The sequence below is a fragment of the Chrysemys picta genome, chromosome 1 (genome assembly GCF_011386835.1).
Source record: "Chrysemys picta bellii isolate R12L10 chromosome 1, ASM1138683v2, whole genome shotgun sequence".
Classification (NCBI taxonomy): domain Eukaryota; kingdom Metazoa; phylum Chordata; order Testudines; family Emydidae; genus Chrysemys; species Chrysemys picta.
This window is the reverse complement of record NC_088791.1, coordinates 343,290,881-343,403,603: the sequence shown is the minus strand read 5'-3', so window position 1 is coordinate 343,403,603 and position 112,723 is coordinate 343,290,881. Positions and strand designations below refer to the sequence as shown.

Here is a 112,723-nt window from a genome sequence, read left to right as displayed (position 1 = left end):
ATCTTTGTCTTTCTCTAATGGATGAACCATGTAAGAGGTTGTAGCTGACTGGAGCACAGGCCAAAATATTCAAGAGTGGCCATTCATTGCTGAGGTCTCACTTTTTGAATGCCCAGCTTGAAACGCTCCAGGCCTGATTTTCAGCACCTCTGAAAAAATCAACTCCAAGTCGTCTCATGTCAGGCACCCCATACAGTGGCCCCTTTTGAAATCAGTGGCCTGAATAAACAACATTGCTGATAATCCATAGGAAAAACTAGAGTCCAGCTCCCTTTCTCTTAGCGTTGGTCTTGCCACCAGGGCCGCCCAGAGCGGGGGGCAAGTGGGGCAATTTGCCCCAGGCCACACAGGGGCCCCCACGAGAATATAGTATTCTATGGTATTGCAACTTTTTGTTATTGAAGGGGCCCCCAAAATTGCTTTGCCCCAGGCCCCTTGAATCCTCTGGGCGGCCCTGCTTGCCACATTGACCTGAGGGGGAAGCTATAACAGAGAGCAGCTCTGGGCTGCTCTACTTTCCACCAAAGGCCCATTGGCTCCCATAGCAACCCCTAAGAGGAAGGATGCAAAAAATAGCTTTAAGCCACCTTTATCCGCCCCTCCTCCTGGCCTGCATTTTCTGGAGCACAGAACCACAGCCCTACACTTATGCTTCATTTATTTTGTTCCTCCTGACTAACAGGGACTGCTACTGATTCTAATTTGACATTGCACTGTACTTTGATCTAGCTACATTGTCCCCAAGCAGGACCCCTAAGACAAACGACAGCTTGTTGGAGACCTCTAAAACAGTTCAAGCAATGAATGTTCTTCGTTCCAGGCATGTCTGAGCCACCACTAACATTCCCAGACAGGAGGGCTTAAAAACTTTGAAGCACGGAAATAAAAGTCATGCTTGAGAACAGATTGCTGTAGTTAAGAACATAAGAACAGCCTTACTGGGTCAGACCAAAGGTCCATCTAGCCCAGTATCCTGTCTTCCGAGAGTGGTCAATGCCAGGTGCTTCAGAGGGAATGAATAGAACAGGTAATCATCAAGTGATCCATACCCTGTTGCCCATTTTCAGCTTCTGGCAAAACTGAGGCTAGGATCACCATCCCGGCCCATCCTGGCTAATAGCCATTGATGGACCTATCCTCCATTAATTAATCTAGTTCTTTTTTGAACTCTGTTATAGTCTTGGCCTTCACAACATCCTCTGGCAAGGAGTTCCACAGGTTGACTGTGCGTTGTGTGAAAAAAATACTTCTTTTTGTTTGTTTTAAACCTGCTGCCTATTAATCTCGTTTGGTGACCCCCTATTTCTTCTGTTATGAGAAGGAGTAAATAACACTTCCTTATTTACTTTCTCCACACCAGTCATGGTTTTATAGTCCTATATCATATCCCCCCCTTAGTCGTCTCTTTTCCAAGCTGAAACGACCCAGTCTTTTTAATTTCTTCTCATATGGAAGCTGTTCTATACCCCTAATCATTTTTGTTGCCCTTTTCTGAACCTTTTCCAATTCCCATGTGTCTTTTTTGAGATGGGGCGACCATATCTGCGTGCAATGTTCAAGATGTGTGAGTACCATGGATTTATTTAGAGGCAATATGATATTTTCTGTCTTATCTATCCCTTTCCGAATGATTCCCAACATTCTGTTCGCTTTTTTGACTGCCGCTGCACATTGGATGTTTTCAGAGAATTATCCACAATGACTCCAAGATCTCTTTGTTGATGGGAATTTATATATCATGCCATTGTCAGATAAGGCATTACCTGGCATTCTGGCTGATTCCAACACCCAGAATGTAGGAAGTAGAAATGAGGCATTAAAATCAATCCAGATTTGGGCAGTACTAGTGCAATCATTGTCAAGTGTAGTAGAATGATTCTTTACCCCCACTCTCTAAATGATGTTGTGACGGGTTGGATCACAGAAACCCCCTTGGGAGCTGCCACCCGATGTGCAAAGACTACCCCTGCTTCTGTTTTCCCTGCCAGCTCAGGACTCCAGCACCCTGTCTTGCTGAGCCAGACACTCCCGTCTGGCTCCAGACACAGACCCAGGGTCTGAATCACTTGTCCCAAAGCTGCAAGTTTACCCGAAAACAGCTCACAGTAGTGCGCTTGTCTTTAGCACTCAGATGCCCAACTCCCAATGGGGTCTAAACCCAGATAAATCCGTTTTACCCTGCATAAAGTTTATGCAGGGCAAACTCATAAATTGTTCGCCCTCTATAACACTGATAGAGAGATATGCACAGTTGTTTGCTCCCCCAGGTATTAATACATACTCTGAGTGAATTACTAAATAGAAAGTGATTTTATTAAATACAGACAGTAGGATTTAAGTGGTTCAAAGTAGTAACAGACAGAACAAAGTAAGTCACCAAGCAAAATAAAATAAAATGCGCAAATCTATGCCTAATCAAACTAAATACAGATAATCTCACCCTCAGAGATGTTTCAGTAAGTTTTTCTCAGACTGGACACCTTCCAGGCCTGGGCACAATTCTTTCCCCTGGTACAGCTCTTGTTGCAGCTCAGGTGATAGCTAGGGGATTCTTCATGATGGCTCCTCTCCCTCTTCTCTGTTCTCTTCCCCCCCTTTATATATCTTTTGCATAAGGCGGGAACTCTTTGTCTCTCTGGGTTTCCACCCCCCCTCACTGGAAAAGCACCAGGTTAAAGATGGATTCCAGTTCAGGTGACATGATCACATGTCACTGCAAGACTTCATTACTCACTTGCCAGCACACACATATACAGGAAGACTCACAGGTAAATACAGCCATCTGCAGACAATGGGAGTCATCAAGATTCCAAACCATCATTAATGGTCCACACTTTACACAATTACAATAGGCCCTCAGAGTTACATTTTATATTTCTAGTTTTAGATACAAGAGTGGTACATTTATACAAATCAGATGATCACACTCAGTAGATTATAAGCTTTGTAATGATACCTTACAAGAGACCTTTTGCATGAGGCATATCCCAGTTACTTACATTCACTTATTACCGTATTTTCTCTAAAACTATCTCAGTTACATTATATTGACTTATTATCAAGTTTTTATAAAACCATATAGACTGCACAACGTCACAGATGTTCAGTCTCATAATGTCTCTGTTAAAGTATGTTCCATCTACAGATCTTAGTTTTTTCTGTGGCACATATTGTACATATTAAGGCTAAAAGGGGCCATGAGATCGTCCAGTCTGACATTCTATGGCCTGTGATACAGAGGAAGCCAGACAGTTACTCTTGTACTGAGACCAATAACTTGCAGCTAAAGCGTATCTTCCAGAAAGGCATTCAGTCTTGATTTGGGACTTCAAGAGATGGAGAATCTACCACTTCCCTTGACATTTTTTTTCCAGCAGTTAATCATCTGCACTGTAACTAAATTGTGCCTTGTTTCTCAGTTGAATTTGTCTGGCTTCAGTTTCTAGTCATGGGTTTTTGTTATTCCTTCCGCCACTGGATTAAAGAGTCCCAGGGCTGGTCTACACTGGGGAGTGGGGGTTCGATGTAAGATATGCAACTTCAGCTATGGGAATAGCGTAGCTGAAGTCAGCGTATCTTATTTCGACTTACCTCGGGTCCTCACGGCGCAGGATCAACGGCTGCGACTCCCCCGTCGACTCCGCTACCACTGCTCGCCCTGGTGGCGTTCCGGAGTCGACGGGAGCGCGTTCAGGGATCAATATATTGTGTCTAGATGAGACGCAATATGTCGATCCCTGATAGATCGATTATTACTCGCTGATTCGGTGGGTAGTCTGGACGTACCCCCAGTTAGTGGCCAGATCACCATAGTATCTTCTCAAGTTGTAAGTCTTTTGGTTGTATGTGTACAAGCAGTGCCTAGCCCAGTAGAGTTCTGGCCTGTGATTGGCAATACAAATAATAAGAATATGCACAGAAAAGCAGCAAAGTTCCTGTATAGCCATCTTCCTTCTCAGTTACAACCCCCCTCCCATGCACTCAAAAACAGAATAGTTTCCTGCCTTTCCCAGACTCCCTGTTGCACAGCTATGGAGACAGCCCCTGGCTATGCCATGCAGAAGTTGTTACTTGCCACAAAAAGTCATATTGCTCCACCACAACGCCAGCTTCAGCCACTTACTTGTCTGCTCTTTACACAAATGTCATTGCACTTATTCTGTGCCATCCCTCACCTTCCCTGAACTCAGGGCCGGCCTTAGGGAAAGTGGCACCCTGGGTGAACTTGTATTTTGGTGCCTTGCTGCCTCCCTGGACTTCCCGCCCACCCCATCCCATTGCCCCTGGATATCACTGCCTCTCACAACCCCTCCTCATCTCCCCACGCCCCTGCCAGCCCCCCTCTGGTCCCTGCTGCCTCCCCATCACCCCTGAGCCCTGCTGCCTTCCACGCCATTGCCCCAAGCTCCGTTCCATGGCCTTGCACTCCAGGCTTGCCCTGCTCCTTGCCCCTTGATCACATCGTCCCCATGAGCACACCGTCCTGGGCAGTCACCCACTTTGCCCACCCATAAGGCCGGCCCTGCCTGAACTGATCCATAAGGCTGCTACCCTGCCAGTTCTTTTGAGAGCCACCTCTACCAGGATGCCATAAAAAACCAGCCGTCATATGATGGTTGGGCTGAGATGCAGTTGGGGAAAGTCTATAACGGGGGTCGGCAACCTTTCAGAAGTGGTGTGCCGAATCTTCATTTATTCACTCTAATTTAAGGTTTTGAGTGCTAGTAATACATTTTAACATTTTTAGAAGGTCTCTTTCTATAAGTCTATAATATATAACTAAACTACACCTCTACCCTGATACAACGCTGTCCTCGGGAGCCAAAAAATCTTACTGCGTTATAGGTGAAACTGTGTTATATCAAACTTGCTTTGATCCGCCGGAGTGCGCAGCCGCCCCCCCCCCCCCCCGCGTTATATCCGAATTAGTGTTATATCGGGTCGCGCTATATCGGGGTAGAGATGTATTTTTGTATTTAAAGTAAATAAGGTTTTTTAAATGTTTAAGAAGCTTCATTTAAAATTAAATTAAAATGCCGAGCCCTCCGGACCAGTGGCCAGGACCCGGGCAGTGTGAGTGCCACTGAAAATCAGCTCGCGTGCCACCTTCGGCACATATGCCATAGGTTGCCTACCCCTGGTCTATAATTTCCTTATTGATTCGTCTCATTACAAACCAGAATAAAAGCCAGTGAACACACAAATGTATGTGTATAAAACAGTAAACCTTTGCCGGCATTGTTCTCTCCCACCCTTTGAATGTCATTGGATTAGGTGCTAAGGGACAAAAAAGTCTATTGAAGTCAATGGAAAGACTCCCATTGACTTCAAAGGGGTTTGGATCAGGCCCATATACCCTCTACCCCGATAGAACGCTGTCCTTGGGAGCCAAAAAACCTTACCGCGTTATAGGTGAAACCGCGTTATATTGAACTTGCTTTGATCCGCCGGAGTGCACAGCCCCGCCCCCCCGGAGCGCTGCTTTACCGCGCTATATCCAAATTCGTGTTATATCGGGTTGCGTTATATCAGCGTAGAGGTGTACGTTGAAAGCTCTTTGGGGCAGGCAATAGATCTTCCTATTTATTTGTACAGCAGCCAGCACAATGGGATGCTGATCCTCATCAGGATCCTTGGACACAACAATCGATCAATGGTTATTAATAATAAAAACCCGCTGGCCCCAGTTCTCCCAATACAAGCCACAAAACTCGCTCTGAAGTCCATGGGATCCAATGAGTGAAGAATCAGGGTCAATATCGGCAAATAAGCAAATTAAAAATAAAGAAAATCTGTTCACTTAAAATGACGTTAAATCCATTGAAAACAGACTTTTAGCTGCCCGGATTCCCCAGCCCCCATCAGAGGAATAAAGTACACAAGACAAATGGCATTATGATACTGCACAAGCAGGGAGAGATGGAGGCACTCCACCAGTGCCAAGTACAAAGGAAAATGAGAACGCTGGCTCCTGTCCTATTAAAACTTATCTAAGATTAATCACTTTAATAAAGTTCCATTTCCCCCTCAGTTCACTAACAGCTTAAGGCCTGAAAGAGCCCCTCAGAGAGGTAGTTAGTCATGTCAGAGGCATACGATTCCAATAATCAAAAATAGGATCTACAGTCTTCAGAACACCTTCTAATACTGCTCCTAAATGATGGGCTTTGGTAGTGGTGAGATCTGACTGAGAAAATGCTCAGAGCGGAAAGGTTCATTGTACCTTTCTCGCTTATCAAGCATGTGACAGGAAAGAGAGGAAACGGAATCATGAAGCTCAAAGGAAATTCACAATTGGTGCTGACCCACTTGAAGGGGGGAAAAACGTGTCTACCCACGAGTCAGACACCTGACCACACAGACAACCTGTGTGATTTACGAACTCAGTGGGTCTAGTCATGGGCACAGGAAGAGAGAGGGTTTTTCTCTATGTTGCTAGTCAAAGAGCAAGTGAAGTGTTTTTGGATGATGTCCCTTTAACAGGAGAAAGGATGGGATGCTGGGCTCATATGGTTCTGGGGCAGCTGAGAGCAGCGGCAGTGAGCAGGCAGCTGAAGAGGAGATGACCTTTGGGGGTGGGTAGTTGAGAAGCGGCCAGTGGATAAGAGAATTGGGACGGGGTGGCTGGGAGTGTGAGTTGGCCCCTGGATTGGGAGTGGTGGCTCAGAATGACAGTTGGGAATCATGGTGGCATCTGGGAGTTAGGAATGCCAGTCTGTTTGGTGTATTTATTGTTTAAGTGCTCCCATCAAACAGTCTTCTCTGGGGGCATGAACAGAGTTCTTTAAAAATAATACTAAAAAAAAAAAAGACACTCCACACACTGATTGCAATATTTGTTGAGTCATGTCAACTAGATTAAGGCCAGGTCTACACTACAAAGGTACATCAGTAGAGTTACGTCTCGCAGGGGCGTGAGCAACATAGTTATACTGACCTACCCCTGGTGTAGATGTAACCCACTCACCTCCTGGGTGTGGTGTTCTGTCCCCTCTAGTGGCACCGAGACCACTTAGAGATTAATGAGGCTGCTACAGCCTTAGCTAAGAGCCACGTGGCTTTTAGCTCATGCATTTAGCTCCAGAAATCCCAGGTTCGATTCTGCTTGCCAATGACTGTGGTCTGTCGGTGTTACATAGACAACGCTACGGCAACAGGAGAGTCTCTCCCATTGACATCTCCCATTGGCGTAGTAGCGTCTTCACTATAATGCTGCAGCTGCACAGGTATAACTACGCGGCACTGTCGGTGTGGACAAGCCCTTAGATAGATTTGCTCAAAAATAAATGTACAAAAATGGGTACACCTCCGACATAAAAGCTGTAGTGCCTAAAAGTGCTCTCAGATTTTGGGTGCCACGAGTTCCCGATGGCCAGCTCAAAACTCCTGATTAGCGGAGATGCTGAGGGCTCACTTCTCTAGCTGACGCCAGTAGGAGGTACAGTTGCTTGGCACCCTTGAAAAATCAAGCTCAAGCTGTCTCAGATTGGGCCTCCAAAACTGGAGGTACCTTAAACAGTGTTGGCTTCAGAGGACACAGTTAGAGGGCCCTCCATTGAAAATGTCCTTCCAGGAGCCCGTAGAGATTTCAAATCTAGATAATGTTAACAAGAACATATCAGCTAATTTGAATGTACACAAGGGTGCAGGGCATAGGATGGAAGCAAGGGCTGGAATGGGGCTGACTGGGATAACACCTGAGAGCAAGGAGTTGGAATTAGGCCGCTGGTGACTGGGAATGATAGCAGTCAGGCAGAAGGGAGTGAGCAAAAGGAAGACAGAAGACGGTGTAGTGAGAGCAACAAGTCCCCCAGGAAGAGCAGAGAAATGGCCTAATCAGGGAAGAAAGGTTGAGCTGGGAAATAAAGGAGATAAAAGTGACCCAAAGAAAGCTTCTGATGCCAATTTAAGGCTTGGTCCTAATTTCTAAAGGAGTTTATGGATCAAGTCCCAGCTGCATTTCTATCTATGAATCACTGTGCCAGCTGTGCTTCTTTGGGACAACACAGATAGCAAAGCCTAGGACGAAGCACGTGAGAGCCGGAGACAAAGCATTCTGGGTCTAGGGGATCCAGCTATGGAACAAACTTCCAGAGACAGCCAGGAAAATCTAGAGTCTGTCAGTCTTCAGGAAATGCTGAAAAATCTTCCTCTTTGAAAAAGCCTTTCCACCATCAGAATTACAGAACACTGATCACTGCCACCCCCCAACCAACCAAAACAGGAAATTCATAACATCTAAAAAAATTAACCGATCACCCCACCCCAAGCAGAGTTTTGGCCCCCACAAGGGAGAAGTGCCAGCGATTCCATGAAGTCTACCAGGGACTCTGCTATTACTATTGATTTTCCAGGGGTGGGGTTAAGATATGATGCTGATCGGCAGAAGTACAAGAACAAACGAACTCTGCTCAGAAAGGTGAATGATGTCCTGGGCCCATCTCACTGCACTGAGAGGCGTGAAGCGCTGGAACAGCTTATTTGGTCTTTGTTTCTATGGTAAAAGAGTTTCTTTCCACTGCTGTTGAATAGCATTGTATTTTGTAAATGGCAATTCAGGTAAATAGGTTCAGGGGAAGCGCTGAGCCATTGCAGCCAGACGCTGTGGGCCTCCATAGAGAAGCAGGGGTTCGGCATCATCCATCTTTAGTGACACTGAGATCAGGCCTCCTGTGAGCTCTCCAGGAAGTGTTGTGCCATCCCCACCGCTGCAGGAATGTTCAAAGGTGCCAGAGTCACTCCGCTGGCATGGCCCTTCATCGCGGTTGGAGGCTGCAGTGGTGCAGAGAGGCTCTAGCCTCTCCTCCACTGGGAGGCCTGCAGCTGGCTAGCTGCACCCAAAAGGCAGGTGACGTTGGCTTGCAAGGAGGCATGACCAAACAGAGGCAGGGGACGTGCTGATTCAGGGCAGTTCCACAGCAGCTTCTGCTAGCGAGAATCCTATGGAGCCCCCGGTGGAACTTAAAGCTGCCCCCACAGTTGTGGTGAAAAGCTACCTTTTGGCACAATCTGTATCCTCCAGCACTAGGAAAAGCAAATCCAGCCCTCAGGTTCTAATACCGCCATTATATAAACAGGCATGTCAATTGGTCAGGAAATGTGAGTTCAAAGTCACGTAACTTGTGCCGTAGTGGGGCCATCTGCCTCCTGAGCGCCCCCATGTGGCAGAAGTCACATCAATCTGTGGTGCCCTGCTATCAATGTCCCCCCCCATCAAGGCCCCTTAATAACTCACAGTCCACAGGTCATTACAACATTCCTCGGTGCTATTTAATGAGTCCTTACACACTGGCCCTCCAAACCCCGGTTCGGTCACTCTCTCCCCTTCTTCCCAGAGCTAGGTCCCCATTCAATGTCTCGCCAGCTTTACCTGGGTCAAGCTCAGCCATCTGGTTCCAGCTGCCAGGCCCAAACCCTTTTCTCAATCAATCTCAAACTATACATATAAAATGATGGGGTCTAAATTAGCTGTTACCGCAAAAGAAAGAGATCTTAGAGTCATTGTGGAGAGTTCTCTGAAAACATCCACTCAATGTGCAGCGGCAGTCAAAAAAGCGAACAGAATGTTGGGCATCATTAAGAAAGGGATAGATAATAAGACAGAAAATATCATATTGCCTCTATATAAATCCATGGTACGCCCACATCTTGAATACTGCCTGCAGATGTGGTCGCCCCATCTCAAAAAAGATACATGGGAATTGGAAAAGGTTCAGAAAAGGGCAACAAAAATGATCAGGGGCATGGAACCGCTTCTGTATGAGGAGGATTAATAAAATTGGGACTTTTGGGCTTGGAAAAGAGACGACTAAGGGGAGATATCATGACTGGTGTGGAGAAAGTAAATAAGGAAGTGTTATTTACTCCTACTCATTACACACGAACTAGTGGTCACCAAATGAAATTAATAGGCAGCAGCTTTAAAACAAACAAAAGGAAGTATTTCTTCACACAATGCAGAGTCAACCTGTGGAACTCCTTGCCAGAGGATGTTGTGAAGGCCAAGACTATAACGGAGTTCAAAAAAGAACTAGATAAATTCATGGAGGATAGATCCATCAATGGCTATTAGCCAGGATGGGCAGGGATGATATCCCTAGGCTCTGTTTGCCAGAAGCTGGGAATGGGTGACAGGGGGTGGATCACTCGATGATTACCATTCTGTTCGTTCCCTCTGGGGCACCTGGCATTGGCCACTGTCGGAAGACAGGATGCTGGGCTAGATGGACCTTTGGTCTGACCCAGTATGGTCATTTTTATATTCTAATCAGAGCTGGCTAGCCCTGGCCCTTAAGGGGCAAGCCACCCCTTACGTGCGCCAGTCTGGCATTTACTTGGTGTGCAATACAAGCATAAATTATACCCCTTTATTGGCATTCTGTGAAAATACAGCCCTAACATAAGGGAATGCAGCTCCCACTGAAGTTAATGGAAATTGCGTCTGCTTCTGCCAGGCCTCTGTTTGCTACCTGGGGATTTGCAGGAGGTGCAGAAGTAAGTTAAAATAGGGGGACTGCTTTATATTACACCTTCCTGCCAGTTATTTTCTGCCAACATCCCATTTTCCTCCCTCTCAGCATGTAAATCACACTCATTTTGCACACTCCCTGAATTCCGGAAGTCACACCCTGTAGCCACTTACGCCCACCTACACCTGTTGGCAATTTACGCCTGATGTGTAACTTACATCAAGTTATGTTACTGCTCAATTTCTGTAGGAGATTTGGGGGATTGGCACTTACTGACTACAGGCTGAGTGTGACTGAATTTGCTCTTGTATCTAATCTAGATGGCAAGGACCCAATTCTGCCCAAAGATGTGTGGATATAATAATAATAATTAATAAGCAATAGCAATAATCCCTAGCTTTTATTGAGTGCTTTTCATTAGTAGTGCTCATTTTCCCATTTTACAGATGGGGAAACTGAGGCACAGAGAGGAGCAGTGGTTTGCCCAAGGTCACCCAGCTGGCCAGTGACAGAGCCAAGAATAGAACAAAGGTATTTTGAGTCCCCATCCAGTGCTCTATCCACTAGGCCATACTGTGAATGCCATTGATTTTGCTGGGACTTTTGCCTGTGTTTCTGAGGGCAGGTTTGTTATTTCCAGCCTCCGTTGATCATTTTCTGCCACGTTTGTGCACTGCTGGTGCTCAGCAAATAAGGGATAGTAATGAAAGTGGTACATTTTCTCAGGCTAAATAAAACCACCATGGTAGATCACCGCTTCAAAGAAAGCCACTTGTTTGACAGACTCTGGCTGACCAAGGGTTGCAAGCATTAATGAATAAGGAAGATATAAACCTTTGCAAAGGGGGCAAAAAATGGATCCTGATTTTTGGCCCTGCTTTGCATCACCCACCTGCACGAAACAGCCATAGAGCTGTTTTTCATGCCCCCTGGAGAATTCCCCATGCATGGGGACATCCTTGTATGGCTTGGTGACCTTTTCAGCATCTAGCATAGGGATGTGGCCAGGGAAAAGAGAACATGGCCCAGTGGTCTCTATTCTCTGGCTGCTGGAATGGCCCCTTGCTCTAATTTAGGCAGGGACCAACTCTGTGGCTGGATTTCCCTCTGGCTCAAGGGAACACAAAGGTCGCTGAAAGCCACAATTGTGCATACCCTTGCTGATCTGTACCAATAGGGTTACCATATTTTGTGCCTCCAAATGGAGGACACTCCACGGGGCCCCGGCCCCGCCCCCAGCCCCGCCCATGCCCCCCGCCCCAACTCCGCCCCCTCCCCAAAGTCTCCGCCCCCTCCCCTGCTTCCCGCAAACATTTAATTCGCGGGAAGCCTGAAGCAGGTAAGGGGGGGTGTGGGGGGAGGAGGTGCGGCCCAGGCTGGCCCCCCGGCGGCTCCAGCCTGGGTCGGCTCGGGCCCTGGGGTGCCGGCCCCGGCCCACCACCCCCGGCCCGCCCAGCACTGCCGGCCCCCGGCGGCCTGGCGCCCCCCCCCGGTGGCCCGGCCCCGCGACCCCGGTCCCCCGACCGGCTCCCGGCCTGGCCCCCCGGCTCCCGGCCCCGCGGCCCAGCGCACCCCCCGGCCCCGCGGCCCAGTGCACCCCCCGTCCCCGCGCACCCCCTGGCTCCCGGCCCCGCGGCCCAGCGCACCCCCTGGCCCCACGCACCCCCCGGCCCCGCGGCCCAGCGCGCCCCGCGGCCCAGCGCACCCCCCGGACCAGCTCCCGGCCCCGCGATCCCGGACCGGCTCCCGGCCCGGCACTGCGCCCCTGGACCCCGGCCCGGCACCGCGCGCCCGGCCCGGCTCCCGGCCCCGCGACCCCAGCCCGGCCCCGCACCGGCCCCGCCAAAGAGGCCCCGGCCGAGCCCTCCCTCCCGATTTTCCCGGACATGCCCGGCTTTTGGGGATTTCCCCCCAGACGGGGGTTTGAGCCCCCAAAAGCCGGACATGTCCGGGAAAATCCGGACGTATGGTAACCCTATGTACCAAGTACAGCTTGTCCTCTGGACTATACGCCGGGCATCCTCCAAAGGATCGGTTTGGCTGGCAGTCTGGAAAATTCTAATTCCCTCCAGGGTTCAAAGAAAGACGGGGAAGGACAAGATTTTAAATGTCTTGTTAAAACAGATTGCACTGAAGCCAAAATGGGTGAGATTTTGCAGGTCTGGAGCTGGAGCCTTGGGGAGGGGAGGATGGCAGAGGAAAAAGCTGTATGAGAAGAGAGCGCTGCAAATGCCTTATCTTTACCGGGAGCAGCAGCAGCTGTCTAAAAGCCTGTAGAAGCCAAAGCAGCAGTGACAGATTGTTTTATAAGAATCTGGAGCTAGTCCAAAGTAATTATAGTTCCAAAGTCCAGATCCACCTTGATGGCTATTTCTGAGAGTACAATACAAATGAACACCTTTCAGGAGAAAAAAAATATACCCGCTGCTCAGTTTAGATGCCATGGGGAATTTTTTTTTAATAGCAGGAGTTTTGATAGGCTGTACCTTTTCCTTTAGGTTTCCCGTGCGGGGGGTGTGGGGGGCTGCCAAGCTGTGACAATGTGAGAGATTTAAATCATTCATGACTCAGTTTTTTAAATGGCTCATTGGGACACGGTGCCAGTGCTTTCATCATCAGTGGGATGAGAGACAACGAGGAGGCAGGTAGGAGTGCGAAATTGCTGCTGCAGCTTTTTGGGTGCAAGAGGAAGAGGAAACTTGAAGGGCTGGGGTTCCCTTTTAGCATAAAGGAGGAGGGGGATCATTTGACACAGTCATTGTCAGAGAAAAAAAGTGTGTTTGAAGCCCAGGAGCAGGTGCCAGGAACTCCTGGCTCCTAATCCACCAGGCTCTCACACTGACTCACTGAGGCCATGACTGCACTACAAACTTTGGTTGATGCAAATTACATTGCCGTACAGCTGCCAAAGTTTGTGTATTGACCAGGCACACGCAGACTTGACTGCTTGCATTGGTGTTGCACGTAGTCACCAGGAGTGCTTGTGCTGATGCAAATTGCGGTGTGCCATGGGTAGGTATCCCAGTGTGCCATATGCTACCATCTGGTGCCAGGCCTTTTGGGAAATTTTTGCAATGTGTTGTGGGATAGAAATGGCTCTCCCAGGAATCTAAGGGTCAAGTTCCCAGCATGCACCTTTCTCCATCCCATAATGCCATCCGTATCCTATAATTTGCACACCTCTTTTTAAAAATCCCACAAACCTGTGTGGCACTTTTCGGTATCCGCCATCCTTGACAGAAGCACGGAGCCTGCAGAGCTCTGTGCTATTGTGATGAATGTTGCAAATCCAGGATGCATAATTCTCCTGTATTTGCAGATCCACAGCAAGTTTTGCAGTAATGGGGGGTCATGATGATTTCTCGGAGGACAGTTTGCTGAGGGACACAACAAAAAACAATTCCAGGTTGTTCATGACATTCCTCGAGCAGCTGCAGATGGTGGAGGAGTGTCACATCTGGGCCTGAGAAACAAACACTGACAGGTGGGATCGCATCGTAATGCAGGTGTGGGACAACAAGCAGTGGCTACAGAACTTTCGGATGTGAAAAGCCACATTCCTGGATCTGTGTGCCACGCTTGCTCACCCCAACACTTCATGACAGGGACACCAGAATGAGAGCTGCATTGACAGAAGCAAATGACACTCGCACTCTGGAACTTTGCAACCCCAGATTGCTACTGGTTAGTGAGAAATCATTTTGGAGTTGGAAAGCTAGCAGCCCCCTTTGCTGAGGTGCTCCTAGGAACAAGGGGACATCAGATTTCATGGAGAAGGGCTTATTTCACGGTCCATGGCGCGTTTTTCACGGCCATGAAATTGGTAGGGCCCTAGTCATCAGGGCCGAATCTATGTTTTTTGCTGCCCCAAGCAAAAAATTTTTTGGCTGCCCCCCACCCCAGCCCTGGGCTCTCCCCCTCTCAACTGCACCCTCCTGCTGCCCCAGCCCTGGGTCACTGGTAACTCACTCCCAGGGCGGGTCATTCAGCAGGAATTTTGGAGATGCACAGAACACAAACAGGATTGGTTCCCATATGGTTACAGAACTGCGGTAAAGTGGAACAATTTTCAGCTTGTGTGATTGGAGGATATCTGGATGCACATTTAGGGTTACCATACGTCCGATTTTTCCCGGACATGTCCGGCTTTTCGGCAATCAAACCCCCGTCCGGGGGGAATTGCCAAAAAGCCGAACATGTCCGGGAAAATGCCGGCCAGGCACTTCCCCTCCCGCGGCGGCTCTGCTCCTTCCCTGACTCTTTGGCTCTGTTTAAGAGCCGAGCTGCCCGAGCGCTATGGGCTTCAGGCAGCCCCCTTGCCTCCGGACCCCAGCCGCTGGCCGGGCACTTCCCCTCCCGGGCTCCGGCGGCGCAGGGTCCAGAGGCATGGGGGCTGCCCAAAGCCGGTAGCGCTTGGGCAGCTCAGCTCTTAAACAGAGCCGAAGAGTCAGGGGAGGAGCAGAGCCTCCGGCCACGGCGGCTCTGCTCCTCCCCTGACTCTTCGTATGCAAATCTGGAAGGCAAGTGCTGGATTCCCTTTCTGAATATTAGCTATATCTGGAAAGGAAAAGTCAATTTCTGCTTCCTGGCTCAGAAGTGGAAATCCTCCTAAGTGCCTGGTACGGTATCTAAAGCTGCCCAGGTCCAGAGCCTCCCCACCTTACTTTTCATTTTAAATTCTAGTGGGATCCACTTACCTCCCTTGGTAGGCTTCAGATAGAGAGGTGCACCGTCCATTTAGTCCCCCCAATTCCTTCTTTGGGGGAGAGCCCAGGGCTGGGGCGGCAGGAGGTGCGGGGGGTGGGGGAGGGAAGAGCCCAGGGCTGGGGTGGCAGGAGGGTGCAGGTGGGGGCCAGAGCTGGGGCAACAGGGGGTGTGGGTGGGGGAGAGCCCAGGGCTGGGGCGGCAGGAGGTGCGGGGGGGGGCCAGAGCTGGGGTGGCAGGGGGTGTGGGGCGGGGGAAGAGCCCAGGGCTGGGGTGGCAGGAGGGTGCAGGTGGGGGCCAGAGCTGGGGCAACAGGGGGTGTGGGCGGGGGAGAGCCCAGGGCTGGGGCAGCAGGAGGGTGCAGGTGGGGGCCAGAGCTGGGGTGGCAGGGGGTGTGGGGCGGGGGAAGAGCCCAGGGCTGGGGCGGCAGGAGTTGCTGGTGGGGGGAGAGCTGCTTTCTTCTTCAGCAGCAATTCGGCGGCAGGTCCTTCCCTCCGAGAGAGACAGGGACCCAGCGCTGAATTGCCGCTGAAGAGCCCAACATGCCCCCCCTTCCCTTTGGCCGCCCCAAGCACCTGCTTGCTCAGCTGGTGCCTGGAGTCGGCCCTGGGGATAGCGATGTCTCTCAGGGGTGTGAAAAATCCACATTCCTGAGAGATGCTGACGTAACCCCTGGTGTAGACAGCACTAGGTTGACAGAAGAATTTTTCCATTGACCTAGCTACTGAGGTGGATTAATACGGCCATGGGAGAACCCCTCCTGTGGCTGTAGGGAGTGTTTATGTTGACATGGTCCAGCACGGCAACATTTTCAGTGTACACATACCCTAAGGAAAACCCACCCCAGAATATTCCATAGCCCAGGGCCTAGGACACTTTCCTGCAATATGAGAGACCCAAATTAAAATCTCTTCTTCATATCAGGCTGTGAGGGGAATTAAACTTGTGTTTCCCATGCCCCATGGGCTAAAAGTTACAAGGTTGGTAACAGCTGAACGTCTTTGTCTGGCTGTGTTGTAAACGGTGTTTAAAAATTACAAGTTGATATGATCTGGCAAATTCATGTCAAATTTACTGTGGGAGCTTCAGGCTCAGGTGCAGCTCCATCTTTCCTAGTCTCTCCCTGTAACACATGACAATCTAGTCTCCTGTGGGCTGTAATACTTCGGTCTCATTTCGGTTGATAGGTTTAGTGTGCAGGTGCTGGCTGCTGGCCTGTGATATGTAGGAGGTCAGACTAGATGATCTGCTGGGCCTTTCTGGCCTTAAACTCTATGGCTCTAAATTCACTATTAACAAACAACCTATTTGTCCGAAAAATGTGCCTCCCTCTACTGCTGAGGGACTCTTCTTATTAGCGATGGGGCGGATACAGCTCTTCCTTCTCAAGGGCATAGCACCAGATGACTCAAAAGATTTTCGGTGGCAGAGCTTCCCAACCCAGGAAACCTTGACAGCAGCCAGCTGCTTAGCTCCCACATCCCCACCCAGGAACCACCACTGCACCTGGCAGCAGCAGCTGAGTTGGTCAGCAGTGAATTAGTTAACAGCCTTGATTGGGGTCTGCCCTCGTTAGGTTTCAGGGTTAACGCCTGGTCGAAGGGCGGGAGGGAGCTCGCCACCCCCAGATCCTACAGCGCTCCACCCGGCCTGCGGCGGCGCCAGGCCTCTCCGCCCCGCCCCTCTTCCCTCCGGCCCCGCCCTCTGCTCGCGCTGCCACACTCCGCATGGCCCCCGACGCGCGCCGCGCCCTGCCCCCTGATTGGGCGGTGCGGGCGTGCGGGCGCGCGCCCGTGTGTGGGCGGGGCGGGCGCGGCGCGCGCCGAGTCCCGGCTCGAGAGCAGCAGGCTCGGTTGCGCTGTGCGTTGCGAGCGGTTGCGCCGCGCTCTCCCCCTTGGTAACCGGAGTGCGGGCGGAGGGGCGGCGGGGACTGTCCGCCGCTGCCAGCAGCCCCGGGGCCCCTGCCTGGCTCCAGCCTCCCGGCCGCCGAGCGCGCGATCGCGGGTCCCGCCGCGGGGAGCGGAGCGGAGCGAGCGCGGGGCGGCGGCGGCGGCTCCATCATGTCGACGGGCGGCGACTTCGGCAACCCGCTGCGGAAATTCAAGCTGGTTTTCCTGGGCGAGCAGAGCGGTGAGTGACCCGGCCCCGCCCGGCGGCTCCGGCCGGAGCAGAGACCCCCGTGACCCCCCCCCCCCGCCACTCCCCGGCTCGGCAGCGGGGCCCCGCTGAGCCTCCCACGGGCCCCGGCCTCTCCCTCGGCGGCGGGGCGGCCGCCCCCCAGGGTCCCCCGTCCATCGGGCTCTGTCCTCGCCCCCGGGGAGCTGAGCCCCCTGCCCTGGGGCCGTGGCGGGGGAGCAGCCCCTCGCCCCCCGGCTAATGGAGCCCGCCCGGCGATCCCCCTGTGGGGCTGGGCTCGCTCTGCCCGGTGGGGCCCAGAGCCGGGCCCAGCCCAGCCCGGTGGGGGAGGGTCCCTCCTCCTGGGGCGATTGTCATCGTGTTCGGAGAACGACGGGTTGGGAAACTGCTGCGGGAAGCCGCCCTCTGTCCCCACCTCTCTGTGCATTGATTCATTTCCCCCGGTTGAAATGGGGTTGCTTTCTCAGGATGCAGCTGAATGATGCTTGACTGTGATCTCTACCTTTAATGTTTTAAATTCAGCCTCTCTCTTCTCCCCCCCCCCCCCACTCCTCCAAAAAAAAAATCAACTGGTGTTTGCTCCAGTGGGGTCAAGAGGGGGAAATGAGAATGGCCAGTACTCCTCTGAATGTATTTTAATTACTATCTATTTGGTAATGGGCGGAAGAGCGATCAAATAGTGCAGTTGTGATAGAAGCAGCTGTTGATTTCATATGACCTGGGTTTGGTTGGTTTCCTGGGGAGGGTGGAAACAGAGACTGGTAATTCTGTTAAATAGTGGATTTTTTTAGGAAACTGTGAATTACATTCCAGCAAAGCGTTTCTAACACCTTAAATATTTAATCTAGCAAATGAGAATTCCCTCCCCCTCTTTGATGGAAGAAATCTGAATGCCTGCTTCCTTCTCAGCAAAAGGCCCTCGCTATCTCACCAGTGCAGAGCAAAAACCTGATTTCACTTCCTTGGGAGTGGATTGCTTTATTGAAATATATTGTGTGCATTTGTAAGATGTACTATAATGAGACACTTTGATTAACGGGGAGCAAAAACATTTAGTCTCTTCTGTCCCTGGGTGGGGTGGAGTTTGTATCTGCTGCCACAGCCAGCACTAATGCGGTTTGACATCTGCCTGGAAAGGGATGCTAATCCTTTTACCTTCTCTGAAATGACTTACATTTTGGTGTCGCTTCAGTCTACTTTAAACTGTCTTGGTGGTGGTGGGGGACTGCTGTTAAAGCAAATCAAGTCAGATACACGGGCAGTTCTCTGCTTCTTTCCTTTGTTGGGAGAGAGCTCCTTTCCATATTATGCTCATGGGGTGAACATATGCCCAACTTGTATATCTTTTTGGGTAGGTAGCCTAATACATAGGGTGACCACATGTCCCTATAAAATTGGGACAGTCCTGATTTTTGGGTCTTTTTCTTATATAGGCTCCTATTACCCCCCCACCCCGTCCCGCTTTTTCACATTTGCTATTTGGTCACCCTACTAATACAGAAAGTGAGGTGCTGTCTGGACAGCCATTTTATGAGAATTTCAGGAGAGGGTTGTGTGTAAAGACACTGTTCATACCAAGTAAGTATTGATAAAAATGGGTTAAAAGTGCTTGCTGCACACCCCTGGGATGCTGCTGCTGCCTGTTTTATGGTGTTGCTGATATTTAGTTTGGGAGAAGCCTTTTAGTGTGGGTCTCAAAGGAAGATTTTTAGCTTCTAGTACTGCTTATTACATCTTGGTAGGTATCTTTCTTAGTTGACAAATGAATTTCTCACATATTTCAGTTCTATTCAACATACTGCAGACCGCCTAGTGTCTAAATCTTCCAATCCTGTTCATTTTTGTGCTTGAGCTAATCATATTTGTATCAGAAAGGTTTACATGATTCCCATTGATAATACCACATGCATATTTTGGGGGTAGGGGGGAAAGGAGATGATCATGAGTACAGTGTAGCAGAATGCTACCAACTAACGTACACTTCTGACGTACATGATTAAATGAGGTCCTCATGTACAGTGGAAAAATCACTACTTTTTCCATGCTGTCAAAGTGAGGTTTAGACAGCTCCACGCCATCTTGAGGTAATTGTGTATGAATTATTTTTTTAGTAGCCTATGTTTGACTCTTCAAGCACTCTATGTAATGGTAAGTAGATAAATGTGCCCATAGTGATGTTCTTCTGTGCAATGAAGATAATGCACATGCATCTTTCATTATGCAGTGGCTCAGTGCTGTGAATTTTAATACTGGATTTTGCCACCATTTAGCTCATTCTCCTTGTCCTTTCGGGGTTGGTGAGCGAAGGTGCAGAGAAATGTAGGAACAAATGGACCCTTGTAGAATAACAGTATTTACAAATCAAGCATCTGTTTAAAAATACTGCAACTGGAATATCTTTTTCACTTCCTGTTTAGCTAAATCATTGTCTGCCTTGTTGGAAGGCCATAATTAAAGGTATCCTACTGCTGCTCAGAGGAGAACAGAATGCTGCTTTTGCATTGTTTTCTTTCAGTCACTTCAGAATGGCAAATGAAATGTTATAGTGGGCTCTGCTGATGATTAGCTGGAGATGCATGCCAGAACTAAGATCAGGCCTTTTGTGTTGCTTGCAGTCAGTCTTTTCAATAAATGTATGTGCTACTGTCTTAATTGGAGTTTGTTAAAGGTTTTAATAGCTTGCACAGGCGATGGAGTAATGTGATCAAGGATAATAATTTGCCCTGTGAAACTGGATATGTTTGTGGAGATTTCCGTTTTAAATAAGACACAGAAAACAAAGTTAACAGTAAAAGAGGCAAATCACGTCTATCGTATTAAGCCATATTACAGCAGCCTTCTCCCTAGGCATGTTTGCTTGGACTGCGGAGATTCTTCCTGATTATGCTATTCCTTGTTATCTGCTGCAGGTTCTCCTGCTGCACTAAGATGCTAGTGCTTCTGATTGTTTCTTTTTATTTAAGATTATAAACCTCCACCGTCTCCCCATTTCCGGTGTCTCCTCAGTTACTTATATTGCCTGCCATTCATGCTTAGTTGAATCAATACCTTAAGAGCTCTCCATGCTGGAGAAGGAAAGCTGAGACACTGCTGCAGTCTTCTGCCAGTGCCGATCAGTCCGTGGTGGTGTGTTGGCTGGATGACATAAAATCACTTGCAGCTTCTTTCAGGGTTTACTGCAAGTTGCTGGTTCTCAGCTGAAGTACATTTTTATTTCCAAACTAGATTAGCAATACTGGCTGCAAATGCTGTGGATTCCTCACCAGCCTGCAATTTATTCCTTGTCTGGCTAAAAAGAGCTCTGTTTGAACCTTGTCTTTTTTGTCTGTGGTATAAAGACACTTATTAGGCTAGCAATGAGTAAAATTTAACTGGTGCTAGCCTTGATTGAATTACTATTTCCATGATTGCAGATTACATAGAGTTTAGTAGTGTTAAATATGTTAATCTTCCCGGAAAAGACGGAGCTTTGTGCTGAGGATTTAGATGCAGCTAGAGTATAATATATAAAAATCAGTCTCCTTAGTACCTTCTGATCTTGTTTTCTTTCAGGTGATTTCTGGCAGCCTAAATGTCTCAAATTAATATTTAATTGCTATTTCTGAGTCAGATTATCAGCTAGTGTGGCACAAACCACCCTTATTAAAGTAGTTTTCAAATAAAATTGCTGTGTGCTTGAAAACTCTAGAAAATGTTCAGCAGTCTTGTCTTCATTTTTTGTCTTGCATGCATGCTCCTCCTTTCATTCTTGTTATACGTCACCAGTTTCCTATCTGAGCAGGCAGGAAGAATTGTATGCCAGTGGCAGGTAATAGAAGTATTACTCTTGCTGATTTCATTGCATGTGTTTATACTGTGAGTTTTATTAGAAAGGAAACCTGGAGGGCATCTATTCAGGGACATCAAACGCGAAGCAAGAAATCACTTGCGTTGGTATGTCAGGTAGGGGTGGGGAGAGAATGTCTGCCTTTTCCCCAGGCTGTGGATGCTGCCTGCAATGGATTACCAGAAAAATCAACTCTGTCAATCTGTATCTATCTTGTAAAGCACTTTGTCACCATGGTATCGAAGTGTTGTGCAACAGCTGGGGATATATTTGTGTTTTGAAATGACTTAACAATTGGGTTAGTTGACACAACGCTGGCCAGTATAGAGCAGGCCGAGTCATGGTTTCCATGTCCGCTAGCCATGGGACCAGAGGCTTGCGTGTGACTACCTGACACAATGGTGATCTCAGCTTGGCCACCAGCAGCTGAGGACAGCATCACCATGTAACTTGATTCTTTAAGTATGATTAAACTTCCAGTGAAGACAAGCCTGAAGAAGCATTGAGCTTGCCTGCCAAAGATTAAAATCTTGTATCCTTCTCTCTTTCTCATGTTTACCCTGTGTTGTTATTGAGGAAGGGTTGTCCAATGGTTAGGGCTGCAGCCTGGGATTCAGGAGATCTGGGTTTAATTCCTTGTTCTTCCACTGACTTCCCGTGTGTCTTTAGGCAAGTCACTTAAACCTCGACTGAGTTCTCCATCTGTCAAATGGGATAATAGTATTTCCCTACCCTACAGATGTGTGGTGACAATAATACATCAAGGCCTAGTCTACACTTAACACTTAGGTCAACCTAGCTACATCACTCAAGAGAGTGCAAAAGATGTAGTTAAGCTGCCCTAAACCCTAGTGTAGACACAGGCTGAAGGAAGAATTCTTCCATCGACCTATCTACCGCCTCTCGAGGGGATGGATTAACTATACAGGGAAAACTTTTCTGTAGCAAGTATCTACACTACGGTAGTGTAGCTGCAGCTGAGCCACTGTAGCGCTTGTAGTGTAGACATATCGTAAGGGTTGTGAGGCAATCTGATACTACAGTAAGGGGGGCCAGATACGTGTTGACTATATATCATCTGTTGGAGGATGGCTTCATTAGAGAGAGAGAGAGATCTTGTGTTTGGATCCAAAGACAGTTGCGGTTCTGTCTGCATTTATGCAAATGCTGTCTACAAAATGGATAGAGATTAAATGATCTTCTGTGCCCCTAAAGGTGAACTGAGTTCTAAAAAATACAATTGTTTAGGGGCTTGTCTACACTACTCAGCGATCACTCCAGCGGGGGTCGATAAATTGACTGCTGAGCGCTCTCCCGTCGACTCGGTACCCCACCAGAACGAGGAGCACAAGCGGAGTCGATAGGAGAGCATCAGCTGTCGACTTACCGCAGTGAAGACACTGCGTTAAGTAGATCTAAGTACGTCGACTTCAGCTATGCTATTCACGTAGCTGAAGTTGCGTATCTTAGATCGACCCTGCGCGGTAGTGTAGACAAGCCCGAGTCCACCAGTTAGCCTTTGGATGTAGATATTAAGTAGCTAATCTTTGCCTCACTGTTGTGAGGCAGTGGGTAGATGTTATCCCCATTTTACCGTTAGAGAAGCTAAAACAAAGGTGAAGTACCTTATCTGAGCCTACTTGGCCAATGGCAGAGCCAGGATTAGAATTTAGGGCCCCTGGGCTACTAATTCCATGCTCTTTCTTCCAGACCACAGTGACTTGTTAAACTCCTTAAAGAAGACAGGTAAGATTACATCTGAAAACAAGAAGAAACAATTAGTTCCCTTCTCACTTGCCTGCTAAGACCAGGGTTTGTTAATTCTAAAAAATTGAATTTACAGACACTTCATTTGGCATAAGGAGTTTTATCCCCATATGTGGTGCAGGTGCTGTGATGTATGCTACTGCAGGAAAGAGCTGTGTCTTGAGGACCTGAAATACGGCCCAAATGGGGTAAATGGCTTTTCTGCTCACCTTCTACATGTGACAGTGTCCTTCTATAATCCTGTAATGTCTGAAATTCTCTTGTGCTCTCTGGATCCCTAACTTTCAGGAGAAGTTAGCTAGTGACAGCTGCTTCTGTGCTGGGAATAGTCTCTCCCAAAGGGAAGATTAAAGTCCCTGAAAACATCTTTCCTAGTATGAATGAGCCTAGTGAAATTCCGAGTAAATACCTGCACTCATTTTATTATTTGAGCCCCCTGCAGACCTGTTTATGTGCACAAGCAGACTTGGAGCTCACGCTTCCTAAGTAACTCTTGCTGGCTCAGTGAAATGCTTCTAAACTATATGAGGAAAAACTGTTTTGACTGCAGCTCTAATCCAGCTCTTCACCGTGGTAGTGACCCATGTTTAATTTACGTGAACAAGTGGTGAATTCTTAGAATACTCTGTCTCGACTGGCTCCTTGAGGGGAGCATGATCTGTTTTGTTCTGCATACCATTCTGAATTCTGCTTCACTGCTGGCCCACTCGGAACCCTGACCAAATCACTGCTGTAGCCAGAAGTCCAGCCTGGGCTGCAGTGAGCCGCTAAACAGTTACATCTTTTCAAAGCTTATTTCTTAGCCCTCTCGAATGCCTGGTCTTAGATTACACTCATATACATTGGTCTTGGGAAAGTCGTGTGGGCCCTCCCCCCCCAGTAGTTGCACAAAGGAGGTGGAAGATCAAACTGTTGTTCAACGCTTGTTTTGGAATTTTCTTTTCTTTCTAGAATTCTCACAAAGACAGAGATACAATCCTTAACATACCAACTGCCAGTAGATGCCAGCCCCAACTAAAACCAATACTTGCCCCAAAGTCCTTCCATTTCCCCCATACCTGACCATTCTACTGCCATGGCAACAAATTACAACTTAACACCCCCAAGTTACATATGCAGCCTTCCCCAAATCATGTCACTAAACTGTTGTTGCCAGAACTGCAGCTAACTCCCCATCCTACTTGAATAGGTCAGATTTTAAAAATAGTCAACAAAACATAGTCGGTACCAATCCAAACTTCCCAAATTCAGAGTCTGTTGTACCACGAAGGGGAGGGAATCCCAAAGGTGGGGATTCTGCTTCTGCTCCAGGGAGTTAACCCAACAACCCACACAGCAAGAGCATCTCAGTCAGTCTCTACCGCCATATGTGGCATAGGCTGAGGTGTATCTTCCTGACCGTTGAGGACCACAGAGATGAGCAGTAACTTGAAATGCACCTGTAACTGACTAGGAAGGAATTGCAAAGCTCTGAGCACTGATGTTCCATGCTCATGGCAGTCACTTGTTACTGCACAAAGTCTCAGGATAGCCCTCAAGAAATATCTCTTAGTAGAGTGCGTGACAGCCTCTCCTGGAAGTGTCAGAAATGGATGCCTATTACAAGTTTCGCACCAGAGAGGAGCAGCTGGAGCTGCCTGGCCTGGTCTGAGTCAAAGGGCACTAAGGGCCACTGTGAAAGCCAAATATTTAGGAACTTTGATAGCTCTAATAAGCTATTCCCAAGGCTAAAACATAACATGGGGATTGCCATGCTGTAGGCCTTGCATAAACAATGCAAAAAGAAGTAAGGAAACCGAGGTTAACAATGGACAAAGCAGAAACTCGCAAGTGGCCTTGTACATTACATATATAGTTAGATTTAAAAAAAAAGTGAGGAGTTGTTGATAAAGTTGCAGCTTTGCTCACTAGCACACTTTGTAGCTCTTGGACAGTTCATGATCTGTACAGGGATTGGTTACAAAAATTAGATTAATCATAAATTAGATCAGTCATAAAGTGCACGATACACTTAATACTATTGATTCATGATTATGTACATTGGATGTGTGGTATGCCCCCAACTCGAGTGCAGTTTGATTGTATGCCAGTAAAGAAACCGCAGTGATGAGTCTGGGGTTGAACTGATTTGTTGGATTCCCAAGAACTGGATGAAGTGTTTCCCCAGAACTGGCCAAGGTGTTCTGGATAAAGTGAGTGGAAAAGAGCTCTGAGAGAATCCCAACACATGCCAGATTAGCCGAACAGTCCGATATCTTGTCTTCATCCATGGGCAGAATCAGCTGCTTCAGAGGCATGTGCAAGAAACTCTGCAGTTGGAAGTGATGGAATAACCCACCCCACAAAGAGAGCTTCTTCTAACCTCCCTTCATTTAGAGGTTGGCTTATACTCTGAAACATGTGGGTTCAGATCCTTTCCAGCCCTTTAAAGTCTTGCTGTTTTAACTTCAGATGTTACTGTTCTTCTTTAGCAATGTATTTTGTGGGAATGAATTCCACAGTTAACTGACTGAACCATTGTATCAAAAGATAGGGCAACTTACTCAGTAGTTAGCATAGAGGCCACCTAGGCCTCTAAATGTTTCCCCTTGTCAGCAAGCACAATTTGCATCCGATTAGGTTTGAGTTGCAGCCAATTTACTTGCTTACAGTTCTTGATCTCTCAAATGCTAGAAAAGTAGTGGAAACTTTATGGTCTGCGTTAGATGAAAAGGAGATGAGGTCTCCTAAGGGAAGAGCCCCATTGGCAAAGCTGTGAGCACAGGGAAAGCAGTCAGTAACAGAATAAAATTGATGTGATCCTTATCAGTTTCACTGCTGCCCACAAGGTTCTGGATAGCTGCTGTGGAAACTGACAACTCTGGTCAGTTTTCATATCTGTAAGTTGGGAAAGCTCTGAGCCAGGGAGGCAGTGGAGCAGTTTGCAGTCATGGGAAGACCGTGCTGCCTCAGTCGGCTCTTGGAAAACTTTCTTTGCGGAAGTACTTAACTTCTTTTAACGAAGGTGTTAAATTCTGGAAAAGTTGGAGGAATTGGTTCCTTACCCGCTCCCTCTGCCCCTGCCAAAAAAAAACGGGGGAGGGAGGGGGGGCTGGGAGAAAATGCAGTGCATGTCTGGGTTAGAGGGGGAATGAGAGAATATCATTTATTGTAAATACGAAGAGCAAAAGCGCACCGTGCACAAGGATGTGAGAGCAGCCGGAGCTTCGAATTCGGTAGAGGGCATTAGAAACGCAGGTAACTGGAGAACACTTTCTATTACAGAGGCAACTGAATCGCCCAGGAACTTAGTCCCTGGTGCACAGTCAGTTCTGAAGAAATGAACGGGGTTGTTCAATTGTTTGGTTTTTAGCTGCCTGATTTGGCTGTGTCTAGCACCTGGTCCACAGCAGATTTTAATTCCTCCTTGTTGTAATAGACATCAGCAGACAAATCCCAATGCTGGAGGCTTGGTACCTTCTTTTGGTCCCTCCCGAGAGCTGCTGTGACCGGCTTGTTCTTCTGGCTTCACGTTAGTGAGTTTGCAGCAGCAGCAGCTTTTAAAAATGAAATGTGTCCACAGCTCACTCAAAATGGCTGAAACTCCAACTAAAGAAAATGCTTCATCCTGCAGAACTACTCTGGAGACTTCTGGGATAGCTTTACCTAAGCAGTGCCTGCTGCTACAGCAGACCATCCCTCCGCATCTGTGGCCACCTCAGGCAGGCTGTGCAGCAAAGAGAGGCTCCAATTAAAAAGGCTGAACAGACTGATAGCCCCAAGGGAGTTTGGCACAGAGCCTCACGCAGACCCAGAGCTTTCATCTCTGACCTCTTGAATGCCTTGCAAAGCGCTTTCTCGAGAGCAGCTGGAAGGAGCCTGCCCTGTTTCCGGACCAACCCGTCAACTCGTGCTCCCACAGCCTCTACATCCAACAGCCTCAACCTTCAGAGCCGGCTTCTGCAATCAGTACTTCATGTGCATGCCTTAACTGTCTACTCCTCCAGCTCCCTCCGTTTCCATTACTCTGAAAACTACCTCAGCTTCCTTTAATCCAAATTTTGCCTCTTCTGCCACCTCTAGTGCCTTTCACTTCAGATCATAAGTCTTCCCTGGCAATTATGGCTCCATCCTGGCTTCTCCTTATTTTAGTTGTTACATAAATCCCACACGCTCTAGAGGAGGATGGGCTTTTTTTTTTAAGCGCCCCAAGTGAAACACAAGGCTTGTTTCCTACCAGTTTCTGCCTCCTTTCTCTATTGGTGGATGATCTAATCTGTCTCTAAAGGGCTCTGTCTCTGTCTAATCTGTCTCTGAGAGAGGGCTTCTGAGCCTATAAGAGTACTCAGAAAAATGTACAGTAGCAGACCAGTCCACTCCACTAAATGAAATGTCCCAAGACCTTTCCCTCTTTTTATCCAGAGAAGACTTCATCCAATTAAGATTGTTGTAGGGAAGTGATACAATATTTGTGTTGTGGTTGTCTAGATGCCCCAGTCATGGACTGCGACCCTGTTGGACTAGTCACAGCACAAACTTATAATGAAAAGACAACCGCTGCCCCAGGAATTTGCAATTTAAATAAAAATCCAGAGAGAGGTGTTCCTGGTCTACTTCGCTGTGAGTTTCCTAATTTAATCCCTTTGGGAGAACCTTGAGCTCTGAAAAGGAATTATTTGGGGATCCTCTCCTGTGGTACTTGGTCAAAGTTAGTCCTTCACCCGAGTTCCTGAATGACTGTGTGGATAAATTGGGTGTGGTAACTTTAAACAAACCAAAAAACCTAACCTTTGACATGAGTCTGACGAAGTGGGTATTCACCCACAAAAGCTTATGCTCCAATACATCTGTTAGTCTTAAAGGTGCCACAGGACTCTGTTGCTTTTTACAGATCCAGACTAACACTGCTACCTCTCTGATACTTAGCCTTTGACTGTAAGTATCATAATTGAACGAGGAGTGCTTGTGACACCTTAGAGACGAACACATTTATTTAAAAATAATAAATTTGTTAGTCTCTAAGGTGCCACAAGTAAGTACTCCTTGTTGTTTTTGCTGATATGGACTAACACGGCTACCACTCTGAAACGTATCATAATTGAGTCTTTCTGCACACAACTTGGCCATGTGAGAACGGGTCAGACATTCCAGATCAGCTACTAGCCCTGTCTATCTGATTCCTGGTTTCAGTGTTAGGCTCTGTCTTGTCTTTCCAGCTTCTTTCATGAGACAGCACAACAGCCCTTGAGGGCATTGACTGACTCCCCTTTGCCTTACATTTCAGGTGTCTGATCTTTCAGCAAAATGTAAGCTGCTTGCATTACCTTTCCAGAGGAAGGGAGGGGGAGGAGAGGAAAGAATTAGTTGAGTGCCTACCTGAGACGTGCAGGGAGTGTCAGAATTGCTTTCTTTGGTATGTGTCAAATATTTCAGAGATTTAGCTAAGATTCCTTAGCTCTTGTCCCCTAACGCCCCTACTCTACTTGCGCTACATTGATGACATCTTCATCATCTGGACCCATGGAAAAGAAGCCCTCGATGAATTCCACCATGATTTCAATAATTTCCATCCCACCATCAACCTCAGGCTAGACCAATCCACACAAGCGGTCCATTTCCTAGACACTACTGTGCTAATAAACGATGGTCACATAAACACCACCCTATACCGGAAACCCACTGACCGCTGTACTTACCTACATGCCTCCAGCTTCCGTCCAGGACACACCACATGATCCATTGTCTACAGCCAAGCTCTAAGATACAACCGCATTTGCTCCAATCCCTCGGACAGAGACTAACACCTACAAGATCTCTATCAAGCATTCTTAAAACTACAATACCCACCTGCTGAAGTGAAAAAACAGATTGACAGAGCCAGAAGAGTACCCAGAAGCCACCTACTACAGGACAGGCCCAATAAAGAAAATAACAGAACGGCACTAGCCATCACCGTCAGCCCCCAACTGAAACCTCTCCAGCGCATCATCAAAGATCTACAACCTATCCTGAAAGATGATCCCTCACTCTCACAGATCTTGGGAGACAGACCAGTCCTCGCTTACAGACAGCCTCCCAACCTTAAGCAAATATTCACCAGCAACCGCACACCATACAACAAAAACGCTAACCCAGGAACCTATCCTTGCAACAAAGCCTGATGCCAGCTCTGTCCACATATCTATTCAAGTGACACCATCATAGGACCTAACCACATCAGCCACACCATCAGGGGCTCATTCATCTGCACATCTACCAACGTGATATATGCCATCATGTGCCAGCAATGCCCCTCTGCCATGTACATTGGCCAAACTGGACAGTCTCTACGCAAAAGAATAAATGGACACAAATCTGACATCAGGAATCATAACATTCAAAAACCAGTGGGAGAACACTTCAACCTCTCTAATCACTCAGTGACAGACTTGAAGGTGTCAGTTTTGCAACAAAAAAAAACTTCAAAAAGAGTCTCCAAAGAGAGACTGCTGAATTCGAATTAATATGCAAATTAGACACAATTAACTTGGGTCTAAACAGAGACTGGGAATGGTTGGGTCATTACACTAATTGAATTTTTTCTCCTCACCTTTTTATGGGTCATGTCGATTATCACTTCAAAGTTTTTTCTTCTGCTGCTACTGATCGCTCATCTCAATTGATTGGCCTCTTACAATTGGTATCCACCTTTCCATGTTCTCTGTATGTATAAATATCTTCTGTCTGTGTGTTTCACTCTATGCATCTGAAGAAGTGAGCTGTAGCCCACGAAAGCTTATGCTGAAATAAATTTTAGTCTCTGAAAAGGTGCCACAAATACTCCTGTTCTTTTTGCGGATACAGACTAACACGGCTGCTACTTTGTAACATTTCAGAGATTAACGCTTGGCAAGTGCTTGTCTGAAATGCCTGATTCAGATAGGCTAGACTGCTTGTGGTTGGTCTCTTCAGGCACTTTGCTTTCAAGGAAGAATTATTTTTTCAATTGAGAACCGAGAGAGCAAGAAGACATGGCTCTGGAGGGTATGTCAACACTGCGCAAAATATATACACACACACACACAGCTTGGGTTAACTAACCCGGGTTGCTGTCTTTGGTTAAAATATCAGTGAAGACATGGCACCTCATGTTAACTGCTCAAGTTAAATCCTGTAAAGGAGCCTGGGGTTGAACTCAAGCACCTAACCTGAGTGAAAAGCCAAGTTGCTGTTTCTTCACTGCTTTTTAATTCAGGTTAGCTAATGTGGCTTAAGAACACACTTTTTTTGCAATGGTAACATACCTCCAGCCATCTGCTAAACTGACCACTAATTCCTCATCCATCTGAATGGAAGTGGGAGGGGAGCTCCTGTTTCATGCCCAACACTTGTAAAGGGGAACATGTTTCACAACTGGCAGAGGACTGAGGCTCCGCAGCTGTGACTCACGCAGCATTGTGCAGTGAATTGGCAGCTGCTGAGCTGGAATAGAATTTGTGTCTCGACTCCCAGTGTAGTGTCCAATGCACAGGACCACAGTGCCACTTAAAAGCAGTTCCTCCTGCCACATGGAATGAATGCTCTTAATTGTCTGTGTTTTGGAGGGTTTTAGAAAGAAGTGAAGAATGGTTCTAATTAATTGCAAGAACCAACAAATGTATGTCCCTCCAGTGCTAGATCAGAAAGGGAGGGGTTTAGCATTATTCCTCCTCGGAAGTGTATTGCTTAAGGGGAAGCACATTTGCTCCAAGGTATGCACATGCGTGGTGCCTCATCTAAGCTCGGACAGAGAGTTGTCCTTCTTTAAACAACCTGCTGATCCAGAAGAACTGCAGAATGATCCAGTGGACTGGGAGTCAAGAGATTTGTTTCATTCCCAGCCCTGGCACTTACCTGCTGAGTGATTTTTGGGTCAGTTACTTAATCTCTCTGTGCCTCTGATTCCTCTCCCGGCATTTGACTCTTTAGAATGCAAGCTCTTCAGGACAGGGACTGTCTCTTGCTGTGCATATTGGTCCCCAATTTTAGGATGTCTATCTTATCAATGAGATTCCATCTCGAGATGGTCACTATTACCATGAGTATCCATTGAGCCTGATACCTTCCAGCCCTTAGGAATATGAGAGCCTCATGGAATCCTGCAGACCTTGCTTATACCAAGAGTCTCTAGATCGTTTGTAGGACCCACTGGTGAGAAATTGACAGAGGTACCTGCTGTGTAAACTGGGACAGTCTTTCCTAGCTTCACGGTTATGAAGTCAGTCTAATACTCTGAGGGTAGCAACATCTGGGCACAATGACATTGGATTTATAGGGAGAAACTTTGTGGCAGCCATTAAATAGACTAATGTATATGTAATGGCTTTATGTCTTTAATGGCGTAATGTCTGTGGAATGTGGGTAATTGGGTTTTTCTTTAAAACAAAACAAAAAAACCCATAATTAAGCTTTACTTTTCCTGAGCTTCTCTTTCTAAAAAGGCTGCATTTTGGGGGAATTTAACAAGTGTTTTGGTCCGTGCTTACTTACGTTGGTGTATCATTAACTGGTCTAATTGATTTTCCTGTGTTGCTGTGGAATTGCATCATCTAGGTTAAACGTCTCTGTGTGGCATGTAACCCAGACAGGATTGTGTGCAGCTGTGGTTATCTCAGAGCAGTCCCAGGGTGCTCTTCTCAGGTATCTGTTGCCAGTTTGGCTCAGCAAATGCTGCCCAAGTTCTTGCGGCGTTGTATGGTAAAGTGCCCTGAATTTAAGTGAGCACTGAATGTTCATTCTGCACAATCTCTTCTTGCCTGTCTGTCACCTTCTGAAACCTCAGTCTAAGTATATGTCTTAAAACTGAGCTAATGTGAAGATTATTCTGAATACTTCTCATGTCCTTCCCTCCCATCCCCCCGCCCATATCTCAATTGTCTGTGATTGCGGCAAGGGTTGGAGAGAGAAGAGCCACTAAGGTGGCTGAATTGGGAAGTTCTGTCCCTTCTGCAGAGGAAGGGTTAAGACCAAATGCTAGTCTTTCCACAATTGGCTAGCGGGTGCCATTCATAGCATCTGTCTCCTTCATAGACAGTGGGAGCTGCAGCTTGTCTGAGCCCCATCTTTCAAGCAGGAGGAAAACTGCTGCTGGGCAAGAGGAAAGCTGTTGGCTGCTGGTGGGCATGGTTGGCAATGACCGGGCATGGGGGGAGTGAATTTTACTTGCTGGAGACAGGAAAACATTAGGAGGAATTTAACTTGTGCAGGGAATGGAAAGAAAAAATTGCACACGGATTATAGAGCAAGTATGAGCCCTGATGCCAGGTGAATAGTCTACAACACCACCTTCCGGAATACCTTGTAGCACCTTTCTGCGGTACAGGATCCTGATATTTCCACAATTTTCATATGGGGTGGAAGATATTTAGAGAGGTCAAGTGACTTGCACAATGTTGCCCAAGAAGTCAATGGCAAAGCCAGGTCCCCGGATTCTCCTCTTGGCTGCAAGGCCACAGAACATGCTTTCAAGGTTTGTACAGCAATAGGCTGAACAGATAGACAGCGGCGACTTACAGATTCCACGTGGAAACTGGCAGGGTGGTGATAAAGGGGAATAACCACCAGATCCCCTGTTTGCATTAAGGTGGAATGGCAAAGCCATAGGTAGGGTTGCCTCAGAGAATAATGTTAACAAGGTAAAAGAATGGAAATAGCTGCTAAATGTTTTGCTTCAGAAATATACCAGTGCCACCCACTCTTACATCTGCAAGCGCATCCTGATGGTTCTCTGCCTCTGGACATTCCCTCGTCTAACATCGCTTTCAGGGCCTGTGAAAAGTCCTTGTGTGTCAAATACTATGATGCTATGAGGGAGGAATTTCTCCCAGGAGACGGATTTAATTGGCTGTATATAAACTGTTGCCATTGGACAAATGCTTGATCATGACCAGCCTTGAGGAGCAAGGGGTTCTGCCAAGCTATTTTTCTTTTATAACTTCTGGGGTGCAATTGTGGATATTCTTTTATGAGGTCTTATTGCTGCTCCGTCGATCAGATAAAACAAGCTCTAGCTCATTAAATTATGTAAATGAAGTCATTGTCTTCCGTCCCCATTCAAAAAGAGAAAATGGAACACAAAGAAGGGTTTGGATACTTGTACCAGCCCATCCACTTGGGGGTGGGAAGGAAGGTGAAAGGGCAGCAAATACAAGACTTCCAAATTGTTCTTTTCATAATCAACTCATTTACAATCCACACGCTTCACCATGGTGACAATGATCTCTGCCTTGAGACTGGTGTTTGCAAAACTACCTTTTGGGGTGAAATCTCTCTTCAGACATGATTAGCCCGGCTTTTACGATTCTCCTGAAGCAGTTGCAGGTTGGGGGGAGGGATAGCTTAGTAGTTTGAGCATTGGCCTGCTAAACCCAGAATTGTGAGTTCAATCCTTGAGGGGGCCACTTAGGGATCTGGGGCAAAAATCAGTATTTGGTCCTGCTAGTGAATGCAGGGGGCTGGACTCAATGACCTTTCAGGGTCCCTTCCAGTTCTAGGAGATAGGTATATCTCCATATATTAAGTGGAGGGAAAGTCTTAACATCCTGCTAATCTCAGTAGTGCCTGAGGACCAACCAAGAATGGGCCCCATTGGACTAGGTGCTATACAAACACATAGTAGCAGACAGTCCCTGCCCCCAAAGAGCTTACAGTCGAAATAGACAAGACATGCTGTTTGGAGGAAGGGATATCACGCAAGCAGAGTAAGCAGTGTGATGGCAGCGAATGTCATGTTAGTTCTGTGACTCTTGGAGGGCAGGGGGGATAAATTGTTAGGCAAAAGTCAACATAGTTTCTGTAAAGGGAAATCATGTCTTACTAATCTATTAGAGTTCTTTGAAGGAGTCAACAAACATGTGGACAGGAGGGATCCAGTGGACATAGTGTACTTCGATTTCCAGAAAGCCTTTGACAAGGTCCCTCACCAAAGGCTCTTACGTAAATTAAGTTGTCATTGGATAAGAGGGAAGAGCCTTTCATGGATTGAGAACTGGTTAAAAGACAGGGAACAAAGGGTAGGAATAAATGGCAAATTTTCAGAATGGAGAGAGGTAACTCGTGGTGTGCCCCAAAGGTCAGTCCTAGGACCAATCATATTCAACTTATTCATAAATGATCTGGAGAAAGGGGTAAACAGTGAGGTGGCAAAGTTTGCAGATGATGCTAAACTGGTCAAGATAGTTAAGACCAAAGCAGACTGTGAAGAACTTCAAAAAGATCTCACAAAACTAAGTGATTGGGCAATAAAATGGCAAATGAAATTTAATGTGGATAAATGTAAAGTAATGCACATTGGAAAAAAATACCCCAATGGTACATACAATATGATGGGGGCTAATTTAGCTACAACTAATCAGGAAAGAGATCTTGGAGTCATCGTGGATAGTTCTCTGAAGACGTCCAGACGTCCGTAGTGTGCAGTGGCAGTCAAAAAAGCAAACGGGATGTTAGAGATCATCATTAAAAAAGGGATAGTCTCCGTCTTATTCTCTATCTTATTGCCCTTATATAAATCCATGGTACGCCCACATCTTGAATACTGTGTACAGATGTGGTCTTATCTCAAAAAAGATATACTGGCATTAGAAAAGGTTCAGAGAAGGGCAACTAAAAAGATTAGGGGTTTGGAACAGATCCCATACGAGGAGAGATTAAAGAGGCTAGGACTCTTCATCTTGGAAAAGAGGAGACTAGGGGGAATATGATAGAGGTATATAAAATCATGAGTGGTGTGGAGAAAGTGAATAGGAAAAAATTATTTACTTGTTCCCATAATCTAAGAACTAGGGGCCACCAAATGAAATTAATAGGTAGCAGGTTTAAAACAAATAAAAGGAAGTTCTTCACACAGTGCACAGTCAGCCTGTGGAACTCCTTGGCTGAGGAGTTTGTGAAGGCTAGGTCTGTAACAGGGTTTAAAAGAGAACTAGATAAATTCATGGAGGTTAAGTCCATTAATGGCTATTAGCCAGGAGGGGTAAGGAATGGTGTCCCTAGCCTCTGTTGTCAGAGGGTAGAGATGGATGGCAGGAGAGAGATCACTTGATCATTACCTGTTAGGTTCACTCCCTCTGGGGCACCTGGCATTGGCTACTGTTGGTAGACAGGATACTGGACTGGATGGACCTTTGGTTTGACCCAGTATGGCCATTCTTATGTTCTTATGGGGTGAGGTTTAGTTAGGAGGGATAAGCTGAAGGGGAGAAGGAGAATGAGGGGGTGGGGCAGGACATGGGAGGAGTGAAGCTGAAGTGAGGAGACTGAAGAGACAGGGAGAAGGTTGAAACAAACACCCAATTAGCACAGGGCAGAGGTAGTTCAGTCAGAACTGTAGAAAGTTATCTTGTCCCTGTCCAAAGGTCCCTGTTTTGGCTGCCTCTGCAGCTGCTCTGACCAGCTGGAGTCTCTGGCTGGTTCCTCTCTGCAGGTTTTTCACCAAGGCTATCTGGCCGGAGGAAGGGGAGACACCCCTGGATCTCAGTCCCTCATGGAGTGGGTGGGAGGGAGTCTTAAATACAAGCAACCTCAATTGCAGTGGATGTTCCTTCTGCTATTTTAGAGATGCAGACAAGGGAGAAAAGACTTCCACCTGAGATTTAAAATGAGCCTTTTCCAGTTGGCAATATCATAGAAATTTCTGTCCGTTCTAGCTGAGGAATAAGGAGAGACGGACACCGCTAACCAAGCAAGGAGCCCCGGGAGGGGCGATCCGTTTATTTCAATTGCCATTGGGTTCGAGCTCATAAGTCAGCAAGAACAAAGAAAACACTTACACCAAAGCATTATATGCAGTTGCTTATGATAATTTATCGCTCTATGATTGGCCAAAATTTGCCATCATTACCATACATAATTAGCAAGCTACATGTATCTGCCCCTTATTGTCCATCTACTTGCTCCCTTCTCCTTGCTTATTTTGCAAACTAAGTGGTTAGCTATCTACAGGATGCAGGCACAGAAAGGTCCATTCTCTCCAGGTTTGGAGTTTGGCTACATTTCCTCTTGAAGGAACTTCCTGACTACCTATAGCTGACCCTGCATTTTGTCCTTCTTCTTTCTCCCATGTGTACGTGACAAATTTGCCCCCTGGCAGTTAAGTAGAATAATTTTATATCAGCAGGAAGGAGAGAGAAGACCTTGATGCCAACAGTGGCCAGATGTTGAGGAATGGAGAGGAAAGTGCTAAATGAGCAGGAAAGGCAAAGTCCATGAGTGAAGCTGGAGTGAATCCATGAAAGGCTTGAAAAACCAAAGGCCGCCCCTGGATCCTGGCACAGATTAGTGAGCCAGTGGGATTGGGAATGGGGTGCTGTGGCCATGCTGTGTTCTGTACGTGAACAGCATTCGGCATGTGCTAGAGTCTGCTTTCCTCACCAGAAGCCTTGCCTTTAAAGGTGAACTACAAGGCTAAAAATGAACCAGAGATGTGCTGACCTTTTCATCTAACCAGGAAGAAATAAATGTTAGTGTTGCCCCGCCTCAGTGAAATCTTTGGGAAAATAAGACTAGATGTAGCATCAGTAATTTAGAGCATGGCTCATAAAGATGGCCATTTGCAGCCCTAAGTGTCATTTTTTTGACCCTCTGTGTGCTCCTTAGTCACCCAGCCAAATGTACTGATTTGTATTTCAGTAGTCCCTTGAGGCTTGCAGTCAGGCTCAGGGACCCATTGTGCTGTAGAAACAAAGCATGACAGTCCCTGCCTTGGAGATCTCAGAGCCTAGTTTTGTACCAAGATTTCTGTGCTTCAGACTGTTCCCAGAGTGTTCTGCTTCAGCTGGTCACAAGGTTAAATGATGAACATTAATCCATATTTGCAGTTTTGTAATAACTTCATTTTTATTTATGTAGGTAGTGAAAACTATTAGAGACCCCAAGGGACCAAGCTGTGACTACAGACTTCTTATTACAGATGCCGAGTCATAGAAATTGGACATAGGGAGGTTTGGCAGAGGAAAAGACCTAAAGGGACGACATGATCTTGCACTCACGCTGGTCATTAGAAATGACCAGTGTCAGAGGAACAATATTCCAATAGCTTGTGTGCTAGCTTGGGACTTGGGAGGCCAAGGTTCAGTTCCTTGATCTGCCCCAGATTTTTGTGACCTTGAGTAAGTCATTTTAGTCTCTCTGTAGAGTGGGGATAATAGCACTTCCAACCCTCCCAGGGAGAGTGTTGTAAGGATAAATACACTAAAGATTACAACATGATCAGGTGCTATGGTAACGGAGATCATATAGGTACCTTACATCCTTCGTGCCGGGAAGCCCTAAATGGCTTTGTTGCTTTTGTTCTGTACTGTACATCCTCAAAGCTAGTGATCATGATCACATGGCACTTTTAAAAATGTCTGGTCGGATTAAACTGATCCACAGAACAAATGTAAGCTAAACTCCTTTTATTGGTAGCCGCCATTTATTTCCTTTGGCCCAAGCTGTTGGAAGATGCATCCCAACAATTCCGGTCAGTCATGCACTTTCTCAGGCTGCTGCTAATCCTGCTTTCCTGCCTTTGCTCCAAACATGCCCCTTCCTTTCTTTAAAGGTACAGTGCTGTGTATGATCACTGACAAGTTGTTCTTGAGAGAACTTGTATCAAATATTGGAGGCATCGCAGTCCATTCTTTCAGAGGCTTAAAGGTGAGAACTTCCAAGAGGTGGAAGGAAACTTTAACGTAAGCAAATCTGTGGGTGCACTGTGAAGGGAGGTCATTATTTTAGGATTTCTGCAGTATTTGTTGTTTTTAATTGTGCAAAATCCAGCCTCTCATTTATTCTTCAGCACTTGTTGCACAGCCTCCCCTGAGTCCAATACCAGAGTAATGGGCACATTAGATATACGTTCATTCAATGTTGTGTCTACCTTGTTAACCTAGACGTTCAGGAAAGTACTGTGGCTGTTTCTGGTGACAAAACGAGGTATGTTTACTCATTCGCCACTCACCTTTTATGTTGCTGTCAAAGGTGAACTGGGACCGCTTAAATTAGATTAAAAATCTGAACCAAACACTCTGAGCTTTAGGGAAGCTCCAATTTGGACATCCTCTCTAAGTGAAATGCAGTCATAAGGCGTAACAATCTAAGTAAGGCCTTATCCCAACTGGGAGCAGAACTATGCTGGCTCCTGCATAGACTAAACACTCATTTTTGCAACTTCACCCCCACATTTATTCCCCACTTACCCGTGGGGGTGTCTCCTTTTAGCCACTCATTCTCCAGAACTAGGTTTTCCTGTCTTGCTAACTGAGGGAGATTGGAATTGTCCCTGTCTCACCACCTTTGGAATTTTTTCTACTTAATATTCCAAATAAAAGGTGTTGCCTTAAGGGTGTGATGTGCAATTGTCTTTTTTTAAAAAAAAAAAACCAAAACTTTGGGCTTGTGCCTTTTCTGAGGTGCCCTGTGTACAAAGAAGATCTGAACATTTTTCCAGAAACAAACTTCTAAGAGTGGCTTTTTTTTTTTTAACATTAGAAGAGTTAGGTTTTATCTAGCTTTGAAAGGGTCTATGAATAAGTGAGATGAGATCGGGGGGGGGGGGGGAATCAAGTGACTAAAAATAAGCGATGGAGAGGATGGGATTTTTTTAGTCACTTTTCAAAACAAGACAAAAAAAATCTTTCTTTGTTTATACTTCTCTTCAGTGACTGACAAAGATGTCTTCTCTCCAAAACATTAGTCACTGGAGCAAAATAAGCAGAAACAAAGTTTTTGAAGAGTCAGTCTAAAATTCCCCCCCCTCTGTTTTTCATTTTTGCTCATTTGGCTTTTGCAAGATCCTCATCATTTCACTTGTTCTCCAGTCATCATAGCCTAGCCTTCTAGGCTAAATAGGCTAGTGGGATGCTAATTGTCCCATACAAATGTACACAAGTGAACTTAGATCTCTTTCAAGTCTTGAGGGTGGAAGCCAAATGCAATTCAGCGTGGGTGGCTTGTATAATGTGCACTTGATCATCTGTATGCACCATAATTAACCAACAGAAACTGGTTGTTTGCCCACTTCTTATCAACAGTTTACTGGAGGAGGAAGGATGGGCAGTGGTTAAGTCTCTAGCCCGGACTGGGGAGACCTGGCTTCAAGTCCCAGTTCCACCAGGCTAGCTATGTGGACCTTGGGCAAGTCACTTGACCTCTGTGCCTCAGGTCCCATCTGTAAAATGGGGATACTAGCGCCATCCTTTCACTAAAGTGTAGTGAGGATAAATACGTTAAAGATTGTGAGATGCTCAGATACTATGATAATGAGGGCAATATAAGTACTTTAGGTAGACCCAACCTTAAACCTAGCTGCAAAAGTGACCTTTGAAATGTCAAATTCTAAGATGAAAAATAGAATGTCAACTGAGCTTGCTAAAAAATATTCCAGGCTTCAGTTGGCTTTTTCCATTGTAAGCATGTTGGAAGCAAAAATGTACATAGTGGGCTAACGAATTATTAGTTTGCGAGATCTACAGTGTCTAACTGGAAGATTGCTTGCAAGGCCCTGCACAAAAAAGGGGCATAGCTCCAAAATTGTCTTCCTCTTCCACTCCCACAGCTTCCTCTGCTGCCTAGAAGCCCCTGCCCCATTCTCCCTGTCACTCACTCCCATGTCCCTTTTTCCTCTCCATAACCCTCCCCTCCCAGTAAGCATTTGCTTGTGTAGTTTTTCTTTTCAGAAAGTAGTTTCAATGCCTTCAGAATAGTGTGCTGTACTCAGATTGTTTTCCCAAAATAAAAATCTCACTTCAATAGACGCAGATTGGAACAATATGCCTGTTGGTTTTACTTCAGATTTCTGCCCTAGGTTAGATATGAGCTCAGTGTCTGGGACAGTGCTTAGGTTAATGAGTGTACCATACCAGCAGAGCCACCAGGTCCTGTGATAGTGCATTTTCCAGATAGTTAGCATCTCTCTGTACCTGCTCAGTGTTATCCATTAGATGCGTGAGCCTTAGCATGCCTAATTGGAGAAACAAACTCTTTTTCAAATAATATTTTAATTTGATTTTCCACAAAGGGCTGGTGGGTGCTGTGTACTCTGCTGGGAGAACCATCGAGCATTTGAGACACTGGTTCAGTGATGGGAGTCCTGGTTTGCTCATTATCTGTGAGCAAAAAACTTGCCAGAATGTGTCAACTTTAAGAAAAGCTGTTTTTTCTGGGAGCTGTCACTTGGGAACGCCTTGGTCTAATGTCCCCAAATTTAGATCACCGACCATAGCCTGTGCCCCCATGAGGTGCACTAAATGTCAGGGCAATCTGGTTGACTCGATATATTTTTAGAGCAGTTGGAACAGTCAAGCTTTAGACAGAAAGCTGGTCTGAACGGTAAATTTGAGTGTTTGTAGAAAGGTAACTAAAAAGCAGGGATAGCACTGTTTCTTTGCATTTTTTTGTTGCTTAATGATGTGAACAACCAGAACACTGATTCTAATTTTCATCTTTGTCTGAAAGGCATAACATGGCTACCAGGGATGCAGAAGTAGAATATTTTGTTCCCCCAATGTGGGAATCTAGGAAATTAACATTGAATCAAGCTGTTGGGGGCTGGTGGTTGTTTTTGACATTGTACAGCATTGAGGAAGCAACCGGCCTTTATAAAAATTGTCAACTGATCCTACATTCATGGACTGATGAGAGAAAAAAACAGGAGTGTTTTTTTTACTGTCATATCTTAAATGACTTAGCATTCTTTTGGGAGGGGTGGGGTGTGCACACATGTAGGTTGGTAATATGTAATTACCAGTACAGTATCCACCTAACTTGGCCATGCCTGTTTCCTTCCCACCCAAGATCCTGTCCTGATTAAGAGAAGTTGCCATTTTACATTGGCAAGTCTGGAAGGCTGGAGAGTACATTATACTAAGTAATGATCCTGCATTGCATCTGGATTTCTTTCATTTTTGGCTTATTTATAAAGTGCTTGAAGAACTTCATGTGAAAAGCATGATAGAAGCTCAGAGTATTGACTTTGTTGACAGATTAGCTTAAAACTTCACCCCAGGTTAAGCAACACAATTACTTGGTACCAGCTGAGTGCATCCTCATTAGCACAGTATTTGCAGAAATTCTACTTAATTAATCATTGACCATGACTGTCATTTAATAAATGTAGATTAAAGCAGTTCCTTTGAAGACAACCTGATAGAGCCTTCATGATTAGAATACTCAAAATCACTAACTTAAATTTGATGTTCTTACTCCTTTCTACAAGATCAACAGTATGGCCTGGTCTACACTGGGGTCGGGCGGGGGTGGGGGAATCGATCTAAGATATGCAACTTCAGCTACAAGAATAGCATAGCTGAAGTCGACGTATCTTAGATCGACTTACCTCCCATCCTCATGTCGCGGGATTGACGGACACGGCTTCCCCGTCGACTCCGCTTCCGCCTCTCGCCCTGGTGGAGTTCCGGAGTCGACGGGGAGCGCGTTCGGGGATCTGTTTATTGCGTCTAGATGAGACATGATAAATCGATCCCCGATAATCGATCGCTACCCGCCGATCTGACGGTAGTGTGGACGTACCTTATGTCACATGTGGTTTAGTTCTTTGTGTATCCTTTGGCTCGCTCTATAGGCCTGCACTGCATATTTGTCTGCTTCTTGCACCTCTCTGCATTTTCTTCCATTCTTTCTTTGGACATGGAATACCCTCCTTGAGCAAGTCCCTGTCCTCCCACTTGTCAAGAACCATTTTTTGTAATGCCTACAAGAAATTGAACTGGGTCTCAAGCACCTGTGCGATAGGCTCTATTTTTGTATAAAAATATCCAACTGTTTAAGCACTCTGAACCTTCATATGTTCTTAAGTTGTGTGCTCTCTGGAGCAGAGCACGATAGTGGGTCACAGAATGATATTGTAGCATAAAATTAGATACTAGTCCTATAACCTCTAGAAAACATTTACTCTGAATATTAGTGCTTGCAGAATACTGGATTGACTACCCTTAGCCACAGAATAGGCATCGACAGAGGGAAACTTCCTTACACAACCCATCAGTGCACTTCAATTTTGAAGTGTCTTCTGGGAATTCACTCCTTTGCTAGTCTGTGAGGCTGACAATTAGGAAGGTAATTTTAGGACCCCAGTCAGTTAGGAGCTGGACTGACCCCACCTAATGTATTTCACTGGAACAGAAGAACCATTCATTGGTAAATATTTTAGTAGCTGTTTGGTTCAGACTCAAACCAGGTACAATGATCTTGAGGTGAAAATTTCCAATATCCCATTGACAGTCCTGGGAGCCATACAGTCCCCTCCCTATTCCTATTCTGATGTAAGTTTTTGCAGTGAGAGTATTGCTCCTCATTGCTGGTACATTGGAAGATACATTTGTAGTGTACGTGCCAAAATTGATCCCACTATTTAGAAATCTTCACTAATTGTAAACTGACATCTCTCATCACATGATGGCATCCTCTTGTCTGACACTTAGTAATTGTCCTTGATTTTTCTGTTGTGCTGCAGTATTTTAACTAGGACAGGAGGAAAAAGTATTACCATGATACCTTTTCAGTTTAGGGAGCAGTAACTCTCGGACCACATGTTATGGTATATTGAGTATTATGTTTCAAAGGGATCAGTTACACTGTAAGCCTCTTGATTTACTGTTTTATTAAACTTCAGTGACAATTGCACCTACCTTGGTATAGAGAATACAGGACACATGGAGCTCAAAAGCTCTTACATGTTACAGGAAAACCTCATCACATTCCTGTAACCCTCTAACAAAAGAGAAAGGGACGATAATCTGAGATAATCCAGAAAGGATCCCAGTTAGAAGTCAGATTTGGTGACAGCAGGTGATGAATCAACAGGCAGTAGCACTAAGCATGTCACTAGTGCTGTCCCATCTAGTGTGCATGTGTTCAGATTGCCTTTGTTCGTGCCTATAATCCCAGGGGGAGCTAAACTATGCAAAGGAGAAATGTTTAAGGTTTTTGAAAACATTTTAAGCATTTCTGCCCTGGAATAGAATGAATTTTCCCTGTTATCCTATGCCATGTCTCGGGTGTAGAATTTAGAATGGAAGGGGGCAATGAACGTCTGTATTTTAAAGCACCAAGGAAAGAAGAGGAATTTTCCCAGGGGGTGTCACTGTGACTGACTCATCCTGCTCATTTAGCCTTTTCTGTGTGTTGTTTTTATAAGCCCAAAATAAACAAAAGATCAAACTGAAAGCTTGTACTTTGCTCCCTCACTTTGGAATCCATGATTGTCCGTTTAGTAAGTGTTTGGAACGTGAACTTCAATTTGCTGATACTGGGGTACAACTCCTGTAACAACTATGCCATGTGATGGTTTGGGGATCACCCAAACCAGTAAGGGGTTCGGTCACCGCCCACCCTATAACTTTGGGAAGCCTTTGTGCTGTGCTGCTATGGTTCAGATTCCTGACCCCAGTAGCCAGCCCACAAACATAAGGTCTCACCAGCCCAGTTACTCTTCGCAGGGTGAATCCAACAACCCTTCCAGTTCTGAGTCTTCCCAAATACACCTTCCCTGAGTTCTTAACTACCAGACACTAGGACTGTTCACCCCGGTTTGTCATCCCCACACCAGCTCATTGGTACATGCTCTCCACACAGTTTACATCCAGAGACCTGCTTGGGATAAAAATAAACATAATTTATTTAATAGGAAAAACTTTTGAGTTAAAGATGATCTAGTAAGGGAACACGAATGTTTACAAGTTACACAGAAAATAAACGAAGCCAGAACCTAAGGCTTTACACTTTGATATGACAGTAGCACCTCAGAGTTCTGAACACCTCAGGAATGGACGTGGTTCGTAACCCTGAAATGTTCAGCCATAACGTTTTGTTCAGAGTTACATTTTCAAAAGTATACAACTGAACATTGACTTAATACAGCTTTGAAACTTTACTAAGCAGAAGAAAAATGCTGCTTTTAACCATTTTAATTTAAGTGAAACAAGCACAGAAAGTTTCTTTTCCTTGTCAAATCTTTTTTTAAACTTTCCCTTTATTTTTTAGTAGTTTACGTTTTACACGGTACTGTACTGTATTTGCTTTTTTTTTTTGTCTCTGCTGCTGCCTGATGGAGTACTTCCATTTCCAAATGAGGTGTGTGGTTGACTGGTCAGTTCATAACTCTGGTGTTCGAAACTGAGGTTCTACTTTAGATAAATTCTCTTTTCTAATGGTAGTTATCTATTGCCTTATAAACAGTTTCCCACCATACCCCCTAGCTATAGGAGAGATCCAGCATTCCTGGACAGCCTCCTACCTCGAGACTGTCTCCCAAGTTCTGGATAAAAAAACCTCCGTTCCATTCCTGCTTTCAAAAGGCTTTTTCCTCTTCTCCCTCCCCCCCCAGTCTACAGAGACTCATGGTTAATTAGAGTGGGGAAACTTTCTCCTGACTTGATGTTAGATTTCAGTTTATCTCCTCCATTTCTCTTCATAAACTCTAATGGTCTACCATTTTATTTTCCTGGGCTGGACACTGGATAGTCACAAGAAGCTGGTTTCATGTAAATAACTAGTTTGGGAGGCGTCTTTCCCAGCTTGACTGCTCACTGTTCTGTTACGAGGTGGAGCTGAAGTTGCACCACAGATTGAGCATAGATTTCTGTAGTCACAAATACATACATTCATAACCACAGACTGCAGACGTACCTCATAGCGATCGTCAAGTTCAGAACATTACAAGCTTTCATAAAAGACCTTACTCGATATATTTTTATAGCAGTATGCAATCAGTTGGATTAACTTCTTATTTTGGCAGTTTAACCCTTCTTTTCTTCCCTTGGGGTGTCTGGACCATGACTGTCGTAGTCACCAGAGCACATTACAACTCTGGATCTGGAAGAAGGCTCTTGCTTTATGAATTAGATGTTACTGTCCTGAACCCTTAACCTTGAGGCAAATGCAGACAGGTTCAAAAGAATCACACTTTTTAGTGCATCCCAGTTTAACACAGCTTTCCATCTGGCACTGGAGTGAAACAGCTTAATATGGGAGCTTTGGCTAAAAAGATCACGAGCAAGCACTATTGTTGACCTCGTTACAGATTGTCCAAATGAGTAGCTAGCCATGGGGTCACCAGGCAGTGCTACACAGTACTGTGCAAGATTGCAGATTCATGTACATGCACAGCTGTGTGAAACTGATCATGATCAGCTAGAAAACAAATAATGTGAGGGTAGCTAGAGGAAACTAGAAAGTCATACTATCAATAGAAATGACATGTCTTATGTTAATATTTTGGCATGCTTGATATCCCAATGAGTATCCTAAAACTGTTGGATCTCTTTGTGACATTAGGCAGTGAGCATTTAAAGGAATGATTCATGCAGCCCCACTGAAGATCACCATAAAATTTGTGGTTTTGCAGGACAAGCAGAGTCTAACTTTGTTCACATTCTATTGAAGTTAATTCATTTTAGGCATGGGATTCAAGACCTGAATTCTCGCTCTCCACTTTCTCACACCTAGTCAGCTTTTTGTCCTCACGAGGAAGAAAAGCATTTGGTGTTGGGTGATTCCACAATGAGAAGGCATATTTTCATAGGTATTCATGACTTGGAAATTCAGCATGCACTGTAACTCTGCACAAATCTTCTGGGCTGGATGTTAAGTTTTATGTAGTAGGAGCTCTTCGTTCATTCCTCTTCTGGAAGTGGCATTCGCTGCACAGAGGAGAATATAGCAGTTGTGCTCGAGCCACTTCCATAGAAAGCAGATCGGCATTTTCAATAGATCTTCTATCTATCGTACGGTTTAATTACTTTTGATCTGTTTATGTATTTAATATACTTATGTACTGCTTTACAACTTCAAAGTACTCTTCAAACAACCAATTAGCTGTTCAAAAATAATACAAGACATTGAGATGTAAAAATTGGATGCTACGAATGATAAACTGCTTTTCAAGGACTCCTTGTGGATTTTTGCTCTGTGTAGCACATGTTCTAAATTCAATATCTGACCAATGTAACCCCTATGTAATGTGCACTTAAAAAAAAAAAAATCTGATTCACCTCCCTCGATTTTTAACTGCCATCTCTCATATAAAGGTCCTAACTTAAAGTTCTTACAAAATTGTCATTTGAAGGTAAATATCAGTCATATCTTTTGACTTCAGTTGGGCTCTAGGTAATGGTCTTCCTTTCCACTACCAATACTTGTTTTAGCATTTTATTAGGAAGCTGTCTTGGGAAACTGATTTGATTAGAGGAGAACTAGAGTCGAGTAACACGAACTCATTCAGTTTTTCAGCGATGTAGCAGTCATTTCAGTGAATTTGCTTAGTAATCTTAACTTTATGAGAACGCTATCAGAATAGACTTGACCCCAAAATAAAGGTTTTTGTGACCTCTTTTACAACAGCTAAAGTCAGCAAATACTTCCATTTATTTTTTCAATTTTAATTTTGAGAGCTTTCAAGCAAACCGTTCCCTATAGTGTTTCCAATTGAAATGTTATAACAAATGCATGAAAACAGAATTGAAATAAACTAGGAACTGTAATCCAAAATAAAAATAAGAGCTGGTTCTATTTTTGTTTGTATAGTACCAAGCACATTGGGACTTCTGAGTGCTAATGCAATAAGTATAAATAACTTGTCTTCAGTGTCTCGGTAAAAATGCAAAGTGTAAAGGGTGGGATCATTCAAAAAATGTGCTCACTGTTTGGCCAAATTCTGCTCTCATCGAAGTTATTGGCAGTTGTACTACTGACTGAAATAGGAGCAGAGCTAGGCCAATGCTGCATGCGTTGGACAATCCTATCCAAACAGCATAAACTGTCAAAATTGCATTATTTGAAGTCTTAACATAGCTAAGGAAACTTTAAAAAAGACTTTGGTAAAACATTCTAAACAAATGGAGACAGTTTCTGATTAGGAGCACAAAATAAATACTAAACATAATCTGTTTCGACCCTTTGGTTTCCTAGTTGCTACCTAGTTGCGCAATTTAAATATAGTCCTACTTGACATCCCTTAGGACGCTTGAATGACAATCCAAAGGTGATGGGTTTGCAGTTTCACCAGTCTTAGGAACTTTGGCCAAATATGTAATATCTACACAGAACTTGAATTAGCTCTCGTTCACAGTTCAATTGGGAATTTGAAATCCACTTTTAAACTTCCCCTAACAGAATTGCTTAGAAGCCTCTTGCATCTTTCAGTGCCAAGGTATCTGTAGTAATGGAATTAAATATAGGATTTATTCAGTAAGGGAAGACTTGCATTTTAAGTTGTCACTTAAACCAACATATGCTGCTGTTCAGGGAAGGGCAGATTTTCTTCATCAGCACTTTTTTCAGAGCACCTGACTGAGGCAGAGAGAAATATTTCTAAGCAAGATTTCATATCCTTTTCCCCCCAGAAAAGTTCCAGTGACAATCTCTGGCTTGTTGTCTAGTATGAATTCTATTTGCCATATAAATTAGGAATTTAATATTCTAAGTTATAAAAACCAATCTGGAAATGAGACTTTGCTATGCATAGTGTTTTAAATAAAAAAACAACAACCCTTCCTCTGAAAAGCAGGGTGAAGGCTGTCAGCAAAGTTAATAAGACTTCATGCGAACTGGTTTCTGTATCCTATTACCATGGTATGGGTATCTAGATATTCCTGTCTGACATGGACCCTGATCATAGAATCAGTTTGCTGTCTCCAGGATCAGTTACTGCAATATGCTGTACCTGGGGTTAACTGAACGCAGTGAAGAACCTCCAGATGGTATAACATACAACTGCCAATCTTCTTACTTGCGTAGAATGGGATACTTGATCCTCTAATGCAGAACACACCATGCCAGCTCTTGATGGAATACTGAATCCATTTTAACATCCTGTTGATCTTAAAGATCTTTAGTGGGCAGGGCCCTGAATATTTTACACATCCTCTTTCCATGGCCTTGACCAATTATGGCAACTGCACTTCTCAGGTACTTTGGCCTACAGCTTTGAAACTCTCTTCTATGAATGACTAGACTACAGATCCTTTCACCTTCCCAACAAAAAACACCTATCTCTTTAAATTAGCTTTCACACAAGAATCTTCATGAAAATACCATGCACACATCATTGAAATATTTGAGACAAGGGTAGGATAGTGAATCTTTCATAGTTTGCTCTCTATTGTTTTGCTTATGCTTGCATACCATTGTGGTAGGTACGTTACAAATATTTAGAACTTATCAACAGACTCTCTGCATTTTAAATGCCTGTATACTTTCTCCACACTGTCAGAGATTAACTGTACTCCAACAGATTTTTGAAGTGGCCAGAGGTAATGAGGAAACAATGAGTATAATGTTTCTTGCCTTATTAAAGAATGCTCTTCCTGCAGCTTGGAACCCATTATGACTGAAACCATGTGTTTATAAAGGACATGAAATGTCTAAAAAATGAATGAGATTCTGAGAAAGAAACGAGATAAAATTACACCACCAGAAGATGTTGCTTTGTTACATATTTTCATACGGCAGTGCTTTGACTCTGATCCTCTTAACCAGCAACATGTGGCAGATTTTCAACCTCCTCTTTTCCACTACTGGAAAAATACAATGGAGAAGTGACTCCATTGTGTTGGGATTTGGAAATGCACAGCTGATTTTTGTGGTTACGCTTCTCAACTTGACTGACTGATGAATGGCAGTCTAATCTACAACCTGGACAATGGAACAATGCCATTGGCCCATGTAGGTTCTTTTTCTTGTCTAGACACGACTATTTACATCAATCTGGTGGCGGTTTTTTGGTTTAATCCAAAATATTTAAAGATGGGAATTTTTGTTCAGATTCCACTCTGAACCGTATGTTTAAAAGAACCCCAAAAGAAGTTGAATTACCCTTTTTGTGTGTAACTGATTACTTAGCACAATACTAACTAACCTCTTAAACACTCTTTCAAATGTTCCTTATTTTGAATAAAAATGCAGCTCATTACTGATGGCTTAATCAAATCTTGTTTTCTATTTATCACAATATATTTTTATTGAGAGCCACAAGGACTGTGTTGTATCCCAAGGGAGACTTAGCCATGCATTAGTAATTAGAGCCTCAGTGTTTTGTTTGCATTAACTGTGGCAGCATTTGTTGTGATTTAAATAATGGTGAAGAATGGTGAATCTTGAGCAGGCTACCTTAATTCATGAGACTTTAAAGCATTTGCATTTGGGCAGAAAGAGTGTGCCTAGATGCTGAAATGACAAATAAAAAAAATTCATGTCCAGCTTTACGTGTGGCTTGTCAGTGGCTTTTAACTTGGGCTGTGCTAAGCCACTAATAATATCCAGCCTCAGTGTGTAGCACAGGGGTAGGCAACCTATGGCACGCGTGCCGAAGGCAGCACGCGAGCTGATTTTCAGTGGCACTCTCCTGGCTACCCGGTCCAGGGGGCTCTGCATTTTAATTTAATTTTAAATGAAGCTTCTTAAACGTTTTAATAACCTTATTTACTTGACATACAACAATAGTTTAGTTACATATTATAGACTTATAGAAAGAGACCTTCTAAAAATGTTAAAATGTGTTACTGGCACGGGAAACCTTAAATTAGAGTGAATAAATGAAGACTCGGCACACCACTTCTGAAAAGTTGCCAATCCCTGGTGTAGCATTTGATTTTTATATCCCACATGAATTTTTCAGCATGGATATCGGTAACTTTCATTTACACTAGTTTTTTTTTTACACCCGTTATACGTGAGTTGCAAGTTTTTGAAACTATCTTGTGTGTTAGTGAAATAATAGAGCTGGTGATTGCTCTGCTAATACCTAAAGGATGAGATACAAGTGGCTGAAGTCCAGGTACTGCGGGTGAAAAAGGAGTAATAGTTACAAAACTTCTAACCATCTGTCTTTTCCTCTGTTTTTCTAGTGATTGGTGTTGTCATAATCACGCTTCCCAACATTGTCAATCACTAAATAGTCAGTGAGCGAATCTCTGAGTTGGACAGAATTGAATTTTCAGTTGTGAAAACCTTTGAGGTTCAAGAATATTTCCTTCTGAGGGAGGTGGGCTGAAACCCAGGGCAAAATCCAGCAGCCAAAAGGATAGACTTCTTGTAGCTCTTCTCTTGTGCCTTGACTTGACTGTTCTGCTGCCCACGAGGTGTTCTGATCAGTCTGGCACTGCCCATTGCATTCTTCTGAATACTTGAAGCTTTGTTTTGAATTCAGCACCAGTACCCCAGGGAGTCCCCCAGACAAGACCAAATGTTACTGGATTGAGTGGGGGAGGGATGGAATGTCTAGTCTGCCTGTGATGGATGAGTTAATCTGTTGCTGTCAAGGCTGGTTCCTAGAGTGCAAGCATGCTTCTGTGTGCATGGTCTCCTTTTCAATAGTAGCACTTACAGTAGCATGTGCAAGGCCTTGAGAAATGCTAATATTTAAACTTCCTATTCATTTCCCTTTTAACTTCTTTGAAATCGTCATTTCAGCCCCCTTACATACCTGATGAAAAACAGAAGACTTCTGAAAAATATTCTGATTTTATATTAGTATATACTCTGGTTTCTCTTCAGATCGTATAAATCTTTTGCCCTTTACTAAAGATTTCTGGTCCCCCCCCCTTGTTTGAAGGGCAACTTGGTCAAACTTATTTTTGGACGTCCCGTCTGCTCCTGCTGTTCACCATCTGATATAGTCCGGTCTAGCCCATGCTCAAGTGTGCACTACAGCAGTGTCACGGCTGTGGTACCCAAGCTCACCAGGCTTAAGCTAGAGTAGGTATGTCTATTTCAGCTGCAATCATATTCTTCGATTGCAATGTAGACCGCTGCATAGGGATGATAGTGCGTCAGTTACGCTATATTCTGCTTTGGAAAGATCTCTTCACAGCTCCAAAAAAGAACAGGAGGACTTGTGGCACCTTAGAGACTAACAAATTTATTAGAGCATAAGCTTTCGTGGACTACAGCCCACTTCTTCGGATGCATAAGTGGGCTGTAGTCCACGAAAGCTTATGCTCTAATAAATTTGTTAGTCTCTAAGGTGCCACAAGTCCTCCTGTTCTTCTTTTTGCGGATACAGACTAACACGGCTGCTACTCTGAAACCTTTCACAGCTCCAGTACTTCTGCTGTTTGAAGCTTGGCTAACTACAATAGAATGGACTATTGCTCTTTTAAAATGTTCAGCTGTTGATATCCATCAAAATTGAGCTCCACACCTCTCCAGTTCAGTGTCTTTGCTGCTAGGGAACTCCTTGAAATCCTGCAGTAGAAAAAAATTGCAGCTGATCAAGGAGGGCTCTCCGGTACAACCACAATAGCTAGCATAGAACTATTCCCAGTGTGGACCTAGAATATTGAACTGGCATTGTCTCCAGAGAAACGACCATCCTAGTGATCATGGAATAACTTCTGTGCTGTAGCCTAGCATTTCAGAAAGGATGTGCTTTCATTGTGAATCTCTGCCCCCAGCTTGGATTTTTGGCTGCTTGCATTATCAGAGCTGTGGCCTTCTGTATTAAACATGTAGTATGAACTGATCAGTGCTTTTGCTGACTTCAAGCATTGTACAATGTGCAAAATAAACTCACTTTGAATATCTCTGTATAAAATGTGCAGTTTACTGAATCAAATACGAAACAAAGCCAAGGTCTTAAAAGCGGTGCAAGTTAAACGGTCTTGTGTCTGGAAGAGATCCTAATAAAAAATACCTTTTCCCACCTTTTGGTTATTGATAACTTTTAAGTACAAGCGCCAGTTTTTCCCCTCTCCCTGCCAGTCCTGACGTGCCTAGATACAGTATTAAAAATGTACTTAAACGGCCCTGAGCTCTTAGATCTGTGGTGTAGTAGACCTTTATCCAGTCATCCTTCAATATGTAGCTGTCAGCTATAGAAATCAATTTTCTTTATATTGTGGCATTTGAATCTTAGTGGATTGATCAGATAAAGGGAGATCCTTGAGAGGAATTAAATTACTGTGCTTGGTAAGGCAGTTTCATGTCCATTTGGTGCCATTTAAAAGATTGTGTTTGGAGTTTAACGCTTCGGGTCACTGAGCTTTCCTAAACGCCATGTGAGCGAGTAACTATAAAGTGGTCTTGCAGCTGCAGTGTTTTGAAAGCTTGCTGTTGCGAAACTCCTCATTGTGCTCTTGTTCAAAGTTATTAGTGAAGTGCATATTGAGGATGCTCTAGCAGGTGTTGCACAGAGGTGCACTGGTGCCGGTAAGTCTGGCGCTTGCTGTTTGGAAGAGCTGATCAGGTTCTCCTTTGAGCTCTAGGGAAAACTTTGTTTTTTAGTTTTCATACGCTAAATAAATCACATTCTGAACTTCCCCATGACATCAGACCTGTTCTGTCTCTGGTGTCCTGGGTTTTCTGAGATAGTTTTGTCAGCTCTTCCTGTTAGTTTCTGATGTATGTTCCTGTGAATGAGTGTTTCTGGGTTCCACATGCCACCAGTGTGGACTGAAGCTGAATCCCTCTTCTAACAGCCAATAAAAGAGCAGCATTTTCATAGCGATAGCCATCTTCTGGGCTGTCTCTCCCGATGCACTTCCTATCTCAGATGGAGTGGCCATGTTCATAAGCAGCTCTTTACAGACAAGCGTCAGCCTTTGTTCCTTCCACTAGGTGCACAATATGCAAGTCTTGCCTTCTAACATCCTTACCTGGAGCTTCCAGTAGTGTTGTGCAGAAATGGAGTTCTGTGTAAAGTCTGGTGTCTCTGCTGTGCTGGTCCTCCCAAGCAGGGAAGTGACAGACCTCTCCTCTTCCCCTCCACCCATCCAGGCAAAAGGCTTTGTTGTCATTAAGGTGGTCTCTTCAATAGAATATTTTGAAGATCAGCAGAAGCTTGTTCAGGTCACTAAGCAGGCTGTGAAAATTAAATAAATTGCTCCTTCCTTCCAAGGATGGTATGGAAAACAAGTGGAGAGGCTTCCCTTTCCTTGTCATGTACCAAAATAAGCAGCTACCAAAGGCAATTCATTAGACGGACTAGGGCAAGGACTCCTTACTGAAGGAACCTTTTCTGAAACATTACCCCAGACTAGCTGGGAGTTCTTCCCATGTTTTTGTTGTAGATCAGCCTAGATCTTGCCAGGGCATGACAAAACCCCCATACAAATAGTTGGTTCTCTTCTCAACTTCCTTGCTGTCCCAGTTGTGAGCAGGATTGCTTCTTTTTGGGAAACCTGGGTTCAAATTACCATTCTAGAATTGAGAACCGTGTCCTGAGGGTCAGTACCATCTTCAAATATCTGTAAATACAGTGATGGACCTTTAAATTGGCATGATAAAAGTATACCAAACAGTAGGTAGAGAAGGTAGATTGAGGACTTCTGTTCACTTTATTTCATAATCCAAGAACATGGGGATATTCAACAAAAATTGGTAGGTGGGAAATTCAAAACAGGGTTGTTTTTTGTCACACATTGCATGATTAGTCTGGGGAACATGTCTGAGGCCAAGAGCTTAATGTGATTCAGATAGGATTAAACATTTAAATGCACATGCAGAATATCCAGATTTATTATGGTAATACCCTGTATTGAAATAACTAGACATATAAGCCCTAAAGTTTTGGGACATAAGCCCCCCCCCCCACCCCGGAACATTGGGTGTTAAGAGGAAACTTTCTCCCCTGGGGCAGCTTATCCTGTTGCTGCCTGGTTTCTTGCATCTTCCTCTGCATCAGCTTGTATGGCCACTATCGGAGATGCGATGTTGGGCTAGATGGACCATGTGGGTCTGATCAGTATGACAACTCGTATGTTTCTAATACAGCAGTGTTGGAGCTTATAAATGAAAGGATGCAAGAAGCAAAATGCTTCAGGAATGAACTCTTCTATCAACATGGACGAAGAAGCTATCAAATGATCCCCGCATATTCTTGGTCATCTCACAGCAGACTGAACTTGAAGCAAAAATATTCCTATAGGTGACACTTTTTTCTCTTACTCCTGCACTCCTACCCTCTTGTTCCAAAATCTCCCAAATTTATTCCGAAAGAAACATATACTTCAATAACCAGGGCATCTTTCCCACCCTGCATGTCCCTCGACCACCCACACACGTCTCTCCAGTTCCCCAACTCAGAGCCCTGTAGGTCAGAACACTTGACATGGACTTTCTCAGGTGGCCATGCTCAGAAAATAGGACTCCCTTATTCCTCCTTTTCAAAGGGTAAACTACACAGGGCTTGTCTAGGCTTACTGTGCTGCAGCACTTAATGAAGACACTGTCTATGCCAATGGGAGAGCTGCTACCATTGGCTTAGGCCATGTTTGTACTACAAAATTAAGTCAACCTAATTTACGTTGGCATATAGCCCCCGCAGTAATTACATTGCTTGTGTGTGTCTACACTTTGCTCCTTGTGTTGGCGGTGCGCATCCTCACCAGTAGCACTTGTATCAATTGAACTGGCACTGTGGGGGCATTGTGGGATGTCTTCTGAAAGCTAGTAACGGTCGACATAAGCAACGCAGTGTCTATAGTGACACTGTGTCAACCTAACTACATCAACCTTGACTCTGCGCCGCTCATGGAGGTGAAGTTATTAAGTCGGTGTAGCAGGGCAGTTATGTCGTGGGAGTGAAATTTAAGGTGTAGATACTTCCATAGTTAGGTCAACATAAGCTGCCTTGCATTGACCAAACTCTCTAATGTAGACCCAACCTTAGGTACTCCACCTCCCAGAGAGGCGGTAGCTATGTTAACAGGAGAAGCCCTCCCATCGACGTAGCTCTGTCTACACTGAGGGTTAGTGTGTATAAGTGTGTCACTGAGGGGTGTGGAAAATCCAGCCGCAGGCCTGGTCTACACTATAGAGTTAGTTGATGCAAGGCAGCTTATGTCGATCTAACTCTGTAATCATCTGCACTAAAATGTAGCTCCCACCAATGTAACCCACCTACTACACACTGATTTAATAACTCCACCTCTGCGAGAGGTGAAGCACTCAAGTCGACGTAGTGTCAGCGTAGAAACTACATTGCTTACATTGACTGTTGCTGCCTTTCAGAAACTATCCCACAATGCCCCACGCTGGCAGTTCAATTGATGCAAGCGCAACTGGTAAGGATGCGCACCTCCGACATAACTGAGGTAGACTTAATTTTGTAGTGTAGGCTTGCGCATAGATTCATGACTCTCTTCAAGCTTAATTCAGCTGGGGCAATGGCATTCTTTTAGACTGACAGGCAAGAAGCATATGTGGCAGAACTGGGAGCTCACTTCATGTTCACACTTTCACAAAACACCACTTGACTTGACTCAGACGAATCAGATGTGGCCTTCAGCCAGACCTTGGAGACTTAAACTTCCTTAGTCAGCAAATCTTCTTAAACCTCCATTCTTCCTTGTCTTGACTCATGATTCTGGGCCCAACCAGGATCTGATCCTTCCCAGCCAGAAAACTGCAATGCAAATGTTCATTTTCTGTGGTCTGGCTCTGCTAGTGCAGGCACTCACTTGGAAACAAGATTTAAAAATTTTATTAAGATGTTTTAAAAAAAAGTGAACAGAGTTTGAGCATAGAAGTTTCTGGTTATCAGGGAATAACATACAGATTATCGAGGGTGCAAAGTTTGGTTTAAGATCAGGTGGCATGAGGAATACATAATCTGCAATATCCCCGATTGGGGGTAAAAGGTTGATGGGTCAAAGTACAGGCATTGAGATATGAGGGTATGAAGTTCATAGAGTGGCTATGTTCGGGTGTGGAGTATGAGTGGATATGATGAGGAGGATGGATTGACCCTCATTTGGTGAGATTTAATGTTCAGGGCGTTTATGGTTCCAGTTCATATGATCCAACGGAGAAGGTCACTTGGTTCCTGTCTCGTAGTGGGAGAACGATGTCACTCTGGCTCACGCCTCCTGCTACTGTCGGTGGCTGGTGATGTGCTTGATGTAGATGGCCCTGGATCATCGGATGGTGTCTGAGACCATGAGGTGCCGCATGAGCCGTGGGTAGCGTTGACCGATCCCGCAGGTCTGCAGCATACGCTCGTTGCAGGGGTCCCAGGCGCCCAGGGCTCCGACAGTCAGGGCGTCCATCTTCACCTCGTAGCCCTTCGCTCTCAGGATGTCAGCCAGGGGACGTACTTTTCCAGCTTACGAGCCCGGGCTTCGCGAAATGTGGGGTCCTGTTTTCAAAGGAGACCGTGACGTCAACGAGGATGAACTTTTTCTGGGCCTTGTTGGTGATGACCATGTCAGGTCGTAGCTGGCTGTCGGTACCAGGGATGGTGCGGTTCACGGAGATCTCCCCCAGGCGTGGTGATGTCTTTCATCAGGCGGTTCTTGATGGCGTTGTGGTGCAGCTGCCAGGCTCTGGAGTGGGGTTTGCAGCTGCACAGGATGTGGGGTAGGGTCTCGTTGGAGTAGCCGCACTTCCTGCAACGCTTGTCTCGGTTCCCGTGGCGGACAGCTCCATTGAGCGGGACGTAGTTGAGCCGGGCACGGTGGATGAACCGCCAGTTGGCGAAAGGGGTGAAGCCGCCCCCAGCAAGGAATACTACACACCAATGCATCCTAATACACTAGGCTCCTCAAATGAGCTCATTTTCCCCCCTTCTCAGTTGTCTGTTTCCTAAAGGAGCTACTGGAATGTTAATCATTTGATTACCAGTTACTGGAGATAGGGGAGTAACTGGTCCCTTTCTGTAAATTATGGACGTGCTTAACGGAAAAGCAGTCAGCCAACAAGTAGGCATGAAAATACTTGTTTACATTGGTTATTGCCAGATTGACTGGAACTGAATCCTTCAGTCTGCACAGGTGACAGGAGAACGAAGTGTTTATTTCCTGCTGGCTTATCCATATAGCATTTTTGGTAGCTAGCTCTAAAATGCTTGTTATTTCTTGCATATCTATATCAATTTACAGTACAAATGATTAAAAATCAGCCTTTGTGAGAGCAGTTAGATACTTTTTCAGTTTGGGAGGAAAACTCTGGTAATCTCAATGTGGCGATTGACAAATGGCTTTGAAATGGTGCCCACCTTCCTTTCTTTTTTTAACGCCGTTTACCTGCTTGCAATAGTCCTAAGTTTCACTAACTTCTTGAGGCAGCAATAGAAATGTATGTCATACATTTTTCCAGGGTACCAATTGTGTAACTGATTAAGGTCCTTCGGGGAGAATTGTGATTCTCATGTGCATCTGTATCTCCTGAAGAGAGAGACACTAAACTTGTCAGGAATGTAAATGTTAAACACAGGACCTTAATTTCTCTAGTTTATACAGTTTACGTCTTCACACACAAAATGGAGCCTGTCACCGGGCCAGTGCTCTGGAATTGCTCCGAAGGAAGCCAGTCAGGACTCTGGTGTAGCATGCCTCCCGAGCAATGAGTGTGTCGGAGGCCAGGCAGTGGGGTCCAGCTCAGTCTGCTGCTGCTCCTTCTCCTGGTCTTTGTCGTGCTTCCTGGGCAAAATGTCACCTGGTCACATCCCCTCTTGATTCTCAGGTTAGGATAGCTACAGCTGGGCAGCCTCACCTGCCCAGAGGGCCTCAGAAAAAGTCTCACACCTAATTCCCACCACCTAGGCATTGGTGCTGTACGCAGGGAAGCTGCAGTACACACAGTATTAATACAGGACCGTAAGGTTCACATGCAACAGAACAAGGGGGAAAACCTCACTTTGTCACATCGCCATTACTTACATTCTTGGGCTTCCTTTCTGTACTGTCCCTGTTAGCGTAGCACTTCGGGATAAGCTGCAGTTGATCATAAAGTAAATAGCCTTTTTTTTTTTTTTTTTTTTTGAGTGCGTTCATCTGCTAGGTAGATGTCATCCCTCATTATTTCATGCCATTTCACTCCACTCTGTTACTTCCCTTCCTGCTTGTTCTGCACCAGACAGTCATAAATATTCATGCAGACTTCCTGCCATCCATTTAGTCTTGTATACTTAGCTGATAGTCTGCTTAAAAAAAAAACACTCAGGCTTTGTCTTAGCATATGAGAGCTGAAGGCTGCCTAGTGCTAGTGAGCTAATAGGTTAATGCTTAAACCTCTGGTTTTGTGGAGTTGCTGGGAAACATGAAGGTCTCTTGCGGTCTAGGATATTGCTCAGTTCTGCCTTATTTGGGGCCCTTGATTTTTCCCTGTTAAAATCCAAGTTGATTAATTCAGAGAATTTCAAACATTCTAGCTTCTTTTTACTGCTTTTATTTCTAACCAGATGCAATAACGAATATCTAGTCTCCTGTTATTTTTTTAAATAAATTGATTGCATCAGATGCTTGCTCATTTTTCTCACCTTAATGTAGCTGTTCTGACTTGCCAAGTATAGTCCATTTTGGATTAATCTTCTTTAAGGGCCGAGAGGCAACTAATTACAGTATCAAGAGAATAACGGTTAAGATTAGAAGGAAAATGGCTACTAGGTGCCATCAGTCAAGACTGTGTGATAAATTCTCCAACTGTGGGATGGAGAGTGCCAGTGATGGGGAGAAAGGCGCACATACTCTCGAAGTAGCTCACAGCACTGGCTGTTCCATTCATTCTTCTGTCAGGTGGTGCACTTTGACTGAATTCACTGTCATCTTGTAGAACTCCCAGTTCTTGTGATGCTGGAAGAAGCAGTTCTGTTATCATGTTCTTTCCCCAGGTGAGAAATTTTAATGGGCACAAAAGGTAACCAGCTGTGAGTGTTGAAAGATAATGGCAGGGATAGTAACCCCGGAGACTGGAAATGTCTGAGGTGAGCAATACTTATCCTTCCAGTAGACATGTGCTTGAGGTTGGGGTGCCAGTACAGCTTCACATGATGGATTCAGAGAGATTTGGGTTTCTACAAGGTTACATTTTGTAGCTGCAAATAGCTCTTGTTGTCACTAGCTTCTGTAGAGCTTCTCCTCGTGGCCACTGGTAAGTAATGAAAATTCAAGCACAAAACACTTAAATGCATCTTGCCTGTAGATCATTAGTCTGGCTCAGGGGGGGCTACCAAGCGGATTGAATTCCAGTGATGAGAGTTCTCAGCTGAGGAATCCTTGGCACTAGATAGTGTTAAGACTTTACTTCCGCAAGCAAGTGCTGCCCAGCCAATCTCCGCTGCCACAATGACGTGTTAGGTGAAAGGTCTCTCATGTAGCTGGGCACCTGGCCATTTATGGGTTTGAAGATAATTGCCAGCGCTTTGAATCGTACCCAGTTATTGGGTTCATTCTGGCCCACTCCACGTGGGGGCAGCTGTCCTATGCTACTTGGGATTGCCATGTGGATTTTGTGGGTTGCCCCTAGGAGTCAGCCTTGACCGCAACAGACACACAAATGACTGAGGTCTGCATAACAAAGCACTTCAGACATCCAGAGTTAAACGGAATTTTTCAGATGCTTGGAGCTGTGGACAGTTACCAAATGAGGGCAGGGAACAGAGCGTATGAATTGAATGGGAAGGAACAGAACACGCAGGAAGGGCACAGCTCTGGCCTGTGAAAGGAGAAAGCGTGTTTGGAAGAAACAAAGGCGAGGGAAGAGAATCTACAGGGAAACAGGCAAAAATGGTAAAAGGAGAAAAATATGACACTGATTTTAGGCTGGTGAATTTTAATAGATCTATTACCTAGACTGTTCTGTCAACTGTTTTTAACTTCAGGGGATGAGAAGGTGGGGAGAAAGCAGGTGGTGTAGCAGTCTGCTGCTGTGAATGACTTGAGCCAGCCTACTTCTTTGCATGCATAATTGTAAGAAGCGATTCAGCTGGAGCAGGTATCTTCCTTTTGAACTGACACTCCAAAGGGACAATTATTCCTCCATTCTCCCACTCCCCCGAATTTGAATTCATGTGGACCCATTACTGTATCCTTGCTAATTTGTAGAATTTATGATGGCATTTTTCTGCCTTCCTGCTGTGCCACCAACTGATTGTGTCTGAAATAGCTGCTGAGTCTGGTGAGATGTGCAATGGATTTAAGGTCCCTGAAATACTGTCACCATACAACACCGATTTCACTGTGTGCACGCACACATTGCACCAGTATGTGAATTAGTAGGACTGTGCCACTAATGTTTACAGGATATAAAATTCAAACTATAGGGCAGGCAGATAAACTTCAGATTTATCCTCTGGTTCTTTCCTCGTAGCCTTAATTCATCTTGGATACTACAGTGATTGAGTGCTCTAGAAATACCTGGGCACTGGTTTGTCTAATTCCAAGGGCTTGTCTACAAAGAGAAGTATCCTGGAATAGCTACTTGGCATTAGCTTAAGCTAAAACGCACAGAGGCACTCCTAGTGTAGAATGAGTGCTCACCACAGGAGCTAGTTGTGGTATAGCTGTGGCACTTTAAATTCACGCCCTAACTTATTTTGTAATAGTTTTCCTGGTGTAGCTTTCAGAATCTAGGCCATTATCTCATGTTTGGGCTACAGAGATTTCTCCCCAGCCTGAAGGCAGGTTAACACTCCAGTAGCAAAGTCCATTCAAAATACTGCAGTCAACATCTATCTTCCTAGTTGTTGTTGTTTTTTTGTGTGTCTCGTCTCCCCCACCCCCACCCCCTTCGGTCCCTCTTGAGGCTTCCCTTTTTCCTCTGCGTTACAGGCAAACTTCTAGCTTTTACTTTTCAAGACTTTCCCCAATGTAGCACCTTGTCCTTACCTATTCTCTTATCACACCAGATTGTGATTCTTCCCCTTTGCTCTGCTAACAATGCTAGTCTCATCTACTCCCATAAGCATCTCCGTGATTTCTTCCCCACTGCCTCTTATCCATGCAATGCTCTCCCCAAATTGGTTCACACATATCCTTCATACCCCTTACGGACCACTTGTTAAGCACGAGGACTTGCAGATATCTTAGAGAAAGGTAATGGTGTTTTTAGTAGTATTGGTAGTTTGGTTGGTGAAATGCCAACAAACCTCAGATAAGATGAAAACTGTATTGTATTGGCAAGCTTCAGCTCCGCAAATTCTCATTGGCCCACAGTTCCTGTCAAGTACAGGAATGTACCTGTTAATTACATCTGTCAGAGAGCGCATCACAGCATCAGCAGCACCAGAAAATGGCGATATTGTCCTTTTGACAGCATTAAATTGATGTATGCCCAGCGCAAGGGCTTATCTTCACTAGACTTTTTTTCTTTTCTTTTTTTACCTTGAGATAGTTGATTTCCAGTTAACATTAACATGCCCGTAAAGGCTGGTGGGGACATTCCCCAAATGTTTGATGCAGACTATAAAATTGTTCTTCAGCCTAGGTCAGTGGTTCTCAAACTTTTTTTTTCATGGACCGCTTGCAAATTGCTGAGGGTCTCGGCGGACCACTTAATGATCTTTCCAAATGTTGTCTGTACCGTTAGCTAACTATTACAAAGTGCTTTGGATAAAAGCGCTATGTAAAAAAACCGTAATAGTTAACGTTTTTTGTGTTACAAATAAAAGCGCACAACTCATATATTTTAATATCAGTAGTTTTACCTTACTAATGCAATGGATGTGACCTCTCTCTCCCCTGCCGTGGCAGCCCGCAAGCTGGGGCTCAGAAGGAGTGGGGTCTCCCCGCCGTAGCAGTCCCTGAGCTGAGGCTGGGAAGGGAGGGGCTCTCTCCCCAGCAGCCGCAGCCTTGGAGCTGGGGAATGTCGCCTCTTTCTCTGGCCGCCGCAGCCCTGCACATCCGAAATTTCCCCCACCCCTTCTTCTCACCCCACTGCCCCCTCCCATCTGCCCCCTATTCCCCCCAAGGCCACCACCTCACCTTACATGTGCATCTTCTCCAGGGTCCCAGCACCTAATTAGTGGAGCCATGCCTGCGCAACTCCACTAATTAGGTGGGTGGCCCTTCATTCTCTCGTGTGCGGCTGCCCAGGCATGCACCTTAGAGGGAACTATTCACGGACCACCTGAATGGAGCTCACAGACCACTGTTTGAGAACCTCTGGCCTAGGTTGATCCTGCTTCATCTGGGTACCAGAAAGTGAAACTGACTAAATGATGAAATTGACTAGTCTAGTCTGTTTTTCATTGTCTGGGATGAATGAAATACAAAATCTGCAAAATGATCTTTATAATTCTTCTAGTTTTAATAATCATATATTGAGTAATACAAGAAAATGCAAGTATCTGATTTTTCTTAAATATGGATTTTAACTCCAAATCCATTTAACTTCTTGTATATTTGAAACTTATAGACTGACTTACTGAAAAGGATCTTAAATAACTTCTGAAAAAGGCAAATCTGTTTTTTACAGGAACGGGATATAAATTTACAACCCAGATTTTTAACTTGGCTGGGGGATGAATTCTCTGGAAAAGAAACCCCATTTACTTTGTGTTTACATATACAAAGAAACCCCCTGCTTATTCAGTATGATGCAAGAACAAATATTATTGTGACCTTATACAGTTCTCTCCAGTGGTAACAGTCCATAATGTTCCCAGATCCCGGAATCAATGGGAGACCCAGTTCAATTCTAGAAACTAGTCTGGAAGGCATTCATACAGTTGGTTACACACTGGGTGGCCAAAATATACTGTTATTACCTGATACTTAGACATTCAGTATTGCTCTTTCCTGTCCAAGGAAATAAGCACTAACGTGAGTTTGGCCAAAGATTTGTTACAGGTAACAATCTTGAAAATTAAAGATCACTTTTATGTTAGACACAAGACTCATTCTTTAGGGTGTGAAAACCACAAATTGACAGGGGTTAGGAATAAACGTCTATGGGCAGATTTATTACATCATTCTCCACTGCAGGGCTTTTCCTTTCTCTGCATCTTTTGCTACTGGCCACTGTTGGAGACAAGATACTGGATTAGATGGTCCACTGGTTTGATCTGGTATTGTAGTCCATTTACACAAGGAGAGCAGCTTCCGAACAGTGAGAGCAATTTGACAATGGAACAGCTATTGAGTTCCATCAATGAAAAATATTTAAGGGTGAAAACTTCTGTAGGCAATGCCTGTAGTAAGAAGAAAGGGCTGGACTGCGTGAGCTGAAAGGTCCTTTTCACCCCTACCGTCTGATAGACTTGTGCTATCCTCTTCATTCCTGACAAAATACAACTTTCATCTTAAGTAAACTTAGAAGCAATAATAAATTTCCTGTAATTAAGTAAATAAATGAAGATTGGTTGCTGCTGGCTCTGTCAGCATCCACAAGAGAATCAGCAAGTTCTGCTTCATTCCCCAAAGCAGTAAGCAGAATTTCCACTGCATGATAGTGGAGATTATAGAGGAGGTTTTTTTAAAATAAGCTGCTTTAATCACTCTCATATTCCCGTTCTGCAGTGGGAGAGTGGGCTGACAAATCTAAAAATAAACTTCCTTGATGGCTGGCTCACATGGATCGTTTAAGTCAAGTATGAACATGCCCACCTTTGGGGTTTCTTTTTAAATGAGTCTAAAAAAGGCTTTCATGCATCATTCTCCAGTGTGCTGTGTCTTTCCGCTCAGCTACACTTCTTCCCTTTCTGTGGCTTTTATTTCTAGCTCTGCCATAGCTTCTCTCTCGTGTTTCCAGGCTCTCATCTTTCTGATCTTTGAGATCCCATGAATGTCCTGTATACTGAGGATTCAAGATTAGTTTGAGACCAAAAATGAGAGAACTTCTAGGACTTGTAATTCACCGTACTGCAGCTTTGTCAGTGTTGGCTACAGTGCAGTGTCAGGTCATCTGATCCTGTCACAAGTTGAGTTAGACACAGAATAGGGTTAAATGACAATAAAGATGCCTGAGCCTTGCACTACAGCTGTCATTAGTGAAGTGTACTATGGTGAATTATTAGTCCTAGTATAGACAAAAGCCAGTAGGAAGAGCTTTAGAAATCCACACTGCAGATTCACACTGAACTATCTTAGGTAGGATGGGCAAAGTGTAGCTTCCTAAGAATCCACACCCTCAATTATCTCCCCTTAAAGGAGACCAGTGAAGTGTGGTGACAGGGACTTACGTTTCTGCCCTTTTTTGCTTCCTTACAAAGCACACCTGAAAGGCTTTTAAAGTTTCCCTCTGCTTAATTTTTACCTTTAGAAATAACAAGAATGTCAAGCCTTAGTTTTTCTAGAGGAATTCTTGGAGGACCCAGAGAAATGGATTGGAAGTTTTCCCATCTTTTTACCAGAGAAGGCAGGGGCTATTGAGTCTTTCAACATATCCTCTTTTTGTCTCCCAGTTTTTCTCCAGGGTATGTGTCGGTGTGTGTGTGGGGGGGGGGGGGGAGGAAAAAAATAGGGGTTATCAATATTTTGAGTGCTGAATAAAAACCTCTTCCACTCTGAATCAGGTTTCACTGCTCTGTCTCTGAGATCTTAACGTTTGCCATCCCTGTTTTTCCTGGAAGACTTTGTCTAGGAAGCTTGAATTTCTAATTTAAAACAAGCAAACCCCTAAAAAAGGGACAGGAAGGATTGTCTGTCTTCATACATCATAAAGAAGCAAAGTGGCACAATCCCAATTTCTTTTTCCTTTGTGGGTCACTTTTAATTACTTTGCCCGAACTCCTTACCAAACTCCTGCCTGGCAACAAATGACCTTCTAATCCTGCCTTGGCAGGAAAATGATTTTGCATGATCTAATGGGTCTTTTCCATCTCTAATTTCTGTGAGTCTCCCTAGTGACTCATTATAGCATGAAACAAAGAGCACTTTTTGTTGCACTGCCAGTAGTGGCCAATAGCATATACTGTTAATGTGGGCAAAAAGGCATAGTAGAGACCTATTATTAATCAGTTTTATTAGTGGATGGTTCTTGTGGGGTGTCTACATCTCTAATACGCAGTGCAACGGAAGCAGAGTAACATAACATCTTTCAGGAAGCAGATAAACTTTAAATGTGCATGGTAATTTGTCTGATCAAAACTGTTAGAACCAGAAGCTTATCACCTTGACTTCATTTGTATCTGAATACTCCAGGGAATGCACGTGTCACTTGGTTCTAGTCTTCCTAACACAGGGCGTTCGTCAAATGGACTTGATCAGCTTTTATGTGCTTTGATTTCCGAACACTGATTTTTTTGGTAAGGAAGTGATCCATAGAAGAGGGCCAGTTTACAAAGTACTGTGTAGAGCAATTTGTTTCTTTTTAAACTTCGAAAAAAGCTTGATATTTAAAAAAGCAATATAACACATAGGGGCTGGATAGCCTAAGGGCAGGTCTTCACTACGGGGGGGGGGGTCGATTTAAGATACGCAAATTCACGCGTAGCTGAATTCGACGTATCGGAGCCGACTTATCCTGCTGTGAGGACAGCGGCAAAATCGACCTCCGCAGCTCCCTGTCGACGGCGCTTACTTCCACCTCTAAGAGTGTCGATTCGGGGATCGATTGTCGCGTCCCGACGAGACGCAATAATTCGATCCCCGAGAGATGGATTTCTACCCGCCGATTCAGGCGGGTAGTGTAGACCTAGCCTAAGTTAATGGAATGGGAGTAATAGAGCCTGGCTCAGCTCTAGCCTGGGTTAGTAATGACCCCAGGCCTGATTTACAAAGTTATTTATGAGTCTGTAAGTGCAGGTAGGCACCCAGGGGGGCTTATAAAAGCACCAAACTCCCTTTGAAGTCTCTGTGAGTTAGGCCCTCTCTAACATGCCACAAGGTACCTGTATACATCTTTAGATACCTTAATACCATTGTAAACCTGGTCCCAAGTTACTCCCACCTTAGCCTGTGTGAAATGAATTGGCAGTCTCACTCAACAAAGCATTCATGCCACAAACTGCTGCTCCTTCTGGTACCCTTGTGGTCAGACTTAGCAGAGCTCACAGGCTGAGTGGGACATGGAGACTTCTGTCCTACACATCTGGTCTCTGGGACATACTGGAGGTGCAATGAGAAGGGAGCCTGCATTACTGCTGTCCTTGGGGCTTTCATAAATACACTGTCTCCAGCACCTTTTATTAGCCGTGCTGCCTTAATCCCTTCCTGTAAACAACAAAGCATGCTTCCCACCTTTATATATTGTAACATGCTATTTTCTGGTTGCCCAGAGCCCTGCAAGATTGGGGCACTGAACGCTCACTGTAATGGAGTTGAGGCCATCCGGCCGCTCAAGTGATCCTGCCCTTTGATAGTTATGATGTGCAGAATGGTCACACCCTAGCACTATGCTTTTTAAGGAGACATGTACACCAGTTCCCCCATGCAAGGAGCCTAATTTAATGTGTTGAGGAGAGCTGAGTAGTATGAGTAAGGAGGAGGACTCGTCCAAGTCCTGCCTGCTTGAGAGGGGGAGATATGACAGCACTTTAGGAGGCAGAGAAGAGTAGATCTGCCTTAGGGTGATCAGCATCTGCTTTTAAAAGCCCTTTGGGAGATGCATTCTTCTCACTGGCAAAGGCTGTATGATCCTGCTTCTCTTTCCCACCAGTGAGTTGCTGCTAATGGAATTGGCTCCTGGAGCTGGGAAAACATCATCCTATCTCGTTTAAATAACTACTGGGGGGAGCAGGAGGGAATGTCTGTATCTTTCCAGTTCTGGCTTCTGCCTTCAATGCATTTGGCTTAGGTAAATTTTTTTGTGATGGTTTAAAAAGATGCATATTTAATGCTCTTCAGAGGTGCCAGACTGAATATGAAGTCTTCTAGCCCCATGACATAAGAACATACAAATGGCCATACTGGGTCAGACCAAAGGTCCATCTAGCCCAGTATCCTGTCTTGCGACAGTGGCCAATGCCAGCTGCCCCAGAGGGAATGAACAGAACAGGTAATTATCAAGTGATCCCTGTTGCCCATTTTTGGCTTATGGCAAACAGAGGCTAGGGACACCATCCCTGCCCATCCTGGCTAATAGGCCTTGATTTATCCATGAATTTATCTAGTTCTTTTTTGAACCCTGTAATAGTCTTGGCTTTCACAACATCCTCTGGCAAGGAGTTCCACAGGTTGACTGTGCGTTATGTGAAAAAATACTTCCTTTTATTTGTTTTAAACCTGACAATTCTAGCATGACCGATGGTTCTGAAAGCTGCCCATCATCCCTCAGTCTTGACCTTTTTCTAGTCTCCCTGCCCATGTGATCCTTGGCTTCTGCAGAAACTGTCTGCAGATTTTCAAAGTGGTGGTGTCTGACACAGACAACTCCACTACTACTTCTTAGCGTAAGTGCACCATGTTTCAGGCGGCACATGACCAGGATTCATCACCGAATTGGGTCTGCTGGTTGGATCAACTAGTTTCCCCAGCTCGGGCTGGGTACTGATGGGGAGTGCAATGTGGATGCTGATCCAGGCCTCCCAACATCATCACTAGCAACGGAACTCAGGCCATCAGCTCATCTCGTACCACCAGACTGGCATCAGTATCTCCTACCCCTGTGGTTTGGACATCCTTTAGGGGAGGATCTATAAATGGAGTTTCTCTATGTCCTAATAAAGAGGAGAGGATGGAAGATGATAAAATACAGGTAAGATCTGATGAGAAACAGTCAAAAGAAAAAAGAATCCCATTCAATTACATCTTATAATGGAAGACAGTTAAAAAGTGACAAGTTTTTAAAGTGCTTATATACAATGCTAGAAGTCTAATTAATAAGATGGGCGAACTAGAGTGCTTCTCATTAAATGAGGATATTGATAATAATAGGCATCACGGAAACTTGGTGGAATGAAGATAGTCAATGGGACACAGTAATACCAGGGTATAAAATATATCTGAAGGACAGAACAGGTCATGCTGGTGGGGGAGTGGCACTATATTTGAAAGAAAGCATAGAATCAAATGAAGCAGTCCGGTATTGTAGCATTTATTTCACAAAGGGGAACTACACAAAAATGAGGTTAGTTAAACAGAAATTAAAAGGCACAGCACCAAAAGAAAATGCCTGCAAGCTGCATGGAAACTTTTTTAAGACACCATAATAGAGGCTCCACTTAAATGTATGCCCCAAATTAAAAAACATAGTAAGAGAACCAAAAAAGAGCCACCGTGGCTAAACAACAAAGTAAAAGAAGCAGTGAGAGGCAAAAAGACACCTTTTTAAAAGTGGAAGTTAAATCCTAATGAAGAAAATAGAAAGGAGCCTAAAATCTGGCAAATGAAGTGTAAAAATATAATTAGGAAGGCCAAAAAAGAATTTGAAGACCAGCTAGCCAAAGACTCAAAAAGTAATAGGAATATTTTTTTTTAAGTCCATCAGAAGCAGGAAGCCTGATAAACAACCAAGTGGGGCCACTGGATAATCGAGATGCTAAAGGAGCACTCAAGGACTATAAGGCCATTGAGGAGAAACTTAAATGAATTCTTTGCATCAATCTTCACTGTTGAGGATGTGAGGGAGATTCCCAAACCTGAGCCATGTAGGTGACAAATCTGAGGAACTGTCCCAGGTTCAGGTGTCATTAGAGGAGGTTTTGGAACAAATTGATAAACTAAACCGTAATAAGTCACCAGGACCAGATGGTATTCACCCAAAAATTCTGAAGGAACTCAGATGTGAAATTGCAGGACTACTAACTGTTATCTGTAATCTATCATTTAAATCCGCTTTTGTACCAGACGACTGGAGGATAGGTAATGTGTTGCCAATTTTTAAAAAGAGCTCCAGAGATGATCCTGACAATTACAGGCCGGTAAGCCTGACTTCAGTAATGGGCAAACTGTTTGAAACTATAGTGAAGCTTCAGACACATAGATGAACATAATTTGTTGGGGAAGAGTCAACATGGTTTTTGTAAAGGGAAATCATGCCTCACCAATCTACTAGAATTCTTTGAGGGGGGTCAACAAGCATGTGGACAAGGGGGATCCAGTGGATATAGTGTATTTAGATTTTCAGAAAGCCTTTGATAAGGTCCCTCACCAAAAGCTCTTAAGCAAAGTAAGTAGTTACGGGATAAGAGGGAAGGTTCTCTCATGGATTGGTAACTAGTTAAAAGATCGGAAACAAAGGGTAGGCATAAATGGTCAATTTTCAGAATGGAGAGAGGTAAATAGTAGTGTCCCTCAGGGGTCTGTATTGAGCCCAGTCCTAGTCAACATATTCATAAATGATGTGGAAAAAGGGGTAAACAGTGAGGTGGCAAAATTTGCAGATGATACAAAGCTATTCAAGATAGTCAAGTCCCAGACAGCCTGCGAAGTGCTACAAAAGGATCTCTCAAAACTGGGTGACTGGGCAAGAAAATGGCAGATGAAATTAGATATTGGTAAATGCAAAGTAATGCACATTGGAAAACATAATTCCAACGATACATATAAAATGATGGGGTCTAAATTAGCTGTTACCACTCAAGAAAGAGATCTTGGAGTCATTGTGGATAGTTCTCTGAAAACATCCACTCAATGTGCAGCTGCAGTCAAAAAAGCGAACAGAATGTTGGGCACCATTAAGAAAGGGATAGATAATAAGACAGAAAATGTCATATTGCCTCTATATAAATCCATGGTACATCCACATCTTGAATACTGCATCCAGATGTGGTTCCCTCATCTTAAAAAAAATAAAAATAAAAAAAAAAATAAAAAAAAATTGGAATTTGGAGAAGGTTCAGAAAGGGGCGACAAAAATGATTAGGGGTATGGAACAGGTGCCGTATGAGGAGAGATTAATAAGACTGGGACTTTTCAGCTTGGAAAAGAGACGACTAAGGGGGGATATGGTAGAGGTCTATAAAATCATGACTGGTGTGGAGAAATTAAATAAGGAAGTGTTGTTTACTCCTTCTCATAACACACGAACTAGGAGCCACCAAATGAAATTAATATGCAGCAGGTTTAAAGCAAACAAAAGGAAGTATTTTTTCACACAACGCAAAGTGGGAACTCCTTCCCACAGGATGTTGTGAAGGCCAAGAGGGTTCAAAAAATAACTAGATAAATTCCTGGAGGATAGGTACAGCAATGCCTATTAGCCAGGATGGGCAGGGTGTTATCCCTAGCTTCTTTGCCAGAAGCAGGGAATGGGTGATGGGATGGATCACTTGATGATTACCTGTTCTGTTCATTCCCTCTGGGGTACCTGGCATTGGCCACTGTCAAAAGACAGGATACTGGGCTAGGTGGACCTTTGGTCTGATCCAGTGTGGCCGTTCTTATGTTCACATGGAGTTCCTCACAGTTGGGAAAAGTCACCTGAGCAAGTCTGAAAAGGGGAAGACCCTTAAAATCCCCAGTTGGAGACAATTGACTTTTAGCCCTGAAGTGAACATAATTGATTATCACATTGTATACTCCTTCAGGCAGAGGAGTTTGAGCTACAGCATGTGGTTAGCATTTACCTTTTGTTGAATTCTTCAGATCAGGGCTAACCTTATGACTAATATGCAGAGGCAGAAAAAACTCCTGACACTGATTTTTAGCCTCCTTAATATTTTTCTGTCTTGTGCAGGTCAAACAAGTTCCCCAGAATCTGGGTCTGGTGCTTTGTATGAGAACAAATCTTGATTTTCTTTTCCTTTTATCTGTTTTTATTTGCTAGCCTTTCATCATTTCCAACAGCTCCCTGCTGTGACGTCCCTTACCTCATTATACAGTTCACCATGTGATTGCTGAATCTCACCTTTGATTTTCCTTATTTTGGAGAGTCACTAGAAAGTAAATCTAAAGCAGCTATTTTGGCTTTCAAATATGCTGTTGATAACTAAAGATTTTTTCCCCCTAACTGCCAGCTCACCGTACCATGTGTAGGCATTGCAGTGTTGGCAGGGGTAAAAAAGTAGCAAAATAGCAGCTGATTGGACTCTGAATACATGCAGTGAATATGTTAACAAGGTGCCATTTTATGTAGTCACTCTTCTGGTCAGCCCCTCTCTCTGTATAATTGGATATTTGTTTTATGGGTATGTTTTGACGAGCAAAAAAGGTGTGTTAGCTCTCCAGTTCATAGAATTTAAGGCCAAAAAGAACCAATGTCTCATGTAGTCTGACAGGCCATAGAACATTATCCATTAACCCCTGTATTGAGCCTAATAACTTAGGACTAAAGCAGATCTTCCAAAAAGGCATCCAGTCTTGAGCTGAAGACAGCAAGAGATAGATTCTCTATCACTTCCCGTGCTGGTTTGTTCCAGTGGTTAACTACCCGCACTGTTAAAAATGTGGGCCTTATTTCTAATTGGAATTTGTCTGACTTCAACTTCCAGCCATTGGTTCTTGTTCTGCCTTTCTCTGCTGGATTAAAGAGCCCTTTAGTACCTGCTACTTTCTCCCCATGAAGGTACTTCTACACCAGGGGTGGCCAAACCGCAGCTCACAAGCTCTGTGCGGCTCTTTTACAGTTAAAGTGCGGCTTGCGGAGGCCCCGCTGCTCCATTCTCCATCTACTAGATGGAGGGGTGGTGGTGGTCGGGGCTTCTGCCCTGCAGTTGGGAGGGGCGGGGGGGGGAGAAGGGCTTCTGCTCAGCGGGGAGGGGGTGGTTCTCGATGCTTTAGACCCGAGGGGTATGCCCAAACCCCAGCATGCGCCTCCCGTGGGGCAGGAGCCCTGGCAGGCCCACCCGGCTCTCGAACTTCTGAAGATTATTGTATGCGACTCAAGAAGGTCAGTAAGTTTGGCCGCTCCTGTTGTAGACTGTAATCAAGTCACAGCTCACTCCTTTTGACAAGCTTAACCGATGTGAGCTCTTTAAGTCTCTCGGTATAAGGCATTTTTTCCAGCCCATAATCGCTTTTGTGGCTCTTTCCTGCATTCTCTCCAATTTTTCAATATCCCTTTTAAAAAGCGGACACCAGAACTGAGTGTTCTGTTGTGTTTGTGTGTAACTATATGTAGTTGTTCCACGATGTGGCTCACTGGTGCCATATACCTCCCTTCTCTTACCTGCTGCTCCCCTGTTTATATACATCTAAGGATGACATTAGACTTTTTTGCCACAGCATTGCACTGGAAGCTTGTGTTGTCCCCTAAATCCTTTTTTATCTTAATGTGAATGCAGTGCCTTGTTAAGAGGCAGGCTAAGATGTCTGAAAACTCATTGGTTGGCTGTGTTGTAGCCTAGAGGAGAACATGGGCTATAATAGAGCCGGCCAACGCTGCTTTAAATGTGTGAACTTGCCTCTTAATGAAGCTTTTGAATCTGACTGAACTAAACATGATAGGGTATTTTTCCTCCATTTTGCTGATTGAGACATTGCCAAAGGCTCACACCTGTCTCCTTTTCTGCTTTCCTCTGGATGCTTTCCTCACTGGTTTCCTTCATATTTCCAATTAAATTTCTGTATGTTGACCTTGTGTGTTGATCTCTAGGCAGCGAGCCTCCCAGCCCAGATCACCAGACTCAGGCTAGTGGAACTCATGATAACATTCTAACCCGAGCTGTGTGGACAGCTCTTTGAAGTTGTGGGATGCGCTGGAGCTCAGGGGCTAAAGTCTGGGGGCAGCGGGGGGAGGGAGCTTTTGAGCCTGAGATGCAACTTCAAAGCACCATCTACACAGCTATTTTTAAAGTGCCAGCACAAGCCCGGCAAACCTGAGGCCTTGTCTACACTACCGAGTTTTGTCGACAAAAGTTATGCCGAAGATCAAAAAGCGCTATAATTACATCACTAGTGCATGTTCACACTACGCTCCCTCTGTTGGAGGAGCACATCCACACTTGGTGCTTTATCATGGATAGTGAGAGCAGTGCACTATGGGTAGCTATCCCACTGCTACTCGCCACCTTCTGCAGCTAGGCGTTGTGGGAAGGTGGAGTGGATTGCAGCGCATCATGGGTGTGGACTCAACATCCCATGATGCAGTTTTTTTCTGTCTCAGCATTCCATGGACTTCCAACTCGTTTCACATCATTTTTCAACAGCCCCTGTTTACTGTGCGCCCACCATCTCTTTCTGAAAGGATGGATCCCGCACTGTAATGAACACCTCATGACTCGTCATGCAGTATATCATGAGCTCCCAGTCTGAACCGGAATCAGAGTTGCTTGTCCTATTGTATGCCATGGAAAGAAACAACACCAGATTACTTCTTTGCATTCACAGAGCAGCTGCGCACAGTGTACCGTCGCTTTTGGGCTCAGGAAACAAGTACTCAGTGGTGTGGGATGGCATAGTTATGCAGGTCTGGGATGATGAGCAGTGGCTGCAGAACTTTCGGATGCAGAAAGCCTCCTTTCTGCAATTGTTTGGGGAACTCACCCCAGCACAGTGGCACAAGGACACCAAAATGAGACTGCCCTCTCGGTAGAGAAGCGCATGGCAATCGCTGTGTGGAAGCTGACCAATCCAGACTGCTCCCAGTTGGTTCCAAATCAGTTTGGAGTCAGAAAGTCAACCGTTGGGGCTTCGTAAATGCAAGTGTGCAGGGCCATTAATCGCATCCTGCTATGAAGGACTTTGACTCTTTGACATGTTCATGAAATAGTGGATGGCTTTGCGGCAATGAGATTCCCTAACTGTGGAGGGGCAATAGATGGAACACATATTCCAATTTTGTCCCCGGACCATCTTGTAATGGAGTACATCAGTAGAAAGGGGTTCTTCTCTACGGCATTGCAGGCACTTGTGGATCGTCGCAGGCGTTTCACTGACAGCGCAGGGTGGTCTGAGAAAGGTGCATGACGCACACATCTTCAGGAACACTGGCTTGTACAGAAAGCTGCAAGCAGGGATTTTCTTTCCAGACTAGAAGATTCCAATGGGGGCTGTTGAAATGCTCGTCGTGATCCTGGGAGACCCGAGCAGGATAAACTGAAAAAAGATCACTTACCAGGGTTCTCCTCTTCTGCGTCATGCACACCAGAGACGAACTGCTGGGCCTGGCTAGACTTCTCTGGAGTGGAAAAGAGGTCCTGACTCACTGCACCAATGACTACCCTGCCCTGGTCTCTACATCGTCCTCCAATTCAACGTCCTTATCCACGACTTCGCCCTTGGAGTTAAGTTCACGGTTGGCCGCCTCCAGTCCCACCAAAGTATCCACAGGGCTCTTGGTGGTGGAGGTGGCGTCATTGCCTACAATAGCATCCAGCTCCTTATAGAAGCAGCAGGTCTTCAGCACAGCACCAGAGCGATGGTTTGCCTCCCTTGCCTTCTGGTATGTCTGCTTCAATTCCTTAATTTTCGCTTGGCACGGCATGGTGTCCCGTTCATAGGTATTGAAATTCTTGCAGCTAGAGCGCAGCTGGGACTGGATAGCCTACTCTCCCCCATATACTCAGCAGATCCCACAACTCAGCTGTGGCCCAAATGGGAGAGCGTTTGCTGTTTCGAACCACCATGGTCACCTGGGAAAATGCAATATGAGTTCTCCATGCCAAGTAAAATAGGAAGTGGAATTTCAAAAATTCCCAGGCCTTTAAAGTGCGAGACACGGATGCCTGTGTACTTGGGTGCAGGACAGTGGAGTTCAAACTGCTGACTAGAGTGGTCAGGATGGGCATTATGGGACACCTCCTGGAGGCTATTTACAGTGACAAAACCAAGCGTGGTGTCTACACCAACGCTTTGTCGACCTAACTGCCACAAAAGGCTCTGCGCCTCTTGTCAAGATGGTTTTATTTTGTCGACACAACTCAGCAGAAGCCCGCCGCCATAGGCAGTTTAGACTTGTATCCGGAGTCTCTCTGGCACAGCTATTACACTGCTCCATCTAGTGGGGCAAGGATTTTTATTGCCCCCTCTCCCCCTCCCCACCATATTTTGACAGAGATGATCATTTTAGAAGCCATTACCTTTCATTGATGGCTTTGCTGTCTGCATTCAGCTTTGATTCTCCTCCCCCAAAAACATATGGTCACGAAACAGAACTTTGTTTAAAACCAGTCCTCTGTCTTCAGGTGCTGTATGTCAAGTGTATGTTCAGTGGAGACTGACAGTTCTGTTCCTGAACTGTAAACTGAGATTGATGTGAAAACAGAACTTGAATTGCTGTGACTTAAGGGCAAAAGCAAACTGAACTCTGGCTCCATGGCCCTCCCTCTGTGTAAGGTGAATGAACAATAATCAGCTTGCTAAAAAGGCCATATCTACACTACAGACGCTTCAGCTGCATAGTTACGGTGCCATGGCTATGCCGCTGTTACCCTATAGTGTAGATGTGGACTACAGCAACGGAAGAGGTTTCCTGTGCTGTAGGAACTCCACCTTCCTGAACGACAGGAGCTAGGTCAGTGGAAGCATTCTTCATTGACCTTGCTGTGTCTGCACCCGGGGTTACGTTGGCACAGCTATGGTGCTCAGGAGTGTGGAGATAATGCAGCTCTCCCTTTTTCTCTGTTCTGCACCTCCTGGAAATCACTGCACTGGTGCTTGTGGAAGTACAACAGAGAAGCACAGTGCATAGCAGTTGCTTAGCACTAGAAGTACAGTGCAAGGATTTTAAAATGCCAGACTCATGAGGCACAAGAAGGGATTTGGTTTCACCAACCTAACACTCCTCCACCTCTATTTTCTTACTGACTCCTTTAGTCTAAACTGGCACAGAAATAAGAGCAAGTGGTGGACTAGGTTGAAAAGGAGTTTGAGAGTCAGGTCACTTGTGTCCTCATCCCAGCTTAGCCACTGACATGTGTCACTCAGAGGCTTCGTGTTCCTGCCTGATTTACAATGGGTATGTTACTGCTTACCTGCCTCTCAGGGAGACATGAGCGTTTGACAGAGTGCTTTGAAATCTCTGGTAAATGCTATTGAAACACCCAGTACTAATAAACATAGTGGTGGAGAGCCATTAACAATGGCATGATACAGGATCCAAGATACAGTAACTCCTCACTTAACGTTGTAGTTTTGTTCATGAAAAATGCGACTTTAAGCGAAACGGTGTTAAGCAAATCCAATTTCCCCATAAGAATTAATGTAAATGAGGGGTTAGGTTCCAGGGAAATTTTTTTCACCAGACAAGACTAGCTGCAACGGGCTGCAAGCAGTAGACAAAGCAGGCGGCTGCCAAACGACGTTAGAAGGGAGCATTGCGCAACTTTAAACGAGCATGTTTCCTAATTGATCAACGTAACAACAAAACAGCGTTAACCGGGACGACTGTAAGTGAGGCGTTACTGTATGCTGCAAGGGGTAATACACGTGTTGTCCACAAGGGTGGACCGAAGCTAATGTGGTGGTGAGGAGTATAAACTAGATCCTGTCCAGGCGTTTTGTGAGCAGGGGGCCTGCCAACTTCACCAGTGCATGTCCATCCTGTCTTGTGGTACCAACTACACTAGTGTCTTTCTCCTGCACAGTGACTGCTAGTTACGTCATGTGCATGTGCAGTGTGAATTAATGGAGATCAGAGGTAAAATTTTCAAAAGTGAGTAGGGCCAAGATGAACAAAGATGTTTAGGCTCATAACTCCCATTGAAATCTAGCTAGGAACCTAAATACCTTTGTGGATCTGGGTCTAAGTCACTTTTGAGAATGGGCACAGTTGGCTAAATTTTAAAATCAAACAATAATTTGAAGTTAATGTAGTTGGACTTATTATATTTGCTTGCTTTTTTTTGTGGGCATTTAACTTAATTTCTTAAATATCTGAATGGCTTTCAGAAAAATGGTAGTGATTATTGCAACAATTACATCAACTGAGTTCCCTTTTGCCCTTGGCCAGTTTAATTGCATAGTATTGATGGAATACCAGTTAAAACTGGAATGCCGTGTTGGATCACTTGTTCTAATTTCACACTAAAAACTGTTCCTTGAACCTGTTTTTCTCTTTTCTAGTGGGGAAGACCTCCTTGATCACCAGGTTCATGTATGACAGCTTTGACAACACCTATCAGGTAATGCAATCAATCTCAGCATTTTATGGGCCCAATCTTGTCAAACCGTTATTCACATGAGGACTCTACTTGACTCCAGTGAGTGAGGGTTTGCTGATCAACCAGTATCCTAAAGACTGGGAAGAAGCTGTTTGGGACTCGAGGGTCTGTGGAGCATAGAGGGGAGAAACGAGAAGCTCGTTGTTTAAAAAATGTGTGTCTAGCTCCTGCTCTGTGTAGCTCAAAAGCTTGTTTCTCTCTCTCTCCAGCAGAAGTTTTATTACCGCCCCCACCTTGTGTGTCCAATATTCTGGGACCAACACGGCTACTGCACCACTGTATAAAACTATTAAGGACAGGTCCAGGCATAGTTCTCTCATATCCCACCTCGGGTTTGAACTGGCAGCATGGTTTCTGACTGCTGGCAACAGAAGGCTGAAATAGTGGTTGCTGCTACTTACTCTGGTCAACTCTGTAGAGCCAACACAGCTGTGTGTTAGCTGGATTCTGTTCTGACTGTACATGAGCAAACCATGTTCCGGTTGACTCATGAGCCAGGAAGAACCCAGCTCTCACATTCTAGGTTGATCTTGCAAGGCAGCTATGAAAACCATTGTTTTTGTTCATAAGTGGAGCACGTTTGCTCTGGCAGCTATCCACCATGAAACCAAATGCCACTGTTACAGAGCCCCGTCTCGAAATAAATCCACGTTACGTTACTTACTTACAGTCCCATCTCACCCATCACCTGCTAAGCACTTTCCAAACAGTCCCTGTCCTGAAAACCAGTCGTCCATCCATCCATTTAAAAAAAAAAAACCCCACTACTGTAGTTGTTCTCCACTTAAACTTGTAAATGCATTTTTGGGAGATTCTGTCAATAGCCTCCCCTGCCGCCCCCCCCCCCCCGCCCCCCAGCCTCTTATTAATGGTTTCTTCCCCGTCTCTCCATAGCTCTCCATCACTGCTGTTAGGCAAGTCAGACAGAACTAAATGCAAGTTCCCATTAAAGCAGCAGTGTTAGCAAAGCTTCCATGGTGTAGGATGACTCCAGTACACATTAGCCTCTCCTGGGAGCAAACATCCTTACCGATTCTGCCCACAGTAATTACATGGACATGTTAAAGCAGTTCTTTTATTTAATCATCTCTCTTTCCCACAGTACTTTTTTCTTTCAGCTCTATTCTTTTCTCTGTGGAGCCTGTGTCCTAGTTTTACTTGGAGAGCTTTGACCCTCAAACTTTATGTTAATGCAGCTGTTTCCATGGGGAGCGGTCTGATGTAATAAACTAAGTGATTGCAAAATGAATGAGTGAGACTTAGTTAGAGAAATCTTGGGGGCTTATCAAATCAGTTTCAATTTACCTGCCATTGATGTGTGCCTGGCTTTGTACTTTGTACTTGTATGGCACCATTCACCTGAGGATGTTTAGTTTTACAAACATGATCATGACTCAGAGGCAGGGAAACATTATTCCAGATTTTACATAACAAGAGGTGGGGGGGGGGGATAAAGTTCCAGCAGGTTAAGTGACTTGCCCAGGATCGCACAGCAAGTCAATGGCAGAGCCAGAACCCAGATTCCCTGCAGCCCAGTATCAAGTTATGAATAGTGGAGCCCAGTCAAACGTTCAGTACTGTATCTTGAACTGTGTTTGGCTAATTCTAGCTATAGGTGGGTTGACAGATGAGCTTATCTTATGGACCCTTCTGACAAATTTGGGTGCACTCTTTAGTTCTGAAAGCTTCCACAACCAATCACTGGAGCCATATTTGTCAGGTTCAGTTATAAATAGGAAGCTTGTGTTTGATAGAATATTTTTTGCTTTGTGAGTTTTTTATTCCCGAGTCGCGAAGTGAGAGGCGTGCTGCTGTTGCCCATCAGTTATTAATAAGTTGGTTTCAGGAAAGCAGCAGTTGTGCAGACTCACAAATCAGCAAAGGGTTCCCTGCTGTGTGTTTGGGGAGGAGGGGACACATGAGAAATAAAATGTCACGGTTGGCGAAGTATGTTCATAACCGGGATGGAACCCTTGGCCTGCAGGTGAGGTTGGGAGAGGCTGCATTGTAGATATTATGCAGTGCTGGAGAGCAAGGAAAGGCCAGCCAAGGACAGAGGCCCCAAATTCCTGACCCCATTTTTAAACAGCTAAGTAGCAACTTACTGAGCTCTTCTGTTTTCATGCTCTTTCTGTATATGGCCTTTCTAAAAAACATGCGGTAGCTCAACCACAAGATATGGGCTTGATGCAACAATTACTGAGTGAAAGTTCTATGACTATTATGCACAAGCTCATACAGAAAAATAAGGCAAACCTGCCATACCCCAGGGATCTCCAAACTCAAATGACCACAAGGCCCACATGAGGACTAGTACATTGGCCCGAGGGCGGCATCACTGACAACCCCCGGCCCTGCCCCCACTCCACCCCTTCCATGAGCCCCGCCCCTGCCCCGCCTCTTCCAACCCCTTCCCCAAAGTCCCCATCCCAGTTCCGCCCCCTCCCTGCCCCTATTCCAACCCCTTCCCCAAATCCCTGCCCCTGCCCCGCCTCTTCTCTGCCTCCTCCCCCCTCCCTCCTGGAAAGCACTAAGCGCTGCCAAACAGCTGTTTGGCGGCAGGAAGCGCCTGGAGGTAGGTAGAGGAGGGGGGACGTGGCGTGCTGAAGGGGGGGCGGCAGGTGAGGGGAGCTTGGTGGCTGCAGGAAATAACTCCACGGGCCGCGTATTTGAGACCCCTGCCATACCCCCATGGGCAAACACTTGTCATAAAATGATCACTCTATAACTGACCTCTCAGTCCTCATCCTCAAAGGAAACCTGCACAACACCTCCAAAAGACAAGCTGGGAGCTTAAATTCATAACTTTACTAGTCACTAAAAATGAGGGTCTCAATAAAGACACTGGATTTATGGCTGATTACAACAATCTGTAACCCACTAACCCTCCTTTTTTATCTTATGACTGCAGAGGTGTTAATGGGCTACTGTACCTTGAATGGTCTCTTAAAATGTGTTAACTACTTCGCTAAATAATCTGTTCCACCTTGTATTTAGCTGTGACACTCATTTCCCAAATATGAAGTCCTCTGTATAGCTTGAAAGCTTGCCTCTCTCGCACCCAGAAGTTGGTCCAATAAAAGACATTAGCTCACCTCCTTGTTTCTGTTATGCAAGAGAACAGACTAGAGGATTGTAATGGCCCCTTCTGGCTTTAAAATCTATGATTCTGTAAGCATGTAGAAATGGAGGGAGGATGGTCTTGTGGTAAAGGTACCTGCCTTGGACTCAGGAGATCCAGGCTCAATTCCTACTCTGCCACAAACTCCCTCTCTTACTTTGGGCAAGTCACTTGTATTCTGTCCATTCCCAATCTATAAAATGGGGATAATAACATTGCTCTACCTCACAGGAGTGTTTAGAAAAATACTTGGATACTGTGGTGAGTGGGCCATATAAAATCTAGACAGATACTTACAGTGGATGGGACCCTTTGTTCCATTTAGGTCCACCTGCCTCCTTTAATTTTGCAGTTCTGCCTCACAACGTATCTCTTACCTACAGAACCTGTAACTACTTGCTTCTGTTGGTTCCAAACAATAACACCTCTGTGTGTGAAGAAATGGTACCCAAACTTCCCTTATTCTTGCTCTACCTTAGCTTAATTTCATGCCCACTTATTCTTGTATCTGACAGTAAACTCTAATAGGCTTATAGCATCCTTCTTACTTCAAGTCTGCTAATCCGCGCTACAGGTTTTCCCATCTCTGTGCAGCTGGGGACAGAACCGGAGCTGGCTTGCAATTCCTGTATTCCTCCCGTCAGGAACTTGAACAGATGCCCGGCTTCTGTGTCCTTTCTTTGATTTATGTTTTATTGTATTTAAAAGTTTAGACTCCTAGGCCTTGTTTGCACTTGCGGCAGAGGGTAGGGTACGCGTAACTACATGCTGCGGAGAAAGGCAGATGGCATCCAGACTCACTGCGGGATGTAGCTACCCATGGCAATGAAAAGCTGTGTCAAGGGGAGGCAGCTGCCCCTGCCAGACCCTTTCCCTGCTGCCAGAATCTTTCACTGCGATGGGGAAACGCTCTGGCAAAGAGGAGGCAGCGAAATTCTACATAGCAGTGTCGACATGGGCGGCACTGTTTGGCATATAGGGTACATACCCACAGGGTTCAGGCATGTCTTTACTCACCTAAGCGGTGCCTCACCATCTACCCTGCTGTTTATACCAGTGCTAGCTGGGCGTTGGTACGCTACACGCTGCCACAAGTGTAGACCTATCCCTAGACTGCCTGTCTTCTTGCCCTTGCCCTCTATTCTCACTTCACACATTATTATTACATGGCTAGAACTGTGCAGCTGGCTAAATTTAGCTCCTCTGACTCTACTCAGTGTGTCAATATCAAATCTTCATGCTTTTGAAGATCTACACAGCATAATGTTATTTCCTATTCTTTGAGTAGGAGATACTGCAGATGCAATGCCACGTTAATGGGAGACCACTCAATCTGGGATGCAGAGATATTTGTGTTGCGTTTGTATTTGACTTCCTTTAATGAAGATGGAAACTTTCATGCATAAAGGACATTTCACTTAAAAATCCTACAAGATGTATACCCAGCCCTCAACCTGGCATTAGGGCACGAAGGAGTCTCCATACTTAATACCTTATGGGGAAATATGTTGCTTTAGGCACACTGGCATTCCTACCAGGGTTACAACTTAAGGTCTTATACATACCTACTTTTTGGTGTAGGAAAGGCTAGTAAAGACTTCATACCACACAACCACTGTTCCATCCTCTTCCCTAGAAGAATCAAAGTGGCGAAAGGAGTGGAGAACGTTCTGGGTAATCAAGTCCATCCCTCAGCCAGGACCGCTGATCTGCTGTCTTTGTTCAGTGTGAAGTGCCCCTAATGATGATCCCCTCATGTCTTTGAGCTAATCCAAGGAATTACTTTTATTAAGATGCCTGTTGGAGGTGGATTAGTGGCATATGAATCTTGCTGGTATATGACAGCTGGGTCCAGATGTTGAGGGACCTTTCCAAATTAAATGCTCTTAAGGTCTCCACAGCATCAGACATTGTTACATCAAGACTTGTTTCGACTGGGGAAATTTCCCAAAAATTGCAAATCAGACTCATTTCAGCTGCTGTTGTACTTGAAGCTCTGGCACAAAGCAGCTGAGACAGTCTTCTCTTGGAGCTCAACCTCCTTTTCACTAAACCTGTTGTAAAAATTATGTTGGTCACCAGGATGTTGTCTTTACTGTGGCTCCAGCTGGATCAATTTGAATTTTTGGTGTGACGCTGGGTTGTGTGTGGTGCAAGATCTTATGGCTTTTCTCTATTAAATATTGTTTAATTGAACAAGGAAATTTGTAAAATGTCAGGGAGAATGGAAACTTTCTTGAGGCAAACTTTAATGTAGCTTTTCTGTTTATCAAAACTTGGTAGCTTGCTTAGCACTGGAAGGGAAATGTTTTAATGTACCAGTCTACTGGGTCCCCCAATTTGTATATTTCAGGGGTTCTCAAACTTCATTACACTGCGACCCTCTTCTGACAACAAAAATAACACATGGCCCAGCAGAGGGAAACTGAGTTGGATCATGCAGTGTTAGTTTCCTTTTGCAACTGGCTGGTTGCATGAAAACCACCCATTAGATTGTCCCCCAACCTATTGGGAAGTGTGGCAAGCAGATGGTAGAATGCCTACAATAAAAAGGGATCTTGTGGTGCATTTTTGGAATAGGGGTTCCTCTGATTTTTTAGGATGAAACCTTCTTACCATAACTTGAGGAAGACTAGACCCTTAATGGTTTTGTTTCAGTTGATACCAGGTTGCAGGGACTCAGCTTGTCTTCTGGGCTTCATTGATATCGTTTAATGGTATGCCGCATCAAGGGTCACTCTGTTAAAGCCATGGTAGTGTTAGTAGCCCCAGTCCCAGGTCAGTCACACACCTGCAATACACAAAGCTGCAGCGCTGTTTCCCAATCCTGCACTAAATATTAAACGCAGCATCACCAAGGGAATGAAGACTTGGGATCAGTGCTACCAGAGCTGTTTTTAACACGGTTCCTTCCTTTCCCCCCATTTTGGTTAAGCTGACGTCAGGATTTCTGTTGCTATGCTCCAGTAATGTCTAAAGGCACAAAGAAAACCCTGCTGCCGTATGCGTGTCTGTGGAATAAATGACCAAAGTTGTGTTCAAACTGTGGTTAACTTAATTAAAAATGTGTCCTTTTTATGCTGTAATCTTATGCTACTAATAGGCACTAATTTTGCCAAAATCTTTCACCTTATTTAGGGATGTACTTAAAAGTCTTGAGGCTTAAAGTGGGAAAAGCCTAACCTGTATCTTACTTACAAATCCCACTGAAGGAAAGCGCTATCCCACAAGTATGGCCCTCAGATCAGCTTGTGCCAGATCTAGTCTGGCATGACAATTATTGAATACCCTCGAGAGAAACAGATTACACCCATTTCGTTTTTTATTGAAATCTGACACAATTTTTTTACAGGCAACAATTGGCATTGACTTTTTATCGAAAACCATGTACCTGGAGGATCGAACAGTGAGTAAGATTTTTGCATAATTTTTCTCTAGTCACTTTGAAAGAATCTGCTATTCTTGGTACGTTTTGTAATCTGTCACAACGTGAGCATCCTTCAGAGTTCTGAAGGGCCTGGAGGTCTGGAAGTAACCCATCCTGCTACCAAGGAGAAGATCAGTGTCCGACTCGGGCGTGGTCCCCTGCTTCTAGCCTGTGCTGTGGAGGCAACCTGGGAATGTAGGGAAATGAGTGTTTGCCACATGAGATTTTTCACAAGTTTTGAAATAAGCCATATTCAGTCATTCTTGATTTGAATAGTCAATATGTTACAGAATTTGGGGAGTAAAGGAGGAAAAAGTGCATGGCTGGGAGAAGGTTTTAAAGAGTCTGCTGTTAGATGGGGTTTTGAAAAGGAGCACCCCCAAAAGTTCCTAATATGTGGCTTTGGGCTGAATATAAATTGGATCATGACTAGAACTGTCAGTGTGTTCCCCAACTCAGCAGGGTTTAACATGTCATTTTAAACAGAATATGTATAACTCATAAATATATGCATGTTTACTCTGTTTAGCACAGTACTGTCTCTGAAATTAAACCAGTGTTCCACAGAAATTAACGCCAGGGTCCAAAATTAGCTCACATCCTTAATTAAGAAATACAGCAGTGGGGTATATATTTGTAGAACACCAATTGTACAACTCTGCACAAGCTGATGATGTTGCGTAAACTCACAATAAATATGATTGCATTTTAAGTGATCTGACAAATTAGCATGCTTTTCCTAAAGCAGTTCAATCCCTTAGATGTGTTTCTATATATGTATGTATGCTGGTTTATAGAGCATCTTGTATTTTCTTTCAGAATCTAAGTGGTAAGAGAATTTCATCCTTGTCATCTGTGTTTATCTCTGTTACTTTGCATTATGGCTAAGCCTTACGTGCAGCTGAATGACTAGCATTCGTCCTCCTTGAAAAAGCATGTTAGTAGCCGCTCCAGTGGCTTGGCAGCAGCTGAAGACTTGCATTTAGAAGTGGTCTTGAATGCGATTCTTCCAACCCCCTGGTTGTACAGGCCTCTCTGGTAGTGATGCACTTGGGCCCCAGGAAAAATGGCAGCAGAGCATGAATGCCTTCTATGGGCAGATGTGCAGATTGGCACTTGCCTCAGGTTTCCTGCCCGTCCTATCTGGTTGGAAAACGCAGCCCTCTAGAAGTGGGAAGGGGCTTTTGAAATACTTCCCACCTCTTTGTGAGTGTGAAATATAGATTCCTCTGGACTCCTTTCTAGACCAGTTTAGGCAAAGAATACACTAGCTTAGGCTATGGCTACAGTACCGCTTATGTCTGCAACATTTATGTTGCTCGGGGTGTGAATATTCCACCCCCGAGCAACGTAAATTACACCGACATAAGCACTAGTGTGCACAGCGCTGTCTCAGCGGAAGAGCTTTTCCCGCCGGTATAGCTTATGCCGCTCATGGGGGGGGTGTTTTTCTGCTGATGGGAGAGTTCTCTCCCGTTGGCATAGAGCGTCTTCACCACAGGCATTGCAAAGGCGCAGCTGTGCCATAAGTGTAGAGATGGCCTTAGATACCACTGTGGATGGGGGGCGTTGCCACAAGGAGAGGCAGTTTGCTACTGCTCCCAGTCCCAAACAATCCCCTGCATGAGTTATATTTTTATTTAGCTTTTAAAAAACCAATCAAATAAAATGATTTACTCTTTATTTTTAGTGGCAGTTTGGCTTTTTTTTTTTTTTTTTTTTTTTAATTTTCTCCCATCCCACAGATCAGGTTGCAGCTGTGGGATACTGCGGGTCAGGAACGTTTCCGTAGCCTCATTCCCAGTTACATCCGTGACTCTGCTGCTGCTGTAGTAGTTTACGATATCACAAGTAGGTATATTGCACTGGGTTTGACCTTTTTCTTATTTTTCTTGCTTGTTTGACTGATTTCGTTAGGTACGGTTGCAATTATGGGACACAGCAGGTCAAGAGCGGTTCAGGAGCTTGATTCCTAGCTACATTCGTGACTCCACTGTTGCAGTTGTTGTTTATGATATCACAAGTGAGTGGGGGGAATTCTGCATTTCTGATACTCTGCTCTGTCATTCTCTAGCCTAGCTCTGCATGTCCTATCACAATCATGTGGTTGTTCTTCATACTGGCATGAACAGGGTTTCCTTTTACTGTAGTCAAGTTTTTAAACCAGGCACTTCTGATCACAGCTGTTTGTAGTGATGTATAAATGGACTTATAAATCTCCCTTGCTGAAATAATACATTTATGACCCTTTCCTATCACATGGTTTGTCCCAAAGCCCTGAGCACTGGCTGGTCTAGTCTCATCTGCTCTTCTTTTGGGTACCATCTCCATCTTTGACTCGGTCTCAAACACCTGAATCACTTGCTTGCATATCTCTGAATTTCTAAATGAGAGCTTTCCCATTGAGACCATTTGAGGACTGCAGCTTGCTTCACTCCATTGTCCTCAAAATCTGGGTGTGGGCTGGGAACGGACATGCCACGTTTTTATCTTAATCGGTCCCTTCCATTTTCTGGTATTTAAAGCTCAATGACTAGGGATTTAGCCTTTTAATAATATACTCTTTCATGTCGTACGAAGGTATGTACACTTTTGAGGACTAAAATGTTAGTGCTTTCTCACCTCCACCCTGAAGACTGGTTTAAAAGGCCAGAATAACCCTCATTTATTGGCTTTTAATTTTTAAAGAGCAATAATTTTGTTAAAGGAGAAATAAACCTTCAGAGGTTTTTTCCATTTTAAATCAATAGTGACTGGATGAAATAGTCCGATTCTACCCAAATCCAAAAAGGGCTTACCCTTTTATTCATAAATACTCTAGAAGATTATAGCAAGAATAAGGGCTTCCCTTGTAAATTTATTTTAATTGTTATAAATAAACATTTTAAATTGAGCTAAAATTGCATGATGGCTGTGAATTTTGGACTTCTCTACTGACCTCATGATTATTGCTAAGTACTAAAGCAAAGCTTTATGCCATTAAGCTGTTGGCAAGTGATCAAGTCTTAACCATCTAAGACTTACAGTATTTCACTGTACCATTACAAAGCCACCAGTTACCACAGAGATCTCCCTATTTAAGTGTAGGCAAATACTTTGGCATCTCAGATACAATAGCTACGATCACTGAGGTGTATGTTAACTGTTAAATTGAATGGTACAGCAGTTGATATTATTGTTAAGAACACAGCTTTGCAGACAAGGTTATTGTATATTCATTAATTAATGCCTATTTCTAGAATCTTGTTTTGCAGCGTAGATGTTCATTACCTGTTCTACTAAAGCTGCTGGAATCTGGAAGGGGCTTTTAGTTAGAAAAGTGCCAAAGGATCCTTTTATGTTTGTTCTTATGTAAACAATTCTGAAATTCTTTTGAGGTCAGTGATCAACCCAACAAGAGTGGCTAGTAATTACATAAGCTAAATATTCCTAGGAGAACAAGCCTAAAACTAGTGATCACAAAGTGTATAAATGCTGTTAAATGCTTTTTAAAATCCTTGAAACCGTAGGGCCCTTTGACCAATGCATGTATTCAGTGTTTTTTCAAGTCGTGAGTAGTACAGATTAAATAGCAAAGTTATTAGGCCCCCTTTCTGTATATAAAATACGTTAAACTGCAACCTGATGTAAGTGTCTACGCTACAGTGGAGCCCCCGCCGATGTAAATTGCCAACTAAATCCACTTACTAACTCCACCTCGGCGAGAGGCATAGCGCTTACATTGATGTAGTAGAGTGACGCAGTGTCCATGTAGACACTGCATTACTTACGTCACCTGTGCAGGGCTGACAGCCAGAGCCCTCCCCGCTCCAGCACTGACAGCCTGAGGTGTCAGCACCAGGGCTGCGGGGCTCCAGCTGTCAGTGCCCCACAATGCCCTACTTCAGTTGGTGGAAACTCCTAGTGAGGGATGAGCACCGCTGAGAGAAGGAGCATGGTATGAATGTGAACCTTCACTTTAATTACGGCAGTGGCAGTACGTCGACTCAACTTTATAGTGTAGACAAGCCCTTCGTTCAATCAATTGAAATAACAGTTCTTTAAAACTAGTGATAAAAAACTCTTCATAATTTGCACTCCTGATATTAAAAGTCCATTTATAATTGGATAGATTAAGTTCAATTGCAGGTGCATTTAAAGCCAAAGGGTAAAAACCAAGACCCACTGAAATAAATAACAAAACTCCCATTGACTTCCATGGGGTCAGGATTGCATCCATTGATTCTACATAACCCTAATGCACAAATTACCAGAGAATGTGAGGCTTTTATTCAAGATTTATGGCTGTATTGGCAGTGATCTGGGAAGAACATTTTACAGTGACACTCATCTTTGTCCACTCTTCCTTACTAGATGTAAACTCATTCCAGCAAACCACAAAATGGATTGATGATGTCAGAACGGAAAGGGGCAGTGATGTCATCATTATGCTAGTGGGAAATAAAACAGATCTAGCAGATAAGAGGTACGGAGAAATAATTCTTCTTTGTACATTTTTCTTAATCATATTGCCAATCTGCTGTTGATTTCGCTGAGAAAGCTCTGTTTAAAGTGATTCTATTATTTTTGGCCCAAAATCTAGTTTGTTTAAATTATGCTGAAGCCAGATGTGAATAGAAATTTCTTGATTAAAAAAAAAAAAAATCAGTTGAAACTTTATTTAAACATTTCCTGGCTTGATTGTGAGCCTACAGGACAGGTAGGGTGTGTGTGTGTGTGTGTGTGTGTGTGTACAAACCAGAGCCAGCGATATCCACAAGAACCAGGAAGTGAAATTAACCAGTCTAGCTTCAGTGTCCAAGCTGAGTGAAATGTAAAAAGTCAGTAGCATCAGTGAAAGAGTAAACTCTATTTAAAACGTTTGTTTAATAATCTAGGTTTAGTGCAGGTGACTAATTTAAATGATTATCTTGAATATTCCTTTAAACATTAGTTTGTTTTTAATGTAGTTAAAATTAAAATCTAAAGCATGTTTAGAATTTTGTTTAAAAGAGAAGCTTCTGTTGAACTGAGTGATTTTCCTCTCCCCTTCTCCTCCCCCCCCCCCCTTGTCGTACCTACTGTAATTTTTTAGGGGGGGAATTTTTCAGACACACTAATGCAAAATTGCACTGGCATTTGGACATTCTGCTGCCTTGCTACAGTGGATTTATGCTAATCTCTCAATACACAGTGGTACAAAACAGTGTCTTTTTAAAACATAAACACCCAATGGCAGCATGTCCTTCTGAACATGACAATATTATAGCATCAGACTTGGTTAAAGTGTAAATTTCATGACATTAGCTTCCTATATGTCATAATGGTGTATCACAGGGGTAGGCAACCTATGGCACGCGTGCCAAAGGCAGCACGCAGGCTGATTTTCAGTGGCACTCACATTCCCCGGGTCCTGGCCACCGGTCCGGGGGGCTCTGCATTTTAATTTAATTTTAAATAAAGCTTCTTAAACATTTTAAAAACCTTATTTACTTTACATACAACAATAGTTTAGTTATATTATAGACGTATAGAAAGAGACCTTCTAAAAACGTTAACATGTATTACTGGCACGCGAAACCTTCAATTAGAGTGAATAAATGAAGACTCGGCACACCACTTCTGAAAGGTTGCCGACCCCTGGTGTATCATAAACTTGAGTTCAGGGAGAAGCTGGGTATATGTTGAGGACTTTAGGATATTTGTTTGGAAGATCGTTAGCTCCTTTAAACAAAATAAACTTAAATACTTTAACTTAAATACCTTAAGCAGTTTTTTCATACTTTCAGGTTACATACAGTTATTTTGAAAGATGTTAAATAACCATGTTAAGATTTAGCTAAACAGGTCAATAATTGCTAGTTAGCACAGCCTGAAAACACTTAATTCTTATCAAGCCATACAAGTGTAGTTTCCTGGCAAGAAATTTAGAAAATGGCTAGTGGCCACCTTGGCTTTATTACTGAAAAGCTTAAAGTATTGTTCCATAGAAATGTAGGGATGGAAGGGATTTTGAGAGGTCATCTCGTCCAACCCCACACGCTGAGGCAGGATTGAGTATATGTAGACCATTCCTGGTAGGTGCACTGTAGAAGACCAGCTTGTATTCTGAAATGTTGTGCCCTTCCTATGGTGGGTGTCTGGAGACAGTACCTAGCAGGTATAACTACATGTGTGTTGGGACTGTGGAGACATCTCTTGGGCTGGGGGCAAAACCCTAATTGTCAGGATGTTCATATCATTTGCTCTAATGTTCTTCTCTTCCCCAGGCAAGTGTCCATTGAGGAGGGAGAGAGGAAAGCCAAAGAGCTGAATGTAATGTTCATTGAAACTAGTGCAAAAGCAGGCTACAATGTAAAACAGGTAAGTGACGGGGGGCAGTGTGTGCTGTGCACTCAGTCTGCTGGAATATTCTTACATCCTGTGATGAACCAGGGTACAGCATGCTCCATGGCGGTGGAGATAAGGAAACTGGCTAAGGACCCTAGAGGAACATCTACTCCACAGTCCACAGACAGCACCTCCGCAGGGTTTTTAGCTGTCATTTGAAAGACCCACCTGCAGTAAATTGCTTGGAACCCCATTTATCCACTTGGAAAGGATGGATGATTTGTCTGGGATTGGAACCATAGGACTCTGGGTATTCAAAAGCTGATTGGACTAGTTAGCATGGCTGAAAGTGTGGGAAGTCTGGGGTCTCGGACCTCTGGCACTGATTTTGCTATGGGACTGTGAACAAATCAGTCTGACTACATTTCACCTGGGGTAAAATAGGAAGAATAATTAAGCTTCACCAGGATGATAGTTATTTGGAAGGCACTATAAGTGTGAATGATCTCTGACCTCCTGCCCATCCCCTCCAACTACAGACTGATAGACTTTAAAGTTGGGAAGGGTAATCTAAGAGCTTTCTGCAGGGCTGCAGCATTCAGATGAGTAGCTGCCTTTTAAATGCTGAACTGCCAAATGAAGTTCTTTCTGCCTGTTTAATTGAAGATAAATTTTCCATTTGGCAAATAGCTAATCAGCCTAAGCAGTAAAAGCTACAGCACTAACCTTGTGTGTTTACGTGCAATAAAATCCCTTTTGTTTTTTTCTTGCCCATGTAGCAAATATCTGTAATTGCAGAATGTGAACAAAGGGTTAGAGCCATTCATGTTCACTCAGAGGCCAGAGCAAAGATGGGGTATGGCGACACAATTGCTTTACTGACTTGGCATTTCTCATACATTGCCTCTAAGATACTTGACAAGCAGCCCTATGGTGAAGGGTGGTGAGGTGTTAAAAGATGTAGAACTCTCCTGTTGAGATATCTAGGAATGAAACTGCAAAGCATCTAATGTATGAAGCACAGAACAATCAATGTACATTAATAACTGTATAACCCTATTGTATCAACTTACTGCACAATTATATACCCTAGTCTTGTATACACGGTGTATCCAAATTAATGTGTCAAACACTAAATGCCCCCTGCACACCAAACGGTAACTTATTACATAATCTTTTACCAGTAGTTAGCTTGCTACATGATTTCAGTGTTAAAAACATGGGAAGAAATCAAGCTGTTTTGCTGTATTTCAAATCTGTGATTTTTACGTGGTCTTGCCAAGCACAAAATACTTAAGTAAAATAGAATATAAGTGACCATCCAGGGGGCGAACAAACCTCATTCTGCAAACAGAGTTTGGCTTCCAATCAAAAGCGATTGTATGGGAAGCCTTGAATATTCTGAAGTGGTTATTTAGGAAGGGGCTGCCTTTTGGAGGATGCAGGTTTCACTCCTAATGAGAAATGATGGTGACCACTCACTTTTTGGGGGGTGGGGGGAGAAATCCTCTGGACTTACCCAATTTATATTCTCCTCAAGGTTGCTGTGACTCCCTGTCCAGGCTAGGAGGACAACATAGGTCTCCAAGAGCTAGCTAGCTGTGTTGGACAGGGACATCTGGGTCCTCCGTGCAGTTATGATAACCCAGAGAAGCCATTGGATAAACAAGCCTTTTACAGCATGTGTCTGGGCTTTATCTGGGCATAGATCTCGCATGAGCAAATGACACAAGGTGCAACTAAAATAAGCACTTAATGAGGTGACCACAGGGTATGTCATTAAGGTGGTGGCGGTAGATCCATTTAATGCATTATGTGAGGGCAAGCGTTAGCTTCTTCTACTGTTCAGGAACTTTACTGATCGGATTGTCAGCACAAAGAAGCTATTTCTGTAGTTGTAGCCACAGTTGCCAACTTTCACGTGGTAAATAAGCATCCGACTTTCACAATAAGCCAAAAATCAAGCTAATCCTATTTCAAAACAAGCCAATCGCTAAGAACCCTAACACTCTGTGAATAGATCCCCCCCCGGCGTACAGTCTGGACTGTGGTGGGCCCACTGTGCACCCCTGACTCTCTCCCCCTGCTTGCCCCTAGCCCGTGCTTCCCCCCGGCCCTGCTTGCCAGGAGCCAATCAGAAAAAAAGAAGCAATAAGCTACAAGCCAAAAACTAGCCAACGAGCAATTCACAAGCCAATTAAGCCAAAAACAAGCTCAATTTCTGTTTTTTGTTTCTTTCCGTGGGTTTGACAGGTCTGGTTGTAGCCCCTTTCCTGAAAACGAATTTTAAGAAACATATCAAAGGTTCTGTGCAATCAAATGCCTTTAATTTCTTAGTTTTACAAATTGTCTTGCAATTAACTTTAACTAAACCTGGACACAATTTTTGTTCTGTTTTCTGAAAAAGAAGATTCAAAGGATCATCAATAGGATGGTTTTTTAAACTATTGAATAAACTACAGATTTTTGGATGCAGCAGTGTTTTTGTTTAGTATTGTATTCAGCAAATCACAACAGATGATTTTAAATCACCGGAGGCTATTACATGGCATTGGGTGCCATCGTAATACAGATGATTAATAATTCATACACCTGTCAAATCTTCATGTGGAAATGGACAGAGGAAAGCTTAAGTGAGCTCTAGCTATAAGTGAAGTCAGTATGAGCAAGTACACTCAGATGGGCACTTGACAAGAATTTAGGAGGAATTGTGCTTTCTGTGGGTTTTGATCTTCGTAAAGCAGATGGGATTTAGATTTTTAGAATCTTCAACAAAGCAAGCCCAGAAACACTGCCTCAGCGTCCAGTAAAAGCTGTTGCAGAAGCAGGTCCCAAAAGGGAAGAGACAAGAAAGAGCATTAGTCATTCAGTTTTCCATTTTCTTTGCTGCTGCTTTCATTGAATGATCTCAGATTATCTTACTGAAGTGACAAAGAAATTCTACCCCAGACAAAATGGGAAAGGTTATGAATAGCACCTCAGAATGGGTGCAACCCCTATGACCTTCTGTGTGAAGCACCATTTTTACTAAGTCGGTATGAATAGGGGCAATCAAGGTTGACCTTCCCATGGCTGATAACTTCTGTTCATAATAATGTGATATGAGCTAGCTCTGCAGAATAATTACTGTCTTAATCTTCATACAGGAAGTTGATTCAAGTGTTAAATTACTTTAGTCCTGAAATGCATATTTTGGATATGTATAATGAAATGCATTTATGTAAAATTCTAGATCAATCAGTACTGCATATCACGCGTTGAAGTTAAAATGAAGCCTAGAATAATGGCAAATCACTAATTTGCCCATTTCAGGATGGAAATCCGCAGAAGATTTTAGCAGTACATTTAGTATGCAGGTTTGGTGCAAAATATGGTGGCCGATTGCATTGATTAGGGAATGTGAACTAATCTTTGTCTACTCAAACTGGTGTAACGTAAGACAGTTTTTAACTCGGTTACAATTCTGAATGTAAATTGTCAATACCTCCTTCAGCCACCATAGTCATTCCTGAAGGCCTGGCAGGTTAGTCCTGCTTCCAGCCTGTCTTTTCAGGGCAAAGTCCTGTTCCAATATCTAAACCCTTCAGGCTTAATGCTTAGTTTAAAGCTGGCAGAGTGGATGACCTTGGAACAAAACTTTGCAAACAAAGTTATTTGGACACAAACTTCCATTCTTGTACTAGTAGATCTTTCAATGGCTTTCTGTACCTTTGACTATAAGGTGTTGACTCAAATACAATATGTAGTAGGAGTGAATGGAACGGCGGTTAGCTGGATCATCTTATTCCTTTCAGATCCCTAAAATTCATGGTGAGCCCCTACTTCTGTTCCTTAAGGCGTCACATGTAGCACTCCACATGTTGAGTACTTTCATCCATCCTCTCCAGCATATACAATAACTCCCCACTTAATGTTCTCTTGCTTAACCTTGTTTTGAACTTACATCCCTGCTCAATTACAGAATCTGCTCCATTTGAAGTTGCGCAATGCTTCGCTATAACATTGTTTGGCTGCCTGCTTTGTCCACAGCTGGCAGCCCCCCATCAGCTTCCCTGTGCCCCCCCCCACACACACAGCGCCTCCTGTCCGCCAGCAAACCCTGCAAATCAGCGCCTCCCCCCCCCCCTTCCTTCCTGCAGCAATCAGCTGACTTGTGGCGTTCAGGAGGGAGGCCGGAGGAGTGAGGACTCGACGTGCAGGTTCCCCCTTCCTCCCCTGCCTCCCGAATGCTGCGTGCCAGCTGATTACCGTGGGCAGGAGGCAGGGGGGAGCCTGCATGCTGAGTCCTCGCTCCTCCCCCCTCCCTCCTGCCCCCCTGAACGTCACAAGCCAGCTGATTGCCACGGGCAGGAGGCAGGGGAGGAGCAAGGACGCAGGCATGCGGGTGGGGGCTTGGGGAAAGGGGTGGCCTGGCGGGCCGAGGGTTGAACCCCCCGCCCCTGGTACTTGCAGAGTAGGGGAGGCTGCCGCTGCTGCGCAACATGCTTCTCCTAGCCTACAGCACCTTCAGCCTCCTTGCCTGCCTCTTTGTCTCCAGTGCCAGTGGGCTGTGCCTGTGTGGGGTAAGGTGGGGGCACCTCCCAACTATAGTACTGTACTATATGGCCAAAAAAAAAAAAAATTCCCTGGAACCTAACCCCCCCATTTACATTCATTCTTATGTGGAAATTGGATTCACTTAACATCGTTTCACTTAGTAGCATTTTTCAGGAACATAACTGCAACATTAAGTGAGGAGTTACTGTACCTCACATTGAGACACCATGAATTCCAGTGTCTCTAATATATGTGGATGACACTGAGCTATGTGTCCTTCTCAAAGCACCTAGTCTCATAGGTCTTATTGGTTGAGCAAGTGCCTGGAAGCCACAGTAAGTTAAGTTTGAACCAATCTTGGAATAAGTGAGGGTAAGAAGGAAATATTTTGGAATCTATCCAATACAATAAACTCATTGATCAAGAGCATCAGCCTCTGGTTGTTAAGAGCAGGGTGTCTCAGCGGTCATGCTGAATTTTAATGCTATCCAAATTGTTCTCAGCACTTGGGCACTGTGATAGATGCCTTACAAACCTCTACAATGGTTCAGAAGTGGTATTTGCCCTATATGTTTTGAAACAATTCTTGAAATATAGCGTGTAAGAAGTTTAATCTCTCATTCCACCAGGGCAGACTAATGGGTAACAACATCAGGCAGGAGACAGCAGCCCTGAGACTTTGCTCTTAGCTTCAGTCACACCTGTGCTAGCCCTTGCCCTAGTGTATCTACTTTTGTGCTTTGATCTCTGGTTCATTCTGTGTTGCTGGAAAGCAGTGAAGAGCTGGAAAGGGTGCAGAGCTTGGGCTCATTCCACCCCTCCCTTGCTCCATGGGTGCCACTAGCATGCTGCGGGGCTGCCACATCTCATGGCTGCGCTCTGACAGTGAGCTCCCTGCCTCTTCCGCCAGAGAAATGCAGGGAGTGGGTTCTCGGGACCTGAGCATGGCAGTCTGGCTCAACTGCACTTAGGTAATGTTCAAGACAAGGACAGAATTGACCTCCTGGCTTCCCCCCCCAAAGAGACTTTGTGGGGCTCCCCTTCCAGAGTAGTGGCTCTCCCCCTTCAGGCCCTAAAACCCCATTTGGTTTCCAGGAGAAGAAAGGAAACATGAGCCCACAGGAAAACAGTGCATTTAACAGAGCCGTTCCTGTCTTGAGGAGAGGAGTGGAACGCATGTTGGTTAAGCAGAAAGCTTTGTTCTGCAGTGGTTCATAAGCAATCAGGTACCTGACTTGATTCAGAGGCATCTGGGGCAGTTGGGGGTATAACTGTTTGCAGTCAACTCAAACAGGTGGAAAAGGTTTGCACCAGCAGATAAACTAGCTTGGAAGCCTGGGCACATGAGGCTTTTTCAATTGCCTTGGTTCCACCTGGTGGTTGCATTTCTCCATCCTCTCCGGAGGAACAGCTCTAATAAAGAAGCTGATGGGACAAGTCTTGTCCAGTCTCCTAGCTGCAGATTCCACCAAGACTGTGTTTCTCTCAGGCATCTATTCTACTCCCAGATCTGTTGGTTCAGGGCCCTCTCCAGACATGCAGGTGCAGATTTCTAAAGATATTTAGGCACTTAACTCCTGTTAAAAATCAATGGGGGTTAGGCTCCTAAATACCTCTAAAAATCTGAGCTCCAGTCCCTACACCTGTGACACTCCTCCTGGCTTGGGAAAGGAGGATACCTGAAGGAAAACAGGATGGTGAGCAGCGTTTCAGACAGGCTGGACTGCTTGCTTAGATTTATTTAACAGTAATTCTGTCCTACTGCAAAATTCTCTTTATTCTATTTTCTGGCACAAGCAGGGCTATAAAAGGCTTTGAGATTCATGCTCTCCAGGGTGTGTGTCATAGACTCTTACAAATCAACAATCCAACTGAGCCCAGAGTACATTAGAGTTCACTCTACTGGCTCTGGTGAAGTCTCAGCAGAGAAAGGGGAGGTCTCTGAAGAACTCTTACGGCAGCTGTCTGGTACGTTCTACATATGTTCTCAAAGAACATCAGGCTGAATGTGGCATCAGGTGATGTGGCATTTGACAGGATGGGTTTCTCGTAGCAGTAGTTCAAGAACCACAGCCCCATGAGGTAACCCTGTTCTGTAGAATGGGCCAAGTCTAACAGTTTGGCACTTTCTCCTGTCCCTGGGATTTTTGTCTTTATCTAACGGGGAAGAATTGCTATCTGTCTCGCATCACTGTCCCTGTAGAATGAGACCTCTTCCTAGTCATTGTTCCCCTGGGAAAGACCCCAAAGTCTCAGGTCTAGTACCTGGGACAGAGACCACCCTTCCCTTGCCATGTTGCTGAATGGACAGTGAGGGAGAGGAGGGTTGAGTATGGAAAGAGTTGAGTGCCCCTGGTTTAGAGAGGTCTATTTAATGTTCCAGGCCTGGTTTCCTTATGCTGTTCTACACGGTTAGATCCCCAGCTCAGTTGGATCCATTAGCTGGCACAGGAAGTGAGTTGAAACAATCACGCCAAAAGGGTGGAGTATCTGGACTCTACCGAACTGGCTGCTCTCCTGCCTGATGTCACTGGAGGAGGAGCGACCCTTCAGTCTGCTGTGGCAGAATGAGATGTGAAAACTGCCTGGGAAGAGATTCTCCTTGTGCCTGTTGCTCTTCCGTGCTCCTGTGTTTCACCCCCTGCCTTTGAAAGGTGCCAAGTGTATGCGGCTGCCTGTGAAATTCCTAAGTCAGCGAGAGAAAATACACTGACTGCTGATGTGGGTACGGAAGCTACTGTGAAGGAATAAGGTCTCTGTGTACGAGGCTGCTTTCTAGCCATCCTACTTTCCCTAATTGGATTTATTCACACATGCTCTGGCTGATAAGCACATGGTTCATAAAAGGGAAAGTAGATTTTCTTAGCTGCCAAATTCCCTTTTTTTAGTCCAATAATGTTTGTTAAAAATGTAGCGAAAGGCATAATTTTTGCGCCTTGCCAGACTGTAAAGAAGGGATTGCTGTATTAAACTTATCCTGGCTGTTGTCAGCTGGCTTTAAATGCCATAATCTAATCAGTTCCCATCAACAGATTCATTTTTTAAAAATGTTAATTTTTGACTGAATTTGTGACCTTGACTTTCAGTGCTGGTGAATATTGCTAGCGTGAGGGTGGGAGGGAGGACTTGTATTCCGCACTTCAGTAACCCCTTCCTTCCAGGGATCTCGGAGCACTTTAAACAAATCAGCAGAGTACACTGGGAAAGAGGGATTCTCCTAAAAGCTGAGGCACAGAGAGGTTACGTGATTTGCCCAGGATCATACAAGAAGTCTGACAGAATAGCAGCTATTTGTTGGTGTTCTCTATAGATCCTATTGTGGTAGGGCCAGATTTTCTAAAGAGCTCCACACCCACAGTTGGGGTCAGACTTTTAGACCGGTTCAGCTCCTATTTAGGAACTGGAATAAGTGGATAGATTTTCAAGATGACAGCATGTTGGGTGCTGAGCTTTTGAAAATCAGGCCTGTAGGTGTCTAGCCTGCGACCCCTCAGCTCCTTGTCCTGCGCTCTAACTACAAATATCCTTCATCCTCCCATCCTTTTTTGTCTCGTGTCTGTTTAATTCTCCTGAAAATAGCAGGTGAACTTGTACCTGGTTCTGAATCGCGCAGTGCCTAGCAAAACCAGATGGAGTTCTAGGATACCTTAGCTTATAAATGTTCACGTGTCCCTCTAGGTCGGGTTTACCTGGATTGTGAGTTCCTCCTTGGAGGTCCAATGCCTCCCTTCATCTTTCTCATCACTTGCCTTTATAATTTCATCTTAAAACCACTGCTGCCTGCTGAAGTACAAAGCCGCTGCTCCTCCTCCCTTTCTTGACCCCTAGTTTGCATGTGGGGAGCTTCCAATGGCTTGTTTTGTCTCCTCCTTGGCTCTTTCCCAGCATTTGGCTATTTAGAGGTTCAAGAGGGGGGTGTTGAGGATGGTCGTCCAGCAGTTAGGGCACAAGCCTGGGACTTGGGGAAACCCAGGTTCAATTCCCAGTTTTGCCACAGACGTCTCCTGTGCCTGGAGAAATTACTTAGGTGTTGTGCTTCAGATCCCCATTGTACAGATAGAGAAAATAGCAGTACCCTGCCTCCCAGGGTAATTAAAGAGAGCGAAGTACTCGTACTACAGTAACGAGGTCTGTAGAACAAGTACCTGAAATACATAGCTGGGCGATCGGATTGATGACTTTGAATTTCCCTTTTCAGAAGTGTGTACTTTGCCCTGGCTGGTAAAATAGCCATAGGAGGGCACTTGAGTTTTTTTCACTTTGAGTGTCTCGTCATCCATTCTGTGAGCATCCTACCACTTTTCAACTGCTGCTGTGCATCTAGCAGATTTATTGAGCTGTCCATAACCAGCAAATCTGCCTGAGTAGTTCAAATTATTTTTCTAATGTGCATTAACTTGCATTTGTCCACAGTGAATTTCATCTGCCATTGTGCAATCCACTTGGCTAGCTTGAAATCCCTCTGGAGTTACTCAGGTTAGATGAACCTAAATCACCAATCACTCACTTGTCTGCAAATCTTGCCAGCTTGGTAGTTTCCCCCTTCCTCTCCCTCCCCTTTCTCCAGATCATTTAAGAATGCACTAAAGTTTACTACGGCTCCTTGAGGCATCCAGCTTTTTGCCTTGTTGAAAATAAACATTTTATTCCTTGTTTTCCCTCTTAACCAGTTTCTCATGCTTGGCAGAACTTTATCCCTCTCCTCTTGGCCCCTTAAGTTTCTTTAACAGCTTCTTGCAGGATTGAAAGTCTGAATGATATCTGCCGGTTCTCTCTCTGCTTTTACTGACATCCTTGAATAATTCTAATATGTTTTCTACCCCATGCCCACGCTTATCTTGGAGATTTGGAATTCTATTTTTAAGGTTCAGTGGTGTAAATCCGAGTCCACCCCTCCTGACTTTCCCAAAGAGAAAAACAATGCTTGTGTGGCAGAGTAGCCATCTGTAACCCAGAGGAACAGAGTAGCTAGGTCTGTTTGTATATGGGATTTGGTTGAGTATACCTGATGTGGAGTAATAGGTCTTAGTTCACTTGTGGGTTACTTGGGCTTTGCCTATAATATAGAAGCCTTATTTTTGGAGCTCAGGGAAGAGCCTTTTCCTCAGCATAGATCCTGAAGCCACACAAGGCTTTTTCTTTTGGACTAACAAGAAGATGTGAGAGTGGAACTAGGCCAGGTTAAAAAAAATGTAGAGAGCGGGCTCTCTTCTCTGAGAATCTGGATTAAATGTGCCTGAAGTGAAGGGTGAAGTGAAGCATCCTTGAAGTTCTAAAGGAATCGTTCTATTTTTGTGTCATTTGATGCACGTCCTTCACAAATGAAATGCTTCAGCATGGGCTGGGTGACTGCCTCACTTACCTCCAGATCAGTTTGCCATCCTCCAGTACGGTATCAAGTATCAGGGGTAGCCGTGTTAATCTGTATCCACGAAAACAAAGAGGACGAAATGGTGGTTTTTACCCATGAAAGCTTATGCCCAAATAAATCTGTTAGTCTTTAAGGTGCCACCAGACTCCTCGTTGCCAGTATGGTATAAGGGTTCAATGGTTGCTAATGTCTGTTTTGGTTGGCTGCTCGGGCCCTTCATTCTTAAATTCCTTCTGCACTCTTGGCTTGATACTGTTGGGCCTGGTGACTTCCTGCTCTTTAATTATTTTGTGCCTGCACCTTCTCTCTTGACACCTCCATCTCTCACCTTCTCTGTGTCGTTCCAGGGCTGAGAATGCTGAGAGCATCCTGTTGAACAGAAGTGATCGCTAGGCTACATTGCCCTGCAGCTCAGTTTATTATTTATGCAGCCATCATAAATGTTCATGGTGCTTTTAAAGGCAATTTCCCTGCCCTGAGGATCTTGCCATCTGTGTTCAGTTTTTCTTGTGCGAAATTTTTAGAGGTGACTACGCTTTCAGCTCCTAAGAAACACGTTCACTGTGTCTGAGACAGAGCTGCAGGACTTCTTTCGGCAGAGATCTGGCCCTGCAGAGGCCACGAGACCTAAGAGAGAGCCAGCTTCCAATGATGCTTTTACAGGGGTGGGAAGGCTGCCGCGTCCCCTGACAATGGGATGATCCCGACGAGAAACTTGTGGGCCTTTTGATACGAGTTTGATGTCAGTTTGTATTGCAATGTGGTGATGAAACAATCCTGCCCCAGAAAAGGCTAGATTATCTAAGGGTACATCTACACTACAGGGGGGAGTCTATTTAAGATACGCAAATTCAGCTACGTGAATAGCGTAGCTGAATTCGGCGTATCGCAGCCGACTTACCCCGTTGTGAGGACGGCGGCAAAATCGACTTCTGCCGCTTTCTGTCGGCGGCGCTTACTACCATCTCCGCTGGTGGAGTAAGAACGCCGATTGGGGGATCGATTGTCGCGTCCCAACGGGACGCGATAAATCGATCCCCGAGAGGTCGATTTCTACCCGCCGATTCAGGCGGGTAGTATAGACCTAGCCTGATAGGACTGCTCTACATCCAGAGGCCAGTCATGAGGGTGGCAGCCGTGAAGTGAGACTTGCATTCCTTGCCGGAGGGAGACATTCATTATAGGACTCAACTGAAAAAGCACATTGGTGCCTTAAATGTAAAATTTGACCAGCTTGGTAGTGAATGCTTGGAGAACAAATGAAACGCTAGGCAGGAAAGGATGAGTTGGTAAAGAGGGAATTCAGACACTGCCAATAACGTGTGACCACATTTGGCTTATCCCAAAGTCACTACCGAAAGAGAATAAGGCATTTCAGTTCTGGAAGAGCAATGGGCACTAATATAATACTACTAGACTCTTAGGACTGGCAGAGGAAGAAGAGATGGGATCTTAAGTAGCTTCTTGGATCACTGGCTGTAAAGATTTCACCTCTTAAGGAGGATGATCAATTTTACATTGAGAGAGCCGACCAAATCCCTCTTTAAATATGAATAAAAGCAATGGGGTTGGCAGGGCTGTCTGCAAATGATTTGATCATAATGGCTATGAAAATCCTGCTGATCATACGGGAAAGAGGGAGACTTTATCTCTCCCCGACTTCCTCCTGCGATCCAGGCAAAGTGCCAATGTCTTTCTAGTTTAAAAAACGGCCTCTTGAAAAATGCATTGGAGACAGTGGTGCTTTTCCTAGCAGTTACGTATGAAGTATGCTGGCAAGACTCTATTTTGGGAAGCAGAGGTTGGGGAATGGATGTGAGACAGGAGCGAGAAATTGACCATCTGATAGGATGTCTTGACACCAGAACTCAAGCTGGCCGGATACTTCAGTCTATTTCCCCTCTGTATATTAACATGCCAAATTGGTTTAATTATTTCCTGATCAGCAAGTCCTTCCATCCATTCACACTTGAGAAGAACAGGCATTTATCCTATAGGCTTCCTTGTCCGCCTGCTTCCCATCCACTGCTGATGGACAGTATTGTTAAGCATCTGACAAGCTGATGTGCTTTGTCAGTATTTCTTGTCAGTGGCTGCTCTTTATTGCTTTATCGTAGCTGGTGTATGAGAATTCAGTTAAATCTATCAGAGGTTTGACTGACTGGATAGTTCAGGGGAATTGCGGGAGGACCTGGAGATCAGCACCGGGATACGAAGTTTTATACTTCTAGGTCATTGGTTCAAATCCATCCCAGATTGGTGCTTCAGCCATCAGAGTCTGACTGGGCCTGCATGAAATAAGTTTGTTCTGTTCTCCGTTCATGTCCTAGTGAACATTGCGCATGTGGTGGTGGTGTTGGCTAAGGACTGAACGGACGTAGTCGATTTTTGAGATGGTCCCTTCTTAGCGGAAGTGCATTGTGCTTCAGGTGGCACATGACCAGGATTCATCACCGAATTTGATCATTAGCTTCCCCGGCTTGGGCCGAGCGTGACGTGAACACTGATCCCTCAAGAACAGGGATGAGATGTTGATAGGAGCTGTGGGGGGAACTTGCTTTGCTAATGCCCCTCTCATACCTCGTTAGTTTGGCAGCACGCCTTGTAGCAGCCTGCCATCGAATCAGTAATGACAAACTGACCTAGGGCAGACTCCAAACGCAGTGTGTAGCCCTGCCCTGGGACGATCATGCCTACAGGTGATAGAGCTGAAGAGTTGGTCTGTTTTATTTCAGCAACATTTGCATTGCTGGTCATGCCAACAAAGTGGTGTTGAATTTCATTTCAGCGTTGTTTTCAGGCAGTAAATTCATAGTATGAACAGGTTCACCCCGGATGTCTCTCGAAGTAGCTCTCCAAGTTCTTCAGTTTCCTGCGGAAGCTGGGTTATTGGAGTAGATGGAGGAAAGCCTGGTGTTATCCAAGGAGATCGGTGAAAGAATAATGGGATGCCTTCAAAGGGACACTACTATAAGGCTGACACAATGACCGTGGGGTTCAGATACGTGGTGTCTGTTTCTGTAGCAAGCATTGTGTCTGCAGGTTATAGTCTCGGGCTCCTCAGCAGCAGTTGCACGTATGTGCTCAGCCAACTGACCGCAAAACTCCCAAGCACCTGGAATCTTCCAGCCCAGTGCGCATGGTGTCTGCTACTGGGCATGTGGTGTGTACACTAGCATAGATCCAATCCTCTGCTCTTGCTGGGGTTGTTCCGCAGGGGCTACAGAAAGAGGAAAAACAGGTAATCTCGTGCATCTTCTCTTTTCACACCCCAGAGGCTCAGACTTGAGTCTGTACGTAATTCCCAGAGGCATTGGGGGAAACAATGGCGCTGTGGAGGGCTGTGCCAGTCTCATCTGCTTGATGTGGCTGGTTCTCCCAGTGACTCTGGAGAACACGGTTCAGCACAAGCACAATCCTTCAGTATGTGATTCTCCTGCAGGAAAATATCAGAATTCCACAGGGCGAGGGAAACATTTCCCATGTCACACATGAACTCCGATGTACAACGTTAAGAAATACGTTCCAGACAGTGGACTAGTGAATGGGATTGGTGGCATAGGCCCCTAGTGGCAAACGGCTGCAGGTTGTTGTCTGCCCAGAGGGCTGGGGAAACGCCATCTGGCAGACCCCGCACAAAGCTGAGCTCCACGTTACAGGAAAGATACTGGCTAATTGTAGAAGGCAGAGAAGAGGGGGAAAGGTAGGTTTCAGCGTAGTCCGTCGCTTTAAAACACCACGTAGCTGGACATGCCAATGGAAGTGTGGTTGGACAGGTATGAATTAGAGGCAAGAAGTATGCACAAGTGGAAAGGACAAACCAGCATCTGACGACGAAAACCTGGTAAGAGCCAGACTCGCCCTACACTTGCGGCATACGTTCTCCTGCTAGAACTTGGCATCTGTCTAGTGCATGGTACGTCGCTCTGAACGTGTCCCCGATAACTAACACTGAGCTTCCCATGGAGTTGGCAGGCTCTGAATTCTCATGTTACACATGGGCAGACGGTCCGAGGTGAAGTGATTTGCCATAACCAGGATTGGAACTCTGGGGTTCCTGTCTCCCACACGGAGTTCCTTGTTTCCAAAGACATTCATGGATTGTTTAACTGTTACTACGTAGCTGGTGAGTCCAACTAATGTAACTTCCAGTGTTAATGAGGATGTGCGCTTCCCAGTGTCCCAGATCCAAAGGTTACTGTGGGTGTTGGTCTCTTAGGGTAGCCAGTGCAGATTTTGAGATAGTAGACAGGCATGTATGAAATCATTCTGTTTTGTCCGGCAGAATTGGAACACGTCACAAATGTTACTATGCTTCTAATCAGTTTTATCTTTCTCTTTTTCAGCTTTTCCGACGTGTGGCAGCTGCCTTGCCTGGAATGGAGAGCACACAGGACAAAAGCAGAGAAGACAGTATCCTTTACGTGTTCGAGCCATAATTCTGTGGATGTATAGCTAGGGATTTGCACGCATGGGGACATGCAATCCCTGAGTAACAGACGCAGGATGGGAGAGGGAGAAGTATAAATATAAAACCTGCCCCTGGTGGCCATCTGCCTACCTGTTATTAGTTGGCAACTTGCTTATTGGCATCACAGAAGTGTGTTGAGGAAATGGTACGATCCTTACAGACTAGTTCAGCAAGGCTGTTCCAAGCTGTAGAAGCAGCGTGGAAGAAAGTGCCCGGAGACTTGTGGAACAAGCTGTAAAGAAGCTGAGGGAGCACTGGTGGAGTGGAGGGGTGAGGGTTATGCAGTGACGTGAGTGGATAGGTGTAGGGATGATCAGCTGGGAAGTGCCTTGGAAGTGGGACAAGAGGCCTGAATTTAATGTGGTGGAAAACGGGATTAAAAGGAAGCTGACATGGTCAGATCACCAGGCAAGGGAATTCTCAGCCCAGCATTTTGAACAGGTTGGATGTCACGGAGGCTAAAGAGGAGGAGTTTGCAGTAGTGAGGAGAGAGCCCCGAAAAGTTTGGTCTGGACAGAGAAGGCTGGATCTGAGATGTGTTTTATAGAGCAGTGGTTCTCAACCAAGGGGCCAGGAGCCCCTAGGGGGCTGCGATCAGGTTTCAGGGCAGCTGCCAAGCAGGGCCAGTGTTAGACTTGCTGGGGCTCAGGGCAGAAAGCCGAAGCCCCACCACATGGGACTGAAGTCCAAGCCCCTGACTCCTGCCACACGGGGCTGAAGCCGAAACCTCAGCAATGTAGCTTTGCGAGGCCCCCCTGTGGTATAGGGCCCCAGGCAATTACCCTGCCTGCTACCCCCTAACGCTGGCCCTGGCTTTTATATGCAGAAAACCAGTTATTGTGGCACAGGTGGGCCGGGGAGTTTTTATAGCATGTTTTGTGGGGAGGGGCTCAGAAAGAAAAAGGTTGAGAACCCCTGTTCTAGAGGATGAAGCTGCAAGTCTTGGGTGCCAAACTGAGGCCCGAATAACAGGAGATCAAAGCATTGTCAGTGGCTAAAGAATGAGGAGGGCTTAGGGGGGACGACAGCTGAATGGAGTCAGGTCAGGAGTGTAAAAGGTAGGTTTCCGAGTAGCCTGCAATAAAGATCACTCATTGTCGAGAGAAAAGGCTGGAGGTGCCCTGACAGGAGCCGCTTGGAGAGAGGCATAAGGGGATTTCCCCAAGAGGTGCTTTGCTCAGAGGTAGGAGATCCAGGTGATAGTCACGAAAGCCAAGGCAGGACAAGACCTTGAGAAGTCGGGTGCAATCGGCAAACTCCGCACCACCTACAACCCTTCAGTTGCAATCAGTCTCTGACCTCTTCCTGGCCACATCTTGGGACCTCTTCCTCCCCCATCATCTCTGCTTCTCTCGACACTGCAAGGAAGAAGGGAAATAGGTCTTTTATGAGTATGGGGGACATGAGCATGCTTATCTCCAGGGGATAACGCCAAAAGGGAGAGCAAGTGTTGAGAAAGAGAGGGCATAAGAGTGAGAGTGGATGGATTTTTTGTGGATGGTGGTGGAGGAGTTGGAGGGTGAGGTGAGAAGTAAGAGTGGAGAAGGAGGAGAGGAAATCACAGCAGAGCTTGATGATCTTGTTTGAAAAAGCGGGTGGAGGATAGAGGGGAGGTTTTAGGGGATAATCTGGTTCAAATACATAGCTGGCATTGTGAGCCTACGAGTCAGGGAAGGTGGAGCTCTGTAGTACTGTTTGGCAAGGAACGAGGCAGGAACTGTAAGAGCGCACACCTGCAGTGGAGGAAGTAAGTGGATCAGATGTAAACAAGGCCTTTTAAGCATCACATTTGTTGCGGAGGAAAAACCATGATTTTAGCAGCTATAGATTGCAGCTGCTAAATCCTGAGCCGTGTGAGACGTGTACTTGATTAATCAAGGACCTTTTCTCAGCAGCACACAGCTGACAGGCTAATCAGTGCCCATTTTATTAATAAGAAGGCCAGTGTTAGATCCTCAGTCCCTGCATGCGGTGACTCCTGCTGCCTCCATCAGGGAGTTATATCCAGTCTCCAAATGGGAGAGCAATAAAGCCACTTCCAGTTGGGCTTTCTGCAGAGTGCAGATAGCAAAACTTGTCGCTGGGTGTCCTCTGCTGTAGACGCAGGTCAAGATCAGTGGTGAGTTTTTCCCCCCCACTGCCTGTTTACAGAACCACGTGGGTTCAAGGAACTTGGGCTAAGCATCAGGCTTTCATGCTCCATAACTCATCTGCATGGTGTTGGCAGAGCTGTAGTTTTAAGCATCTTCCTCAAACAGCTTCCTCTTAACTGTGAGAGGATTTAGAGACTCAAAACTACAAGACAGAACTGTAACAAAGGACTCTTCAGTTCTTTGTTTCTTGCTGACCTCGTCCTTCCCCATTTATCTCCTTCCATCCCTTGTAAAGAAAAGCTTCCTCCCCAAGAGTAGATACTTGGTGTTACCAGCTGCACGAACTGCGTGCCACCCCGAGCTCGCTGAGCAGAGACGGGTTTGAGACTTGTGCTGAGCTGACATGAATCGGCGTGTTTGGGGGGCAGTGTTCAGCGTTCCACCTGTGATCTCTGGGTGCACTGTAATGATGGAGCGTCAGGTTTGGGGATCCAAGCACCAGAAAGGGAGCCATTTAGTAGAGGCTGTGTCAGAGGAGAGCGTTTGAGTGACCTTGTGCCATTGTTCGCTATTGGCTGTCATTGCAAGAGGTAGGTTTTGCTCATTGACACCAGTAAGCAGCAGTGAGAGAGTTGGGGGAAAGGATTCATGGTTCTTTCCCACAAAGGTGTTCTCAGCACCTGGGAATGGTGCGGTAGTGTGGGAAGGTCAGTGCTCCTAAACCCCATGATGGGTATGGAAGGAAAAGAGATGGGGGATTAGAACAAGCTCCTCTAGGAAGTTCCAGGTTGACTGAAGACTCACTACTGTGTATAGTGCATTTAGTGTTCCTGGCCATGGAATAGATGCTATGGGTATAAGTAACGTGTCTGTACTTGGGGATTGTCTTTTTCTGATCCAGTCTAGGACCAATGCCAAAAGTTACAGACTCAGTTAACAGTGCCACAGCAACCTCTAAACCTGGTAGATTGAGAGGCTGGACCTTAAATCTCATCTTATTACCCTCTTCTTTCCCCCACTGCAGTTCTGACGCACAATTGGCAATTTCTGGGCAGTGACTTGTGAGTGATTGGAATGCCTTATGTTAGGGGTGTCAGACTCCTCCTGCAGCGAGAGCCAAATTACTGTCTCTCACTCCGTGAACCTGGAGTTCAACTTTCACTAGTCCTTTGGGCACGTAAGCCTCCTCACTTTCACTCTTCTTCTTTCCTGCCCCCTCCCTCTGTTATGTACTGCTCCTAGATACTGGGGCTGTGGGGTGGAGTGACAATGGCGGGGGGGGGGCACTCTTTTCTCTGAGGCTGGGGTACTTAGAGCAGCAGGAAGCTGTGGGGTGTGGGGGAGCAGAGAAACATCTGCTCTCCTGACCCCATTGCTATGGGGCTCTGCAGTGGCAGCAAGAGGCTGGGAAGAAGTCTCTTTACGCTGGGACATTGCAGCCCTTGTAGGTGCTCAAGGAGAAGGGGAGTGAGGAGGAGGAGCGCAGATGCTTGTGACCAATCAGGTATGAGCTCTTAAGCTCCTCCCACTTCAGGGGTCCAACCCTGTTGAAGTGCAGGCGCTGCAGGTCGAATGCCTTTGAAGTGTGGAGGCGGTTGCAAGCTGGAAGGAAGGGTCCTGAAAGTGGGATCTGCCCCGCATGCCATGTGTTTGACACATGGGCTTTATGCCATTAGAGATCTGGGTTCCTGCTTTCAGAGGAGATACAGCTGCAGTGTTGGCTTCAAAAAGATGGCTACTAAAACGGCAAGATAATCAGGACAACTCCTATTTATAATCCAATCTTCACAGTTTGCCAGGCCTAGGAGACAAATACTCTGTACCAGTCGCTCTCCGTCTTCCCTGGCCCACAGAGTGGTTGAAAAATTGTCCCGGAGTCCACCATAGCCCTCAGTCCTCTGTAAATGGAAAGGATTATGGGCTTTGGGCCATGGGGGGGAGGTTTCTGAAGGGGTGTGTGGAGGGGTTAATGCTGCTGAGATGAACTGGGCCTTCCTCACCTCCCCGGAGCTGCACACAGGGAAGGGGACCTGCAGGAGCTGTTGTCTGATCGGTGGTGAGAGCAGGGCCGAGGGAAGGGAAAAGAGAGCAAGCGTCTCTCTGCTCTTGCTGGGCTCTACTGGCCAGGGGTGTCTCCCCACCAACTGAAAGCTGCTGTTGTCTACCACTGGAAAGCCTGGACATACAAGCCATTGTCGAGCTAGCCGTGCTTTAGAGACTGTCCGAGAGCTTCAACCTGCGTGCCTTTCATTTCCTACTATACAGATACCTTGGAAACAGGAAGAGGTGATTAGGAGACAGCAGGGAAGGAAAGATCTTATGGGGCAGGCACTGCATTTCTAAGAGCTTGGCAGGGACACCCCACACCTGGCCTGGGCACGCTCTTGGGTAATTAGCACAAATCTCAAATCAGTAAAGGGGGCTAGGAAATCTACCTTGACTTGTGTCTGAGGCTGGGATTTTCAAGGGAGGTGCCCCATTGAATGCCAGTGGGAGTTGGCGCCTAGCTGTGTTAGGCTTCTCTGAAAATGCCAGCCGAAAGCCCCACCTAGAGGCAGTGCAGAGAAATATGGCAGAACGAGGATGACTGTGCCCACCATCATGGCTGAGCAAGGCTGGCTTTGGACCCAACAGGGCCAAGGGGGGAGTGCTCCCACTTGTTTGCCTTAACTTACTTCTTCCAGTGATCGACATAAAACTGGAAAAGCCTCAAGAGCAGCCCGTCAGTGAAGGAGGTTGTTCCTGCTAATACCATGTTGCTTCTCTTACCTTCCTCCAGAACATCACTGCTTCCCCTCCCTTTACTCTTCATTGACTGCGGTGTGAATATTGGCTTGAACTGTCCCCTTTCAGTAATAACGTATTGCAATTCATCGTTGCTGGCTGTCTCGTGGAGATGATCTCTTAGCTTCACAAGCGCGCACACAAAAGAAAATGTCAGTGTCTTCATTATTTATAAGAAAAAAATAAAGCCAAAATATTCCAGCATATTCCAGTTATAACTTTAAAAAGATAGGTACAATTTCTTAATATTTGTTCCTTTTTTAATGTTATAATATTGCTCTTTGAAATGATGGAAATCGAGTAAGTTTTGAATTGGACTTGGTCAAGAGGAATGTGCAGAATAACACTTATATCTTACCCACTTGATTTCGCTATCAAACTGGAAATGGCTAGACAGCAGTCAAGAGAGAGGCAGAGTTGGCTTTTCCTTAAGGATTAGATGCTGCCCTTTCAATATCAAATAAACAAGAGCTAGAACATCCTCTATGCTGAGATGCTCTGAATCTTTTTTCAAGCCCCAAACACTTTGGAAACCTGAAACTTTAGCAGGGTTTTGATGCTGAAAAAGGCTACGGAGTCCTTTAGTCTTTGCAGAGTCAATATGAACAAATTTCCAAGAAAGCAGACCCAGAAATACTAAGTGTCTTTCGGATATTGATAAATGGCTCTTTTGGGGAGGGACACGTGTGCTAACGAAACACTTTTGCGGGAGACAAGTAAACAGATGTCTTGGATACACAATTAGTTTTAAAAGCATTTTTTCTTTGATGTAGAATTCCAATAAAGTAAATTATTACTTGAGAGATTGGAACATGACATTTTGGCTATTGTATCGGGGAGAAAAGCAATTTAAAAAAAAAGGAATTTTTAAACAAAGTTCAGCATCAGCACTGAAAACAATTTTGTCAGTGGATTGGCGTGTCCAAATTGTAGCAGAAAGACAAAACAGCCTTTGATGGAACAAGTAGAAATGTTACAATACTTGACAGTAAATATGGGGTGGATCGATTGAGGATCAGCTCATGGGTTTCCTTATCATGGTCCTAAGTAAATTGGGGGCGGGGGGATGTTTACTTGTGAGCCTATAGAAGTAGATTTGAAAGACCCTAAGTGAAAAAGAAGGGAATTTTAATAGGATGGAAAGAAACTTATGATTATGCAGACGTATGCCTTTAATTTTTAGCATTTTTTATGTTGGGTCTTCCAAGTTGGTTTAGTTTTTTCATTAGATCTGTATAGTTTGGTTAAATAGCTAGTAATTTAGTTTTATATTTAACTAAGCTACAATTAACCATTTTTCTTTGATATTTATTTCTCGGCTTATTTTTTTTTTTACTATTTTCAGTATTTTTTGTTTTGCTGAGGAATCCGTGTAGAGTTTTGCCAGTGTTGCAAGATGTAGCTATCCAAGAAACACAGAGAAACCAATACACTAGACGCGCACCCTTGTAATCTTTACTAGTCCTTGTGAAATTGCTGTGTCAGTTAATAAACACAATTGTAAATACATTGTTTGCAGGAAGAGTATTGCTGAGTTACAGTGCAGGAAAAAAATTCCCAAGTCTACCTTACACGCATTACTTAATCGACGGAGTCTAAAGATGGAATCGAAAACACTGACTCCTCCCTCCTCCCCTTCCCCCACTGAAAATAACCAACCCTGGGGGAATAATCCCCCTCCCCCACTGCTGTCACCTGGCAATATGCAGAGAACGTGTGGAATTCTGCATTCTGCAATTGAATGTCAAATCAATACCTGCCCGGGGTTTATAATAACTCTGCATACCAATAACTTAACATTAAAGGCAAAAATGAGATGTAAAGTGCTTTTATAATGCAATATTAAAGGCGATTTTTTTTTTTGACGTGGCATGTCTTGAAATAAACAGTGAAATATGACGAAGGATCATATTCTTTATTTCAAAGAAGCTGATGTGGGGAGGAAAACCTGGCTACTTTTCCTGTATTGTAGTCGCCTTTATTGTGCAAAAAACAAAAACCCCATCTTGCTGCTTTTAATATTCAGTTTTCTTTGGCTTGGATTCTTAAAGTAATTCAGTTTGTTCTGGAAACAAGCGCAGCATTTTTGCCTCCAATAAAGTATAAGGAAAACACTAAAACACGGTGCTTGAACAGCAACTCTTCGCCCTAAGCTTGAAACGTTTGACAAGCCAGGCCCTAGATAAGTCAGATGCAGGGCCGGCTTTAGGAACTGTGGGGCCTGATTCGAATACCCGGCGGCGGGGGGGTCCACTTCGGGTCTTCCGTGGCACTGAAGGACACACACACACACCCCACCGCCGAAATGCCACCGAAGACCCAAAGCAGACCACTGCCAGCTGAGTAAAAAAATTAAAAAGGCGCCTAAGGCGCGGGGCCCAATTCAGGGGAATCGCCCTAAAGCCGGCCCTGGTCAGGTGATTACTCAAGCAAGTAGTTCTTACTCAGCTGAGTCGTCATCCTTATTTTAATGGGGCTACTTGTGCAAGCTATGGGCTGCTTGTTTGCGTAAGGGTTTGCAAGATCAGCCCATTAGGACTTGCCTTTGCCTGAAAATGAGTGTTAGAACCTGACCTCGAGGAGTCGTGTCTTGAACATGTTAAACACTTTGTGGTTGCATAAACCAGGACAGCTCGTGTGTTGAACATTTTCAGTTGGTCGTGGTAGATTCCCACTGAAACCAGGGCGTACCTCTGACTACCAGACTTGTTTAACACAACTTGTCCCTGCATCCACTGACTGCAATCGTATAGAACATCGTGTTAGCTTCCATGACTCCCAACACATGTTCCAATACTACCCCGTTTTCTAGTGAAAGGAAGCCCCCGGTAATGTACATGGAAGCAGAATGTTTATTGTCTGTACGGTGCTTCCTCATTCCAAGTTGTCTAGCTTTTCTTTCCATCCACGCTGCCAGCTGACCCATGAGAATAGGCTCGTTTTTAAAGACTGTTTTAAAACAGTAAAAATTTCCGCTTTGTTTCTTTTCCCCTCCCCACTCTGGCTTGATGATGTACAGTACCTTCTGCAACTGTCCATTACTCACTTTTTGTCTTGATGCAAAGTAGTTGAATAAATTGTAAAAGGGGGGAAAAGGTTCCTTCTCTTCTTCATGTTGGAATGTCACTGGTACCTCAGCTCTGTTTGATAATATAAAACAACAAAAATTCCTTAGCGCTTGAACTAAATAAATACCTGTCTCATTGGAACTCTTTGATGGCTCTTTTCTCTGAGGACGTGGTGGGGGAAGGAAGGGACTCTGATTTATTTACTTAGCAGGAGGCTTGAATCTCTTTTCTCTTGGAACAAGAAAATAGCTCTATCTACCGCCTCCCACAAAGCAAGCTTACTGTGTCCATGAAATACTCTCCAGTCTAAGCTACTGTGCCCTGTTCTGAAAATTTAATTTCACAGAGAGCATCACTTGTGCTTGTCTTGTAGCACAAACTAGAGCCGCTTTTGCAACGTTAGCTCTTGGCTGTAGCAGTCGCTCTTTTTCTCTCCTTCCCCTGCAGCTGGTGACCACCTTGACCTTGGAAGTCCAGTAATCTCCTCTTTTTTTCTGTTTTAAAATCCTTGTAAAGAAAAAATGGCCGTCCCATAAGCAGGTAAGTTGGTGGCCAGCCTCTGTGTTGAACCCCGTCCGTTGGCACTGCCTGTCCTCCTGTTCAATTCGTACTCTGACATCCTAGAGATCGCTCCAAGACTGGGGGTGGACCTAGCTCATATGGTGCAGGCCTGTGCACAATGGGAGAGGAGCTCGTGAAGGTCCTGCTGGTAGGCTCCAGCTTAATCAAGGAGAGAGATGGTAGTTGTGGGAATTGCTAGTGAGGAAACGGCAGTAAAATGCTGAAGTGCTGGTACATGTAGCAATGACTGGGAAACACTAGCCAAGACCATGGAGGGGAGAAGTAAGGGAGAATTCCATAAGCACTTAGGGCCACCAATGTGTGAACCACGCATGGCCTAACATCAAATCATTGGCTCAGTGTCTCAAAACACACAATGAAATGTCATGTCTTATCAACTGGTTCTCCAACAAATGAGCTTTTGGGTTTCCTGGTAGCTTTCACGTAACAGTACACGAGGCAGTGGAACTAGTATCAGTGGATGCCCTCAGGCAATGAGCCATCAGTG

General features: G+C 44.9%; 1 protein-coding gene across 4 annotated transcripts; it reads left to right on the top strand.

The window, feature by feature from the left end:
- The first annotated feature begins 17,085 nt into the window (after positions 1-17,085).
- RAB6A (RAB6A, member RAS oncogene family) lies at positions 17,086-111,795 on the top strand. Of its 4 annotated transcripts, none has more exons than XM_005308517.5 (8): positions 17,086-17,303; positions 76,377-76,435; positions 82,948-83,001; positions 84,940-85,045; positions 87,376-87,487; positions 89,271-89,364; positions 103,585-103,651; positions 108,487-111,795. In XM_005308517.5, exons 1-8 carry the CDS (start codon positions 17,234-17,236, stop codon positions 108,549-108,551), a joined length of 627 nt encoding a protein of 208 aa, XP_005308574.1. In that variant the 5' UTR covers positions 17,086-17,233; the 3' UTR covers positions 108,552-111,795. The 4 variants fall into 4 exon arrangements, with proteins under 4 accessions (XP_005308574.1, XP_008164834.1, XP_042706542.2 ...); XM_008166612.4 differs by lacking the exon at positions 84,940-85,045 and adding an exon at positions 84,768-84,873; XM_042850608.2 differs by lacking the exons at positions 17,086-17,303; positions 84,940-85,045 and adding exons at positions 59,105-59,342; positions 84,768-84,873.
- Positions 111,796-112,723: the final 928 nt, after the last annotated feature.

Coding starts and splice junctions, on each gene's coding strand:
- RAB6A (XM_042850608.2), top strand. CDS start 59,228: ATGGGAAGGAACAGAACACGCAGGAAGGGCACAGCTCTGGCCTGTGAA. Junction 83,002..84,767: donor TGTACCTGGAGGATCGAACA/GTGAGTAAGATT, acceptor CCCATCCCACAG/ATCAGGTTGCAGCTGTGGGA. Junction 103,652..108,486: donor GGACAAAAGCAGAGAAGACA/GTATCCTTTACG, acceptor TACTTCTTCCAG/TGATCGACATAAAACTGGAA.